Below are 144,179 nucleotides of genomic sequence, written 5' to 3' on the forward strand. Positions count from 1 at the left end.
AAACTGGGGATGACCATCTCTAAGGTTGATCTGAATGTTGAGATTTGGGCGTCCCCAACCGTATTATTGAAACGAAAGATGGACGCCCATCTTGTTTTGATAATACGGGTTTCCCTTTCCCTTCATGGCGCCGTCCTGCAAGGACACCCTCATGAAAACTTGGGCGCCCCATTCGATTATGCCCCTCCACGTCACTCAACAAGATAAATAAAAGTCTTAACACAAAACGGTGTGCTTATCTCTTACTATCTTTTTGTGCTATATGTTCAATGCCAATATTTGTTCAGGAGATGTGGGTAACAGCACTATATACATGTTGATTTTGTATTTTTATAGGTATTTAACATACATTTTGCAGTATGAAATAAAGATTTTCCAACAAGTTACAGTTGTGCTAATAGACTTGTGCAATGCATGAGATCTATTTGCATACAATAGAGACAGTGAATGTAAATAGATCTCATGCATATTCATTAGGGAAATCCTGAAAACCTGAGTGGGTTGTGACCCTTGATCACCTAGGATGCCCACCCCTGAACTAGTGCAACGTGTTGTCTGTAGTTTTGCTTCTTCCATTTGAAATTAGCGACAGGGGTGCCAGAATGCATCTAGTATCTAAAAGTCAGTTCCAGACAGTCACTTTCAGCTCTGCTTTTAATTTGTATTAGATGAAATCTGATTCACATTTCTTGTGACTGATTATCATTATAACTTAAAAGCTCTTTGTGAGATAAGCCAATTTTTCCATTACTGTTAATGGATAACTAAATCATTACCATAGTGCAAAACCTATATTAACTGTTGGGAGCAAAAGGAAGAAAACATGGGAAATGACGTCAGAAGAAGGCAGGACATTGAGCGAAGGGAAGACTAGTAGAGACGTCGGGAGCACCGCCTCCTTCACTGATGCTGCGCCTTCGCTGCCCTGCCAGCCGGACGGAGGTAAATTTAAAAGAGATTTTGTTGGGGGGAGAAGAGGGCGGGCAGTTGGGACATGCGGGAGGGCAGGGGAGAGAGGACAGCGATCATCTTCACGGGGGGGGGGGCGTGCGCTCCAACCGCTTGTCTGCGGGGGGGGGGGGAGCGGCACCCAATCCCCTGCGGGGGGGGGGGGGCGCCACCCGATCCCTTGCAGGGGGGCGCCACAGACCCTTGGCACGGCCCGGCACCCTATCTGTGAAAAGGCAACACTACAAATATTGCACCAGGCGTTAGAAAAATCAACACACCTCCTACTGGGGAAATTCAACTACTAGAGATCCCTACATAGGGAACTACACATGAGCTGAATCCTTCATCTCAGGCACACATGTAGAATACGGTTATACCCTCTTCTAATACAGAATAAGAGCTCACAAATTAGAAACAGAAAATGCAGACAAAAACTGAAATAGAAATGCACCAAAAAGCTAGAATGAGAAGCACAGTACTTCAAAAAGAACTGAAATGCATTTCATCTTGTATTTTGCAGACACATAAAAGAAAACAGATGTGCACAAATCCCATGCTGACAGTCCCTAAAAATGATTTTCTTTTCTACCTTTGTTGTCTCGTCATCTTACTTCTCTGTTCCTCCATTTTTCTTGTCAGCCTACTAGGTTCTATTTTCAGGGTCTCCTTTTCATTTTTTCTCTCCTACTGTTGTCTTCATTCCTCTTCTACATGTCTCTAAAACTGTTTCTTTTTTTTTTCTCTCTGTTTTTTTTAATCTCCCTCCCTACCAGGGGCATAGCCAGACAGCGAATTTTGGGCAGGCCTAGACAAGAAGTAGGTGGGCACCTAGTGTCCTCCTCCACCCCCCACCCCCATCATCTTAAAAAAAATATCTCAGCTGACAGGAAAATGCTGCTCTCTACTTCAGTGGTCTGTAGCAGGCATACACTGAATACTGAGCATGCACAGGTGCTGGTATCCACAGTTTATGAAGCTCAGACTGCTGAAGTGTAGAGCAGCGTTTTCAGCTCCAACAAGGGGAGGTTTTAAGCTGGTAGAGCTTGGGATCCCCATCAGCTACCGCTAAGGGTGTGCCACTGTTGGGTGGGCTTGAGCCCTAAGTGGGTAGGACCTGGCCTACTCAGGCCCACCTGTGGCTATGCCACTGCTCTCTACTCACTCATATCTATTTTACCCCTCATTTTCTTGTTTTTCACCCTGATCGCCAGCTTTTCAGTTTTCACTCACCTTCTAGCTTTCTCTCACCCCTTCTAAAGAGTTCCCATTGTCCTCTGTTTCTCTCTGTCCTATAGTCCTTTTTATTTAACATACTCCCTATTCTAGTCCTTCATTTCCATTCTCTGTACTTACACCCTTCCCTTTCATCTTTTTCCTGCCATTTCTCTTAACTGGCCTTTTATCTTCTTTTAGACTTTATTTCCCTTTTTCCCTCCATATACTTACTTCTCTAGTCCTTCCATTTCCACTTGTCTCTGATTCCTGTCTTTCAACCACTTTCTAGTTCCTTATTTCTGTAACCAGTTGAATGAATTTTTTTTATTTGAAATTTTACCTGGCCCCTGAGGCTAGGAAAGACCTGGGGAGACTCAGGAGGCTGGGGGTGATGGTCCCTTGTTGGGGGCAGACCCGACGTGGGAGTCATGCTTTCGTGGCCCGCGGGATTATAGGCCACCAGGAAGATGATGGAAGCCAGTTGGGGCAAGCAGGAAAACCTCTGGTGATGTTGGGCCTGGTTTTGGCCCGAGAATCGCTGTACAGATATGCATGGCGCTGTGGATGCACAGTGACATTAGTAAAAGGACCCGTTAGCTCCAGAGGTGTCAAGGATCTTGGAAAAGACTGTGCCACCAATTATTTTTATAGGATAAAGTTGGGAGCCACTAATTCAGATCCTAAAATTTCAGAGTGTGAAAGCTGGAGTATGCTGCCAGATAATAAATATAAGAGGGTCCTGAATTGGATATGAATGAAAATATCCCAGTTTGAAAATATTTTAAAGAGAAATTTTGAATGAAGGGAGAAAATTAGTCCTATCAGACAGATTTAATAATTTATTGATAAGTAAGATATATATATAGTGTGACAAAAGGCATTGTTAGAGAAATTATTTATTTAATATTGTCTCATTTAAAGATAGAAATTTTGTCAGAGAGGTTTTAAAAATCAACTCTGCTGAACAGCCGTTTGGTATTCACTTCTGAAATACATATTAAAGTGAAAGCCAATAAAGGGAAGAAAAATATTACTTCTGACTCAGAATTAGTTCAATTTAAAACAATTCTGAGAAAATAGAGAAATCCTAAGGTTTCTTAAGTAAGAGGAATTTTCATTACTGAAGAGAGTATTTGTTCTCCTAAAGAGAATTTTATTCCATATTTACCCTATAAAAAGTGAGAATGTGTTGTGAGTTTGTGAGTAACTTCACTGAAAAAGTTCCATGAGCTTGAATCCAGAAGAAGCTGAAGCACTCTCTTTGTAGTTATGGACAGTGAATTGATTAGCATAATGGCATTCAGACAGAATTGTTTTCCTAAAGAAAGGAATTTTATTTTATCACAAGTCTTGTTCAGTAAAGGTATCCTGTTTCAGGTAGGCACACATTAGAAACCACAGATATAGGGAGAGAGAATTTCTTCCTTTGTCAGAATACAAGACAAAGACAACCAAGTCAGATGAAGCACTGAATTATTCAAGAAAGCTTGAAAAGATAAGTAAAGAAGACACAGACATTAATGACACCAGGACTTTGAAAAAGAGAGGAACGCAGTTACAAAACCACAATTTACCTATATTAGACTTATACCCAGGTAAATTGGGACTACTGTCAAAGAAAGGAATAGTTTTTAAGGAACTGAATTCTTGCTTAATATATTTTGAAAGAATTAAAAGTTACATTTACCTTATACAACACACTGTAAGAGAAAGGGGAAGAGTTATTTCAGTAGTAAAATAATTTTGGGCCCTGTTTACAAAGGCACAGTGCACGTTAAGGGCCAGATGCACTAAACTTAATGAGCCAGCAACGTGGTTTTCAAACTAGTTCTAGCCGGTTTAGTGTGCAAGTAGTAAACCAGGACATGCACAAAAGGGTTCTCAGAGCCACTTTCCAGTCATGGTAGCAGCTAACAAAAACGGAATTCAAAGCTATTATAATGAGCTAATTACTATTATAATATGCATGCAATGCAATGCACTACTGTTTCGACCCCACGCACAAAAGTAGTCCGTACCTTTACCGTGGAAATTTTAACAGGAGGTCTGGACCTGACGGTTCTTCATTATCGCAAGTAGGAGAAGGGGATTAACACGGCAGGAAAGATGGAGCACAAAAATAAAAAGTACACACCGGCTTACACGCACCTTCTTTGCGTGTATGAAAGTCGTTTATGAAAGCTGTGCCATGATTCTTTTCTCAAATGACATTTTACTGGCAAGAAATGGGGGGGGGGGGGAGCAGCATAAAAGTAATGGATTTATCAAAAATGCAAGAAAGACAAGGGTCAAACAATCTCTGCTGGGAAACAGCATCCTCAGTGCTAGAAGCACAACAGAGAGGGGCTAAACCAATTGGATGTGTCAGCCTGGGACGTCTCGCCCACTCACTACTGGAGGGGGACACCAGGAAGTTAGGATCCAATCAGCTCATAGCTCTAGAGTGATGTCATCAGGGAAGCCCTGCAAGGAGGAGGAGTTGGGACAGCAGCCAGCCAATGAGAGTCCATCTTCAGGGAGATGGGCGTTCCAGGATGTCAGCCGACCAATAGAAGGAAGCAGCAGGAACAGCTGGGGGTGGAACCAAGCCCTGATGCTGATTCCTAGAGAGCCCAGAGCAGCAGCGAGCATAATATTCCAAGCAGCAGGGAGGCAGGGAGCCCCAACACAAGTCTGTCCACCCCCCAAAAAAACACGCTTTTGTGCTTGCGAAAAAAAAGGGGGGGCTACATCTACTGCTATCATATTCACAGTTGGGTCGCAAAAGCAACGAGCAGCTCATTTGCATGCGATTCTCTTTGTGAATCCCTCTGTGTTTCTATATCGGTAAAGTTTTACCAATTTGGAAACGCAGATGCATTCTTAACGGGACCTTTGTGCACCTGACTCTCAGTGTGTAGACACCCACAGGAATATTATGGGCATCTACACAGTTAGTGCGTGCTTATTTTTAGTGTGTGCTATAAACGCTACCATGCCTTTGTAAGCAGGGCCCTTTACTTGTTAACAAATTTAAAATACTTTTACATTATATTCGCCTGAATGTTGGTTGTGAATATTCAGCTTTAAGAAAAAAGTTAGAATTGTATTATCTGGATCCAGTTGGCAGGTTTTAAGAAACATTTAAATTATTTATTGTGCACTTTTAATACCTTAATAGTTTTTAATGATTTTAACTAGTTAAAAAAATAGTAAGTGCAATAAAATTTACTGTTTGCACTTTGAATATTTGCTTATTCTTACCTGAGTGGGGTAATTAGAAACCTGTAACATCAATTGATTCTCTTAACATCATGCTATAAATAAATAAATAAATAAATAAATTACAATCACTCAATCATAACTCATTTATACTAGCTTTCATCCGTTGTCATCTTCATGTATGGAGTAATTTCTTTTCTAGTTCCTCCCTCCTGAGATTTGGGCTCAGTCTGAGCTAACGCAGCTACCACGACAACATAACAGGTAAAAGAGTATGACTGGGTTCATCTCTCGGCTGAGGGCAGCTACATTACCATTCTCTATACTCATGCTCAACCTCCCACAATAAAGAAGCTAAAGAGGAGGAGTCCGCATTCACATTTAAAGTAATGGGTGTCCCATCTGTACATTGTAGATGTAAATCCATGGGACCAACCACCATTCCAACGGCTCCGCCCAATGTTCCAGCCCAGTCTCCTTTACATTTCCCCATGATAGATGGACAGAGGCTCCTGCTCCCTGCTTCTCAGATGGCTTTGAAGGGGCTCCTAAGGGGGTACTTCCTGCCCCTTTTGTCATGACCCTTCAGGCACATGCCCACAGCCCCAGCCATGTCCCACAAAGGGGTGCAGAGTTTTAAAACACACAAGGGCCCCAGTGATGTCAGGAATCTCTGCCTCCAGTCAGGTCAGTGCCTGTTTGCCTTCACAGCACACTCCTCCTTTCTGCAACTTGTCTCCTTGATCAATATTTTTAAAAAGTTAAATTGTTGTCTTCATATTAGAAAGAGCTCTGAGACCATACTGCAGAGCTCAGTTTTGTTGCTTAGCTCATGCCATAGCTGTCCTGGATCATCAAAACAGGCTTGAGCATGACCTGCAATAACCTCACGTGCCATGTTAAAGTAAAAGACTTATGCCCACAGTTTTGTTGCGGTTTTTAATCACTACTATAATATATTTGCCTTATCTTTTTCTTATCTAGCTAACCTGCATGGGTTTCACTGGATATTTGCAGGAGGTTATTATAGGTCAGTGATATAATAATGGTAGAAACTATTACCTTGTCAGTGGAGGAGTAGCCTAGTGGTTAGTGCAGTGGACTTTGATCCTGGGGAACTGAGTTCAATTCCCACTGCAGCTCCAGCTCCTTGTGACTCTGGCCAAGTCACTTAACCCTCCATTGCCCCTGGCACAAATAAGTACCTGAATATACTATGTAAACTGCTTTGAATGTAGTTGCACAAACCTCAGACAGGTGGTATATCAAGTCCCCCATTTCCCTTTAAGTAGGGCTTAATTTGTAAAGAAAGTAGAGCAGTAGAGCCTGGGAAGAAGAGGGACAGAACAGGGTGAAGATCAACAGGAGAAGGCTTCCTACATAAGAACATAATAATACTTGGTTAGAGCAATGGTCCATTGCTTCCAGCAGTGGCCAATCCAGGTCACAAGTACCTGGCAAAAACCCAGATAGTAACACCATTCCATCCTGGAAGGAGAGGGCTGAAACAGAACACGTCTGATGCTCTGGAGTCTGGTTCCAGGTCACATCCCAGAAATTAAGTCCTGTGCAAAGAAATAGCCCTTGTTTTATAAATACCATAAAGCACAGGGCTTTTCAGCACATTGTTCATGACTTGGTATTTGTATACAAGGTTTGTATTGATAGTTGTGGCCATAGATGCTGCCAAAAAATGGCCCACTTCTTATACATATTTTTTTTTTTTTGGTCACAGAACAGAAGAGAGATCTAAACATATTCAAACTAGTCCTCTATCAAATACAGGATGAAAAGCTTTATTACAATACTACAAAACCTTTTTAAACACTAATATAAATGCACACAACTTAAGAAGCAACCTGAGATATTTCAGCAAATGTCAAAAATAGGAAAAATAGGTTGCATAAACTTGAAAATGCAATTTATGTGCACTATTTTCCAATCTAGCTCAAAATACACCCCAGGGAACACATACTTTAGATGTGGATAAATGTATGTGAGTTGTGGAACAGTGTGCATACTGTATTTTTCCTTGTATGGAGGGAGGGCAATGCTTAGCCAACTGATTTATGCAGTGTAGACATGGCTTTGAAAATTGTCCTGCGTATGCAATTTCACAAAAAGAAGAGAAAAGAAATGCTGATTTATGATTATGCCAAATATGGGACTTTGGACCTTCAATTTGCTTTTTCATTTGCACGAGTACCAGTGCCTTCTATTTAGGACAAGGTTTTCCATCCTAAATAACAGAGCGGCAACAACTGTACTGCATCACACAGACCTGTCATCACTGAAACGTACAGTAGAGCTGTTTTCCTTAGATCTTCACAGGAAAGGATTAACAGCACAAGTTCTTGAGTGGTGCAGAAATGACATCATGGTATTCTGATCTGCCTTATAACATTTAAGTAATATGTACAGCACCATTGTTTTTGATATTCTGCTGATGTTTTGATTTATATTGTTTTCTTAACAAGATATTTTGTACCTTTACAGATTATGTTTCCCTGACGTAGCTAAGCGAAACATGGCGCTATGTCAGAGGTTTTTCTGTGTTCGAATGGTTCCGCTTTTCATTCAGATAAGTTCCCCTTTTCTATTTTTTGTCGTTGTTGGCTTTTGATATTGAAGAACATTATTTATCAAGAGGATGTTTTGATAAAGCTTTTAATACTATTTGTAAATGACATGAAGCTCTACAGTTCAGTGACTAACAATTGCTGGAACAACTTTGTAGTGAAAAGCTGACTTTTGTCTTTGATAAATATGAACCTCTGGATCATTAACATCTATAGGATTAAGACTAAATCCATAACCCAAGGATTTAATAAGAGTACTCAGTGGATTGATTAATTAATTGCCATAAAAAGCAAACGTGGCAAAAGTGAAATATTTCTTGCAGATCCTAATGTTAGGAATGACAAACCGTCCTTCTTCATACTTCAGATGGAATGTAGTCTGCCACATTTTCATGCTGAACTTGAAGTACTTGATCAGTCTATAATTCATGTTATATATGTAACCCTATGGGTTAAATTTGAAAAGATTACCTGGCTCCTTCTAGATCTGGTGTAGAGACAGTGAGCAGTGCAGTGAAACTGAGTAGTCTGTGTGCATGCGCTGAGTGTTCCGCATGCTGATGGAACTCTCTGGAGAGTGACAAACAGCTCAGGCTGGCAGTTGGGAGGGAGCTCTATTGGTGAGAACATGTTACTAGGGAAAGACTGGAAGAAAGTTGATGCTGGAGATCATCACCTGAAAGAAAAGGCTCCCTCCGTTCAAGAGAGCCAGAGAGAGAAAACAAAGAGAGTAGCTAAGTGACTGAAACTATTTTAAAAAGTGCTCATAAGAGAAAATAGTAAAGGAAACCTGAACAATAAGTGAGAGATAACTAAAAGAGGGAAAAAAGAGTAGAGGAAAACTTACATGTTGGGATCCTTGGGGGTCTCCGGGGGTCTGAGGAACAGGAGAGGGGAGACTTTGAAGGGTCTGGTGTTTTGTGAAATTGAATGTACCTAAATGATTTATGTAACTAATATTTATACTTATCTGAGGATGCTCTCAATGTTTCTAGAGACTAAACTGATTTGTGTTGCAAACCTGTAATTGAAATACATATGTTAAATTTACAAGTTGGTAAAATTTCATTAGCATTTAAATATAATTCAACTAATAAAAAAATATTTTCTTTTTATTGTTAAACTCCCTGGTTGGTGTTGAGTTATTTTGGGGAAACACTGTGACATATTTGGTATCATCATTGTAATACCTTACTCTGCCACCAGGGGGTTTACATATATTTCAGGAACGTGGGATGCTATAAAAGGATTTTTTTTATTATTAATCCATACTATACTGAGATTTCTTAGCACTGGCCATGATGGCTTTATTCAGCCTTAACTGTCTTTGATTCCATATGTTCCCCTCTTATTGCCCTTGCTCTGTTACTATGATATTATTGGAATTTATATGATGCTACATTCGACTGACATCTATTGAGGTGAACAGTTTATAGATTGCAGGTAAACAAGTTATAGGTCTGTAACTTTTGAGAATATTGCTTGGATCCCTCTTGGGAAGAAGTAGTATTCTTCCTATTATTAGCCATTGGGGTGTTGAGTATGGTTCTCTGACCAATTTATTTTTGCAGTCTGCTGGGTCTTGGAGAAGTGATAACTGTTTGAGGCAAAAATTGGTCACTATCTTCCAGTTTGGGGAAATTAGTATGTGGCCATTAATTGAGAAAATTTTAAAAATCAGCCATTTTACAGCTGCGTTAAAAGTGGACTCAGCATGTGAGGAAACCCACACACTACTTATAGTGCAGGCCACCTTTTAGTGCAGTTTAGTAAAAGGGCTCCTGTTCAGATGAGGTATTACCTCAAGGAGTCATGTGGAAAAAGTAGGAAAGCAGTGGATAACACTGAAAGCAGCTACTGTAAGGGCAACAAACTTTTTGTAAGGAAAAATTTAAAAAGTAAGAGGAAAAGAAGGGTGCTTTGGTCATCAAAAGTAGTACTGAACATGTAAGGAAAAAGAGGTTAGCCTTTATAAACTACAAGAGATTGCAGAAAGAGGAAGACGGGTGATAATATCTGGAAAAGAGAAGAAAAGCTGGCAGAGTAGTCATAAAAGCAAAGTTGCAAATGGAAGAAAAAATAGTAAATGTGGTAATGTAGAGAGACAAGACATTTTTATATATGTTAGAAACAGGAGGAAGTGCAAAAGTGGTATTGTAAGACTCAAAGGTAAAGAGGAGGAATATGTAGAAGCTGATAAATAAAAGGCAAAATTGTTTAACAAATATTTCTGTTCTATGTTCACAGCTGAATGGCCAGGAGCAGGGTCACAGAAGATAAACACAAATAGGAATGGAGGCGTGGTAGTCCCTGAACAATTTTCAGAGGACTGTGTTTGTGAGGAGTTAGCTAAACTGAAGATGGACAAAGCGATGGGGCCGGATGGGCATACATCTAAGCCTACTGAAGGAACTTAGGAAATTCTGGTGGCTCCTCTGACTGACCTTTTCAATACTTCTCTAGAGTCAGGAGTGGAGAAGGGCAGATGTGGACCCTCTCCACAATAACAGAAGTAAGGAAGAGGTTGGGAACTGTAGATCAGCAAGTCTGACTTCTATAGTAAGTAAATTAATGGAAACACTTTTAAAATAGAGAATAATAAAGTTTTATGAATCCAATGGATTACAGGACCCAAGGCAACGTGGAGGGGCATAATCGAACGTCACCGGCGAAATAGATCGCCGGCGATCTATTTTGGCAGCAGCGCAACAGCTGGCCGGCCATCTTTTTTTTCGATAATACAGTTTAGCCCGGCCAAATGCCAGAGTTCGCCGGGTTTGAGATCGCCGGTTTTGTTTTTCAGCGATAATGGAAAAAAATGCCAGCCATCTCAAACCCAGCGAAATCCAAGGCATTTGGTCATGGGAGGAGCCAGCATTTGTAGTGCACTGGTCCCCCTGACATGCCAGGACACCAACTGGGCACCCTAGGGGGCACTTCTAAAAATGTTTAAAAAATACACAAATAGCTCACAGGTGCATAGCTCCCTTCGCTTGGGTGCTGAGCCCCCCAAATCCCCCCCAAACCCACTCCCCACAACTCTACACCATTACCATAGGCCTTATGGGTGAAGGGGGGCACCTACATGTGGGTACAGTGGGTTTTGGGGGGGTTTGGAGGGCTCAATACTTAGCACCACAAGTGTAACGGGTAGGGGGGATGGACCTGGGTCTGCCTGCCTGAAGTGCACTGCACCCATTAAAAACTGCTCCAGGGACTTGCATACTGCTATCAGGGAGCTGGGTATGACATTTGAGGCTGGCATACAGGCTGGTAAAAAATGTTTTTATTTTTATTTTTTTAGTGTAGGAGGGGGTTGGTGACCACTAAGGAAGTATGGGGAGGTCATTCCCCATTTCCTCTGGTGGTCATCTGGCGAGTTGGGGCACCTTTTTGAGGCTTGGTCGTGAAAATAAAAGGACCAAGTAAGCCCGGCGAAATACTGATTAACGCCACTTTTTTTTCCATTATCCGTGAAAGCCGGCCATCTGGTAGCCATGCCCATGCCCGCCCATGTCCCGCCTTCGCTACACCACCGACATGCCCCCTTGAACTTTCGCCAGCGCGGCGATGGTGTCAAAAAAGCCACTTTCGATTATACCAATTTCGCCGCTTTTGAGAGATCACCGGCCATCTCCCGATTTATGTCGGAAGATCGCCGGCGATCACTTTCGAAAATAAGCCTGATAGTTTCACTAGAGGCAGTTCTTGTCGGACAAATCTGATTAATTTCTTTGACTGGGTGACCAGAGAGTTTGATCAAGAGAGTGCTACATGTGGTGTATTTAGATTTTAGCAAAGCCTTTGACACCATTCTGCATAGATGACTAATAAATAAACTGAGTGCCCTCAGTATGAGCCCTAAAGTGACTGACTGGGTTAGAAACTGCCTGAGTGGAAGGTGACAAGAGGGTAGTAGTAAATGGAGCTTACTCTGAAGAAAAGATGTTACCAGTGGTGTGCCGCAAGGTTTGGTTCTTGGGCTTTTAACATTTTTTTAAGCGATATTGCTGAAGTGCTATCTGGTTAGGTTTGCCTCTTTGTACATGATACCAAAATCTGCAATAGGATAGACACCCCTGATATGTGGATAACATGAAGGAAGGACTTAGAGAAGGTAGAGGAATGGTCTGGAATTTGTCAACTTAGATTTAATGCTAAAAAATGCAGGGTCATGAATTTGGGCTGCAATCACCCAAGAGAACAGTACAATTTAGGGGCGGAAGAACGTTTGTGTACGAAAGAGGAGTGATACTTGGCTGTGATCATATGTGATGATCTTAAGGTGTCCAAACAGGTAGAAAAAACAATGGCAAAAGCTAGAAGGATGCTTGGGTGCATAGGGAAAGGAATGGCCAATAGGAGAAAGGAGGTGTTGATATTCCTGTGTAAGACTCTGGTGAGACCTCATTTAGAATATTGTGTACAATTCTGGAGACCACAACTTCAAAAAGATATAAACAGGATGGAGACAGTCTAGAAAGCAACTATTAAAATGGTCTGTGGTCTTCATCATAAAGTGTATGGGGACAGACTTAAAGATCTCAATATATATATTTTGGAAGAAAGGCAGCAGAAGAGTGCAAAAACAGTGGTTTGGTTTGGAAACCACAGCAATTTCAGATATGGTCTGATTTGCGACTGCTGGCGCTCCTAGGTGTTTTCTTTACATTTGTGTTTGTTGGATGATTTGAGAAACACTATTTTATATTTATGTGTTTTTCAAGAGTGCCTTCTCAGATTGACTCCTGATACAGGTGTATCCACACTGAAACGTGGCCCGTGTTGAGTCCATTCATTAAAAGGACTCTTGATTGTTTTACTCTTGAAGGCCCTTTTGTGCTTTTCTTTTGCTACTTTGGAAAAAAGGCAGGAGAGAGGAGATATGATAGAGATGTTTAAATACCTAAGTAACATACATTCACAGGAGGTGAGTCTCTGGAGGAAGCTATGAAGCGAGGGGGCATAGGATGAAGGTGAAAGGGGATAGACTCAGAAATACTTCTTCACAGAAAGGGTGGTGAATTTGTGGAATGGCCTTCTGGTTGAGATGAAAACTGTATCTGAATTCAAGAAAGCTTAGACAAGTACATAGGATCTCTAGGGGAGTGATAAAGAGAGTAGATGGCATGGATGAGCAGACTGGATAAACCATATGGTCTTTGTCTTCATTTTTCTCTGTTTAGATGGACCCTTTATACAGGTTGCGGCCTTATTCATCTTACAAATCATACTGTTTACTCTAGCTGTTAAATTCAACTTGGATAATCTTGACTCTCCTGGAACCCAAATAGGCTAGGCGCTCAACCATTAATTCCTATACATCTGGGTCCTTCTCCTGCCTTTCTTCTTCCTCTTCAGTTGCCTTCTTAGTTTGTCCTTCATTTTTCTCACTCTTTTGTATTTCTGGATCTCCTCCCCAGCTCTACCTCAGCCTTCCTTCTAGAACTCTCTTCCAAACCTCCTCTTTCTCTCTTATCATTAACCTTTGTTCTGATGGGGGGGGGGGGGGGGGGGGGGGGGGGTTGGATTGCTTCTTTCTCTCTCTACGTTATTCCTTTTTTTTGCTCCTTTCTAGATCACTTCCCTTTCCCTGTGTACCAGCCTTTCTTCTGGCGCTTCTTTTCAGACCCTATCTTCCTCTCACTGCACCAGCTTTTCTTTTATTGTTCTTTATTGAGGATTTTTTTTTTTCCTTTTTCATACACCTTTCTTCTGGTGCTCCTGCTCAGGTCTTCTCTTTCTCAATTTATTTTTCTACAGAAGTTCTCAGTTGTTTTTTAAGATGTTATCACTCACATACTTCTTTACTTTGGTCTTTAAAATTAGGGATCTTAAATTTGCATCACTTACTTTTTCCAACTTTTCCAGTGGCAGGATGCTTCTTTTTTCCCGTTTTTGGCACTCACTCTTCTTGGTATACCCTTTTGACAAATATAGGGTTTATAGCATAAAGGTAGTATAAAAGTAGAAGTATATATTTTCACCTTTTTATCTAGAGAAGCCATTCCAAACACAGTCCTTGGGGCACACCTAGACCCATTGGGTTTTCAGGATATCCACAATAAATATGCATGAGATAGATTTGCATGCACTTCCTCAATTGCATGCAAATCTAACTCATGAATATTTATTGAGTGGAGTGGAGTGATCTAATAGTTAGTGCAGCAGGTTATGGACCTGGGATACCAGGTTCAATTCCCTCTACAGCTCTGTGTGACATTGGGCTAGTCACTTAGGGAAAGGGAAAGGAAATGGGACTTAATATACTGCCTTTCTGTGGTTTTTGCAACTACATTCAAAGCGGTTTACATATATTCAGGTACTTATTTTTGTACCAGGAGCAATGGAGGGTTAAGTGACTTGCTCAGAGTCACAAAGCTGCAGTGGGAATTGAACTCAGTTCCCCAGGATCAAAGTCCACTGCACTAACCACTAGGCTACTCCTCCCTCCATTACCCCAGGTACAATATGAGGGGCATAATTGAATGCGAACACCCATCTCCATGGGCGTTTATCTCCGAGGACGGGTCCGCGAAGGGGTGGGCCAGACCGTATTTTCGAAAAAGATGGGCGTCCATCTTTTGTTTCAATAATACGGTTTGTGCCGGGCAAATGCATCGCATTTGGGCAGATTTGAGCTGGACGGTATTGGTTTTCAGCGATAATGGAAACCGAAAGTGCCCAGCTCAAAACTGAACAAATTCAAGGCAGGGCAGGCAATGCGTAGGGGCCGGAGACCAGTGTTGGACAATGCTTCAGCTGGCAGGGGTTGGCGACTCCCCATCAGCAAAACCAGGGGCCCAGAGGAAATTTGGGGGACCCAGGCCCCCATGGCCCCACGTAGCTACGCCACTACCTCAGCCAGGTCATATTAGCTAGACATGCATAGTGAAGGCATATGCTTAGAGATCACTTCTTACATCCCTGGCCTCCTCAACCCCATTCTGGTCCTGGCTTTTTATAGATACTGGATCCTGTCCTCTTGGCTCCACCCCTCCCATCTCACTTTTTCTCTGGGCGGGACTAGGAATTTTAAGGTGGTTTGAACCACCTGAGGGACTATTCTTAAGGGTGAGAGGAAGTGTTCTATATACCTCCTCACAATGCACTATTACTACCACCATCTCTAGCCCTAGTGTGTAAACTATAGATAGGCATCTTTTATCCTGGGCGACATATTTGAATTGTAGTATCATCTTGCTGAGATTTGATATAGATTTCATGCAATATGATCACCACATAAAAGAACTCAGCAAGTCTTGATGATAAAAATTTATTCTCTCACTCATCACCAAGAGAAAAATAAGCATATAAAAAAAAACCCTCTAGGTGGTAATGCTGCTATTTTCCCAATCCACAGATTACTGGATCATCTGAAAACAAGAGAGCAACATGATTTTTAACCTGGCCAAGATCCAGGGGGCTGAGCACACTACCATTAAGTGCAGCTTTATTTTCACACTCTGATTACAGTAGACAGCTGCAGAGAAGTGGCTTAAGTCAACTCAGATCTTACTGTTATTTTATATTAAAGAGGGTGGGAGAGTTAGACAACCTAGATCATAGAACATTAACTTCACAGGCCCAGCACTGCTTGCAAGAGAATGTTTTTGCACTTTTCAAAGAAAATTAATCTGCTTTAAAGAGTCATGCTGTGTTTGCAGCTGACTTCATATTTGTTTGAGCTTTTACCTATTTAATAGCTAGCATGACTAACACAACTAACACCCCTGTGTCTGTTTTGGAAGGGGAGAAGAGTGAAAGCACACGCGGGGGTCAATGTTACAGTAGAAGCAAAATGTGAGCTTTAATAACAAGGCCAATTATGTATGTATTTATATACATTTATATACCCTCTTCCTGGACTAAAAAAAGGTCCCCTCAAGATGGTGTACCTATACAAAAGGAAGCAAAAAAGAAATTTTAAATAATGGGGCCGATATTCAGCCCGCGGGAGGCAGCCCGCATAAGTGGCCCAGTCGACACTGACCCTGATATTCAATACTGTGCATGTGTGGGCGTTTTTCAGGGCCATGCCTAGGGTCTCCGGTGCCCCCCTGCAGTTGGCGCCTCCGGCGCCCCCCCGTTGGCACCGCGCCACCGCCGCTGCCCCCCCGTTGGCACCGCGCCACCGCCGCTGCCCCCCCCGTTGGCACCGCGCCACCGCCGCTGCCCCCCCGTTGGCACCGCGCCACCGCCGCTGCCGCCCCCCATTGGCACCGCGCCACTCCCCCCGAAAATGATCGCTACACTGCCCGCCCTCTTCTCCCCAGATCCTTTTCCTTTTTTTTTTTGTTTAAATTTACCTCTGTCCGGCGGCGTAGCGTCAGTGAGAAGGAGGCGGCGCTCCCCCGCCCCGACGTGTCTACTAGTCTTCTTCCCTTCACTAAGTGTCCCGCCTTCTTCTGACGTCATTTCTGACGTCAGAAGAAGGCGGAACACAGCAAAGGGAAGACTAGTAGACACGTCGGGGCGGGGGAGCGCCGCCTCCTTCTCACTGATGCTAAGCCGCTGGACAGAGGTAAATTTAAACAAAAAAAAAGGAAAAGGAAAAGGATCTGGGGAGAAGAGGGCGAGGTAAGCATGGTGCGGCGGAGCGCCCCCCAGAGGATGGCGCCCTCCTGCCATGCTTACCTCGCTTACCGTGTTGGCACGGCCCTGGCGTTTTTTCACAGGACCTAGACTGATTTGGAGAGGGTTCCTCCCAAAGCTGCTGTACCTTTTGTTCCCTTGAAGATGCCGCTTTGCTGGCGAAACATGGCCCATGTAGGGAACTTGAGAGACTTTTGTTGATTTTTTTGTTTACTGTTTTAATTTTGTTAAACAAGCTACACTAGAAAAGTATTGCACTGACCAGGAAGCAAGATTGGATATTGCATGCACGTCAAACAATTGGAATGAAATCTACTGCCTAAGCTAAGTAATAGTATAATATATGCATATAACTGCTGTACTTAAGAGCAAGACCTTACTTAGTTTGTTTAGGAGGAGGCAGGGCATGCAATGATGTATATAAGGTGTTTTTACATCTCAATTCCTGAGGCTCTGTATATACACCAAAAAAAAACTGAGCACACAATAATTATTTAATTTATTTATATTTTTGTACATGATTTTTGATTGTACTGGATTTAATATGGTTTCTGGTTTTTCACATACTCCCTGGTTAATGCCAGAAAGATCCAAGGCCAGAGTCTGGGTGGAGCCAGAAGTTATGCGTGCACCCACGATATTCAGTGTGAATGCCTACATAGCTAACATATAAGCATAAGAAAACAAGAGTTACATTTACTTGGTCAGACCAAAGGTTCATATAGTCCAATATCCTGCTATAAACAGTGGCCAATCCAGGTCACAAATTCCTGGCAGAATTCCAAGAATTATAAATTTCCATGTTACCAGCCTCCCACTACCCACTGCCCTTCCAACATCCAACAGAGAGTGGGCCCTTCCCACCCCCCCTTGACAGAAAGCCACCCGATGCCCTGTCACCACCCATAGGCCCTCCCTGAGCATACCTTAGAAGCCCTAGTGGTTTAGTGGCCTAGTTGAGGTAAGAGTGATCCCCAGTCAATCTTGTCATACATGCTTTGTATTCAAAATGGGTTGTTGTTTTACCACCTAGGAGCACTGGACTGCAAAGCCATGGCCCAATGTTCTCAGATGCCATGTGAAAAGGGCCACAGGGCTCCTTCAAACACCCTTGTTTCAAGCCCCCCAAAATATCCCTGATCGACCCCCCCCCCCCCCATTAAATGAAGCCCTTGAGGCTCCCCTATATCCCCATGGCTCCTTCCCTTACCGAGTGCCTCAGGGTATTTATCTGGTGGCCCAGTGGTTTCCGGGCAGGAGCAATCCCACTTTGCTCCTGCCCAGTTGAAACTGCATCCAAAATGGTGCCCCTAGTTATTGTAACCTGGCATTAATGAGCCTTTATGTACATTCCTGCAGTTACTCCAGCCATGGACTTAGCATGACTGAATTCATGTAAATGCGGCAGAAGCTCATGTAACTGACAGAATTCTGTAAGTTACATGGGTAAGTAGCAGCCTCACCCATGCCCCTCCCATGCTTCACTTATGAGAACACCCCTTTGCATTTAAATGCTGTACCATTTACGAGCTCCATTACAGAAAAGCGTTTAGACACTTTGCTGCCTTATAATGCACCTAAGTGTACAATTAGTTGTGAAAGTGTTAGTACTCTATACATGTATGTGATCAAGTGGTGCATAAATACAGGGTTTCTAGTTACAGAATTGGCCTTCTACTGCTCTTACTGGCAACAATAACCTCTTCCTTCCCATTCTTCTTTATCTCAGCTCTCGACTTTGTATGTACATTCTCAGTATTCGCAGTCCTAGCATTCATGTCTCTTCACACACCTGTCTCTTATCTCCTTCCATGTTCCATGCTCTCCATGATTCCTCTCTTATACACCCACACAAAACTACCTCCATACATTTTGATGTATTTCCAACTATAGTCCATGCACAAGAAAAGTCATCTTGAGCAGGTAAACATAGCCACCTAGTGAAATTTGACAGCTATACTTAGCCACTTTCAACCCTAGTTGAGCAGTTTGTAAGTTACTTGGCAAAATACTTTTGAAAACTGACCTTCCCATGTTAAAATATAGATGTTTGATTTACTCACTTTGGGCTAGATTCTACATATAGCACCTGAAAAAGCCACGCCAAAAAAAAAAAAAACATCTAGGCATATTTTAAAAAGTATGCCTAGTGTACCTGAATGTAACTTTCCTTGAGCTACTACCGAAAAAGGTGTGAGCACAATCCAAATAAATAAATAACTACATAAATAAATAATAAATTTAGTCACAGGCAGTAAAACCTGGTGTAAATCCCAATTGCCTAAATTAGGTGCGGACCGGGTGTATTTTATTTATAACAATGCTCATAGATCTTAGAAATGTCCATGATCCACCCATTCCATACCCATGGCCATGCCCCCTTTTCAATCATGCGACTTAGAATTTACACGCAACGTATTGCAGAATACGCTTAGACAGTTGTGTGCGTAAATTCCAATTAATGTCAATTAGTGCCATGGTTGGAGGGAGGGAGGGCAAAGGTGCCGGATTCTCAGGAGGTCTGGATTTCTGGCATCCAGACTTTTGTATGTCTACTGTATTCTAGAAAAATTGGGGTGGGGGGAGTTTCCCCTCTCTCCACCCTTTTAGATGCATTATGATGTTGTTGTCATGAGTGTGGAAATCTGTCCTGTCAACAATTGGGGTTCCTTTCTTCCTTTAATACCTAATTTTGGAATTGCAAAACACTTTGGTCTATATATCAATTTAAGCAATATATCAAAAATGAATAAACATAAACATTTGATGTTACACATAAATGTGCATCCCACCTACACTCCACCTGGACTCCACCCATATGAACATTCTCCAGCAACCTATGCACTATCGATTAACAAACCCTTAATTAGTGTCTTGTCTATAGTATGTGTATTATTGAAATCTGCTGAGAACATTGTATTAACAGACTACAAAATGTAAACATGAACTGAGAATACACGGGAGTGCCAGCATCAGCGGCTGAAGCATACCGACGACTTCCTCGCTGCTCAGGTAGCATGGAGCGTGGGCCTCAGAAAACAGACCTCCTCAGTTGGCGGGGCTTGGGTATCTCTGCCAGCCAGCTACAATTTTGGAGGTGATTTTCTTTTTTTTAAATAGTTTATTTTTGATATTAACATTCCACATCATCTTAGTAACGGGTGATACTAAACAAATGACATACTGTAGTTCTTCAATACATTACTAAGACTCCACTACCCATCTCCTCCAAGTGTTTCTATGGAACCCCTACTTGGAGGGGATCTTAAAATATGCCATTGCTCCCTGGTGAGATCATTGTGGCTCACAGTTTAGGAATCACCACTGTACAGGTTTTCATGTGCACCTCCTTGGTACTGTAAGCACTCTGCATGTGACGTTATGCGCCACACTCCTTAACAAGAGTCCTTCACCACAGGTTTTTCTTAAGGAAGGGAGAATTTTCAAAACAGTGTATGCTGTAAAAATCATTTTACTTACCTTAGTGACTGTGTCAAAGTTGCCCTCCCTCAGTGTGACTAAAAGTCCATGCAAGCTGTAGCTGTAATTATAGGATGTGTTTCCAGGGGTGCATTACAGTTGATGAGAGAAAAAACATGGTAGATTGGATTTTCAAATCTTTGCATGTACTTTTACAGCAAAAAATATATATGTTACTAAGTTAAACAATGAATATAGAGGAGGAAAGAGAAACAATATACAATTCTTCATAAAAACTCTTTCCAGAAAAATAGCAGGCAGTATTTAAGTTCCCCACATTGTTTGATGGAGTGCAAAAATCCTCAGGGGGTAAAAGCCCCAGAACCCTAACCTCCACTTCCATATGACGAAAGAAAGTGATGGTAGGATTACTTAGGGTGCTCTTACGTCACTGGGAAAAAAAAACATTGGAAAAAAATTTGTTAAAGCTCTAAACAAACTAGTTATTGAGGATCTATCCACACATATAGTGACAAAAATAAAAAAAGACATTCAAACTTGACTTAAGCTGATACAACACCCACTGTGGCCTGAGTTTCACCCATAAATTGCCATGTCAAGGTGCTAGTAATATCTCAGCTTATTGCAGCGTCTTCAGATTGGAAGCGTGCCAGATGCATGTTGCAAAGAGAAAATAAGCGCATACTTTCATTCCGAAAATTGGTGCACACAGTCATGGTCCTAATGTAGACACATTGAAAATTGCTCCCTACAGATTTGGCACCATGCTTCATTTGGAATCCTCTCGAATGAACACATATTTCTCTTTCAAGTAATCTACTGCAGTCCAAAGTTCTGTTCGCTTCCAGAGATAGGCCCTTATTAAAAAAAAAAAAAAAATCCTCCTTTTCTCCATTCTGTTGTGCCTACAGAAAATAATCCTTATTGAAGGAGGCATAGAGGGGCATAATTGAACAAAAACGTCTATCTCCATGGGTGTTTATCTCCGAGAACGGGTCCGTGAAGGGGCGGACCGAACCGTATTTTCGAAAAAAATAGACGTCCATGTTTTATTCAACAATTTGTGAGCTGGGCATTTTTGTTTTTCAGCGATAATGGAAAATGAAAGCGCCCAGCTCAAAAACGAATAAATCCAAGGCATTTGTTCGTGGGAGGGGCCAGGATTCGTAGTGCACTGTCCCCCCTCACATGCCAGGACATCAACCGGGCACCCTAGGGGGCACTTTTACAAAAACAAAAAAAAAGGTAAAAGAGCTCCCAGGTGCATAGCACCCTTCCCTTGTGTGTTGAGCCCCCCCAAATCCCCCTCAAAACCCACTGCCCACAAGTCTACACCATTACTATAGCCCTAAGGGGTGAAGGGGGGCACCTACATGTGGGTACAGTGGGTTTGGGGGGTTGGACAACTAATAAGCGTTAAGCAGCACAATTGTAACAGGTAGGGGAGGGATGGGCCTGGGTCCACCTGCCTGAAGTCCACTGCACCCCCTAATAACTGCTCCAGTGACCTGCATACTTCTGCCAGGGAGGTGGGTATGACATTTGAGGGTGAAAATAAACAGTTGTGAAACGGCATATTTTGTGGTGGGAGGGGGATTGTGACCACTGGGGGAGTCAGGGGAGGTCATCCCCGATTCCCTCCAGTGGTTATCTGGTAATTTGGGCACTTTTTGGGGAAAAACAGGGTCCAGGAAAAGTGCCCTAAATTCTCGCTAAAAACGCATATTTTTTTCCCATTATCGGCGAAAGGCGCCCATCTCTGATCGGCCGATAACCAAGCCCCAGTTCCGCCTTCACCACGCCTTCGACATGCCCCCGTCAACTTTGTACGCTTCCGCGATGGAGTGCAGTTGAAAACGTCCAAGTTCAGCTTTCGATTATACCGCGTTATTCGTTTTTGGGAGATAAATGCCTATCTCCCGATTTAGGTCGCAATATAGGCGTTTTTGTCTTTCGATTATAAGCTGGATAGTGTGTATGACTACATTTTTCAGGGTTTTGATATAGCAGTGGAAATCCATATTGTATACATGAAAATTTTGCACATCTGACACAAATATTGCATTGTCTACCATCTCAAAACAAAAAAAAGCATAAAAAGACAAGTACAGCAAAGTTTCACACATATTTCGTTGGTGACTTAAAAGTGAGATGTAGACCACTAACCACTTAATTAAACAAAGATGTTTGATTTATTCTTATTGTACACCGCCTTAAGTGAATTCCTTCAAAAAGGCGGTAAATAAATCCTAATTAATAAATAAATAAAAGAAACTTTTCACTATGTTCACACAGTGCAGTACAGTACAACTTCAGACTGACTAACCCTGAGACGATCATTTTCACACAGTGTTGTTTCCTATGTCAGCAGTAAAACAAACTTGATGACAGATTCTGATTTATTTTTCCCTGCAACTGCTGAGTTTATGAAATAAAAACCAAGGTTCACACATTTTCTTGTATAATAGACAATTCTTAGATGCAGAAATATAAGCACAGAAAGCACTATTTTTAATCAGCTTTGTAATATAACTAATAAAATGTTGAAACCGACATTCATGTGATCATGAGACTTCATTTTCTCTGTGCATTCTGTCTGTGCTTGCTTTAAGAAGTATTCTTTTCATTGCCTTCTGAGCCATAAGTTCTGTAAGAGAGCTGCTCCCGAGTTTGATTCATCAGCTGAATTTCTGAGAGTGAAATCTCGGACTATTTGGATTTCACCAAATAACAATTTTTGTAAAAGGGAATGTACATAACATACTGTAGTAGATGATGGCAAATAAGGATCAATTGGCTGTCATTGTGGCTTTCTATCCAATTTATATAAAACTTGTAGGCAAGCAACAGTGCCCCAAAGCAGAGAGAGAGGGCAGGCAGCAGCACAGGGGCATCAAAAACCTAAGACAGTGAGAGAGAGGAGCAGGGCAGCAGCCAGGGCTGGTGGTAGACATTCAGGGGCCCAGGGCAGAAACTGGGAAGGGGGCCCAAAAGCTGGTCATCAGAATATGCCTCCTTTAGCTTGAGGCAGGTCTGGGGCCCCCTATAGTATGGGCCCAGGGCAATGACCCTGGCAGCATTAGCAGCAGCTGCCACTGTGGCATTAACAACACAAGGCACTGAGAGAGAGAGAGACATTGAAGCAGCAGATGCAACAGCGCCCCCGTTGCACACAGAGAGGGACTGCATATTTTGGTATTTATTATGGAACAGTTTGGTAAAGTCCACTGAGCATTTTTCTTCCCAGCTGAGTATCTGGCTAAATCTGGCCTATTTACTAATCAGATACAAATAGAAAGGCATCCCACTGCAGAAATCACATCCACTGCTATTTTCAAATCAGAAAATATATGCAATGAAGGCAGCTCTTAATGTTAAAAATGCTTGGAAAGTTACTGTAACTACAACTGAAGAGGTGTAGTTAACTTTTCCAAGAGCACTGGCAGGCTAAGTTGGCTGCTGATGCTCTCTCCCCCTCCCCATCCACCACCACGGCCATCTTAATGCAACTCTCATCCCCCTCACAGACTGAAAAGCTATCTTCATTCTTCCTCTCAAGCATAACCCTCCACACCCTCCCCAGTACCACCTGCTCTGTCTCAAAACCCAGACATCAAAAAAAGCTTTCCTATATATACACCAATATAAAGTACACCCTTGCCCCACCCTTTCTCCAGTACACTAAAGAATCAGGCAGAAAATTATTCCCTGCTGCTGATGCAGTAACTCAAAATGGCATTGGCTGACCCAGGACTTTCCTTTGTCTGTTCTGTCACAGCAAAGCTTGGAGGCTAAGGAGACAGGAGGAGAAATCAGTCTCTCTGCTCACTGTCCTGAGCTGACTTTGGAATCAGGTTCCTAGAGGGTGGGAGTCAGGAAGTGGGGGAGAGGGTTAGGGAGGCAAGAGGGTCTGTCACTGAGGCAAAGGACAAAGAAGAACAGCACTCTCAAGGAGGGAGGGTAAAGGATGCCAAATTATGAAACCTGCCCCTGCACAAATCTGACCCAGCATTCTTTTTGTCTGGCTGACATTTTCCACACAGCAATTCTGTGTGCACAAATTTAGCCAGTCAGAGGAGACCATTTTAAAGCAATTAGCTTTAACCAGCTACATTGCCTTGTCTTTACACCCTTGTATGTTTTTCACATTCTGCTGTCTAAATAATACAGCAGCAGTGGGATTTGAACCCTGCTTCTCTGCTTGTCAGCCTGATGCGCTACACAGCACACTCGGTGCTTTCCACATGAGAAAAACAATTATAGAAATATTTAAAAAGTAATTAACAAATTAAGCAACAGAACCCAAAAAGTCTTGATGAACGTCTTCACACCCTTTCTCTTAGCAAACCCAAATTGCCTCATTTCCAATAATTGCCTTATCAAGGTCCATAAATGGCCCTTTTAATAAGCCGCGTAGGCAACTACATGTCCCCAACGCGAGTTACCACCTGGCTACTGCATGGCCCATGGTGGTAATTTCATTTTTTGATGCACATCTGCTATGTGCACCGGAAAATAATTTTTATTTTCTAGCGTGCGGCAGAAACCGGAAGGTAATCATCATTCTATGCGTGTAGACGATTACCGCATGGTTACCACTTGAGACCTTCCCACTTATTCAATGGCTTATTCAGACCCCACTTATTCAGACCCCAAATGGACGCCTGCCAATTTTCATTTTACCGCATGTCCATTTTCGGCAAAAATTTTAAAAAGGCCTTTTTAAGAGGCGCGTTGAAAAATGGATCTGCGTGCATCCAAAACACGTGCCTACACTAGCGCAGCCTGTTTTTTGGCGCACCTTAGTAAAAGGGCCCCTAAATGTCCAGGCACAGTAGCTGGGCTGATTTTAATACTCCTGGATGAAGAATCAAGCAGTTTCTCTTGTATGAAGTGAATTTGAAGCAGTAGTCACGCATGCTGAACACAGAGCTACTGAAAGACCTCCAGGATAAAATTATAAAGTTGGGTTTATAAAATGTTTGGTGACCTGTGTCTGGATTACCTGATAAAATTGAGGGGTTATATGGGCATGATTACTTTGGTAAGGGCCGGATTATGTTCAATATTATTTTAAGAGATTTTTTTTTGTTTAGAAGAAACATATATTTGTATTCACTCATGTAATGTCATTCTTTCAAATAATCAAAGACATGCATGCAGATCACTGGTGAAGGGCTCCCTCTTCTGGATTTAGAGGATGTAGCAACTAGGATAAAAAGTACAGTGACAACCAAGATAGCACTAACTTGGGTCCTGAACCTTTCCCTCTGAAAAGATTGTGGCTGTCAACTGGATGCAGGTTCACCTGACAGGGCTGATCCAGTGCTGGGTTTATCCCATTGCATACAGGGCTTGCATTTCTCATTTCTCCATTGCATTCCCTAAGAAAAGCAAGAGTATTGTTTTAATTTAAGTGCTAAAAAAGCGATCCATCAAATATTAATAAACATAAACTACAAGTCCCTGCCTGCAGTGGGGTAAACCCAAGACTGGATCAGCCCTGCCAGGTGACTCTAGATCAAGTTGGAAACCTTAGAAATGGTGGAAAATAAGGTTGCATTTTTGCAGACGTCTGCATTGACTTTTTACCCTACTGTACCTGAATGTAATTCACTTTAAGCTACTACAAAGGATGTGACCTAAAAATTTAAAAATAACCCACATTCTTCACAGGGCTGATACAAGAAATTATTTTTTAACCTGTGTATTTTGGACAGAGTTTCAATGAGAAAGTAGAGAGGTGTGGTAGCCATGTTAGTCCACTCTTAAAGGTTATCAATAGAAATCAAACAAAATAAAACATGGAAAAGAAAATAAGATGATACCTTTTTTATTGGACATAACTTAATACATTTCTTGATTAGCTTTCGAAGGTTGCCCTTCTTCGTCAGATCAAGAAATGTATTAAGTTATGTCCAATGAAAAGGTATCATCTTATTTTCTTTTCCATGTTTTATTTTGTTTGATTTCTAATGAGAAAGTATATATGTACACATAGGAGATGATTTTATAACTCTTTTTTGTGTGTAAAATACTGATTTACATATGTAAAAGCCTATTTTAAATGCAGCACAAATAGGCACATATTCAGAAGGCATGTTCTGAGAGGGGTTTGGGGGGAGCATGGGCAGAGACTCAGTTTATGTGCATATTTTATAAAATACACACATATGCACAAACTTTAGATGCTAGCAATTACCCTGCACCTGAGCATGCATCAATAAGTACATAAGCATTGCCATGCTAGGACAGACCAAGGGTCCATCGAGCCCAGCACCCTGCCACCGACAGTGGCCAAAAGAACAAGCAATTTGTCCCACCTATCCTAGAAATACTGTATTATTCCCTCGTCCATTCAATAACATTCTATGGCTTTTTCCTCCAGGAAGCCGTCCAACCCTTTTTTGAAGTCTGCTAAGTTAACTGCCTTAACCACCTTTTCCGGCAGCGAATTCCAGAGTCTAACTACTCTGATTCGTTTTAAATTTACCTCACTGCAGCTTCATCGCATGCCCCTTTGTCCTAGTATTTTTGGAAAGCGTAAACAGACACTCCACATCGACCCGTTCCATTCCACTCATTATCTTATAGACCTCTATCATATCTTACCTTACCTTCAACGTAGGTACAATTTCTGCAGGATTTCTACTACTGTTTTATAAAACCACATAGGGGGTCTTTTACAAAGTCATGGTAGCATTTCTAGCTCGTGGTAAAAATCAGCTGGCAGTAAATGCTGAGATTCCTATTGGAATATAATGGATGTCTCAGCATTTACCACCAGCTGATCTTTACCACAAGCTAAAACCACTAGCATTGAAAGACCCCCATAGACCCTTATATATCTTAATAAAATAGGCAAAACATAGGTGAAAAATTGACTCCTATTAACCTAGCTAACCTGTTATAAAATTACCCTCACAATGTACTTGTAGACATATGAATTTGCTTTTCTATGCAGGTAGATTTTGCAGGACAAATAATTTTCAAAAACTGAAAACACAATCTACATGTGCTATCTATTGATCCTTCTATATGTGGCTAAAAGTGTCCAAAGAGCTCTAAAACTCATGTATTTTACCTGTATTGAAGGAGGGCAATTTCCAGATAACCAGTTTATGCATGTACATTTTTAATATTTAGCCATATAAATTGCTTTTAAAATTCTCCTTTTCATGGCAATTAAGGACAGGAATGATTGGGAGGGGAAGGAAGCTTAGTTGTAGACAGGGGATTCACAGGGGATGCAAGGATCTAGGAGGATACTTTTGGCGGTAAGTGGAAGATTAGAAAACTGTTGGCTATTGGAGGAGGTGACATTTTGGAACATGGTAATCAGGGATAAACTGGAGGGATAATTCATCATGGGGAAATACAAAGCAAAAGAGGGATAGAGCATTCACAGGGGTCCCTTCCCAACTGGATTCCTCAATTAGTAGTGGAGTATTTTAGCCTCAGGCTATTATCTCTGTGTGCTAGTGTGTATGTGGATTTGGGAGCAAGCCAAACATTTTTAGAATATGCCCATCTGTCTATAAACATAGCCCTTTGAACACAGTATTGATTCATAGGAGTGGCATTTCAGAAAGGACATCCAGCAACCAAAATGGACTTCCAAAGTGCCGGTAGGCAGGAGTTTTATAGAAACAGGAGTGCTAATGTTTTGAAGCACTGCAAAAGATGACTATCTAGCCAACCCAAAAGAAACACCCAAATACATGCAAAAAGGTTAGTGTCAGCTACTGTACTGAGAATTATTGACTGTAAAATGTCATATGGAGCTGCATGTGGCGAGCAAAGGTGTATATAGCAGGATGCACCTGAGAACACGTGTAAACAACGTCTGCAATATATCACCCATGGGGTTAGCATGTAATGAGATGGATGGTCATCGATCTCCAGACATAGGGAATGTACAAGCTGTCCATTACTGTATGTCCACTGGAAGAAGGGGACAGCCACGTGGCGGCTCAATGTACAGCTTCCAGAACTAACAGCATAGCGCTTCCTATAACATGTAACTATTTCATGTGCATGATGGCCATCAGAAGAGAGGTGAATTTCTCCCCAGAAGAGTGGTCTTCTCACAGTGCAATGTGTCCCACACTGCAGGACATTGTTCCACAGGCACAGAAGACTTTGCATGTAGAGGTCAGAAAGATGTGAAGGAAGATAAGGAGGACCCTAGCAAGGTATGATGGCATCGGGTGTCCTGCACTTGTATAAAGCTGTCAGCACCAACAAAATGGTTTGCACTTAAGACCTCTGTAATGCATGACATTACCAGCCCTGCTCACATTCTCACAGACAAAGGCCATGACATTCCCCACAACCCACCCGCAACCAAATCCCACCTCAGGGGAATAAATATTAATGTAGGCTGCAAGGTAAAGGTGCAATACTGTCACGGTTGTGACTGTATCCCATGCCTACACTCACCTTGCCTCCTGGTGGCCAGCCCCTATGGCTGCTGTGGACTGTCTTCTTCTGTTTCCCAAACATGTTCCAGAATCCAGTTCCAGTCAAGCCCGTTCCAGCATCCGGTTCCAGCCAAGCCCATTCCAGTCCTATTCTGATGTTCCAGCATTTCAGACTTACTTGTGACCTCATCTGTAATTGCCTTTATTAAGCACCTGGAAACTTTCAGGCTTGATGAGTTTTTGTCTGTGTGTGTTTGTTGCAGTTCCAGCCCTGCTAGTTCTTGTCTTGCCAGTCTTCAACTTCTACTCCAACCCTGCTTGTTCCAGCCCTGCAAGCCTTTAGCTTCAGTTCTAATCCTGCTTGTGTCTGCCCTGTTTGTCTTCAGCTTCAGTTCCTCCACTGTTTGTTCCAACCCTATCTGCTTTCAGCTTCCATTCCAGCCAAGCCTGTTTGAGAATCCAGAATCCAGTTCCAGCCAAGCCCATTCCAGAATCTGGTTCCAGCCAAGCCAAGTCCATTCCAGCATCCAGTTCCAGCCAAGCCAAGTCCGTTCCAGAATCCAGTTCCAGCCAAGCCAAGCCCATTCCAGAATCCAGTTGTTCCAGTCCTGCTTATTCCAGTCCTGTTCATCTACCGCTTCAGTTCCTATCCTGCTAGTTCTGGTCCTGCTTGTACCAGCCTGTCTGTGTTCAGCCTTGCTTCCTGTTTGGGTGGTTCACCTCCTGCTGCCGGTCACTGGCAGTGGCCCAAGGGCTCACTACTCCGGACTCCGTGAAAGTCTGTGACACATGTCCACTGTCACATATGTCTTCCAGACAATTCCACATATAGTGGTGTGGGGAGGGGGTTTGAGGCTTTTCAGGTAAGATTCAGACAAATATGGCAGAAGCAACCATGGATCATCTGCTGCATTAAACAGCAGCTGAGAGAAAGAGGAGTGCCCACAAAAACAATATCTCACTATATCCCTCATGGTACCACATCCACATCCTCCCCACACACTGCTGTGTATCTCATGCACAACACACAGAGACCCTATCAGGCTCATTTTCGAAAGAGAAGGACGCTCATCTTTCGACACAAATCGGAAGATGGGTGTCCTCACAGGGTCGCCTAAATCGGTATAATCGAAAGCCAATTTTGGGTGTCCCCAACTGCTTTTCGTTGCAGGGACGACCACAGTTCACGGGGGCATGTCGGCGGCGTAGTGAAGGCGGGACTTGGGCGTGCCTAACACATGGGCATCCTCGACCCATAATGGAAAAAAAAGGGTGTCCCTGACAAGCACTTGGATGACTTTACCTGGTCCTGTTTTTTTTACGTCCAAGGCACAAAAAGGTGCCTGAACTGACCAGATGACCACCGGAGAGAATCGGGGATGACCTCCCCTTACTCCCCCAGTGATCACTAACCCCCTCCCACCCTAAAAAAAATCTTTAAAAATATTTTTTGTCAGCCTCAAATGTCATACTCAGGTCCATCGCAGCAGTATGCAGGTCTCTGGAAGAGTTTTAGTGGGTGCAGTGCACTTTAGGCAGGTGGACCCAGGCCCATCCCCCCCTACCTGTTACACTTGTGGTGGTAAATGTGAGCCCTCCAAAACCCACCACAAACCCACTGTATCCACATGTAGGTGCCCCCCTTCACCCGTAAGGGCTATGGTAGTGGTGTACAGTTGTGGGTAGTGGGATTTAAGGGGGAGTTGGGGGGCTCAGCACACAAGGTAAGGGAGCTATGCACCTGGGAGCGATTTATGTAGTCCACTGCAGTGCCCCCTAGGGTGCCCAGTTGGTGTCCTGGCATGCCAGGGGGACCAATGCACTACGAATTCTGGCTCCTCCCACGACCAAAGGGCTTGCATTTGGTCATTTCTGAGATGGGCGTCCTTGGTTTCCATTATCGCCGAAAATCAGAAACGACCAAGTCTTGGGATGACCATCTCTAAGGATCACCTAAATTTCAGGATTTGGGCATCCCTGACCATATTATCGAAACGAGAGATGGACATCCATCTTGTTTCGATAATACGGGTTTCCCCACCCCTACATCAGAATGTTTTGCGAGGACGTCCTCAGGAAAACTTGGGCGTCCCTTTCGATTATGCCCCTCCACATCATCAAAAACACAATGGGTTGTCAAGTCTCACCTGACCAGGTCAATATGAAGCATCTCTTCCCTTATTTGTCACATCCGATCCTGGGCCACAATATGCATCTGCTATGCAACACCACACTGTCCCTGTACTCATACATCTATTGACACCTGTAGGAAGAGGGGGTGGTGCGGCAAACGCATACAATGTAACGTAGACCAGAGTAAACCAGCCTATCACTTCACACATTCCCTGCTCTCTAGTCCTAGAGTTACATACTTGGGCTTTGACCATATACTACAGGCCAACACATTTCCACATCTGGGATTTCCTAATTCACAGCAGTGCACGTTCACAGGGGTATCTTGGATGATATCTCTCATGTGGCCATATGCACTGAGAAACACAAACACTTTGTAACATGCACACATTAACACTATGCTGGAGATACACAACTAAGGCAGCATTACAATATAGGTAAATGGAAGGCACATGTCCACCACCATATGGACCACTTGCATGACCTTCAGGTTTGCAGCTTGAGGCATGACCTTTATCATATCATAAAGCAATGTACACGAGGCCTGATCATGACTGACATCAATTTTCTCATACTCACAGGTTTTCTGATTGCCACGGAAATCAGTACTGAGAAGGAGGAGGCGGCAGAAGAGGATGAAGGTCCTGAAGAAGAGGGTAAGGGAGAGGAAGATAAGGGGGTGGAGAAAGAGAAAAACTACAGGGAACAAGAGGAGGAGGTTAAAGATGGGGAGAGGGATGAGGAAGAGGTGGCGGATGGAACAATCTCACTGCCTATAGGCTCCAGCTCTGGGGAGTGGACACCTGAGGGCCTCCCAGACCCCCCCCCCCCCAATCAATACCCCACAATTAAATTAAATGGGGTTGAGGAGGGCCCCACAGAGGATATTCTGCCTGCTGTACAGCAACAGCATGCACACATTATGTTACCACCTACAGAGGACATTTACGCAGACATGCCTTTACTGGAGGGGGTAGGAGTTTGAGGAAGATGCTGGAGGTATGCCACCAACCCCTGTAGCCCAGCAGGTGGCCCAGCATTAAGCCCCAGGTACAAGACACACCTCAGCAGCATATACCAGAGACACTTGTAGTGGGTGCTGCAGGAAATCATCTGGCTCTGCTGAGGCCCAACAGCCTTTCAGTCATACCAAAGGCCTGCTGCATTATCATATGTTGCACATAGGGATACAGCAGGGCTTCAGCATGATCCTAGATGCATTGGGCCTCCTGCAAACCCAGATAAATGAGGTAAGGGCAGAGCCACATGCCATCAGAGTGGCTGTTACCACATAAATGCCATGTACCATAATAACAGGGACACAATATGAAACAAGGAGCCAATGTAGCGGAGAAACATGGTCAAATCATCGCACACTACAGATGAAGGAGGCAGCTGTATTCTGCAAGGTTTTGGAGTCTTTTCAGTTTGGATTTTGCCAACTCGGCATAAACACTGTTACAATAATCTATCTGTGAAATTAAGAATGCATGAATAAGGGTATGGAGGGTAAATAAAGTGAAAAATCCCAACAATAGCCTCAGTTTATACAGGGCCAAAAAGCCAAATTGTAAAGCCTTGGAAAGTTGCTATTGGAAAGAAAGCCCAGCATTAACTATGACTCCCAAATAGCTAAAAGAATCAACATGTGGCACTGGGGAGTTGAAGAGAATAAGAACTAAAGAAGGCCAAGGAAAAACTACTGGTAATCCAACAGGTGACTGTTTTGTCCTGATTAAGAACTCACTTATTGTCACTGAGCCAAGCTGCCATCAAATCGAGGCAAACTTGAAGGGACTGAAGATCAGGGTTAGATTGTTAACTAGATATACTAGAAGTATATCATCTACATAAAAAGTGGAGATTCCAAAACTCTCCAGCAGGGCAGCCAGGGGGCTGAGACAAATGTTATAAAGGAGTGGGGAAAGAATGGAGCCCTGTGGGATGCCACACTTAAGTTTGTGGGACAAACGCAGATACTGAAGTAGGGGTGATGACTGTAGGAACGTCGCAAGTCTGCTGTGTGACATGCCCCCAAACGCTGCTGACATGCTCCCACCCTGCCCAAATTGCAAGGGAAGTCAATGGAAGGAGCGTGATTTTTGTGCCACAGCTTCCCTTGTGCCCTGTGCAGCTGCACTGCCCGCACATAGCTTGCTACAGCCCTGGATGACAGTGTAAGAACAGTTAGCCAAAAATGATGAAAAACAAGAAAAAACATGCCCCTGATTCCTACAGCAAAAAGGTGACAAAGAAGAAGCTGATGGTCCACTAACTCAAAGGTGGCCAAGAGATCCAAGGCCACCAACAAAGCTATTCACCTACCATCCCAGTAAGAATGAAGCTCACTAAGCAGAGTAGCCACAATGGTTTCAGTACTGTGATCCTACCTAAAGCCACATTGACGTGGGTGCAGAACACAAGCAGAAAGAACATAGTAATGGTAACATAGTAGATGACAGCTGAGAAAGACCTGTACGGTCCATCCAGTCTGCCCAACAAGATAAACTCATATGTGCTACTTTATGTGTATACCTGACCTTGATTTGTATCTGCCATTTTCAGGGCACAGACCGTAGAAGTCTCCTCAGCACTAGCCCCGCCTCTCAACCACTAGCCCCGCCTCCCACCACCAGCTCTGCCACCCAATCTCCACTAAGCTTCTGAGGATCCGTTCCTTCTGAATAGGATTCCTTTATGTTTATCCCACGTATTTTTGAATTCTGTTACCGTTTTCATCTCCACCGCCTCCCGAGGGAGGGCACTCCAAGTATCCACTGCTCTCTTCGTGAAAAAATACGTCCTGACATTTTTCTTGAGTCTGCCCCCCTTCAATCTCATTTCATGTCCTCTAGTTCTACCGCCTTCCCATCTACGAAAAAGGTTCGTTTGCGGATTAATACCTTTCAAATATTTGAACGTCTATCATATCACTCCTGTTTCTCCTTTCCTCCAGAGTATACATGTTCAGGTCAGCAAGTCTCTCCTCATACATCTTGTAACGCAAATCCCATACCATTTTTGTAGCTTTTCTTTGCACCGCTTCAATTCTTTTTACATCCTTAGCAAGATACGGCCTCCAAAACTGAACACAATACTCCAGGTGGGGCCTCACCAATGACTTACACAGGGGCATCAACACCTCCTTTCTTCTGCTGGTCACACCTCTCTCTATACAGCCTAGCAACCTTCTAGCTACGGCCACCGCCTTGTCACACTGTTTCGTCGCCTTCAGATCTGTTACAAATCTTAGTATCATCCGCAAAAAGGCAAACTTTACCTTCTAATCCTTTGGCAATGTCACTCACAAATATATTGAACAGAATCAGCCCCAGCACCGATCCCTGAGGCACTCCACTACTCACCCTTCCCTCATCCGAGCGAATTCCATTAACCACCACCCTCTGGCGTCTATCCGTCAACCAGTTCCTAATCCAGTTCACCATGTCGGGTCCTATCTTCAGCCTGTCAAGTTTATTCAAAAGCCTCTTGTGGGGAACCATGTCAAAAGCTTTGCTGAAATCTAAGTAGATTACGTCTATAGCACATCCATGATTCAGTTCTCCAGTCACCCAGTCAAAGAATTCAATGAGATTCGTTTGGCAAGATTTACCTTTGGTACAACCATCTTGTCTCGGATCTTGCTTCCATTACTTTTCCAATAACCGAAGTGAGGCTTACCAGCCTATAGTTTCCAGCTTCTTCCCTATCACCACTTTTGTGAAGAGGGACCACATCCGTTGTTCTCCAATCCCACAGAATCCCTCCCGTCTCCAAGGATTTATTAAACAAATCTTTAAGAGGACCAGCTCTCTTAAATATCCTGGGGTGGTTCCCGTCCGGTCCCATGGCTTTGTCCACCTTTAGATTTTCAAGTTGTTCATACACACTCTCTTCCATGAATGGTGCTATATCCACTCCATTCTCATATGTACTTTTACCAGTCAATCGCTGTCCTTCTCCAGGATTTTCTTCTGTGAAAACAGAACAAAAGTATCTATTTAGCAAATTTGCTTTTTCTTCATCATTATCTACATAGCGGTTCGCAGCATCTTTCAGTCTCACAATTCCCTTTTTAGTCTTCCTCCTTTCACTAATATAGCTGAAAAAAAAATTTTGTGACCCCTTCTTACATTTCTAGCCATTTGTTCTTCCACTTGCGCTTTCGCCAGATGTATCTCTCTCTTGGATTCTTTCAGTTTCATCCGGTATTCCTCTCCGTGTTCCTCTTCCTGAGTTTTTCTGTATTTCAGGAATGCCAACTCTTTAGCCTTTATTTTCTCAGCCACTTGCTTGTAGAACCATATCGGTTTCCTTTTTCTCTTACTTTTATGTACTCTCCTTACATAAAGGTTTGTAGCCCTATTTATAGCTTCTTTCAGCCTAGACCACTGTCCTTCCACTTCTCGTATGTCCTCCCAGTCCATCAGCTCCTTCCTCAGGTATTCCCCCATTTTACTAAAGTCAGCATGCTTGAAATTCAGGAATTGAGTTTTGAGTGGTCGCCCTCCACTTCAGCTGTCATATCAAACCAAACTGTTTGATGGTCACTGCTGCCCAGGTGGGCACCCACTTGGACATTTGACACACTATCCCCATTTGTGAGCACCAGATCCAGCGTCACTCCCTCCCTCGTGGGTTCCGTCATCATTTGTCTGAGCAGAGCACTTTGAAAAGCATCCACGATCTCTCTACTTCTTTCCGATTCCGCAGATGGAACCTTCCAATCTACATCCGGCAGATTGACATCTGCCAGCAACAGCAACTCTCTCTTCTTTCCCAACTTTTGAATATCTGCGATCAGATCTTTATGTAGTTCCTCCAATTGTGTCGGAGGTCTGTAGGCAACACCCACATGGACAGAGATTCTATCATCTCTTTTTAAGGTGATCCATACTGCTTCTTCCTTTCCCCAAGCCCCTGTCATTTCAGTCACTGCGATATAATTTTTCACATACAGAGCTACTCCTCCACCTTTATGACCATCTCTATCCTTCCTAAATAGATTATAGCCTGGTATGTTTGCATCCCATTCATGGGAACCATTGAGCCATGTCTCCGTGATTGCAACAACGTCTAAGTCTGCCTCCAACATCAGGGCTTGAAGGTCATGAACTTTATAGCTTAGACTGCGAGCATTTCTGGTCATCACTTTCCATCTACATTTCAGGGGAATTTTTATCTTCTGTTTAGTTTGTTGTTTAGTCTCACTTCCTGCTTTGTTGGTAAGAAGTGATTTGCTAAGATTGCTGTTTTCATTGCTTTCTTTTTTACTGACGCATCTTGTCTTTAGCTTTAGCTGGGGGTGACCACTTGAAGTGAACTGTCTCCATATGCCACTCCCGCCTTCTAGTTTATATGCCTAGAAATATATTGTCTGAATTTCTCCCCAAGAAGTTTTTTCCTGTCACAGTGAGATGCAGCCCATCGTTACAGTATAGTTTTTGTTTTTCCATGTATTGCCCCATCCTCCTATGTACCTAAATCCTTCTTGGTGACACCAGGCTTTGAGAACATGTTCAGATAGTTGCTGAAACAGTATCTTTTCTGTCAATTTAGAAAAGAAACATAAATTGGATATTGGACGATAATTAGCGGGCAGCAGAGAATCAAATGAAGGCTTCTTCAGAACATGAAAAACCACCACCTTCTTCCAAGGAGAAGGGACATACTCTTGTGACAGACTATTGAATATCATAGTTAAACCCACCAGATGGACTTTGAAAAAAAGACTGTGATGGAGGCAAAACACATAGTAACATTTTTTTTAGGTATAATAAAAGCAGGAATCCAGCAAAAGAATCGGTTGGACCGCTAGATGACCGAAGGGTAAAAGGGGCGATCACAGAAGACAAAGCCATAGTGGAGTGATTAAATTGATTCTTTGCTTTGGTCTTCACCAAGGAAGATTTGGGAGAAATACCGGTGCCAGAAATGGTATTCAAAGCTGGCAAGTTGGAGAAACTGAATGAAATCTCTATAAACCTGGAGGATGTAATGGGGCAATTTGACAAAATGAAGAGTAGCAAACCTCCTGGACCAGATGGTATCCATCTCAGAGTACTGATAGAATTGAAAAATGAACTTACGGAACTAATGATAGTAACATGTAAATTATCTTTAAAATCAAGCGTGGTACCAGAAGATTGGAGGGTGGCTAATGTAACATCGATTTTTAAAAAAGGTTCCAGAGGATATCCAGGAAATTATAGGGCGGTGAGCCTGATGTTGGTGCTGGGCAAAATGGTAGAGACTATTATAAAGAACAAAATTACAGAGCATATTCAAAAGCATGGATTAATGAGACAAAGTCAATATGGATTTAGTGAAGGGAAATTGTGCCTCACCAATCTATTACATTTCTTTGAAGGGTTGAACAAACATGTGGATAAAGATGAGCTGGTTGATATCGTGTATCTGGATTTTCAAAAGGTGTTTGACAAAGTACCTCATGAAAGACTCCAGAGGAAATTGGAGAGTCATGGGATAGGAGGTACTGTCCTATTGTGGATTAAAAACTGGTTAAAAGAGAAAACAGAGAGTAGGGTTAAATGGTCTGTATTCTCAATGGAGAAGGATAGATAGTGGGGTTCCCCAGGGGCCTGTGCTGGGACCACTGCTTTTTAACATGTTTATAAATGACCTAGAGATGGGAGTATCTAGTGAGGTAATTAAGTTTTCTGATGACACAAAGTTATTCAAAGTTGTTAAATCGTAAGAGGATTGCGAAAAATTACAAGAGGACCTTACGAGACTGGGAAACTGGGCGTCTAAATGGCAGATGATGTTTAATGTGAGCAAGTGCAAAGTGATGCATGTGGGAAAGAGGAACCCAAATTATAGCTATGTAATGCAAGGTTCCATGTTAGGAGTCAGCGACCAAGAAAGGGATCTAGGTGTCGTCGTTGATGTTACTTTGAAACCTCTTGCCCAGTTTGCTGCAGCAGCTAAGAAAGCAAATAGAATGTTAGGTATTATTAGGAAAGCAAATGGAAAGCAAAAATGAGGACATTAGAATGCCGGCTAGCTGAAACCGCTGGCTGGTATTTGTGTTCTATCCTCTCAGCTTTTTTGTTATCAATAGGATATATTTCCTTAAAACTATTTCCTTATATCTTGAATACTATGTGTGGACAAATTTAAAAGTTATTTTTTCCTGTTATCTACTAGAAGATGTTATTTTTTTTCTCTATTCCCATGACATTTATTTTATGTAAATGTATGATTGCAAATTAATAAAGATTAAAAAAAAAAGAATGCCTTTGTATCGTTCCATGGTGCAACCACACTTCGAATATTGTGTTCAATTCTGGTCACCACATCTCAAAAAAGATATAGTGGAATTAGAAAAGGTGCAGAGAAGGGCGACAAAAATGATAAAGGGGATATGATAGAGGTCTATAAAATAATGAGTGGAGTGGAAAAGGTAAACGTGAAGCGTCTTATTTATTCTTTCCAAAAATATTAGGACTAGGGGGCATTCAATGAAGCTACAAAGTAGTAAATTTAAAACAAATCGGAGAAACTTTTTCTTCCCTCAACGTGTAATTAAACTCTGGAATTCGTTGCCAGAGAATGTGGTAAAGGTGGTTAGCTTAGTGGGGTTTAAAAAAGAGTTGGATGGCTTCCCAAAGGAAAAGTCTGTAGGCCATTATTAAAATGGACTTGGGGAAAATCCACTGCTTACTTCTGGGATAAGCAGCATAAAATGTTTTGTACTTTTTTTGGGATCTTGCCAGGTATTTGTGACCTGGATTGGCCACTGTTGGAAACAGGATGCTGGGTCTGATGGACCTTTGGTCTGTCCCAGTATGACAATACTTATTTACTTATGAGTGCTGGGGCAGAGGGAATGAGCAGGAAATGGATGGGACTGGGAGGGGTGGTAAGCAGAGGGAAGGAGCAGGAGATGGATGGAACTAGGGGGTGGGAGAGGGGAAGAAGCAGGATGTGAAATGAGGGATATGAGAAGAAGGGCAAGAAAAGGGGATGATGTGGGGAGAGGTTGAGACATAATGTGAATGACATGGAAGACTGGAGAGAGGATGAGGCATTGAAAATGGATTGGGGTACTGGTGAGGGGTATAGGAGAAGGGGATGAATCTCTGAAGGGGGTTGTTAGGGTAGAAAGGGTAAAAAGATGGTGAAAGAGAAGCTATTGAGCATGGGGTATAGGGTAACAGACAAAAGAGTGGTCTTGGAGGCAAAGGAAGGAAGAAGAAACATGAATGGAGCTGGGACCAATAGGGTGATGAGATGCAGTGGAGGGTAGATGAGGAAAAAGAGGGTGAGTACAGAGGATGGGAATGGGGACTAATGAAGTGGGTGAAAGATGGGGGAAGAATTTAGGAGACTGGGTAAGGGAGAGACGAAGGGAGGAACGGGTGTGCTGGAGAGGGAATGAGAGGGAGATGGTCAAAGCCAGTAGGTAGGTGGATACTAAGAACTATAAGTGAGAGAAAAGTGGGGAAAAAATGTAAAATGAAAGATCAGTGCCAGATGCAGAGAAGGACAGGAAGAAGACAAGAGAAGAGCGAAGAAATGGAAAAGCCAACCTGACAAAAGAAGATTGACACATGGAAAGTGGAAAAGAGACTGGGACCAGCCCAACTAGAAAAATAGAATGCTCAGACAACAAAGATAGAAAAAAAAACATTCTTTTTATTTAACGCCTTTTAAGGACTAAGATGCGCCTGCTTTGTGAAATGTACATTTTTTTCTGTTGTTGTATTTTGCAGAGTACAAGAGAAAATACATTTCTTTTTCTCTTTTACCGGTATTTGCACTGCTTACAGAGTCTGGCTTTCTTGAAGAGATCTATATTTCAGTTTTTGTAGGCATGTTTTTTGTGGTTCCTATTTTGTATCACATGAGGGTCTGTCCGTGTTCTGCATATGTGACTGAGGTGACAAATTCTGCTAGCATGTAGTGCTGTAGTGTTTGCATAGGAATGTGTGACAGTCTAGCTTGTTCCATTTTCCAGTAGCAGGTATATTGGTGATCTAGGGCCAAGTGTAATATTTATAACACTGTCTTTTCATGGGTCGGTTAGAGTTGTTGTGTGTTAAGTTTTTTGTATAGGTTTTGAGTGTCTTTTTGTAGGATTTTGTGTTATTTTATAAAGTGTCTGGCCCTATTTTTTTTGACATGCTGGCTTCATATTCAGCATTTTAGTCTGGTGCGTGTGTGTTCGTTGTTTTTTTTTTTTTTTTTTTTTTTAAATAGCCATAATGAATATGTATGAGATGTATTTATACAAATGTGCCAAGCCATATCCTTTGCCCCCCCCCAAATGAAACAGTCAAACTATTCTTACTGTACACTGCCTTCAGTGAATTCCTTCAAAAAGGCAGTAAATAAATCCTAATAATAAAAATTTTAAAAAAAACTGCCTAACTGCTGATCCTGTTTGTCTGTCCTAATTAGATTGTAAGCTCTGTCGAGCAGGGACTGTCTCTTCATGTTCAAGTGTACAGCGCTGCGTACGTCTAGTAGCGCTTTAGAAATGATAAGCAGTAGTAGTAGTAGTGATCCAAGATAAATTATTGGGGGGGGGGGGGGGGCACCCAGGTTTATGCACCTGTGGGACAAAATGTAACTGCTGAACCCAGATAAATTATCATTGGATAGGGGAAGTTGGATTAGTTTAGGTGTAGCTAGATTCTTTGAAAATTGTCCTCCCTGGTTTCTTGACTCAATAAACCCCAAAACATCCCCTTGCTCCCTTAGGAGCCTATTTACTCCAGTTTTTCTTCCATTCCCTACTGTGGAGAGAAAGCTGCTCAGTCAGTAAACAAGACCGTTAAACACAAGGGTAGAAAAACTGAAGTGACATTTGCCAGGCCCTGCCTCTCTCTCCCTCTCCTTCCAAGGAGCTTCTCCTCTCAGTCTCCCTCCCTCCCTCCCTCCGGCCGCTGTTGTCAGCAGTCTCCTCCTCCTCCTCCTCGGCTGATGTGATGATGCTGTAGTCGCCACCGAGGAGAAGGATGACGATGGCGGGAGGCGGCCGGTCGTTGCCCCGCTGGCCCCAGGAGGCGGCCAGCGGGAGGCATTAGGCGACTTCGGTGGCCCCCGTGTCGGGAGGAGAGGGGCCCGTGCCGCCGGCTCCAAGCCGTCCTCCCTCCATGTCTTCCCCGCGGGCAGGCTGCAGCCGCTCCCCAGCCCCGAGGAGGAAGAGGAGAAGGAGGAGGAGAAGCGGGACGGAGCAGCAGGGCCCGGGAGCCACCATGAAGGCGGAGGCGGGGGCGGACAGCTCCATGATCAACCTGTCCGTGCAGCAAGTGCTGAGCCTGTGGGCCCACGGCACCGTGCTCAGGAACCTGACGGGTAACCGGCCACCGCCCCGGGGGAACGGGGGTGGGGAGAGCCAGGACCCTTGCAGAGGATGGGCAAGAGGGGCAACTGCGCCCAGGCCCCAAGCTAGGGGACTGGCCACTACCCATTTGAGTCAGCAGCATGGCAGCCTTAAGTGGGGGGTGGGGATGCTGAATGAATCTTTGCCCAAGATGCTGTCAGTTGCCCCATAAAGAAAGGGGGTAGGGGGGTTATCATCTCCTTGGAGGCTCAGCTGGTTCATCCAGGGGTGAGGCTGAATGAACCTTTGCCCAAGATGCTGTTTTAAGGGTGAATGTGTCAATTGCCCCATGAAGAAAGGGGGTAGGGGGGGTTATCATCTCCTGGGAGGCTCAGCTGGTTCATCCAGGGGTGAGGCAGAATGAACCTTTGCCCAAGATGCTGTTTTAAGGGTGGACCATATGTCAATTGCCCCATAAAGAAAGGGGGTAGGGTTGTCATCTCCTGGGAGGCTCAGCTGGTTCATCCAGGGGTGAGGCTGAATGAACCTTTGCCCAAGATGTTGTTTTAAGGGTGGATGTGTCAGTTGCCCCATAAAGAATGGGGGTAGGGTTGTCATCTCCTTGGAGGCTCAGCTGGTTCATCCAGGGGTGAGGCTGAATGAACCTTTGCCCAAGATGCTGTTTTAAGGGTGAATGTGTCAATTGCCCCATGAAGAAAGGGGGTAGGGGGGTTATCATCTCCTGGGAGGCTCAGCTGGTTCATCCAGGGGCGAGGGAGAAGGTGGCTACCGGGCAGAGATCAGGGAAGGACAGTCCCACGGGGGATGTAGTTGGGGGAGAGGGTCTCACTCCATGGGTAGCCAGATGATTAGCCCCCAGGGCTGGGGCCAGGAGATGATTGACATTTGGGCATAGGGCTGGAAGATTGTACACCTGTCTTTTAGATTGTAAGCTCCTTGAGCAGGGACTGTCCTTCCATGTTAAATTGTACAGCGCTGCGTAACCCTAGTAGCGCTTTAGAAATGTTAAGTAGTAGTAGTAGTAAGATCTGCAGCTATTGCATGCTGGACTGGTGATAACTAAAACTGAATGGTGGTGTAAGAGAGGCAGGAGGGATGCTCAGGCTGCTCACTGTGAGCTTAGAGTTGGGCTGGGGGAGGAGATGATGGGATGCTGCAGGAACTTTTGCCATGGTACAGAGAACTGATACACTTCTTTCTGCTTGGCACCAGCTGGTAACCAGTTTGTTATGTTGGAACATTTTTGCTAGTGTTTTGGTATTTAGCACTGGGTAGGTGCTGCTATTCTGCAGAATCGTTGTTGGTGAGGGAATATTTGCTTATGTTTTGAGCTTGGATTTAAAGGTGGAGTGAGACAAAAGCTATGTTTTTAAAGCAGATGTTACCTTTTTTATTGGACATAACTTAATACATTTCTTGATTAGCTTTCGAAGGTTGCCCTTCTCCTTCGAAAGCTAATCAAGAAATGTATTAAGTTATGTCCAATAAAAAAGGTATCATCTTATTTTCTTTTCCATGTTTTATTTTGTTTGATTTCTATTGATAACCTTAAGAGTGGACTAACACGGCTACTACACTCCTCTACTTTAGTAGTAGTACTTAAAGCAGATGTGAAACTACTGGGACTGCTTTTCTATTTATCTCTTTTGGTCTTATTGGTGGGGGAGGGTACCTGGCCTTCTATTTGAGTAGTGTAGTTGTAAAGAAATAGAAGGTGTGCATTTATTTATTTATTTGCCACATTTGTATCCCACATTTTCCCACCTTTTTGCAGGCTCAGTGTGGCTTACATAGTACCGTACAGTTGATCGGTATGAACAAATACAGAGTGATGCTGTAGTAGAGTACGGTTCATGTGTTGCAGATACGTTAGGGAATCGTATGGGGGAAGATTTAAATTATGTCCAGTATGAGCTTTGGTTTCGTTGTGTTGCAAGGTTAAGGCATTTAAGTTGGATCGTTAAGGTATGTCTTTTTGAACAGGTAAGTTTTTAGTAATTTCCGGAAATGTAGGTGGTTGTTTGTTGTTTTCACAGTGCTTGGTAATGCATTCCATAGTTGTGTGCTTATATAGGAAAAGCTGGATGAATAGGTTGATTTGTATTTGAGTCCTTTGCAGCTTGGGTGGTGGAGATTTAGGTATGTTCGTGTAGATCTTGATGCGTTTCTGGTTGGTAGATCTATGAGGTCTGTCATGTCCCGGGGCATCTCCGTAGATGATTTTATGAACCATGGTGCAGATTTGAATGCAATGCGTTCTTTGATTGGCAGCCAGTGTAGTTTTTCTCGTAGAGGTTTGGCGCTTTCGAATCTCGTTTTTCCAAATATAAGCCTGTCTGCTGTGTTTTGAGCAGTTTGAAGTTTCTTTGGGATTTGTTCTTTGCGTCCCGCGTAGATTCCATTGCAGTAGTCTAGCTGACTTAGTACCATGGTTTGTACCAAGTTACAAAATATTTCCCTCGGGAAAAACGGTTTTACTCGTTTGAGCTTCCACATTGAGTGGAACATTTTCTTTGTTGTGACTTTCACTTGGCTCTCCAGTGTGAGATTACGGTCAATTGTAACTCCGAGAATTTTTAGGCTGTCTGAGATAGGGAGGTTGTGATCTGGGGTGATTATATTGGTGGGTTCATTTGTGTTGTATTGGGATGAGAGGATGAGACAGTGTGTTTTTTCTGTGATAAGTTTTAGTTGAAATGCATTCGCCCCTGAGTTCATGATGTTTAGGCTGAGTTTATTTATTTTATTTATTTGTTGCATTTGTATCCCACATTTCCCCACCTCTTTGCAGGCTCAATGTGGTTTACAATACATCATGAATAGTGAAAATACATGAGAAAGTATAAATTTAGTTTAACAGAGGATTCTTTAGTATAACAGAGGATTCTGGGTAACATGATAATGATAAAACATGATAGTATTTTAACAAGCAACATAGTAAGAAACGTTTAAGAAATATATAAGAATTATATAGAAAATATACATTTAGTAGAGGAGCTTGGGTGCCATGATGATGAAAAAAACATGATAGTAGTTTGGTAAGCAAATATTGTAGAGGTAGTTCTGGATATGTGTACAGGGGTTCATATTTGTTAATCATTTTTTATGCCTTGTTGAAGAGATGGGTCTTCAGTAGAATTCGGAAGTTAGCTTGTTCATAGATCGTTTTTAGGTTGCGCAGAAGCGTTTTTAGGTTCCAGAATTGTGTGCTCAGGTAGGAAAAGGTTGACGCATGTGTTAGTTTGTATTTAAGACCTTTACAGTTTGGGAAGTGAAGATTAAGGAATGTGCGGGATGATTTCTTCGCATTCCTGGGTGGTAAGTCTATCAGGTCTGACATGTAGGCTGGTGCGTCTCCGTGAATGGTTTTATGAACTAGGGTGCATATTTTGAACGTGATGCGTTCTTTGAGTGGGAGCCAGTGCAGCTTTTGTCGTAGGGGTTTAGCGCTTTCGTATTTTGTTTTACTGAATATGAGTCTAGCTGCAGTGTTCTGAGCTGTCTGAAGTTTCTTGATTATATGCTCTTTGCAGCCAGCGTAGAGTGCATTGCAGTAATCTAGATGACTGAGTACCATTGATTGTACCAGGTTGCAGAAGACATTTCTTGGGAAGAAAGGTCTTACTCTTTTTAATTTCCACATTGAGTGGAACATCTTCTTGGTTGTGTTTTTCGCATGACACTCAAGTGTTAGGTGTCGATCAATGGTAACTCCGAGAATCTTTAGGGTGTCCGAAATTGGAAGATTCAGTTTTGGTGTGTCAATGGTGGTAAATTTGTTCGTGTTGTGTTGTGAGGTGAGTACTAGGCATTGGGTTTTTTCTGCATTGAGTTTCAACTTGAATGCGTCCACCCATGTGTGCATGATGTGTAGGCTGTTGTTGATGTCTTTGGAAATTTCCTTTAGATCTTGTTTAAATGGAATGTAGATTGTTACGTCGTCTGCATATATGTATGGGTTAAGGTTATGGCTTGATAGTAGTTTCGCCAAGGGTATCATCATTAAGTTGAATAGTGTCGGTGAGAGGGGGGATCCCTGTGGAACTCCACATTCAGGTATCCATGTAGCTGACGTAGTCGAATTAGATGTCACTTGGTATGATCGTGTGGTTAGGAACCTCTTGAACCAATTGAGGACATTACCTCCAATTCCGAAATACTCGAGGATATCTAATGGTATTCCATGATCAACCATATCGAAGGCGCTAGACATGTCGAATTGTAGCAGTAGTATGTTCTTGCCAGTTGCAATCATTTGTTTAAATTTATTCTTGAGAGTAACTAATACTGTTTCCATGCTGTGGTTAGACCGAAATCCTGACGGGGAGTCGTGTAGTATTGAGAATTTGTTTGATTTCATTGAATTTGTTTGATTTCATTGGTGATTTCTGCTAGATTATGTTTGTAAGGGATGTATATTGTGACATAGTCTGCGTAAATGAAGGGGTTAAGGCCTTGATTGGATAAGGACTTGGCTAGTGGGGTCATCATTAGGTTGAAAAGGAGAGGTGATAGTGGTGATCCTTGGGGTACTCCACAGTCTGCTTTCCATGGTGATGATATGTTTGAATTTGATTTCACTTGATATGTTCTAGTGGTTAGGAAACCCTTGACACAGCTAAGTACACTTCTGCTAATCCCGAAGTATTCTAGGATGCTTAGTAGTATATTGTGGTTTACCATGTCGAACGCACTAGACATATTGAATTGTAGGAGAAGTACGTTTTTGCCTAATGCAATTTCTTGTTTGAATTTGGCTAAGAGAGTAATTAGTACTGTTTCGGTGCTTTGGTTGGCGCGAAATCCTGATTGTGATTCGTTTAGTATTGAGAATTTATTTATGTAATCAGTAAGTTGTTTGGTTACCATGCTTTCCATCAGTTTGACTACCAGTGGGATAGATGCAATTGGTCGGTAGTTAGTGATATCGCTTGTTTTTTTCTTGGTATCTTTTGGTATCAGGGTAAGGAGGATGTTGCCGTTGTTCTTAGGGAAGAGACCATGTTGAAACATGTAGTTTATGTGGGATGTGAGGTCTGCTATGAAGCAGTGGGGGGCGGATTTTATTAGGTAACTGGGACAGATATCCAGTTTACAGTGAGTCTTGGAGAACCTGTTAGTCGCTTGATTGACTGTTTCAGTGGTGAGGAGAGCGAATCTTGTCCAGAATCTGTCCGCTGGGGATTCATCGGAGTTTGGGTCCATGCATTCGATGAAGTTTTCAATGTCGGTGATGTTCTGAGGTAGTATGTTGTGTAGATTTGCAATTTTTTCCTTGAAGTATTTGGCACATTTGTCTGCCATTGGGGTATCTGTATTGGTTGTGGTGACTGCAGTGGTGTCTAGTAGTTTGTTCACAAGTTGGTATAATTTTTTTGTGTCTTTGTATTCAGGCCCTATTTTGGTTTTGTAATAAAAGTCTTTTGGCTTGTCTTATAGCGTATTTGTATTTTCTTTGAGTTTGTTTCCATGCATTGAGTGTTTGTGCATCTTTTATTTTTTTCCATGCTCTTTCGAGTTTCCTGGATTGTGTGTTTAATTTTTTCAGTTCTTTGTTGAACCATTGTATTGAGTTATGCCTACGTGAGGTTCTTGTTTGTAAGGGTGCTATTTCGTCTAATATGCTTTTGCATCTTTTATCCCAATCTGAAAGATAGTATGTAGTGTCCGTTTGTGCTGACCATTCATTATTATACATCTGTTGCCAGAATGTTTCCGAGTCTATTTGGCCTCGTATGCTGTAGGTTGTGTGTTCTTGTATACGGTGTGAACCCATTTTTTGCCAGAGTAGGGCTAAGTTTAGTTTGTAGTGGTCTGACCATGGTGTGTTTGTCCATTTAACAATAGTGGTCAACATTGAATATAAGATAAATTGCATAAGGGTTCCATTTACAAAGCCGCGCTAGCAACTCCGGTGTGGCAAATGCGATGAAGCCCACAGGAATTGAATGGGCTTCATCGTATTTGCCACCCTGGAAGCGCTAGCATGCCTTTGTGAAAGGAGCCCTAAGTTAAATAAGGAGTAACTCCATAACTGGGTGCCACCTTTTAGATGCCCCAATGTTGGTAAGAGCATATTCAGTCACGACATGTGGGCACCCAGATTCCATTACAGAACACTAGTGCAACTAGGTATCAGGCTGCCTATATACAATCTAGGTGCTCTTAGTTACCCTGGCCATAGACCTGATGTAACTGCAGGCACCGAATGTGACAAGGGCTTGTGTAATTTATAATATGCATTAAATGGTGTGTGGAACTGGCAGCACTGCTCATCCCCTTCCCCCCCCATGTGAATGCCCCCTTGTGTTTAGGTACTGTGAGACTCTTTTACTAACCGCAATAAGTAATTTGCATGTTAGTGCATGCTAATCTCCACATTATTTTTTTTAAAGCATATTTTCAGGAAGAGGCAGGGAATGGGTGTGGAAGCATTTCCTAGCTTGTACATTCACATTAGCATGCGCTAACTGGGTAACATGGACTTAATGTGGGAGCACTTAGCACCCCTTAAATAAAAGGCAGTAAGTGAAGTCTCGCATACTAATGGAAAAATTATTGTGGGACCTGCAAAAAACAAATTAAAATCCTTATTCCATATCATCATGCTGATCAATCCATAGACTGGTGGGTTGTGTCCATCTACCAGCAGGTGGAGATAGAGAGCAATCCTTTTGCCTCCCTATATGTGGTCATGTGCTGCCGGAAACTCCTCAGTATGTTCTCTATCTCAGCAGGTGGTGGTCACACACAGCAGCAGCTCTGGCTAGGTCTCCAAGCCTAATTTTTAGGTTTTGTTGAGTACCTGGGGTTGAGGGCTCTTCTTGAGCAAGTGCAAACCTGGTGGCGCCAGGTCCCTCCTTTTCTCCCCCCTCCCGCTGGCTCCGTTAAAAAAAAAAAAAAAATTTGGGACATCCTTAAGGGCGTTTATTTCGACTTATATTTAAACGTTTATTGCAGCTACTCACTGGGACACCAGGTCGTTACAGCTCGGAGCGAGAAGCAGGTAATTTTAACCTTTTTATAACGGGCAGGGGGTTCCCCGATCGATCTCCACGTGGCCTACGGCATCAGAGGGCGAGGGCGCGAAGAATCGCTCCCCGGACCGCGTGTGCGCTTCTAGCGGGGATGCGGGGGTCATAAAGTCTGATTCGCCCTTGTTGGGTGTCAGTTCGGAGGCCGGTCAGTGTCCCGGGTCTTCCTCCGGTGCGGCGGTTTTTCCCGCCATAAACGCCCATCCCCCGCTGCTCGCCTCCGCCATCTTGGCCGGCCACTCTGCTCGGACGGCTTCTTCTTGGGCCGCCCTTGAGCTGGGAGACGTTAATGCCATGGCTGCCCTTGATTTGGGCGACGGCAAAAAAGCGGCTAAAGTTAAGCGCCGTTCTTCCCGCGCGGCTCCTTCGCGGAGTGTCGCGCCGGACGCCATCTTGGATGCGCAGCATGTTTCTCCCCCGCTCTTGTGAGCGCCGGTTGAGGGTGCGTCTAGGGCTATGGCCCAGGCTGCTGAAGTGCACAGTCTGGGGGGTTTCTCCCCCGAGTTTATTTTGCTGCTGCATCAGGCCTTCCTTATGCAAAACGCTGCCCCTTCTCCCTTGTCCGATAAAGGGGTTGAGGCCCCCGGAAGTAAACGCTCTCGGGTGGATTCCCAGGCCTTAGAGGACTCTGTTTCCTCTGATGTAGATGAGGGCTACGTATCTGAGTTCTCCCAACGGTCCTTTGGGGATTCCTTGGAGGAGACGGATTCCCGCTCGGATGGAGCGGATGACCCCTCTGCAGCTCGGATCTTTCGCTCAGAGGATTTGCCCAACCTGTTAGTGCAGGCCATGAGCATTTTGAAGATTTCCTTTCCAGAGGACGTCTCTCCCTCAGCCCCTGTTGGCTCTGCCATTATGCTGGGGACGAAGCGCCCGCCTAGAACCTTCCAAGTGCATGATGCCATGCACAACTTAATTTCGGCTCAATGGGATGTCCCGGAAGCGAGCCTCAAAGTGGCTAGGGCTATGTCCCGCCTCTATCCTTTGCCTGAAAGTGAACGGGAGGCCTTTCTTTGGCCTACCGTTGATTCTTTAATCACTGCGGTGACTAAGAAAACGGCGTTGCCGGTGGAAGGTGGCACGGCCCTAAAGGACGCCCAAGACAGAAGATTGGAGGCGGCCTTAAGGTCGTCCTTCGAGGCGGCTGCCTTAAGTTTGCAGGCCTCAGTTTGCAGCTCCTACGTGGCTAGGGCGTGCCTGACGATTGTGCAGCGGGCTTCCCCCTCGGATCCTTCCTTGAGGGCTGATTGGCCGGCCCTGGAATCGGGCTTGGCTTATTTGGCAGACTTACTGTATGATGTCTTGAGAGCCTCGGCTAAAGGTATGGCTCAGACAGTCTCTGCGCGGCGGTGGCTTTGGCTGAAACATTGGTCTGCGGACCACGCCTCTAAGTCCCGCCTGGCTAAGTTGCCTTTTAAAGGCAAGCTGCTCTTTGGGGTCGAGCTGGACAAAATTGTGACCGATCTCGGCACGTCTAAGGGCAAGAGGTTACCAGAGGTCAGGGCTCGGGCCAGTGCTCGCCCCGGTATCTCCAGAGGACGTTTCAGGAAGCCCGTCGGTACCGCCTGGGCAAGTCGGGCTCCTCTGCCCCCTCTTCTTTCAAGAGGAACTTCTCCCCCAAGCAGCATTCCTTTCGCAGAGACCACCGTCCCGGAGGTGCGCCCTCCGGTCCTCCCCCAGGGTCTCGTACCCAATGACGGGGTCCTTGTCCATGGCCCAGTGCAGATTGGAGGACGCCTGTCCTCGTTTCTGGGCGAGTGGACCAGGGTAACTTCAGACACTTGGGTGCTGGAAGTCATCAGAGACGGCTACAAGCTAGAGTTCTGCCGACCCTTAAGAGACGGGTTTGTACTCTCTCCCTGCAAGTCTCCGGTCAAAGCTGTGGCAGTGCAGCAGACCTTGGACAATCTTATCCGCCTGGGTGCGGTCGTTCCGGTGCCAGAAAATCAGCTTGGCAAGGGACGTTACTCCATTTACTTTGTGGTACCAAAGAAAGGAGGTTCTGTACGGCCTATCCTCGACCTCAAAGGGGTCAATCGGGCCTTGAAAGTTCGGCACTTTCGCATGGAGACTCTCCGCTCTGTTATAGCGGCAGTGAAGGCAGGGGAGTTCCTGGCATCCTTGGACATCAAGGAAGCGTACTTGCATATTCCCATCTGGCCTCCTCATCAACGCTTTCTGCGTTTTGCAGTCCTGGGCCGACACTTCCAGTTCAGAGCCCTCCCGTTCGGGTTGGCTACTGCTCCGCAGACCTTCTCCAAAGTAATGGTGGTCATCGCGGCCTTCCTGCGAAAGGAAGGAGTACAAGTCCATCCTTATCTGGACGACTGGTTGATCCGAGCCCCCTCTTATGCAGAGTGCGGCAAAGCTGTGGACCGGGTGATTGCTCTTTTGAGCTCCCTGGGGTGGATCATCAACTGGGAGAAAAGCCAGCTGCACCCGACTCAGTCCCTGGAGTATCTGGGAGTTCGATTCGACACCCAAGTGGGCAGAGTGTTCCTGCCGGACACTCGGATTGTCAAACTTCAGGCTCAGGTGGACCAGTTCCTAGTAGCCTCTCCGCTTCGGGCTTGGGACTATGTGCAGCTGTTGGGCTCTATGACGGCCACGATGGAAGTAGTGCCCTGGGCCAGGGCTCATATGAGACCACTACAACACTCTCTGCTGCAGCGCTGGACTCCGGTGTTGGAGGATTATGCTGTGCGCCTTCCCTTGGACCCAGCAGTGCGCAAGGCGCTGAGCTGGTGGCTGAAGACAGACAAGTTGTCTGCAGGGATGCTTCTTGTGACCCCGGAGTGGATTGTCGTCACGACGGACGCCTCTTTGACGGGCTGGGGAGCCCACTGTTTGGGAAGGACAGCGCAGGGGCTCTGGTCTCCTGCAGAGGCAAAGTGGTCTATCAACCTCCTGGAACTCAGAGCCATTCGGTTGGCGCTTTTGGAGTTCCTCCCGGTACTGGCATTGAAGCCAGTACGGGTCCTGTCGGACAATGCCACGGCTGTGGCCTATGTCAACCGCCAGGGAGGTACCAAGAGCGCCCCTCTAGCCAAGGAAGCCATGAATCTATGCCAGTGGGCGGAAGCGAACCTGGAACAGCTGTCAGCGGCCCACATTGCCGGAGTCATGAATGTCAAGGTGGACTTTCTCAGTCGCCATACCTTGGATCCCGGAGAGTGGCAGTTATTGGCTCAGGCGTTCTTGGACATCACGAAGCGCTGGGGCCAGCCGAGCCTAGATCTGATGGCGTCATCAGCCAATTGCCAAGTGCCGCGCTTTTTCAGCAGAGGACGGGACCCTCGATCTCTGGGAGTAGATGCTCTTCTCCAACAGTGGCCGACACAGGAGCTTCTCTATGTGTTCCCGCCCTGGCCCATGTTGGGCAGGGTACTAGATCGGGTGGCAAAGCATCCGGGCCGAATAATCCTGGTGGGTCCGGACTGGCCCAGACGTCCCTGGTATGCGGACTTGATCAGGCTCTCGGTGGACGACCCTCTGCGGCTGCCAGTGGAGCAGGGCCTGTTGCATCAGGGTCCCGTGGTGATGGAGGATCCCTCCCCCTTTGGTCTTACGGCCTGGCTATTGAGCGGCAGCGTCTGAGGAAGAAGGGCTTCTCGGACAAGGTCATCGCCACTATGCTGAGAGCGAGGAAGCGCTCTACTTCTACTGCTTACGCCAGGGTTTGGCGTACCTTTGCAGCGTGGTGTGAAGCAGGCTCACTTTCTCCCTTCACTACTCCAGTTTCTTCAGTGCTGGCGTTACTGCAAGAAGGTCTGGAGAAAGGCCTGTCACTCAGTTCCCTTAAAGTCCAGGTAGCGGCTCTGGCTTGCTTCAGGGGCCGCCTGAAGGGTGCTTCCCTGGCTTCGCAGCCAGATGTGGTATGTTTTCTCAAGGGAGTTAATCACCTGCGCCCTCCTCTGCACTCAGTGGTGCCTGCGTGGAATCTCAACCTGGTGCTAAGAGCCTTGCAGAAGCCGCCTTTTGAACCCTTGTCGAGGGCATCTCTGAAAGACCTGACGTTGAAAGCAGTCTTTTTGGTGGCTATCACTTCAGCCAGAAGAGTTTCCGAGCTCCAGGCGCTCTCATGTCGAGAGCCTTTTCTGCGGTTCACTGAGGCAGGAGTGACTATTCGCACAGTGCCTTCCTTCCTGCCCAAGATTGTTTCTCGCTTCCATGTGAATCAGCAGCTCTGTCTCCCTTCCTTTCGTAGGGAGGACTACCCAGAGGAATACTCTGCTCTCAAATTTCTGGATGTGAGACGAGTCATCATCAGATACTTGGAAGTGACCAATGATTTCCGGAAATCGGATCATCTGTTTGTGTCAGGCCTATACCACGATCTGTGAGCCCCTGTGCCAAACTACGTCTGGCAGCCAGACAGTTCTGATCTTACCTGGAGAATCAGGACTGGAACTTCCTAAGGAGGGCAGGACTGTACACAGGATGGACAGCAGACAGATGGCAAAAGGCAAGGTCCAGGTCCAAACAGAGGTTCAAGGCAGGCGGCAGGCGAAAGCAAAGTCCAGGTCCAAACAGAGGTTCAAGGCAGGCGGCAGGCAAAAGCAAAGTCCAGGTCCAAACAGAGGTTCAAGGCAGGCGGCAGGCAAAAGCAAAGTCCAGGTCCAAACAGAGGTTCAAGGCAGGCGGCAGGCAAAAGCAAAGTCCAGGTCCAAACAGAGGTTCAAGGCAGGCGGCAGGTTCAAAGCAGAAAAACAATCCAAACACACAGAACTCAGGAATCCACACAAGCAGAAGCCGAAGCAAAGTGTTCTGCCAGCGTCTGTACTTAAATAGCCCCCTCCATCAGGAAGACAACCATCAGCTGTCCGGGGGGTGGAGCCTACAACCAGCCCCCGGGCTCTGGATAGGCTGGTCACAGAGAGAGGGCGGAGTCCAGCCGCGACCAGCCAATCCGGACCCAGAAGGGGCGTTCTCCATGCTCCCGGGTCCAGCGCCCGGAAGAGACTCTCCAGCTTGTGAGCGCCGGCGCTGCCAAAATGGCCGGCGCTCTCCAGCCGCCACAGCACTATAGCGGCGAACCGGCACCGTCCAGGAGGCAGGCAAGATTCCCTGAACACGCCGCCCGTAGCCAGCGATACCCCGCTCTCTCCTGCTCGCGGAGTGAGGCATCACTGCGGACAGGGCGGCACAGGTAAGGGACGTGACAGTTTGTCCTGTTTGCAGGTCTTCGTAAGGGTCTGCAGGCTGCTAAGCCTACAGTGGCAAGATGGGTCAAGGAGGCCATTGCAGCGGCTTATGTGGCCGCGGGGAAGGTGCCGCCTATTCAGCTGAAGGCTCACTCCACTAGAGCTCAGGCGGCCTCGATGGCAGAGGCCGGGTCCGTCTCCTTGGAAGAGATATGCAAGATGGCAACTTGGGCATCGGCCCATACCTTCTCCAGGCAATACCGCTTGACTGTGGCTGCTCGGGCGGAGGCCCGGTTTGGAGCTTCAGTGTTGCGGTCAGGGATTTCAATGTCCCGCCCTGGGTGAGTACTGCTTCGGTACATCCCACCAGTCTATGGATTGATCAGCATGATGATATGGAAGGTAAAATTATGTATCATACCTGATAATTTTCTTTCCATTAATCATAGCTGATCAATCCATAGCCCCTCCCAGATATTTGTACTGTTTATATTCTGGTTGCATTTCAGGTTCAAGTTTAGTCTGCAGTTCCTGTTCAGGAGGACTTCGTGTTTAAGTTTTTTCAATTGGATTCTTCAAGAGTTGAGACGATTTTGTGTTACAGTGAGCTGCTGCATTCCTCTCCCCTCCGTTTTCGGGGCTGGATTGAGACATAAATTCTGCCGGCGCTCCCTCCCGCTTCGTGCGGCTGTAGGGCAGCTTTGTACCCCTCCCGCTTCGGCGGTGTTAGGGTCAGTCAGCTCCTCCCGCGGTTGCGGTTGCAGGATAAGCCAGATCCCCCCGCATCGGCGGGGTGGTGTCCCTCCCCCGCTCCGCGGGGATGAGCTGGACGGATTCCCCTCCCCCACTTGTGTGGGGATAAGCTGGGTTAATTCCCCTCCCCCGTTTCGGCGGTGGTGAGCTGGGCAGAGGGTCCCTTTGTGGGTGTAATTCTCTAAGTGCTGAGTCCTGCGGATGGAGCTTGGATATCGACATACTGAGGAGTTTCCGGCAGCACATGACCACATATAGGGAGGCAAAAGGATTGCTCTCTATCTCCACCTGTTGGTAGATGGACACAACCCACCAGTCTATGGATTGATCAGCTATGATTAATGGAAAGAAAATTATCAGGTATGATACATAATTTTACCATATACTGCTGTGGTAAATCTGGGCTTAGTGTGTGGGAAAGTCCTGCATTAGCATGTGCGAAGTCTAGATTTTACAGAATAGGGTTTAGCTGCTTTGCTGCCACTTTTGTTTATAAAGTTACACTTACCCACAAAAGTGCTGGTATTCCATACATTCACATGCACTACTGATGCTTAAATGAGTTGAAGCTATTTTATTAAATATGTGAAACAAACCTAAAAAAATGTTTGAAGATGGGGAAAAAAGGCCAAACGAACCACAAACAGGTTTTCCCCCTGTGCATTCCTGTCAGCTAGTAGTAGCAATGCTGTATCGTAATATATTTGTATTCTGCCTTTCTTAGACATAGTCCAACTTAAGCGTAACATAAAGCGTAGTACAATAAACCCATTATAAGAATACACTGAAGCATATGTATTTACAAATCTGGATAGGATAGTTACATTACATTGCAAACAATACTTCTATACCCCACGACCAAAAAATTGGATCTGCGCGATTCACAATCGTAAAGAGTAGGGCATTATCTTTGATATACAATAAATTAAAACAAAGAGTTAAATATCAAATACACAATGTAGATAAAAGCTAAATTGACACCCTTTATGATAGATTAAACTTCTGAAATAACCAAATTTTAAAGTAATCTTCAAAACAACAAGTAATTAGTTTGATGACATATGTGCTTCGGTAACTTATTCTGCACACATGTTAAATTTCTAACACAAACCAGCAATTCAGTTAGGTATCAAGAAAGGGATGGGATTTTTGTGGGAAAATGTTTTGTTCTTGCTTTTCAGAACTGCTTCATGGTATTTTGCTACCTAGTGTTGTGGCGTAAGGTTTTGCAAAATGCAGGTGTGTGTGGAGAGTAAAGGCATGTGGAGATTAATGTTAAACAAAGGCATTTCAAAAAGTACCTCCTCTTAAGACCTAATGCTCAAATTTGTCCTTCATTTCTTTATCTGCAGAGCACTAGTTGGTTTTACCACAGTAGCAAAGGTGTAAACACCAAGATGGGAAGCAGATACAATGGAAGTGTGTGGTAACAAAATAATGTCACTAAAAAATTACAAATCTTACGGAGAGTGACATCATAAATATGAATGGGCCAACCTTCATTATGACTTGAAGCCATAATGAAGAAGCTTGATGGGTATTTCCCGAGTTAATGGAAGCTGCCGGTGAATGCCTCTACTTGTTGTCAATCCCAGAAGCAGGCTTGATGCCGAAACACTTTGCTTGATTTTCTGTGAGCGTTGGGTGTTTCCACATTCCTCAACACTGATTTTCTACATAAGATAAATGTAATTATTTTTGTTTTGAATTGAGGATTTGCTGGTTCCAGTGCAATTTTGGAAAAAGATTTTTTGAAATATAATTAAAAGTTACTTTTTATTAGGGTAGTGGAGGTCTGACAAATGGTTATAACCTTGTCTTAAAACCTCGGACTTGGAGCAGCTGTGTGTTGTAAGAGGTCCCAAGGCTGGAACATTCATATTTATGATGTTGCCCTCCATAGTTTTGTAATTTGTAGTGAGATTATTTTGTTACCACGCACTTCCATTGCATCTGCTTCCCTTCTTGGTGTTTCTGGTTTTGTACTTGAAAGGAAGTTGTATTATCCTCTTTCTGTTAGTTTGAGTAGCAGAGGTAGCATAACAGTGCAAGATTGTGTGAAGTTAGATTTTTAAAGAAATTGGTTGTTGCTTTGTTTAATTTTGCTTGATGAAAGTCATAATACCAAAGCTGAACACATCTTGTTCAAAAGAAAGGGAATATAAATCAGTTCTTATTGCTTCTTAAAATAGATAATGGAGTAGGAAAGAGCTGTATCATATTTTGTAATAATAGAATACTTCACAATATAGTCAGTGGAACAAATATTTGACCATTTACACAACCAAAGAATTTTGCAAACTTGATGGTTAATTCCTTTGATGATAAAGGTGATGGAAGGAATAGTAGCAGCACAAACTATGGACTACCTTTCACATTTCTCCCTACTACACAAATCACAATCAGATTTTCAGACCATGCTAAAGCACCGAGATTGTCCTTACTACCCTAGTATCAAATCTCAGAAAAGAAATTAGCATAGGGTCTAAGATCTTAATAATGCAGTTCGATATGTCTAGCAGATTTGATGTAGTAGATCATAATATCCTACTAAACATACTAGACAACTTTGGTATATGTGGCACAGTCCACAAATGGTTTCAAGGATTCCTGAAATCAAGATCTTACAAAGTGAAAATGAAAGGAACCTTATCCTCCCTCTCCTTGGTCACCGGACTGTGGCGCCCCTTAGGGTTCTGTTATCGCTCATTCTTTTTAATGTAATGATGTCACCGCTAGGCAACATACTAGAAACAGCAGGATTCAAAACATTCATATATGCTGATGATGTTACCATAAACATAACCTTTAAAAAGAACATTAAAGGCATCTTACAAAAGGCAAAACTTGGCTTAAATTTGATGGAAACCTGGGCCTCAGAATCCAAACTAAAGCTAAATAAAGAAAAAAACTAAATTCGTGGTCATTACCAACCTATTTGACCAAAACAAGTACAATAGTTTCACAATTGACAACACTTCATTCCCCATTGACAATAATCTGAAAATTTTAGATATAATTATAGACAAACTTTTAACATTTGATTCTCAAGTGTCCTCAGTAATCACAAAATCTTTCAGGTCTCTTTGGAAACTAAAAAGGATCAGACCCTATTTCTCATCAGAAACATTCAGACTATTGGTACAATCATTAACATTATCCCAATTCGATTATTGTAATGCCATATATGCTGTCTGTAAGGAGTACCTGTTGAAAAAACTCCAAACAGCTCAAAACACTACAGCCAGGTTCATACATAAAATCTCTTGTTTTGAAAGTGCCTCCCCTTTATTAATCAAATTACACTGGCTTCCCTTCAATACGAGAATCACCTTCAAATTATGTACCTTTATCTTTCAAATACTAAATGGTACAGCTCCAGACTATGTGGTACCATTAATAAACTTACCTCAAAGAAGCACTAAATATGAGGCAAGAAACTATCTCAGACTACACCTCCCAAATTGCAAAAAAATGATGTACAAAACTGTCCATCCACTCTGCAGATTTCACTTACCTAGAACTCAAATGGTGGAACTGCTTACCACCCAAAATAAGAAATATACTAGATTCCACAAAATCCTCAAATCGTTCCTATTCAAACAAACCCTCACAAAGAACGACCATATCTCAAACAATTAATTATTACGTGAATTGCTTAGTACTCTATTTACCAGTAACTTTCTCTTTGCTTCATGTACAATTTCTCATTCATAATAGATTTGCCACTTTTTGAGTTTTATTTTTTTATTTTGTGCTCTGTAAGGCCCTCTTACGCCTGAGCTCCAGTCAGGACTTCTCTCCATTTTTTTCTGGTGCTTTGCCTCTTTTCCTGGCATCATCGAGTCATTTGATCTAGCCATGGCTGTTTTTCCTTCGTGTCATCAAAGGTTCCCAGAGGCTTCAAGCACTGTACTTGGTACAATAGTACCATCTCTGGCAAAGCCACTCATTCTTGGTGTATTCAGTGCTTGGGGCCAGAACATGCTCGTTCAAGATGTGTTCTTTGCCTTTGTATGAAGAAAATGACCCAGCTGGCCAGAGAGGCTCAGCGGGAGAAACGTTTTTGAGCCTGGTCCAAATCCACAACATTGGTATCGACATTGATGTTGAGAGTTGCATCAGTCCATATGGCTGCTAGGCCTGCCTCAAGACATTGGGAGTGGGCGTGAATCGAGTAGGCCTCCACCAGCCTTGATGCTGGCTGTTGTGCAGGGCCTCGGGGGCTTGTCAGCATCAGACCCAACCGCAAGGTGATGTGAGAATTTGATGTCTTACTTGTCAGCACCGAGGAAGTGTCAATGACCGCTATTGGGCAAAGCCCAAGAAACATCAGCATCCATCGCCCTTCACACATGGTACCGGGAATACCGGGTTACTGAGGGCTCACCCAATCCCTGAGAAGAGTTGGTGCCAGGAGGACTGTGCCCCCTCCATACAGGAGGTGCCGATGTGCAGGTCTCTATGCAGTCAGGACCAGGTGCCCGTCTTGACCCCAGCACTTCAGCAGCCTTTCTCTGATCCAGTGCCCCAGCCTTTCCCAATTGCCTCTCTTGATAAGCGCATCCTGGCCATGCTCTATGAGCATTTGGCAGGGATTTTACAACAGAGTGCATTGGCATCTGGGGTGATTGTGCCTTCCATGCTTCTTGCTGCAGCCCAACCTCAGCCTACAATGAGGCCTCCGACACCGGTGACACCTGCGGTACAGGTGTTGACAGCCACCAGTTCTGGCACTCCCTCGACATCAGTGGAGGAAGCTTCGCTGGAGGTGAGGATGGAGCCGATACCCCGACACTCGTCGAGGGGACATGGTTCTTTTCTGTCGAGGCAGGCTTGATCTTTGCCCTCCCATGAGGAGTTTTTTTGCCAACACTGATAAGGAGTGCCCATGGGAGTCTGATGAGGGTCTATGGTACTGCTTGGAGGAGGAATCCTATGGCATCCCATCTGACCCCTCCCCTCCTGAGGAAAGATGAAAATCTCCACCAGAGTGTCTTTCTTTTCCATCTTTTGTACGAGAAATGGCAGTTACCATTCCAATTAATTTAGAGACAGAGGACAAGTCTAGGGCTAAGATGTTTGAGGTCTTTAATGGACATGCACTAATTTCACAATTAGCGTGCGGCCATTACTTCCTGAGCCCTTACTGCCACCTATTTACTTGGTGGTAAGAGTACACGCTGTATAAAAGGATGCCGCCACTTTTGTAGAGAAGGCCAGACGAATTTCATATTTAATATAAACAGTTTACTCATTTGTTTAGTGTACAAGCTGATTACCATCAATAGGGGTAGTCAGGAAGCATTTCTATACTCAAAGCATATCTACACACACAAGCAATTTACAGCAAGCTTAAGGCAAATCAAAATGCTATAGACAGACAAAGAAAAATTCAAAATGCTTGCTACCTCTTTGTTCCAATCTGATTTTATATCGTTCTTCTTTGGCATCTGACCAATTCTCTCATACAACATTCCTGTGCAAGTCTCTGAATACCACAAACTGTTAATCATGTGCAGAACATCTGCTTTCTATTACCCCCCTACCTTTTAGCCCACAGACTTTCTGGAGCCTGCCTTTGGCTAATGTGTTGCCACATTCTTTTCATGCCTCAGGAGGGTTAGTGTTAAAACAGCTTGTTGTAATCATGGAGCCTTCCACTCCGCATTTTTCATACTTTTATTCAACAAATCTTTCATACTTTTGTTCAACAAATCCTCCCTTTTGAGGCCTGGTATTCCAGGACTCAAACATCTGTTTTAGCTCCAGTCTGTATCCTTACCTCCCTTCTAAATTTCCTCCCCCCTTGTTTGTGGCATTCAGTTTCTGCACGCTTTTTCAATATTTTTGGCTGACATATTAAAGTTCTATTTATTCTTGATTTCAGTTATCATTGTTATTTTAAAAGCATCCTGGCACATCTTTGCAAACATGCTAATACATGTTGCATTAAACAGATTCAATTGTACTAGGGTACAAAATTTATATTTCTTTTGAATACAGACAGTGAGTTTCATCAAAGGGAAGTACACTGTCATTCTTATGTTTCATATAAGAACAATTATAAGGATAATGCCCAATTGCATTAGTTAATGTGGCATTAAAAATTACACAAATTAAAAGCATAACATTCATTAAATCAGTTGTTACAACATTCTGCGTGTAAGTGCACTTTATCAGGGGAATGTGTTCAGTTGTCATACTATTAATCAGACACCAAAATGATGTCCGTGGGTACTTGTCCATAAGCAAGGCTTGCTTATAAATAGTCTCATTTGTCCAATGAAGGTTTTCATCATCCCTTACACAGGTATTATTGGGATCACAGTCATGGTGCCCACTCAATTTTATCATTGTAGTCCCATTCATCATAGCTGGCAAGGACAAGGATGATGTCAATCAGTGGGCACATATGATACAATCAGTCAAATTCAACATTTTGGCCACTGTAACAAGTCTATTCTCATATGTGTTCATTGTCCATTAACAAACACCAACAGTCCAATACCATCATGTTTAGGGACATGATGTTTGTTTATTCTTTGTCCATTTCAATGTTATTAATTCGTCGAATATCTGCTAAATGTATCCAAGAAGTATGACCTTCCAGACGGGCAGCGGTCTGAGTAAGGGCCGTGATAGCAAAAGGCCCTACATACACAGGATCTTTCCATGTTTTATGTGTAAAGTTCTTTCGTAGTACTAGATCACCTACTTTAAAAGCACAAACATCATTAGTAGTCCCTGCCTGTGATGCTACATTTGTTCGGATCATATCACTTGTCAGGTTCAACATAGGTTGTAGCTTTTGCCAGTACTGAGCTGTGCTATCAGTACTTGCTGTCTGCATCGGGAAGAAATGACGTCCTGTCTGAATTTGGAATGGGGTCAATTTAGTACGCCCATTAGGTTGGGCCCTTATAACCATCAAAGCTAATGGTAACAAATCAAGCCAGGTATATGGTTTACCTGCTGTTTCCTTGTTTAAAGCCTTCAGTAATACTCTCAATTTAGTTTTTAAAATACCATTGTAGCGCTCCACCAAACCATTGGAGGTGGGGCGATACACTGATACTTTTCTGTGTGTTAAACCCATAATCGTTTCCATTTCTTTCAAAACACTGTTATTAAAATGTGTCCCGTTATCAGAAATTATTCTAGACGGACACCCATGTCTTGGCATAATATGAGTTACCAGGCATTGTACCACTTCATGTGCTGTCTCCCTTTTACATGGAAATGCTTCTATCCACCTTGAAAAAGCATCCACCCAAACTAACAAATATCTTTTTCCCTGCACTGGAACAATCATATCGGTGAAATCGATATACCATTCTTTTGCTGGGCCTTCTGGTATTGGAAGTGTCCCAGGTGATATTTTAGGACCTCGTTTAGGTATGTTAATATTGCATACCATGCAATTTTGCACAACCTGTTGAATCAGGTTATCAATTTTTAAAGTCCAAAATCTTTGCTCAAATTGTTGCCTCATTGTTTCCTTATTCCAATGCATGGTTGCATGCCACTCAGCCAATACCTTAATCGCCTGGCTCATTGGCATACAAGGTAATCCTTCTTCTGCATTAAACCATTCACTTCCCAATTTCATACATCCTCTCTTCAACCATTTTTCACTTTCCTGTCCCTCTGGCTGCCACATTTCAATCTTATCTACATTCGTAAGTGGCCCTTCCTGTGTCTGTCTAGTATTATACAAAATCTTTTCACTTTGCTTAACCACCTCCGTTGCTGCTGCATCAGCCATTGCATTACCTAGTGCTTCAAAGGTTGGCTTTTCAGTGTGGGCCGGGGTCCACACAACTGCAGTTTTTCTACCTTCACGTTCCCTTCTTGCCAAAATTTCAAACAGCAATTTCCAATATGTGTAATGTTGTAGATTTTTACCTGCACTGGTTATCATCCCCCTACGCTGCCATTTTAATATATGATACTGTAGTGAACTTGCAACGTAACCACTATCAGTATATATAGTGACATTTTGAGTCATATCAGTGTGTTGTAAGGCCGTAATAACGGCTAAAAGTTCAGCATGCTGTGCAGTCTGATCAGGAGGGGTTTTATATTGTACTTGCATTATCTTTCTTAGATTCTCATCTACCTGCACGCAGGCAAAGCCTGCAACAGTCCTTTCACAAGCTCCATCTGTAAACCATATTAACCCATCAGATAAAGGTTCAAAAGTAAGACAGTGAAATGTAGGGATTTCTATAGTATCGATCTCACCCTCTTGATCGACAGGAAAAAGCAGATCTATCTTATTTCTCTGTTCTTTAGTTAATGGTATTATTCTTATATCTTGTCCTAAAAGTACTGCTTGATATTTTCCAAATCTAGTGGCTGTCAATGCTGTTTGGCTAGGGCTCAACAGCGTTTTAATCGTGTGGTTGGTATGTATTACAATAGGAACAAAAGGCATTTGTGCTCTCCACTTGCCTACTGCAGCCACTATAGCTGTCAGTAACTTTGGTATTTCTTTCATTCCTTTTTCCACATGATTAAAAGAGCCTGACAAAAAAGCTACTGGTGTATTTACTTCATTATTTTGATTAATCATAGCTGCCCAACTATTTCCCATGTCTTTTACCCACAAATGCACAGGTGATTGGATATCTATTACTGCTAACGGTCCTGGAGATAATAAATCCCTCACAATCTTAGCCAATATTATCTTATCCTGCTCTTCCAATACAATTAGTGTATTCTTTGGTGTGGCTGCGGGCAGTTTCAAATGTTTATAAAGTCTCATTACTTTTTGTGTATAATTTGGTATCCATTGTCTGCAGTAATTTAACATTCCCAAAACAGCACGTAACTGGGTAACTGTTTGCGGTACCGGAGTCTCATTTAAAATAGATATAACTTCAGGTATAATGACCTTATGTTCTGCTGAAACATTTTGTCCTAAAAAGGTGACAGTAGACTGAGCTATAACACATTTTTCCCTGTTACATTTATATCCTAACTCTCCTAATAATAAAAATAATTTTCTAGTCCAATCTAGGCATTCTGCTTCAGTCTCAGCCGACAGTAGAATATCATCTACATAGACAAACAATGACACCGTGTCAGGCAATTGACTCCTGAAATCCTTTAAATCCATCATTAGTTGTTTTGAGAATACCGATGGACTATCAGTAAAGCCTTGAGGCATCCTAGTCCACCTGTATGCCTCACTCTGTACTATAAATGACGTCAAATCCCTAGACTCTGGATGAAGAGGTATTGAAAAGAATGCATTAGACAAGTCAATAACAGTGTTATATGCATATATATTCTGGGTATGCAAAAGAGTAGCAGGATTTGCACAAATCGGAAATTGATTTTTTGTAACCTCATTTAGCTCTCTTAAATCATGTACTATCCTTACATTGTTTTCCCCTTTCGGGACCGGAAACACTGGGGTATTGTACGGGGATACTGAAGGTTCAATAATACCATATTTCAATAATTTACCAATGTGTTCCAAGGTTTTGGATACTAATTTAGGTCGTATGGGGTAAGGGTCTTGCTTCGGCCCCTTTGCCCCTTCTATTAATTCTATCTTATGGGGTTTTGCATTTACGGCTAGTCCATATGGTGACTCACTTGTACTCCAAATATGTTGTGGTAATTCTTCCATAACCCTTACTTTATTTTCATTATTCAACTGTTGAACCATGGTGAGCAAACTTGGTATTTCTTTATTTCCAAAATCTAAACACAATCCTAATTGAGACAATAAGTCTCTACCACACAAATTTACTGGGCAATCAGGTGCCACTAAAAAGGGTACCACAGCCTCCCTTGAACCGTGCGGTTGGCATTCCAAGCGCACCAGAGTCGGTTCCGTTAGCCTTTTTCTTTGTTCTATCCCCGTAAATCCCACTGTTGTTCTATACTGATTTGAAAGCTTAACTCCCTGTGGTTTTGCACACAATACAGAGGTACTCGCCCCTGTATCTATCAAAAATCTCACAGGAGTTCCATATTTTCCAATTGCCAATGTAATAAAGGGCTCCCTTGTGTCTAATCTGAAAATCATTCCCTCTTCCTGACACGGGTTTGCTTCCAGTCAATAGCATTGGTCTGGAATATTCTGCCAAGTTGGAAAAGCATTTACAGTACCCTGTCTCTGTACTGCCGCTCCTGGTCCCTGTGATTGCATCGCCGGCTGCTGTAAGGCAGTCTGCGGGGCACTCGCAGGTATCCCTACTACTTGTGGCATTAATCCTTGCTGCGTCTGCATTTGTACTTGGGGCATTCCTGCATTCTGATAACATTCTGAAGCATAGTGACCAAATTGCTGACATCCCCAACATTGTACATGTGCCCTTCTATTATTAGGTGATAGTCCTGATCCTTGCATCCCTCGACCCCTACCCCTGCCTCTAACCATGCCTCGTCCCCTTGGTTGGTACGGCCGGCTATATCCCGGTTGTACATAGTAAATGACCTGTGGAGGTGAGGCAGAGGGCATTACCATTGTTTCCTGTTTTTTATTTCTATCCTGTTCCTTGCTTTCCAAATCCTTTAACTGCATAGTCATTAACTTAGAAGTTAATTTAGCCTGTTCTTTCTGTGGGGTCTCTATCAGTTTACGATGCACATTACTAAAATGCATCAATGTCTCTCTTATTTCTGGCCACGGCTTTGAGGACAGGGCAATGACAGCATCTAAATTTTTACGCATATTATCAGGCAGTGTGGACATAAATAGGTGTAAAAATACTGCTACATTATGATCCACATCTGCATCTTGCCCTGTTTGAGCCTTATACAAATTTATACATTTTGTCAAATGTGCCGAAAAATCAGTTTTAGGGTCCCATTTATTTGCTGTTATGGCTGAAAAATCAATCGGGGTTGGATACATCACATGCAGAGCTGCAGAAAGAGCAGCCTTACTATTCCCTGCGTATACATCCCCATCCACAGTATGTGATGGCAGGCGCTGATATCCACACTGCACTGCCAGTTGAGATATACTAATACCTGACGCTGCACACAGGGCTTTAAAATCTCCAATAGTCAATTGAGTCCCTGCAGTTGCCTGTTCTATCCCATCTAACCACATACGAGCTCCTTTCACTATACTGGGAATTTTTGCAACTAAAGTTGTAACATCTACGGGGGTGTATGGTTTGTACTGTTGTATTCGATTGCCAGCTGCGTCTAAGCGCGTCATAACTGGCATGTGTAAAGCACTACTATCTAAAGCGCTGCAAATCTCCTGTTTACCTTCCTCTTCCACCTCTTCTTCCAAATCACGTTTTATTTTGTGGAACCAATTATCCCAGAATTCCAATCCCTCTTTTACAAATGTTCCAGTCCCTATACCCGGGCAATTTTTGTTGACAACCTCTAATAATTCCTGAATGTCCTCATGTGTACTAGGACCATTTTCATCGCACGGCAAAGGGAGCCGTTTTACATCTAACAAGTGTCTAGTAGCCCCCCACCATTCCTCACCATATCTAGTATTATTCAGTCTCATAAGCTCTGCAGCCACATGCGTGCCTCGAAAAATTGGCCTGGGGGGCCCTGGGGTTAAAGATGTTGGCATAGTTTTTGTTCGCTTATGAGTTGGGGTTGACATGGTCATGGGAGGCTCGGAGTACATCCGCAGTCGTCCCTCAATTTCAAATTGAGTTGCCAGGTCATATTGTTCTGATGTAATTAGGGTTTTCAAATCAGGGTAAGTGCCTGATTCTGCACTAGATTTTCCTTTTTCTTTCTGTCTCACCCGTTTTTTCTCCTTTTTCTGTTCCCTAGTCCCCACATCACTGTCCTCATTATCCCCTCCCTTTTCACTTTCTGACTCACTGGGGGGGTCATCAAGAGCCGAATACCCAGCACATGGCACAGGGCGCTTTGCCTTGGATTCCTTCATTTTATCAGTCGCCCTTAGGGGGCACAACGTGTCCCTGCTAGATTCATATGACGGGGGATTATTTCTTTCTGCCTCTTTTTGTATCCTATCTACATCAGCATGAAACAGATCTGCTGCTAAAGAAAATAAATTCCAAATTGTAAGATGCTTTTCTAAGCTGTTCTTCTTTTTCTTATTTTCTTGTATATATGTCAGGAGAGATAATAATTTTGGACGATCAAACGATCCATCCTGAGACCAGCTCAAAACAGAATCTTTTGCATCATATTTGATCCATTTCTCATGTATTTTTTCAATCTGTTTTTTTTCTAATGGGAATAATTCTATGACATGCTGCAAAGGGGAGCATTTTTTTGAACTATCTAAATCTAAATACATAGCATACACAGGAGGCTTTTCTTTCTTATCTGCCCCTTTCCCTTTCATTGTATTCTGACTATTACAATTTCTCCTATAAAGCCACAATCTACAAAAATATACTAATGCACTTAAACAAAGAAAATATACAAAAAAGAAAACTACAAAGCTAAACAAATATATCGGTAATAAGGCCACAGTGTAAGCTTACTCACGCGTCTTCTTATTTCTCTTTTTAGCAAGCCCAGGAGTTATCACCTGTATGTCCACGTCAGTAGTTTGATCAATCCCACATCAGTGGAGCACAGAAATCATCAGGTTTAAACAACGCTTGCTTTACTTTCAATCCTGTAAAAAACTTCATTAACAACAACTTAATTTGTCCTTCGTCTCTCCTTCTCTTTTCCGTATGCGGCCTACTCCTGGCTGGCTCGCCACTTTTGTATAAAAGGATGCCGCCACTTTTGTAGAGAAGGCCAGACGAATTTCATATTTAATATAAACAGTTTACTCATTTGTTTAGTGTACAAGCTGATTACCATCAATAGGGGTAGTCAGGAAGCATTTCTATACTCAAAGCATATCTACACACACAAGCAATTTACAGCAAGCTTAAGGCAAATCAAAATGCTATAGACAGACAAAGAAAAATTCAAAATGCTTGCTACCTCTTTGTTCCAATCTGATTTTATATCGTTCTTCTTTGGCATCTGACCAATTCTCTCATACAACATTCCTGTGCAAGTCTCTGAATACCACAAACTGTTAATCATGTGCAGAACATCTGCTTTCTATTACCCCCCTACCTTTTAGCCCACAGACTTTCTGGAGCCTGCCTTTGGCTAATGTGTTGCCACATTCTTTTCATGCCTCAGGAGGGTTAGTGTTAAAACAGCTTGTTGTAATCATGGAGCCTTCCACTCCGCATTTTTCATACTTTTATTCAACAAATCTTTCATACTTTTGTTCAACAACGCATTAATCTGGCAGTAATTGGATAGCGCGTGGCTATGGACCTGTGCTGCTCAATTATCTCTGGTCACACCTATTTCCTGCCTCCCGCACTAGAAAATAATTTTGGTTTTGTAGCTGAGGAAATAGCATGCAACAAGTGCAGAACTACCGCAGCTGTTATGTGATAAATGCCAAATGTGTGCATACTAATCGCATGTTAAAAAACTTTAAAGGGGATGGGACGACTTCCCTATGAAGAAAGGCTAAAGCGGCTAGGGCTCTTCAGCTTGGAGAAAAGGTGGCTGAGGGGGAGATATGATAGAGGTCGATAAAATAATGAGTGGAGTTGAACGGGTATGAAGCGTCTGTTTACGCTTTCCAAAAATACTAGGACTAGGGGGCATGCGATGAAGCTACAATGTAGTAAATTTAAAACGAATCAGAGAAACGTTTTCTTCACTCAGTGTAATTCAACTCTGGAATTCGTTGTCAGAGAATGTGTTAAAGGCGGTTAGCTTAGCGGAGTTTAAAAAAGGTTTGGACGGCTTCCTAAAGGAAAAGTCCATAGACCATTATTAAATGGACTTGGGGAAAATCCACTATTTCTGGGATAAGCAGTATAAAATGTTTTGTTCTTTTTGGGGATCTTGCCAGGTATTTGTGATCTGGATTGGCCACAGTTGGAAACAGGATGCTGGGCTTGATGGACCTTTGGTCTGTCCCAGTATGGCAATACTTATGTACTTATGTACAAAATGGATGGTGGTAAGTGCACATGAGCTAATTCTGTTTTAAACAGCCTCGCGCTAATGGCAACATTAGTGCATGACCATTAATACAAAAATTGTCAGTAACACTGTAAATTTGAATACACTGTAATATCTGCTTGTTAAAATAGTTTTAACAAGATATTTGTTCAGTGATGACCTGCACAGAGAAATCTGAGGTGAGAATTGGACTGTATATCGAAGGAATTTGATTTTGCTTTGAGAACTGTTCCTTATTTCTTTCTTTTAAATTGGTTCACATATGCTTGTCGAGTAGTGATTCCCAAACTTGTCCTGAAGGGCTCTCAACCAGTTGGGTTTTCAGGATATCCACACTGAATATTCATGAAATAGATTTGTATACTCCAGCTCCTTTCCATGCAAATGTATCTCATGCATGTACAATACTACCTCAGTGAGCAAATGAGATGATAGCTCCTGAGAAGCAGCATGAAGTTGAAGGAAAGAATTACTGATTTAAGATTCAACAGTAGTTCTGTGAAGATTGGAGTCACGCTGAGAGAGAATCTGTGTGTAAGCTTGTCACAATAGAAAACAGTGAATTAGCAGTGGTTTACATAGTAACATAGTAGATGACGGCAGAAAAAGACCTGCACGGTCCATCCAGTCTGCCCAACAAGATAACTCATATTTGCTGCTTTTTGTGTATACCCTACTTTGATTTGTACCTATGCTCTTCAGGGCACAGACCGTATAAGTCTGCCCCGCACTATCCCCGCCTCCCAACCACCAGCCCCACCTCCCAACCACCGGCTCTGGCACAGGCACAGACCGTATAAGTCTGCCCAGCACTAACCTCACCTCCCCAGCCTTGCCTCCCAACCCCGGCTCTGGCACAGACCGTACAAGTCTGTCCAGCACTATCCCCGCCTCCCAACCACCAGTCCCGCTTCCCACCACCGGCTCTGGCACAGACCGTATAAGTCTGCCCAGCCCTATCCCCGCCTCCCAACCACCAGCCCCGCCTCCCGATCTTGACTAAGCTCCTGAGGATCCATTCCTTTGGCACAGGATTCCTTTATGCTTATCTCACGCATGTTTGAATTCCGTTACCGTTTTCATTTCCACCACCTCCCGTGGGAGGACATTCCAAGCATCCACTACTCTCTCCGTGAAAAAATACTTCCTGACATTTTTCTTGAGTCTGCCCCCCTTCAATCTCATTTCATGTCCTCTCGTTCTACCACCTTCCCATCTCCGGAAAAGATTCGTTTGCGGATTAATACCTTTCAAATATTTGAACATCTGTATCATATCACCCCTGTTTCTCCTTTCCTCCAGAGTATACATGTTTAGTTCAGCAAGTCTCTCCTCATACGTCTTGTAACGCAAATCCCATACCATTCTCGTAGCTTTTCTTTGCACCGCTTCAATTCTTTTTACATCCTTAACAAGATACGGCCTCCAAAACTGAACACAATACTCCAGGCGGGGAGAGTCTGATAGGTATGGGCGGAGAGAGGGATCTTGGGGTGATAGTATCTGAGGATTTGAAGGCGACGAAACAGTGTGACAAGGCGGTGGCAGTAGCTAGAAGGTTGTTAGGCTGTATAAAGAGAGGTGTGACCAGCAGAAGAAAGGGGGTGTTGATGCCCCTGTATAACGACTTATACAGGGGCATCAACACCCCCTTTCTTCTGCTGGTCACACCTCTCTTTATACAGCCTAACAACCTTCTAGCTACTGCCACCGCCTTGTCACACTGTTTCGTCGCCTTCAAATCCTCAGATACTATCACCCCAAGATCCCTCTCTCCGCCCGTACCTATCAGACTCTCCCCGCCTAACACATACGTCTCCCGTGGATTTCTACTTCCTAAGTGCATCACTTTGCATTTCTTCGCATTGAATTTTAATTGCCAAACCTTAGACCATTCTTCTAGCTTCCGTATGTCCTTTTTCATGTTTTCCACTCCCTCCGGGGTGTCCACTCTGTTACAGATCTTAGCATCATCCGCAAATAGGCAAACTTTACCTTCTAACCCTTCGGCAATGTCACTCATAAATATATTGAACAGAATCGGCCCCAGCACCGATCCTTGAGGCACTCCACTACTTACCTTTCGCTCCTCCGAGCGAATTCCATTCACCACCACCCTCTGGCGTCTGTCCGTCAACCAGTTCCTAATCCAGTTCACCACTTCGGGTCCTATCTTCAGCCCCTTCAGTTTATTTAAGAGCCTCCTGAGGGGAACTGTGTCAAAAGCTTTGCTGAAATCTAAGTAGATTACGTCCATAGCTCGTCCCTGATTCAATTCTCCTGTCACCCAATCAAAGAACTCAATGAGGTTCATTTGGCACGATTTCCCTTTGGTAAATCCATGCTGTCTCGGATCTTGCAACTTATTAGCTTCCAGGAAATTCACTATCCTTTCCTTCAGCATCGCTTCCATTACTTTTCCAATAACCGAAGTGAGGCTTACCGGCCTGTAGTTTCCAGCTTCTTCCCTATCACCACTTTTGTGAAGTGGGACCACATCCGCCGATCTCCAATCCCTCGGAACCTCTCCCGTCTCCAAGGATTTATTAAACAAATCTTTAAGAGGACCCGCCAGAACCTCTCTGAGCTCCCTCAATATCCTAGGGTGGATCCCATCCGGCCCCATGGCTTTGTCCACCGTTAGCTTTTCAAGTTGTTCATATACACTCTCTTCCGTGAACGGTGCTCTATCCACTTCAATCTCATTTGTACTTTTTGCAGTCCATCGCGGTCCTTCTCCAGGATTTTCTTCTGTGAAAACAGAACAGAAGTATCTATTTAGCAAATTTGCTTTTTCTTCATCATTATCCACATAGCGGTTCGCAGTATCTTTTAGTCTCACAATTCCCTTTTTAGTCATTTTCCTTTCACTAATATACCTGAAGAAAATTTTGCCACCCCTCCTTACATTTCTAGCCATTTGTTCTTCCGTTTGCGCTTTCGCCAGTCGTATCTCTCTCTTGGCTTCTTTCAGTTTCATCCGGTATTCCTCCTCGTGTCCCTTTTCATGAGTTTTTTTGTATTTCTGGAACGCCAACTCTTTAGCCTTTATTTTCTCAGCCACTTGCTTGGAGAACCATATCGGTTTCCTTTTTCTCTTGCTTTTATTTACTTTCCTTACATAAAGGTTTGTGGCCCTATTTATAGCTTCTTTCAGTCTGGACCACTGTCCTTCCACTTCTTGTATTTCCTCCCATCCCATCAGCTCCTTCCTCAGGTATTCCCCCATTTTACTAAAGTCAGCATGTTTGAAATCCAGGACTTTGAGTGGCCACCTTCCTCTTCAGCCGTCATATCAAACCAAACCGTTTCATGGTCACTGCTGCCCAGGTGGACACCCACTCAGACATTTGACACATTATCCCCATTTGTGAGTACCAGATCCAGCGTCGCTCCCTCCCTCGTGGGTTCTGACACCATTTGTCTGAGCAAAGCACTTTGAAAAGCATCCACGATCTCTCTGCTTCTTTCCGATTTCGCAGACGGAACCGTCCAATCTACATCCAGCAGATTGAAATCTCCCAACAACAGCACCTCTCTTTTCTTCCCCAACTTTTGAATATCAGCGATCAGATCTTTATCTAGGTCCTCCAAATGTGTCGGAGGTCTGTAGACAACACCCACATGGACAGAGGTTTTATCCTTTCTTTTTAAGGTGATCCATATCGCTTCTTCCTTTCCCCAGTTCCCTGTCATTTCAGTCGCTGTGATATCATTTCTCACATACAGAGCTACTCCTCCACCTTTACGCCCCTCTCTATCCTTCCTAAAAAGATTATAGCCTGGTATGTTTACATCCCATTCATGGGAACCATTGAGCCATGTCTCTGTGATTGCAACTATGTCCAAGTCTGCCTCCAAGGTTAGGGCATGAAGGTCATGAACTTTATTGCTTAGACTGTGAGCATTTGTGGTCATCACTTTCCATCTACATTTCCAAGTATGTGTTTTGGTTTTAGTGATTTGGGGGTGTCTTTTCTCTTTGGGTACCTTCATATCTTTTTGTTCCACCTTCTTTGCTTTTTCTCTCTCTTTCGCCTCATTTTTATTTTCAGGAGCATCACAGTGCTGTAGTGGAGCAAAGGAATTCTGTAGGGGCAAAACTTGTGAGGGCGGATGCTTCTGTGTCACATAACGAAGCCTGCCTGAGCCTACTGTGAACCATCTATTCTTAGGTGGTATTATCCTTTGAGGCAGTGGTGAGAATTTGGTATGATTCTGTGCAGTATGTTTACGCTGAAAAACAAGACTCTGGTTTGAGCCTGGTGTGGTGGAGAATTGTTATACGAGTAATGGACTGATCTTTAAAAGGCACAATAACATCTGATATACAGAGTAACTTAAAGACTGGTTATGAGTGGATTAAGTGAAGATCGTAATGAAGAATAGTTGCCTTTGATTGACTGTGCAATTGACAGGCTCCACAATAATGTTGTTATTGAAAAAATATATTTTGTGATGAAATTATGAGTGACACAATCATTCTGGGTACTGTAATGATATAGTTTTGGTACTGGTTTTAGAGATTTAAGATTGTGTGAGTGGATGAATGAATGATAGGTTTATTGATTTTAGACAATAATTGTTAGATTTATGAGATTTAAAGATGTAATAAAAATGAATATAATTGCAACAGTTGTTAAGCATATTATATGCATATTCATTGGAGTTATTCTAAAATCCCAACAGGCTGGTGGTCCCCAAGAAAGATTTTCCAGCCATTGCTGTAGAGCATTTAAGAGACAGGAGCATCTGTATTGCTTTTTGATAGATAAGCCTGTTTGGAGTGCCTTTTATTATTTTTAGGTAGAATTTGCTAAGCTGTATGTTCTGGATTCCAGTCAGGTAAAGACTGAGGTCCCAGTACAGATCTACAATTGTAGCTTGTTTCTCCAGCCTTGAAGGGTAACTTATGTACTGGAAATAGCTTTATTATTGTTTGAATTGTACCCACTTAGAAATGGGTGGAAGGAAAGAAGTATTGTGTGCTCAGCATCAGTATTCTTGCTACAATATGCTACTCTTTGTGGTTCGAAAATTGGCTTTTTCCTAGACGTTTTGTGCTCAGTTCATTTTTTGGGGGGACCATTTTGGAAAATAAAATGTCCAAGAGAAAAACGTCCAAAAACCAGTCATTGGGATTTCTGGGGGCCATCATTCTTAGTAGACTGGCCACACAGACATCCCAGCAGAGTAGTTGGGCAGCCTAGGGCACACTGCAGTGGACTTCATATAAAAGGTCCCAGGTACGCATCTCAACATAACCCTCTTATATTATATGGTGAACCCTCCAAGAGCAATAAAATACCAACTGTACCTCAATGTACACCATTACAATAGCTCTGAAGCTTCCAGATGTCACTTATATGTAGGTACAATAGGTATTTAGTGTATTTTGTATGGCTTATGTGTTCCACCACAAGTGTACCAGTTAAAGTGGGATATGGATATGGATCTGGGTTCCCTTGTTTACTGTCCACTGCACTGACTACTAGGCTACTCCTGGGATCTGCTGGCTGCTCTAATAGGAATGACAGTCATATGAGAAGCTGTCATAGAGCCTGGTATATACTGTCACTGTCACATCTTAGGGGGCCTGGAGGGGGGTCAGTGACCACTGGGGGAGCAAGGGGGGGTTATGCCTTAATCCATTCAGTGGTCATTTGGTCATTTAGGGCTCCTTTTTGCCACTTAGTCATGATTGAAACAGGTCTAGCCAAAAACATCTTAATTTTGGCCCTATGCGCTTTCATTTTGTTCCATTAATGAAGAAAACCATCTGTCTTTTGGGGCTAGCCATGTCTCTCCCAGGTCCCGCCCAAAACACGCCCTATCACACCCCTTGAAATTTGGACAAACTGTGGAACAAAATGTCTAAAATAGGAGTGTCAAAAATTGCAAATTGGATGTTTTTGAGAGAAAACCTCCCTTCTGCCACCTTATGAGGTTTTTTTGGACCTTTTTTTGCTTTGAATGTGAGCTCTTAAATCTCTTGCTGGGAGGGTCTCATCTAGAATCAAGCATAATTAGTAATTTCTTATTCATTCTTTAGTATGATTATCTTTTTACCTTCTTGTTTTGTAATAAACCTCTTATCAGTTGCTTAATTTATGCCATATCTGTTTTATTTTCAGAGATGTGGTACTGGGTTTTCTTGTGGGCACTCTTCTCCTCTCTCTTTATCCATGGTGCTGTGGGAATAATGATGTTTGTGATGCTGCAAAGGCACAAGCAAGGCAGAATAATGTCCCTCATCTTGGTTAGTGTGGGGTTCCTATCTTCTGTTTCTGGAGCAATGATAACTAGTAAGTTTTTTGTTTATTTAAGTAATTTTTATATAATTTGATGTTAGTAGATACGATTTCTTTTGGCATCATTTGATCAATAACAGTATATGCTAAAAGTTAAAAATCTGCAATGTGTAACTAGCATTCTCCAAGGACAAGCAGGCCTGTTTATTCTCACAAGTAAGTGACGCTGACTGCTTACCCAGTCCAAGACTTATGACTAGCGTAAGCACAGCTTTGTGGAGTATGAGTCCCTTCCCACCCGCCGCGAGAACGCAGTGCTTCAGTTCTTTTTCTACCGCAGTTAGGAGAGGGTGTGTTTTTCTACTGTCACCACACCTCGCTTGGTCTAAAGAGCTTCTTTTTGTGCCTTCTGGCAGTTTTTTTGGCTCCTTTATTGTGTTCCCGTTTGTGGAACCCCCTTTGTTCTTTATTTTCTTAGTTTTCTTTTTTCCCCAGTTTTAAGTTTCCTTATTTTTTTATATTGTCACACGTCTGGTTTTAGGCCTTGACTTCAGCCAGGTCTTCCCCTTTCTTCCTCCTGAGTGGAGGAGTGGCCTAGTGGTGAGGGTGGTGGACTTTGGTCCTGAGGAACTGAGTTCGATTCCCACTCCAGGCACAGGCAGCTCCTTGTGACTCTGGGCAAGTCACTTAACCCTCCATTGCCCCTTGTAAGCCACATTGAGCCTGCCATGAGTGGGAAAGCGTGGGGTACAAATATAACAACAATTTTTCCGGTACCTTATCCCTTTTTTAGGCTCCATCTCTTCGTTTGATTTAGCCGTGGAAGTTTTTCCATCCATGTCCACAAAAGTTCTGAAGCGCTGTACCTGGTGCAGATGGACAGTCTCTGGAAAAGATACTCTTCAGTGTCTTGGGCCCAACCATAGCCTGGTTAACTGTGTACTTTGTCTTTGTATGAAGAAGAGGACCCAGGTTTTCAGAGAAGCTCAACGTATGAGGATTTTTGGAGCCAAGTCCGGTTCCTCGACGTCAGCATCAGCATCGACATTGAGCATCACACCGGCATCGTGAGCATCGATAAGCATGGCTGCTGCTAGACCCATAGACACTAGGAGCAGTGATGCATCGAGTGGGTCTCCACCTGCCTCAAGGCCTCCCACTCTGCAGAGCCCCTGGGACCATCCACTGTTAGATCCAACCCTGAGGCGAAGTGGATTCGACGTCATCCTCATCGGCACCAAGGAGCCTTGATGACAAACTTCGACCTAAGGCCAAGAAGCACTGTCATTGATCTCCCTCGATGCATGGTGCTGGGAGCTCCAGGGCATCAAGGGATTCGGCACCCAAGAAGCGTTGGTGCAAGGAGGAGCGCTCCCCCTCCGTACAGGATGTGCTGATGCATCAGTCTCCCAGCAGCCATGACCCAGCTCCCGTATCAGCCCCGATAGTTCTGCAACTTGCTCCAGAACCAACACCCCAGCCTTTCCCAATGTCGGCCCTCAATGAGCGCATCCGGACCTTGCTCCCTGAACTGCTGGATGGCCTTTTGCAATGGTGTGCATCGGCATTGGGGGTGCTTGCGCCTACCCTACCTCCTGTAGTGGCCCCACTTGGCCCTCAGCCTGAAGTGCGGCCTCCAGCGCCGCATGTGGCCCCAGTGTCAACTGCCACCCAAGCCGGCACTACCTCAACATCAGTGGAAGAAGCTTCACCGGAGACAAGGTGGGGCTAGCTTCTCGATGCCCTTCTAGAGGACATGGCTCCTCCACATCAAGACAGGTTTGGTCTTGGCACTCCCACCTGGAGATATTGTCTGACACCGAGGAGGAGCACTCATGATATTCAGAAGAGGATCCAAGGTACTTCTCCTCAAATGAGTCCTGTGGAATTCCTTCTGAACCCTCCTCACCATTTGAACTGAGAAAGTCTCCTCTGGAGAGCTTTTCATTTTCTTCTTTTGTTATGGAAATGGCTGTGGCCATTCCATTTTCTTTGGAAGTGGAAGACAAGCCCAGGGCCAAGATGCTTGAGGTCCTCCACCTAGGGAGGCTATGACTGTCCCTTTTGAGGAGTTACTCCATGAAGTCCTTGTTAGGAATTGGGAGTCCCCTTTGTCGGTCCTGGTACTGCCCAAGAAGATTGATACCATGTATCAGATCCACTGCACACCTGGATTTGATAAGCCCCAGTTTCCTCACAATTCCATTGTGGTGGAATCCGCCCTCAAAAAGGCCAGGTGTTCTAGAGACTATGCCTCGGTGCCCCCAGGCATAGAAGCTAGAACCTTGGACTCTTTTGGGAGGAAGATGTTCCAGGCCTCTATGCACTTATGCTCTTCACGAGTGTTTACTTGCGAGACTTAGTGCACAAGATGTTAGACATAGCTGACACGGTCCCACCGGAGCAAGCTGAAATCATTTTGTCAGTTGGCCAAGCAGCAGAAGATGTGTCGAAAGTTCTTGGCCAGGGGAGCTTACAATACTTTTGATGTGGCATCCAGGATCTCTGCCCAAAGTATAACAATGCACAGGCTCTCATTGCAGCGTGTTTCTGACTCGGAACCTGCGGATGCCCCATGCCAGGAGGATAACTTTTTAGGAGAGATGGTTGAGGAGGTCGCTGACCAGATCAAGAAACATGCTGATACCATCTCTTCTGTCCCCTGCTGGACGCCTTCTGCATCTGCCTCCTCATCTAGGAGGTCTTTTGGCAAGTCGAGGATGGGGTCTCTATTACTCTCAGAGGCATAGGTACGTTACCTCTTCTCACCAATCTGTTTAGGCTCAGCACCAGCACGCTCGTTCTCGTCAATAGCATGCGCCGAAGGCCCTTACTGCTCCCCAGACAAAACAGGGGATGGGTTTTTCACTGGCTCCAACAGAGCATAGTCACAGTACCAGTGTTCATCCCGGCTGACTAACTGATCGGGGGAGGCTGAAGTTTTTTTTATGAAAGGTGGCCCGATATAACCTCCAGCTGGTGGGTTCTTCAAAGAGTCTGTCTCAGATACGCCCTCAGTTTGTTTCAGAAACCTCCAAATTGCCCCACCGAGGGCTCATTCCTTCAGAACTCAGCCCAAGCAAGTATTTGCAGAGGAACTGTCAGCCCTTCTGAAGGCCCATGCAGTCAAGCCCGTTCCACCAGGGGAAGAAGGGCAGGGACTCTATTCCAGGTACTTCCTTGGGCAGACGAAAACAGGGGGGGATGCGTCCCATCCTAGATTTAAGGACACTGAACAAATTCCTAGTCAAAAAAAAGTTCAGGATGGTTTTCCTAGGCACCCTTCTTCCCATGATTCAGGAAAACGATTGGCTGTGCTCTGTGGATGAAGGATGCATATATCCACGTCGTAATACTTCCAGCCCGCCGGAAGTATCTTTAGTTTCACCTGGGAACACACTACTTCCAGTACTTCTTGTTACCCTTTGGCCTTGCATCAGCTCCCAGGGTCTTTACAAAATGTCTAGCAGTAGTTGCAGCTTGACTATGCAGACTGGGAGTTCATGTGTTCCCTTATCTTGATGATTGGCTGGTGAAGAGCACCTTGGTGCTCAGGAGTCCATGCGGAGGACTATTCGGGTGCTTGAGCTCCTAGGGTTCATTTTAAACTACCCCAAATCCCACCTTCACCCTATTCAACAATTGGAATTCATAGGAGCCCTGCTTGACACACAGAGGGTTCGAGCTTACCTTCTGGGACTGAGAGCGGACACTTCAGTAGCTATGGCTTCCCAGGTTCGAGCCTCTCAGCAGGTCACGGCTCGGCAGATACTGAGGTTGCTGGGGCACGTCATCCATAGTGTACATAGCACCCATGACACGTCTTCACATGAGGTCAGCCCAATGGAACCTTGCTTCTCAGTGGTAACAAATCACGGGAAATCTGAAAGATATCATCCGAATGTCCCCAGAGCTTTCCACTCACTTCACTGGTGGACCATTCGATCCAACTTGACTCTGGGACTTCCATTCCAAATTCCTCTGCCCCCAAAGGTACTGATGATGGATGCATCTCTCCTGGGTTGGGGAGTTCATGTAGATGGGCTCCACACTCAAGGTGTTTGGTCCGCCCTGCAAATGAATCTTCAGATCAATCTCCTGGAGCTCCGGGCAATCTGGAACACTCTAAAGGCTTTCAGAGATCATCTGTCTCACCAAATTGTGCTCATTCAAACAGACAGTCAGGTTGCCATGTATTACACCAACAAGCAGGGGGGCACCAGATCTCGCTGTCTGTGTGAGGAGGTTATCTAGATGTGGCATTGGACGCGCCATCATGGCATGTACCTTAAAGCCACTTATCTGGCAGGCAAAAACAACAGCCTGGCCTACAGACTGAGCAGATTTATGCAACCGCACAAGTGGTCTCTCAACATGGGAGTTGCCTGAGAGATCTTCCAAGCATGAGACACCCTCTTGGTGGACCTCTTTGCTACTCACATGAATCACAAAATTCCTCAGTTCTGTTCCAGGCTTCAGGCTCACAACAGACCATTGTTGGATGCCTTTCTCCTTCATTGAGGGACAGGCCTTTTTTATGCGTATCCTCTTGTGGGGAAGACTTTGCTGAAGAGCATGGAACCGTGATTCTGATCACGCCTTACTGGCTGCAGAAGATATGGTTCCCTCTTGTTCTGGAGTTGTCCTCCAAAGAACCATGGAGATTGGAGTGTTTTCCAGCACTCATCATGCAGAACGAGGGATCTCTTGTGCATCCCAGCCTTCAGTTTCTGGCCCTCACAGTCTGGATGTTGAGAGCCTAGAATTTGTTTCCTTGGCTCTATCAGAGGGTGTCTCCCGGGTCTTGCTGGCTTGCAGGAAAGATTCCACTAGGTGGTGTTAATCTTTTAAGTGGAGGAGGTTTGCTGTCTGGTGTGAGGCAGGGCCCTAGATCCCCTTTCTTGCCCTAAACAGACCTTGCTTGAATACTTTCTACACTTATTCAAGTCTGGTCTCAAGTTCAAGTCCATAAGGGTTCACCTCAGTACAATTAGTGCTTATCATCAACATGTAGACTGTAAACCCATCTGTGGACATCCTCTAGTTATTCACTTCATGAAAGGTTTGCTTTTGTCAAAGCCCCCTGTCAAACCTCCACCTGTGTTATGGGACCTCAATGTCATTCTCACCCAGCTGATGAAAGCTCCTTTTGAGCCGTTGAGTTCCTGCCATCTGAAGTATTTGACCTGGAAGGTCATATTCTTTGTGGCTGTTACTTCAGCTCGTAGGGTCAGTGAGCTTCAGGCCCTAGTAGTGGATGCACCTTATACTAAGTTTCATCACAACAGAGTAGTCCTCCATATGCACCCTAAGTTCCTGCCAAAGGTGATGTCAGAATTCCATCTAAACCAGTTGATTCTTCCAACATTCTTTCCCCAACCTCATGCCCATCCTAGTGAAAGCAGCTTGCACACCTTGGATTGCAAGAGAGCATTGGCCTATTACATGGAGTGGACCAGGCCCCACAGACAGTCTGCCCAACTTTTTATCTTTTTTGATCCCAAGAGGATGGGGGTCGCCATCGGGAAATGCACCATCTCTAATTTGCTGGCAGATTGCATTTCCTTAACTTATGCCCAGGCTAGGCTGACGCTAGAGGATCATGTCATGGCTCATAGTGTAAGAGCCATGGCCGCGCTGGTAGATCACTTGAGGTCAGTGTCCATTAAAGAAATTTGCAAGGCTGCAACATGGTCTTAAGTCCACACATTCACATCTCATTACTACCTGGAGCAGGATACCCGACGTGACAGTCGGTTTAGGCAGACAGTGTTGCAGAATCTTTTTGGGGTCTAGAATCCAACTCCACCTCTCTAGGCCCGTTTTATTCTGTTCCAAGCTGCACTCTCACTCAGGGCCCTGTTTACTAAGCTGCGCTGTAGGTGTGCAAACTTTTTAGCGCGCGCTAAAAATTAGCACTGCTAATGATAGAGACACACATAGAAATATAATGTGTGTCTCTATCATTAGCACACGCTAAAAAGTTTGTGCACCTACAGCACAGCTTAGTAAACATGGCCCTCAGTTTGTATATAGCTTTAGGTTAATCTAAGTTATGTCCTCGCTGTTGCGAGGCCCAGTTGACCAATATTTGTTGTTTTCGGTGAGCCTGGATGCTAGGGATTCCCCACTTGTGAGAATAAATAGGCCTGCTTGTTCTCAGAGAAAGCGAAGATACTTACCTGTAGCAGGTGTTCTCCAAGGACAGCAGGCCTTATATTTTCACAGTCACTCCCAGCTCCCATTGGACTAGTCTCCTTTTTTTATTTTTTATCTTTTTTGTTGTAGTATATAACTGAAGCACTTGTGCGTGTGCGGTGGAGCGTGTCTCGCACTCCACAAAGCTCTACTTATGTTTGTCATAAGTCCCGGACTGGGTGATGCAGTGAGAATATAAGGTCTGCTGTCCTCGAAGAATGCCTTTGTAAATCAGCATCTACAGTGAGTATGGAGTAAATGTACAGGACAGACATTGAAAACAAATACTTAGAAACTAAGAAAAAATGTTCAGTTCATTTTCAGGTTATTTTTGGATGTTTTCCCAATTTCCAGACTTTTCTTTTTTGGTTTGTTTCACACATTCTTTTCAATAAAAATGTTTTAGCATGTGTTAGAACTTTTTAATATGCAATAAATAATCTAATGCATTAATTTTATTTGTCATTTACTTTCAGACACACTAACAAAACTAAATACATGGTAAGAAATGCACATCTGTACTGAGAAAGCCATAGTAGGCAGGATCTTGTGCCAAAAGCCTTAAAAATATGGTTATAGCACAAACATCAAATAACCCTCACGTACTGCATATAAAACAGTGTCGGATGCAAATAGCTTTTGATGAACTCAGCGGGAAGAAACTAAATTAAGGATGGCACTGTCTGTTGTTTCTCAGTGGTTGTAGTATTTCTTGGCTTTTTCCATACGAGACCTCCCATTCATCACATTTTTATGAATTTTTCAAGGTCTTTATAGAGAACTTGCAAAGTGATACGATATCAGAAATCAAGTCGATATGAAGCAAGTATAAAACTCAATAACTTGTGGTAATTTTAAACAACTTAAAGAAAGGTATCATAAAAACCAAACCTCTCTCTTGCATTTGAAAGGTTGATGGATCCTCAGAGGGTGGGCTACTATAACATTTTCATTAGCCAAACGCCAAATTCTTCATCAGTTCAATAACTTTTTATATTCACATTTCTCAATAATAATTTGCAACAGTTTTCAAAAAATCTCAAATACCTAACTTTCAAACACTTGATCTCTTGATTGAAGTAATCCGTCCCAACATGATACCATGTTTCGACCAACTGTATTAGGGTCAGAACACTCTTGAAAACATCCATATTAAGAATCCATCTCTTCAAAATCTTCACAAAAACTTAGCAGCGCTACCACTTGAAAACAAAACAAACTTTCATATCAGCAAGCAATCCATCTGTATCATCTAGAAAATGGCGATGGCATCTCCTTCCATATTTAATGTCAAAACAGCTGATTTCTCAGTCACTCCCTCTAGATGCCAATGACGCTCATACTAGCATCATTCACTCCAGTTCTTCATTGAGGTCCTGTGGAACAACTGAGTTTTATTGGAAAATCCATTTCTACTCTTTATTATTTAAAAGTCATTCAAAATTCCTATGGCCTAGAGATGTATAAAGAACCTAAACTTTTCCAAATAAATTCCCAGTTTATGAAGAAATGTAATGCTATTCTGAATAAGTGTGCATGGTATAGCTATGGGTTCTTCTTTAGTGGATTTGGAAGAAACAAAGAAATTATCCATCCTCTGGATTTGCATGAGTGAAGATGTGGAGATTTTTGGATGATTTTTTCTATTTGGACAGGTTCGTTGGGTTCATTAAAATCATTTGGTCTGTGGTTGAACACTTTGGACCCCAGTCTTCAATTTACTATGACGTTCTACCAACATCATATTGATTTTTTAGATTTTCATATTTCTAAGTTGGATGGGAAGTTTAGTACAACATTATATAAGAAGCATACTGATCAAAATTGCTATTTGAGATTTCATAGTTTTCATCCACATTGACAGCTTTCAGATTTGCTTGCTAGCCAATTTTTGCGCTTGCACAGAATCTGTTCTTCTTTGGTTGAGTTTTGTGTTCAAGCTACTTTCTTAAAGAGCGTTTTTTACAACAAGATTACCCTTTTGGGGTAATTAAAAAGGCATATTTGTTTTTACAGTATTTTTAAAGTGGATTTGACAGAATTGATACTTGTGTCAAAATACTCTCCTATCTCTACCAAAATCAATCACATCATTTCAAGCCATTGGCATGTGTTGGAGCTGTTCAAGATTTTTCCTGATAGACCATTTTTTTCTTTTTATGCCATGCTAACATTGGGGAACTTGTTAGTTCAAAGTTTGGTCCTTTGGAGGAACAAAGGGGAGTTGGTAATCATGACTCTTGTGGTCATTGTCAATGGTGTGAAAGGACAATGTCTAGACATATATGGAAGAATCCTACAACTGGTTGCTGTTACGGCTCTAAACATGTGATTAATTGTGATAGAGCTAATGTGATTTATCTGATTCAGTGTCCCTGTGATTTGATTTATGTTGGCCGGACATCCTGACCAGTCAAATTGAGACTGACTGAGCATAATTTTAAAATTAATACTGGCACTGAATCAGTTCCTCTGATTACCTATTGGAAGACTAAGCAACATTCTGTAACATTCTGTAGAGTGGAGGAGTGACCTAGTGGTTAGAGTGTTGGCCTTTGGTCCTGGGGAATTGGGTTCGATTCCCACTGCAGGCACAGGCAGCTCCTTGTGACTCTGGGCAAGTCACTTAACCCTCCATTGCCCCAGGTATAAATAAATACCTAAGCCGCATTGAGCCTGCCATGAGTGGGAAAGCGCAGGGTACAAATTAAAAAAAAAAAACAACATTAGTGAATTTTAGATATGGTTTTAATTAGGTGGGAGGGTGGGAATTTTGAACGATTTTTAAATTATAAAGAGCAGAGATGGATTTTTCAATTAAACTCAGTTGTTCCGCAGGGTCTTAATGAAGGACTGGAGTGGATGACACTAGTATGAGTGTGATTGACATCTGGGGGCTATGACTGAAAAATCAGCTGTTTTGACATTAAATACGGAAGGAGATGCTGTCTCCATTTTCTAGATGATACAGATGGATTGCTTGCTCATATGAAAGTTTGTTTTGTTTTCAAGTAAGTGGTGGTGCCGCTAAAATTTTGTGAAGATTTTGAAAAGATTCTTAATATGAATGTTTTCGCAGGTGCCCTGATGCAGTTGGTCGAAACATGATATCATGTCAGGAGGAGTTACTTCAATCAAGAAATCAAGTAAAAGTTAAGTGCTCGTTTGAGATGTTTTGAAAAATGCTGCAAATTATCATTGAGAAATGTGCTGAATATAAAGATTTATTGGACCAATGACAATTTTGGTGTTTGTCTAATTAAAATGTTATATTAGTCCACCATCTAAGGATCCATCAACCTTTCAAATGAAATTGAGGGGTTTGTTGAGAATGTTCGGCAGTATAAAATTTCTTTTGCTTTCTAACTAATCAGTATGTAACATTGAGAAAAATAAAATAATAAGAACAAGTAAAACCAGCTATGATGACTTTCTAGAGTTACATATATCTGTTTTTTATCGTTTATATTTTATATATCCTGTTTATTTTAAATTGTCCTCATGTGCTGGCTTTCTTTTTTATGTTTAACCCTTCAGGGCTTGAATGTCCTAGGCACTGTTAACTTTGATTCCATTGATAACACTATACCTTTGTTGTATTCAACAAGTCACAAATCTATGTTTTGGAAAGATTTGTTAATCAAAAGAAATTGGTTGTTAGACTGCTCAAGTATTTCTGAAAACTATATTGTGCTGATCACTGTTAATAAGTCTCATGGCCGTGAAAAAAAACGGACCAGGTAAAGTCGACCAAATGCTCGTCAGGGACACCCTTCTTTTTTCCATTATCGGCAGAGGACACCCATCTCTTAAGCACGCCTCAGTCCCGCCTTTGCTACGCCTCTGACACGACCCTGTGAACTTTGGTCATCCCCGCAACGGACTGCAGTTGAGGACGTCCAAAATCGAGTTTTGATTATGACGACTTGGATGACCCTGAGAGAAGGACACCCGTCTCCTGATTTGTTTTGGAAGATGGGCACCCTTCTCTTTCGAAAATGCCCCTGCAAGCCTCAAAAAGGTGCCCAAACTGACCAGATGACCACCGGAGGGAATTGGGGATGACCTCTTCTTATTCCCCCAGTGGTCACGAACCCCCTCCCACCCTAAAAAAAATTTTTTGCCAGCCTCTATGCCAGCTTCAAATGTCATACCCAGCTCCCTGACAGCAGTATGCAGGTCCGTGGAGCAGTTTTAGTGGGTGCAGTGCACTTCAGCCAGGCGGACCCAGGCCCACCCCCCTCCCCCTACCTGTTACACTTGTGGTGGTAAATGGGAGCCCTTCAAAACCCACCTGAAACCCACTGTACCCACATGTAGGTGTCCCCCTTCACCCCTTAGGGCTATGGTATTATTATTATTATTAGCATTTGTATAGCGCTACCAGACGCACACAGCGCTGAACACCTGACACAGAGAGACAGTCTCTGCTCAATAGAGCTTACAATCTAAAATAACACAGACAGACAAGACAATTAAGGGCGAGGGAAGTACTGAGTGAGAAGGAACAAGGGGGGGAGGCAAATGAGTAGTGGCTAGGAGCCAAAAGCAGTAGTGAAAAGGTGGGTTTTCAGCATAGATTTGAAAACAGGTAGAGATGGAGCTAGACGTAAAGGCTCAGGAAGTTTATTCCAGGCATAAGGTGCCGCGAGAGAGAAGGAACGAAGCCTGGAGTTAGCAGTGGAGGAGAAGGGGGACGACAAGAGAGATTTGTCCAGTGAGCGGAGGTCACGGGGAGGAATGTAGGGAGAGATGAGAGTGGAGAGGTAATGGGGGGCTGCAGAATGGATGCATTTAAAGGTCAGTAAGAGAAGCTTGAACTGTATACGGAAGCGGACAGGGAGCCAGTGAAGTGACTTGAGGAGTGGGCTAGTGTGGGTATAACGATTTTGGCAGAAATAAGCCGTGCTGCAGAATTTTGGACAGACTGGAGAGGAGAGAGATGACTGAGCTGAAGACCAGTGAGAAGTAAATTGCAATAATCCAAGCGAGAGGTGACAAGGGTGTGGATAAGGGTTTTAGCAGCGTATTCAGAAAGGAAGGGACGAATTTGGTAGTGTTGTACAGTTGTGGGGAGTGGGTTTTGGGGGGGGGGGGGTTGGGGGGGCTATGCACCTGGGAGCAATTTGTGAAATCCACTGCAGTGCCCCCTAGGGTGTCCGGTTGGTGTCCTGGCATGTGAGGGGGACCAATGCACTACGAATGCTGGCTCCTCCCATGACCAAATGGCTTGGATTTGGTCGTTTCTGAAATGGGCGTCCTGGGTTTCCATTATCGCCGAAAACCGGGGACGACCATCTCTAAGGTCGACCTAATTGTTGGGATTTGGGCGTCCCCGGCTGTATTATCGAAACAAAAGATGGATACCCATCTTGTTTCAATAATACGGGTTTCCCTGCCCCTTCGCCGGGACGTCCCTAGAGATGGTCGCCCTAAGAGATGGTCGTCTCCGTTTGATTATGCCCCTCCACATTGAGTACTGTGCTAATGAAAAAACACTCTTCAAATATATGCTGAAGATTTATGTAATATTTTAAAAATATTTTTGCTTTTTTATATTTTTGAGGTAACTTCCTGAAGCAGGAATTTTAGCCAAAACATTGACAAATTGGGTTGATTCTTTTTAACTTTATTAATCAAACCAGATATACTCATATTACAACCACAGGACATCTCCATACATTTTCACAAAAATTCAAGGATACGTTTAAACTGTGCCAAATATTATACTGTAGTTTAGCTCAGGCTGCCTGATTATAATAGTTCCAGAATGGATTCCACATTTTCACATATCCATTTAAGTAATTTCTTGGGAATATGGTCACCTCCACATCTCAGGTCTGGGTCTTTGTTTGAACTGAAATCCAACTACAGATATAGCTGGATGGAAGTTAACTTTTGCATAGACCCTATTATGGCGCAATTGTCCTAAACATTCAAAAGGCCCAGTTTGACAGAGAGGGATAACCTGACCCCAGTTACTCCACCTCATGCCAGAATTCATGCACAAAATAACGAACAAGTATTCTGCATGTGACAAAGCAGAGCCGAGTGGGAATCACTCCTGCTCTCATCGACCCATGGATTCCTAAGGTTGAGGCAGGATCCTAGGGAGTGTAGGGCAAACTCTACTATGTAAGGGACGGGGCTTTAAATGGAGGTATTTTATGCATTCGTGCCCTTTAGGGTTGGGAGGGAGGGAGAGGACAGAAATGCATTAGATCACTAGAGATTGGAACACCTTCCCCCTCCCAAGTGAGGATATCCAAGGGACCTTCAAATCAGGCTAGTGGGCTTTTTAATTTTCTCATGCTGCTCAGAGGAGCTAATTTTTTTTTTTCTTTTCTGCCAGTACAATACAGAGCTAAATTTAAAACTCGATGTCTGATCTTCAAGGCCTTTAAAGGAAATGGCCCTCAGTACCTGAAGAATAGGATGATCCTCTACACACCTCCAAGGACACTAAGGTCCTCTCAAGGACTATTACTAACCACACCCTCTCCAAAAGACATTACACAATGTGAACCTGCAAGTGAGCCTTCTCCAGAGTAGCCCCAACACTCTGGAATGCACTTCCTGAAAGGCTTCGCTTAACATAAGACTATCTCTACTTCAGGAGGCAGGTGAAAGCTTGAATCTTCAACCAGGCCTTTATTGGAAGAAGTAAATAACTTGTTAGTCTCACTCACATACACACACACACACACAAGGAATGACACAGGCTGCACATATGCAGCAGTACATGTTTATCCATTCCTACCCTAGCTGAGATAATATTTGACCATTTTTCTGACCTCATGTGCAACTTTCTTTAAATTAGTCACCTTTATTTTCTATCTACTCTTACTCTCTTACCTATATATATGTTCCATCTTTGCTTATACCCTAGACTGTTAAAATGTTCTATTGCATATTGTGTTGACATTGTAAGTAGTATACTCTCCGCCCTATTTTCGAAAGTGATGGGCCCCCAGATTTCGACCCAAATCGGGAGATGGGCGCCTTTCTCCCGTGGGCGCCCAAATTGGTATAATCGAAAATCGATTTTGGGTGTCTTCAACTGCAATCTGTCGCGGAAATGGGCAAAGTTGACGGGGGCGTGTCGGAGGCGTGGTGAAGGCGGGACTGGGGCGTGGTTATCGGCCGAGGAGAGATGGGCGCCCTCGGCCGATAATCGAAAAAAAGGCGTTTTTACCGCGAATTTGGGTCATTTTTTGGACCCTTTTTTTTCACGAACAAGTACCCTAAATGACCACATGACCACCGGAGGGAATCGGGGATGATCACCCCTGACTCCCCCAGTGGTCACTAACCCCCTCCCACCATAAAATAACAAACTTTAAGAACTTTTTTTCCAGCCTGTATGCCACCCTCAAATGCCATACCCAGCTCCATCACAGCACTATGCAGGTCCCTGGAGCAGTTGTTAGTGGGTGCAGTGCACTTCAGGCAGGTGGACCCAGGCCCATCCCCCTGTTACACTTGTGCTGGTAAATGGGAGCCCTCCAAACCGCCCCCAAAACCCACTGTACCCACATGTAGGTGCCCCCCTTCAGCCATAAGGGCTATGGTAATGGTGTAGAGTTGTGGGCAGTGGGTTTTGGGGGGGATTTGAATGGTGTAGAGTTGTGGGCAGTGGGTTTTGGGGGGGATTTGAGGGGCTCAGCATCCAAGGGGTGGGAGCTATGGACTTGGGAGGTATTTAATTTTTAATTTTACTTTTTACAAGTGCCCCCTAGGGTGCCCAGTTGGTGTCCTGGCATGTGAGGGGTACCAGTGCAATACGAATCCTGGCCCCTCCCACGACCCAATGCCTTGGATTTGTTCGTTTTTGAGCTGGGCGCCTTTGGTTTCCATTATCGCTGGAAAACGAAACCACCCAGCTGAAATCCGCACAAATCCGATGCATTTGCCCAGCACAGACCATGTTAACGAAAAAAAAGATGGATGCCCATTTTTTTTTGAAAATACGGTCTGTCCCGCCCCTTCACGTACCCGTTCTCGGACATAGACACCCATGGAGATGGGCGTTCACATTCGATTATGCCCCTCCACGCCATACTTTGTATGTAATTTGACTATTTTTACTACTGTAATTTTCTTTTGCTCATGCCTTGAGTGGTAAATAAATCATAATTAATAAATAAATGTACAACATTTGAGCTGTAGTTATTTTTCTTTGAAATCAAGCACATACATCCTTTCTCACATACTCATTTTCTCATTTGTGCATTAATGAGTTGTTTCCCGTGATTTCATATCACATTAGCTCAGTAATGCTAAATTTATATTAAGTTTAGAAAATAACTTCACAAAGTGCAATTCATTTGAAAAATACCTCAAAATGCTTGAACTTTGACATTTTTGTGCATTTCTAGGTGTTTTGCGTTACTCACATTACGTGCTCTTTTGCAAAGTCACTTTTCACTTTAGTGATTAGATAAGACTTTCAGGGCACCTTTTACAAAGCAGCACTACCGATTAGCATGAATTCAATGTGAAGAAGCCAATGGGAATTGTAATCCAATAGAGTTAATGTGAGGAAATAATTGTTCTAGTATAACGTGCGAGTCTCAAGCATGGTTTACAAATTGTATGCTATGTTCTGTTGCCTTCTCTTTGAAAATTGTTGGCGATCAATGATTATGCTTTTGTTATGAATTACCGTATTTTTCGGACTATAAGACGCACTGGACCATAAGACGCACCTAGGTTTTCCTCCCAAATTTGGAGGAAAAAAAAGTGCATCTTATAGTCCGAAAAATAGTTACAGGCCCCCCTCCCTGTTCCAGGCACCCTCCCTCCGTTACAGGCACGCACTCCCTCCGTTACAGGCACGCACGCACTCCTCCCTCCGTTACAGGCATCTCCCTCCGTTACAGGCTCCCTCCCTCCCTCCGTTGGAATTTTAAAACTCCTCACCTCGTCGGTGTGACTCGTGGTAGCAGCAGCGCTTCAGCGTGCATGTCGCTCTTCACTCAGCCTTCTCTCTCTCAGCTCTCTGGTCCCGCCCACCGAGGTGAGGAGTTTTAAAATTCCAACGGAGGGAGAGAGGGGTGCCTGTAACGGAGGGAGGGAGGTGCCTGTAACGGGGAGGGAGGCTACATTCGGACTATAAGACGCACCCCCCATTTTCCTCCCAAATTTGGGAGGAAAAAAGTGCGTCTTATAGTCCGAAACATACGGTACATAAACCAGTAAAAAAAACATTTAATTATAAAACATTGTCAAAGACTAATAAACCATTATCTAATATGCAGAGATCTGCAAAATCTCGTTACCAGCCCTATAATAATGGTAGTCATCTCAGTAATTAAAGTTCTTTTCTCTTTCTTTTCTTTGTTAAATTGTTGTGCCTACAGGTGCAGCAGTCGCAGGTATTTACAGAGTAGCAGGAAAGAACATGGCCCCATTGGAAGCACTCGTGTTTGGGGTTGGACAGACAGTGCTCACAATTATTATCTCGTTTTCAAGAATCCTGGCCACACTGTGACACTCTGGAAATACTACAGTTTGCATCTGAAAGCTCCTGGAAAGTGAAGAGCTTCCCTGAGTGGTGTTTCAGTGGTCAGTGGGTTACAGTTAACTTGGAAGAATCAGAAGATGCACTTCAGGATTACAGGCCCTGGCCTGTAAAGCAAGGACAGTTTCTGCTGCTGGAGTTATTGCAGTGCTGTGTTGCACTGTACCCTATATGCCTCAGCTGCAAGCAGGGGGCTAATACGTGGGGCATGGGTTCTTTGTGAGATTGCAAATACTTTGCAAGTCTGCCAGTCAGGTTCATCTTTGGCGACGTCACAATTCTCAGAGACGCACAAAGAATTACAGGGACATTTCTTAAACAGTGTTATATGTGCCAAAATTGAGTTTTTTTGTTTGTGTTTTGTTTTTTCACATATGGATAGTGTGATGGTTTAAAAATGTTGTAGTAAAATGCGAGTGTTGTGAACATGTTTTTGAGGAACTCAAGTAAACCAGCGAGATTGTTGACTTCTTGGTTATATTACTATGTTGTGGCTGGATTATACTTCTGGGAATGCTGAATATAATCTCAGTCAGCACATAACTATGTGGGCTTGGTGGGAATGTAGGGCAGCAGCTTAACTATGTATTCAGCCCATGAATACCCTTTCCCTGTGCTCAGTACTAATTTATTTAGAAAATATATATTGGGAAACCCATTTTTAAAACACTTTGTTGTGAAGCCAAATTATGTCTTCTGCAGTCATAGCTCAATGGTTCTCTTAACATATCTTGTTTCAGTATTTGGAAGTCAGTACAAATTGTAAAGGATCAAGACTTAGGTGGTGTTTTACTAAAGGGCGCTAGTGTTTTTAGCACGTGCTAAAAATCAGCTGACACTCATAGGAATATAATGGGTGTCTCATCATTTAGCTCCAGCTGAATTTTAGCGTGAGCTAACAACGCTAACGCACCTTAGTAAAACACCCCCTTAGTGTAGCTGACAGTGATCCAGTAGGATATTTGTGTAAGGTGTATATATACAAAAAGAGAACATTCATAATACAAAATTACTCATCAATTCTTTTGTACGATACTGATCCCTCAGGCCCCCATTAGCAGCTCGCCTTCTTATATTTCATGCTTGGAATGAAATATCTCTTCATGTGTTTTGGTTGGGGGAGGGAAGTGTATTCTATTGAAAATCCATGTCATCTCAGAACATTCTAGAAAAGAAGCTTCCTTTTCACTAGGAAGAGGTGTGTTTTGCTTTCACTATGGTCTTGCAAAATTCATTGTTGAAGCAAAATATCTCAATTTTATATGTATAAATTAAAACAAAGCCAAAAATTCACCTTTCATCCTCTTCAAGATTAATTCATTGAAGTAAGATTATGAATGAAGTTAATGCATTCATGCCAAAGAGAAACCTGAACAATATATTTAGAAGTAAGAAAAGGGTTTTTTTCTTTTTTTTACATTTTCTCTTTATAAAAAGTATATATAAACTGATCCATATGTAGATATATAGTAAATTTATGTTTTAAGTTTGCAGATTTTGTAGGTGGATATCCTGAGGTTGTTGATGTTGCAGCAAACTATGAACTTCACCATTGACATCAATAGTAAAATCTAAAGTTTCGAGCATATCTTGAGTATGGCCGCAAATCACTATTAGATCTAGAATATTGCTACTGCATATCTCTTTATATAAATATTGTACATACACAGTTTAATTTTAGATTGTCATCATTAATGTAAATCACACTGTTGTCCAAGCCAAGAATAATTGTGATTTCTAGCCATTTTGGATTTTTGACAGTCCTTTTGCTTGGATGAGATCTCTTTCTCTGGTTGAGTTCCTGGAAGGAACTTAAAATATTAGCACACATGCAAAAAGCAGCATTAGCTGCCAAGTCACTGTGTGACCCATTTACTAAGCTTGTTAAGCTCTAATGTATTATTAACACAGGAAAAATAGCCTAACACAGGACGTACTAGAACATTCTATGTTAGTTTTGCCATTTGCGCACACTGAGTACATGGGGGATGATACTCAATGCGACTTAAGGGGGCGGGATCCTCTCCTGCCCATGTAAGTCACTTCCCACCATCTAAATGGGGATATTCAGCAACACTTAACCGAAGAGGGCTGCTAAATATCTCCACAGACCACCCTACTAAAAAGTGAGCAGGTCAGGAGTGGCACTGGGAAGGAGCCCGGGAGTATGCAGGTGCCGGAGGTATTCTTTGCCGGCAATCACATAGCTAAGCAGCCTAATTTAGGGCAGTTCAAAAGCTGCCCCAAATTAAGCTTCTTCATTATGTTGGGCCTGGCTGAATATTTTAATCTTTATTGCAAAAGTTCAGATAAGCCTGTCAGTACCATTTACATAGTAGTAGACTTGTTATATTATCTGTCTAGTATTCTATTTATTTAGTTGGATTTAGCTCACATCTTTTTAAGTAATAGCTCAAGGTAAGTTATATTCAGGTACACTAACCTGCTTATAATCGAACGAGAAAAACGCCTAAGTTCCGACCTAAATCGGGAGATGGACGTTTATCTCACAAAAACGAATAACGCGGTATAATCGAAAGCCGAACTTGGACGTTTTCAACTGCACTCCATCGCGGAAGCGTACAAAGTTGACGGGGGCGTGTTGGAGGCGTGGTGAAGGCGGGCCTGGGACATGGTTATCACCCGAACAGAGATGGGCGCCTTTCGCCGATAATGGAAAAAAAGTATGCGTTTGTAGCTAGAATTTAGGGCACTTTTCCTGGACCCTGTTTTTTCACGAATAAGGCCCCCAAAAGTGCCCTAAATGACCAGATTACCCCCAGAGGGAATCGGGGATGACCTCCCCTGACTCCCCTAGTGGTCACTATCCCCCTCCCACCACAAAAAAATGATGTTTCACAACTTTTTATTTTCACCCTCAAATATCATACCCACCTCCCTGGCAGCAGTATGCAGGTCCCTGGAGCAGTTGTTAGGGGGTGCAGTGGACTTCAGGCAGGTGGACCCAGGCCCACCCCCCCCCCCCCCTACCTGTTACAATTGTGCTGCTTAATGCTTATTAGTCGTCCAACCCCCCCCCCCCCAAACCCACTGTACCCACATGTAGGTGCCCCCTTCACCCCTTAGGGCTATAGTAATGGTGTAGACTTGTGAGCAGTGGGATTTGGGGGGCTCAACACACAAGGGAAGGGTGCTATGCACCTGGGAGCTCTTTTACCTTTTTTTTTGTTTTTGTAAAAGTGCACCCTAGGGTGCCCGGTTGGTGTCCTGGCATGTGAGGGGGACCAGTGCACTACGAATCCTGGCCCCTCCCATGAACAAATGCCTTGGATTTATTCGTTTTTGAGCTGGGCGCTTTCATTTTCCAAATCCCTTATGAGATAGCAATCATATATCCTTCTTCTGTATATGAGTTTCCTGACGCATTACAACATCCCATTTCAATCGACGCAACTCTCTAAAAATAATGCTTCTCTTCCCAGGATTATTTAGACCATTCACATTCCAGGACCCCACAACCCCCCGCCCCCTCCTTCCCCCTTCCCTGCCCCCACCAACAACCAACCATCACCTCCTCCAGCCAGTTAACACCCTGAGGAAGTATGTATTCGCTGGAGAACCGCATACATTCTTCATACCCTGGTTTGCCCCAGCACTCCGTTTATCCTTTACTCATTCACTCTCCAAGTCAATCACTTTACTTCACATCAGTTAACAGTGTTCCCCTTAAGTACTGTCCACCAATTCTCGTCAAGCACATCTTATCCCTGCATGCTTCATGTAGTTTCATCCATCTTAGGACTGGGTTCAGACGCAGGGGGAGAGGAGCATCCCTTCTCCCCCCCCCCCCCCCCACACCCTCTCCCATCCATTGTGCTTTTTAGATGAAGAGCCCAGGTTCTGATTCTGGGAATCTCCTCTGTCTCTGGGCAAGTCTGTGCATCCCATGTCTGCTAGAACTTTCCAGGCTCCTGTAGTAGTTTGGATCTTCCGGGCCTTGTCGCCCACTGTCATAGGCGCCCGGTATAAGAGGCTTGGAGAGGCTAAGCCTCCCCTGCTGTGCTCTGAGGGGTTTAAATTGTTGATTTACCTCCATCCTCACAGCAGGAGCTGCAGTGAAAGCCCTCTAGCCTTGTGTAACCAGTTGTAGAAATTGGTTTATGGTTTGTTTACCTTACTGCTCAGAGAGCAGGGGGGGGGGGGGGTTGGCTGGAGGTGTCCTGGGTTGCCAGGGAGATATTTAACAAGGATGAGTTCCTGACCTGCACTGTGGACAGATAGCAGCAGAATCGGATACTGGGCAGCATGATCAGAAAAAGTCACCAGACAACAAAGGTAGAAAAGATCATTTTATTTTCATTATAGTGTTTGGAATATGTCCACTTTGAGAATCAGGTGCTCAACATTAAAAATTTATATTTATTTACTTATTTATGGCATTTTATCCCACATTAAACATGAATTAGGGTGTTTTGTGGCTCTACATGAGAATTGTGATGATATGATCCCTTGTTTCATATTGTTGACGGTCTGCATTTTCCGTATGGGTGGTATATTGGTGTATTATGTTCTGCCCAGTGTAATATTTATGGTACAGTAAGGTTCTGAGCGTGTTTTTGCACAAAGTTGTGCATAGTGTTTTGCAGTTGAGCGATTGTGCTTAGAATTTGCTTTGAGCAACCACTTTATTCTTTAACATATGATACATATCTAATATCTAAATTTAATAAAAGGTATTAATTGTGACTTTATTTATTTTTTCTGTGTGTTATCTTATAATTATGGTTTAAGCTCCACCCCTGGCCCCACCCCTAACCCCGCCCCCTTTAGCCTCCCTAAACAGTTGGGCCACCGACCGCCTATGCCCACTGTCAATTGTAATCCAAATGGATAAAGCCAATGGTATCTCAGGCCAGCCTTTTGCAGGTACGTCATTATCTCCATGAAGTCCCTCCGCCTTTGGAGAGTGGTCCTGGCTAGATCCTGGAACACTTTCAGCCTACAATTCTTCCATGCGATATCGCCCATGACCCGAGCTTTTTTCCAGACTGACTCTTTTACTGGGAACTCATGGAAGCATGCTACGATATCCCTGGGCATTCCCCCCCCCCCCCCCCCCCCCCCTCTGATGGCCCAACCTGCGATGAGCTCTGTCTATTGCAATATGTTCAGGAACCCTGTACACCAGATGAGCTTTCTCCTTGCTTAAGGATAAATTCACATACTTCCTGCACCACTTTAACAGCATCTTTGAATTGGTCTTCTTCTGGAACTCCTTTAAAGCACAGGTTGCAGCACCTTGATCTATTTTCCAGACCCTCTACCATTAGTTCCAAATCAGCCCGTAGCTGTTTTTCTTTTTTAAGAGCTGCTTGGAGGCCCTGCACATCCTCCGCTATGGTCTCCACCCTCTCCTCTGTCTCAGCAACCTGATTTCCAATTTCTTTCACTTCCTCGTGCAGCTCTGCTATTGCTGATTGAATGCTCCTACTGGTCGCTATCAGCTCCAATTTCAGCTCCCTAAACCAGCAGGCAATGTCTTTCTTGGTAAGCTTTGCATCACTAACCAGTTCTTCCTCGGGGTCTGGATCAGAGTCTGAGTTGTCAGCCGTTGTTTTGGCGCCTTGCATCACCATTCTCTGAACTGCGCTTTTTCCCGTCCCCAGCTTCTCTGCAGTGAAAGCACCCAGGTTTTTCAGCAGAAGATGCACCGGGTCAGAGGGCAGTGATGCCCTCCTTCAGCCTTGGCTGGAATGCAGCCTTCTCTACGTGTTTCCCCTATGACCACTCATCGGGTGAGTGCTTCACCATATTCAGCATCATTGAGGTCGAGTGTTGTTGATTGCTCCTGACTAGCCTCAAAGTCCATGGTACATGGACCTAGTGATACTATTGTTGATTGGCCGTTCTGTCTGCCAATGACCAGGGGGCTGCTGTGCCAGGATCCACTAGTTTTGGATGATCCCAAAAAACTAAGTGGAAGCTGGTTATTTTCAATTACATAAATTGGTTTTTTGCACATAAAGGGTGGCACTTGGAGGCATTATTTCATAATAATGGAGATGTGCTGTAATTAAAGCCTGGACAATTTTTGAAGATCTTGGAATCAGTGATTGTACTAAGGAAAAATATGAGCATGTCCTTATACACTTTATGGGTATAAGGGAAAAGTAGATTCTCAAAGAGTTTATACGTGATATTATGTATGTTTTTCAGATGAGAAGTCAACATGATGTAGTTGTTCTGCTCTTTTTTCATCTATAGTTTCTAAAACGTTTTTCCTTCCCGTTTGTTTGACCAATAGTGAACAGCCAAGTGTTGGAGTAGACTAGTGGTTAGTGCAGCAGGCTGCAGTCCAGGGAAGCCATGTTTAAATGCCACTGATGCTTGTTGTGACCCTGGACAAGTCATTCACTCTCCATTGCTTCATGCATAAAGCTAGAGTACAAGCCCTCAGGGCAGGGAAATACCTATTATAAGTAAATGTAACTCATCTTGAACTGCTACTGGAAAGGCACAAGCTAAAACCAAATCCCTTTCCCATGACTTCCAAAGGAAGTCATCAGATATTGTCTTAGCTACCATTTAGCTCATACCTTTTCAGCAGTATCTCAAGGTGAGTTATATTCAGGAGTTTATTTATTTATTTATTATTTACTTATAGCATTTATACCCCGCTCTTTCCCACTCGATAGCAGGCTCAGTGCGGCTTACAAGGTATGGTACAAAGTATCACAGAGATAATACAAAGTATGGTACAAAGTGTCACAGAGATAACACAGTTATAGAGAGTAGGACAATAGGAAGAGACGTGGGGGAGAGGATTAGAGTATGGGTAGTGCTAGTGGTGTGGATTTGGTTCGAGAATTAAGTTGGGTTGTTTGGGTAGGCTTGCTTGAAGAGGTAGGTTTTCAGCAGCATTCGGAAGGGTAGATGTTCATTGGTTGTTCGGATGTGTCGAGGTATTGCGTTCCAGAGTTGGCTGCCTATATCGGAGAAGTTGGATGCATAGTAGGTTTTGTATTTGAGGCCTTTCCAATTGGGAAGATGAAGATTGAGATATGTTTGTGAAGATTTGGACCCATTCCTGGCTGGGAGATCGATCCAAGTCGGTCATGTAGCTTGGAGATTCACCATGGAGGATCTTGTGGATCATTGTGTGGGCTTTGAAGTTTATGTGTTCCTTGATAGGGAGCCAGTGAAGTTTTTCACGTAGTGGTGTTGCACTTTCAAATCATGATTTGCCAAAAATGAGTCTGGCTGCTGTGTTTTGGGCGGTTTGGAGTTTTTTCATGATTTGGACTTTGCAACCGATGAAGATGCTGTTGCAGTAGTCGGCATGGGTGAGTACCGTGGATTGTACTAGATTGCGGAAGGTTTTCTGTGGGAGGAATGGTTTTACTCTTTTCAATACCCACATCACTTAATATTCAGCTGGCAGCAGTCAGCACTATTTTAATAGTACCATCTGAATGTAACTCACCTTGAACTTCCACTGAAAAGGTGTGAGCTAACTGGTAACTTAAGATGATCTGCTGCATGAAAGCTTGTATTCCACTGTAGAATTTCCTTAATGTATCTTGGGAAACATAGTTTTCTGTGTTCTAAAGTCATGAATATATCAGCCAGGTGAACACTGATGCAACCTCCTTCCTACACTGAGGCTCTAACATTTGTATTTCAGACTTATTTTATATCTATTTTCTTTTAACATTTCTTTAGTTTTCCATTTCAGGTAACAATGGCATTAAATTCAGTATCACAGCTCCATGTTCTCTTCCATATTTTTTGGGACTTAATGATTCTGTGGAAGAGATCTTCACTCACTTCCAGAGCCTGGCTTCTCTTCCTTGGATTGACTGGCATATTACATGAGGAGGAAGCTTCAATGTTTCAGAGTGTACACAGGAAGGAAAAAACTGTGGTCTGTTCCCCTGGCCAAAGACCGCCACTGTCATGTGCCTTATTTGTGCTAGAGAGGAAAAAGAGTGGGGGAAACACTGAGTGGGTGCAACTAAACACATAGCCCTATAAAAGGCTGTTTCAAATTGAGCAGGGGGCCCAAAGGAGCAGGAGGAAACAGGCCCAAAGAATGCCATCTGTTCTCGAATATAGCATGCATTCATATGTTACTCTCTAGATAATCAATTAATATGGGCTCTATGAATAAGTGTTGAGAGCAGAGAAAAGGGTGTGATGCGCAGTAGTGAATTTGAAAACTGACATCAAAATATTGGGGGAGAAAGTGCTAATGCAGTAGGATTCAGAAAAGAGAAGAAGGCATTTTCAATGATTTCTCCATCATGTTTAGCAAAACTATGGAGCAGGCGAGGATGGAGAGGCAGAGGACCCCTGGTAGTATGCAACAGCTCCTTTCTGCAAGGCAGAGAGAAACCAAGAAGACCATTGTTTCCCATCTCACCCCCATATTTAATTTATCTGATACACCTCTTTCAAATACAAAAGAGAAGGTTTTCCAGAACGGTCTTTCTTTTATGCCTACCATCAAATAAAATGCCCTACATGCCAGAATTGACCTTTCAAAATTAACCAGAAAATTGCAAGTTGAATTGGTTGTTGGTCCCAATATCTCAGTGGTAAGATATGACCACAGGCGGATGCCTTCCAATCCTTCTGATCCACTGACCAGGCTTTTCATCAAATGGTTACTGAAGATATTGCTTAGTTGGAGAATAGAAAACAGAGGATATATTACAAATTAACCAAGACTGAAAAAGAGGCAATCATGAATTTGAGAAAGCAGGATGACATTATTAAATCTTCTAACAAAGGCAGAGCAATTGTGATTCTTAATAAATATGATTATATTGCTGAGATCCATTATCGACTAAGTGTTGGGGCGTTTTATACACCTATGTACCATGTCTCTACCCTCAGCTTCAAGAAGAATATTGATCGACTTTGGGATATTGGAGGAGAAGCTGGTTTTCTTACAATTAAAGAGTATGAATTTTTGCAAACCAAGTGTCCTGTTATTTATAACAGGGCACCCACATTTATGTGCCACTTGAGCACATAAATACAGGATACTGTCACTTTTGCGAGTAAGTGTACATTTAGGCACATTAGTGACAGCAAAACACCAGAGTGACATTCTATAAGGACGCATGTAAATGGCATGGAGGGCGTTTTAGAAAGGACGTCCAAGCCCATGTTAATGTCCCAGTCAGTGTGTCACAAATGGACATCCATCTCACGTGGATTTTAGAACAGGATACAGACTGTTCTAAAATACATGTGAGATGGATGTCCATGTGCTGGAAACGTCCAGCATAAACATCCATTTATCCATTTTACAAACTGAGATGTCCAAATTATGATCGGGACAAAAAGAAGGCCATGGAGGACTTCGTGACAGCAGAAGATCATCCATGTTATAAAATGGCCATTCGCCTAATGGTTAGAACAGCTAGCTGAGAAATAGAGCAGAGATCCTGAGATTGCTGGTTTAAGACCCACTGTCATTTTTGTAAAAAACAAAACAAAACCTCTGAGCATTCTAGGGACAAAAATACTTCCTGTGACTTCCTTTATCTCCATTCACTGGAGAACTGCTCAGTTACAGTTGTAACTTGGACATGCCAAGTACAAGGTCTAAATATGGACATCCATCTTTTTGAACTTGTACATCCCTTCCCTGTCTGCAATCGAAGTTGGACATCCATCTTTTGGCCCCTCCTTAGTCTCACCCAAAACACGCCCATACCATTCTTCCTTGCCATATGAACATACTGCATTGGTAGACGTCCATTTTCTAGCTTTGAAAAATCTGAATTTAGACGTCCATGCAATATGGATTTCTAAATGCCAATGTAAGATGTCCAAAACACAAGTAACACTTCTAAAATGAGCACCATCATGTGTAAATTCAAGGGGGGCATTCACATGGATGCAGCAAAAGAGGGGTATGGGTGGAATACTGTAGTTATTTGCATCCTCGTTGCATATAGGTGCCTGCAGTTATACCATGTCTATAGCTGGTGGAACTGTGGCTACCTAAATGTAAGGTGCATTGATACTAGGTTATGCTAGTATCTTATAACGAAATCTGAGCATCAAGATGCCATTATAGCATAGGCTTTCACCCATGGCATCAAAGCACCTAATAGGAGGTGCCCACTTATAGACTAGGTCTATAATTGACTCTTCATTAGAACCTATATCAGTTTTCATTGATGTCTTTCTATGTTTCCCATAGTCCTTCATATTGTAAAGGGGTCTGCTTCCTCCGCTCTGGGTTGGGGCTGGCAGCCCGTTTAGGCTTACAGGTTTCCAGCAAAGAACCAGACTGCCATACGGACTTAGGACTAAAGTGCTTTATTCTCAATTCAGTTCCACTCTCAAAATTGAAATGCAGTTCACAAACAGGGTTCAGGCCGGGTTCACAATTCCAGCCAACATTCAGTTCCTTAACAGTTCAGGCCCATTTCCTTTGCACTACCTCCCCTCTCCCTCAGAAGGGCTCAGTCAAAGTTCAGCCTCCTGTTCTATGCATCCCAATAATTCAACCTTTTCACAAACAGTCTCTTCAAAGGAAACCACTACTTAATGCCCCTGTCCTCTTCACAGCACCCAGGAGGACCCTGTACCAAACAGGGCTGGCAGCTTTCCTCCTACCTCACAGCACCACACCCCTGTGGCCTCTCACACTGCCTTTGTGCTGGACAGGGCTACATTTACATTCTCACACTCCATGGCCGCTTACTCTCCCCCACCCAGGGAAGCTCCAGTGGCAGGCCCTTTCCGTCCTCCACCTACTCTCTTAATCAGTTTCCTCTCCCTCCTGGTGGCTGGGAGCCACCCAGAAATCTCTCCCTCCTCTCACAGCTGGAGGGAATTATATACTGGCGATGCAGCTAAGGGACTGAGCTTCACCTCCCCTTCTTCCTGTAGTGGGGAAGGGAGTAACTGGCTCCCATAGCACTGAGTCTCTGCTGGGGTTGGAAATCCGTTCCACCTTTTTGGGGCTACCCTCCTTTCTCCTGCTTGCAAGGGCTTCTGGGAACCATAGTTTAGGGATTAGCTGCTTCTCTGTGGGTCCCCGAGTGCTAGCTTTGTCACAATACATATATATGCAACGCTTGACATAGGATAAAGATTTTGAATCAAATTTAGTTAAATAATGATGATGATTTCTTGCTGGGTTTAGATATAGGGAATCTTTACTAAAGTGCACTATCTGTGTTTTTGTACTTAGAGCACCTTAATAGCAAGGTTGTGTGGTAACTGTTATGAGTGTGCATAACTTAGCAATTATTGCACTGAAAACTGCACTAGTGCACATAAAATGTTCTGACCCAACATGTATCCTTCAGAACTCACTATGCTGGTAACACACTTGACCTTTCCATAGCATCCTACAGATCAATCCAGATACTTGTGGGTTATGTCCTTCTGCCAGCAGGTGAAGATAGGGAAGTAAACTTCTGAATTTCTATGTGGTCTTGTGCAGCCACCTTAACCTCAGTATTCGCTCTATCTAGCAGGTGGATGGTCTTAACCTTGCATCTCTGGATTGCTTGACTCCTAGCCTGGTCTCCCAGGTCTGGTAGAGTTTTGGGGGTTGAGGCGGCCCAGGCTTAGGGTCTTAGGTGTAAGCCTTGTGGTGCCAGGTCCCTCCCTTCCTCCCCCCATTGGTCCCCTCCTAGTGTGCCTTCAGGTAACTTGACTGAGATTTGCTCTGGCTCCCTCTCCTGCCTCACAGCCTGCTCACATTAGTGCAGTGGGTTCGTGCCAGTTTATAATCCTGGCTGTGGTGTGAGGGAATCAAACTTGTCTCCGGTGGAAAGAAAATTATCAGTTAAGGACTAATTTTACCTATGTTTACCTACTCCACAGCTTAGTATTTTAGCTAACGCTCTCATCTCTCTCACTGTTTCCTGGACTAGCCATCGCTTGATTTCCTTTTCTCTTGATCTTCCCCATTCTCGTCTTCTTCCCCTCCCCCCTCAGTCACGTTCCTTTACTCGCAGGCACTGACGATGCCCTTACCCAGTTGTCAGAACTCGTCCTTTCCATTGCCCCTTACTCTCCTTCCATGCCCCTTACTGATCAGATGTCTGCCCTGGACTCCTCTCTTTGCATTCTTCTAGATGATTGAATACCCCCTTCCCCCTTCCTCTTCATGCCTCGGCTTCCTGGTTCTGTGCCGGGCTCCGCCTCCGGCGTTATCTGCATTGTGCTGAGAAACTCTGGCGTAAACACCAGACTGTCGCTGCACTCCAGCTTTTTCGTTCAGCTCTTAAGAAATTTCGTATTTCCACTGTGTTTTCTCCCATCTCCTAGCCCTGATAGGGAGGGGGGAAGCATTACAGCCTCATAGGCTGTAAAAAAATAAGAGAGAAAACTTAGACTCAGTTAGGTGCGATCAGCCATATCTTTATTTGTATCTCACAGAGCCAATATACAAAATAATTGTTTTCTCTCTGGAGCAGGTTGTCAGTCAGGTGCGCACCCTGAAAGACAAGGACTGCTCAGCTAACATCTCCCGGACATCACATAAATACTGTTACAAGTTCTGCCTTCCCAGAAATCATGTGACTTCTCCCAAACTAACTTATGATCATATATGGATATTCCTGTAATGTTCTGTTATTCTTTATATGTATACATATATGGACATTTCCTACATTATATCATCCTCTCCTCTTATATGCACATGTGACCACTAACTTAGTTCTTATCAGGATGGCTGTGCTCATAGCAAAAGACCAGGAAACCAGCTAGTACATATCATAAAGCTGGTTGCAATAGCACCTCCTATTGAGGAGGAGCTAAATGAACCTGTGCTAACTGCAAAAATGATAGTTAGTGTGCAGCTCACAAATTGTATTCAGTCCATACTCATAACCCACCTAGTTGCTGCCCTCTAACCTGACATAATATGTAAAATAGCATAAGCAAACATTCTATGCCACCACAGTAACAGTTGGCACACTTGTGCAGAAGTTCTTAACATGCTAATTCACGTGCTAACCTCTTAGTATACTTCAGTGAAGGGCCCCATAGACTCTTTGTACATCAACATCTCCAAAAGAGAAGCCATCGATTTAGTGCATGAAGTTCTCAGTCGTAGACCTATATCAGTCTGAATACCTACAAACATCATTGTAGAGCTAACAGAGATTGCCTTGATGAACAATTATGTAAAATTTCTGGAAATCTTTTATAAAGAAATAAAAGGCACCGCTATGAGTACTGGAATGGCACCAGATTTGACAAATTATAGGTAGCTAACTTCGAACAGTAGCACCTGAGTGCTCATCCTTTTACAAATACAATAGAGATAGCAATCTCAGGTTTAAAATAATCTACAATTCTGTAGAGATCCCCCCTTTTTTAGATATTTTGATTAGACGTTCAAGTATGGGTTTTGCCACTAGTATACACAGGAAACCCTTAGATAGGAATCAGTATCTACATTTTGAGTGCTGTCACAAGATCACTTAAAGAAAATATCCCAGTAAGTACATTTTCAAGACTGGAGATTATGTTCCAATGATATTGATTTTGATGCACAGTCAATAGAGATGAAGAAGAGGTCTTTTAGATACACAGTATCCATATAGATGCATAAAACAGGCCTATTTGCGAGCAAAATATAGTGACAGAGAATCACTTCTTGCCAATTCTTTTCAAAGGTGATCAGGATGCTATCATGTACACTTTATGATTTCTCCCATTTGCTTGGAAAAGAGACGGATGAGGGGAGATTCAGCTTGGAAAAGAGATGACTGAGGGGAGACATGATTGAGGTCTACAAAATCCTCAGTGGTGAAGAATGAGTAAAAGTAAATCGATTTTTTACTTGTTCCAAAAGTACAAAGACTAGGGGACACTCGAGGAAGTTACATGGAAATACTTTTAAAACAAATATGAGGAAATATTTTTTCACTCAATGCTTTGCCGGAGGAGGTGGTAACAGCGGTTAGCGTATCTGGGTTTTAAAAGTTTGGACAAATTTCTGGAAGAAAAGTCCATAGTCTGCTATTGAGACAGACATGGGAAGCAACTGCTTGCCCTGGGATTTGTAGTATGGAGTATTGCCACGATTTGAGTTTCTGCCAGGTACTTATGACCTGGCTTGGCCACTGTTTGCAAAACAGGATACTGGGCTAGAAGGACCATTGGTCTGACCCAGTATGGCTACTCTTATAGAGATTAGCATTTGATAACATAAGAATAGCCATACTGGGTCAGACCAATGCTCCATTCAGACTGCTGCGGTATTATTCTTGAGTTTTTGGATTGCGACTTTTGCTTTGAGTTCTGTTCTTTAAACAACAGCTCTTACTTTGTATTATACCTTGGAAACATCACAAGACTCCTGAGGCAGGTGCATAAGCGCCAAAACACAGCAGCTGTGTCGAGTCACTTGATGTTCCTTAAATAAAGACTTATAATTGTATATATGTCTCCCTTGGGTTTTTTTAAAAAGCCAGCCCTCCCTACTCCTTCCTTCACTGGACCCCATCTAGACTGATATCATGCTTCCAGCAGTGGCCAATACAGGTCACAAGTACCTGGCAGAAACCCAATTAGTAGCATCATTCCATACTACCAATCCCAGGGCAAGCAGTGGCTTCCACCATGTTCAACAATAACAGACTATGGACTTTTCCTTCAGGAACTTGTCCAAAACATTTTAAAACTTAGATATGCTAACCACTGTTACCACATCCTCCAGCAATGTGTTCCGGAGCTTAACTTTTCGTTTGAGTGAAAAAATATTTCCTCCTATTTCTTTTTAAAGTACTTCCATGTAATTTCATTGAGTGTCCCTTGGTCTTTCTACTTTTTGAATGAGTGAAAAATTGATTGACTTCAACCTGTTCTACACCACTCAGAATTTTGTAGACCTCAATCATATCCCCCCTCAGTCATCTCTTTTCCAAGCTAAAGAGCCCTAACCTCTTTAGTCTTTCCTCATATGTGAGCAGTTCCACCCCCTCTATCATTTTGGTTGCTCTTCTTTGAACCTTTTCTAATTCTGCTCTATCTTTTTTGAGATATGGCTACCAGAATTGAACACAATACTCAAGTTGAGGTCACACCATGGAGCGATACAGAGCCATTATAATATTTTTGGTCTTATTTTGCATCCGTCTCCTAATAATTCAAAGCATCCTGTTTGCTTTTTTTGGCCACCACCGCACTCTGGGCAGAAGATTCCAGAGTATTGTCTACAATGACTCCTAGGTATTGTTCTTGAGTGCTGATTCCTAAAGTGAACCCTAACTATGATTCGGATTATTCTTCTCAATGTGCATCACTTTGCATTTGTCTGCATTAAATTTCATCTGCCATTTGGATGCCCAGTCTTCCAGTTTCCTAAGGTCTTCCTACAATATTTCACAATCCGCAGGAATTTTGACAGCTTTGAATATTTTTGTGTCTTCTGCAAATGTAATCACCTCACTCGTTGTTCTGATTTCCAGATCATTTATAAATATGTTAAATAGCACCGGTCCCAGTACACATCCCTGTGGCACTCCACTATTCACCCTCCTCTATTGAGAAAATGGCCATTTAACCCTACTACTACTACTACTTATCATTTCTATAGCATGTTTTCTATCCAATAACCAATTCTTAATCCACAGAAGGATATTGCCTTCTATCCCATGACTCCTTAATTTTCTCAGGAGTCTCTCATGAGGTACTTTGTCAAAAGCTTTCATCAACTGGCTCACATCTATCGACATGTTTATTCACACCTTCAAAGAAATGAAGCAAATTGGTGAGACAAGACCTCCCTTGGCTGAGTCCATGCTGACTCTGTCCCATTAAGCCATGTTTGTCTACGTGTTCTGTAATTTTATTCTTTATAATAGTTTCCACTATTTTGCCCAGCACTGAAGTCAGGCTTACCAGTCTGTAATTTCCCAGGTCACCCCTGTAACCCTTTTAAAAAATTGACATCACATTAGCCACCCTCCAGTCTTCAGGTACTATAAACAATTTTAACAACAGATTACAAATCATTAGCAGCAGATCTGCAATTTAATGTTTGAGGTCTTTCAATACCCTGGGGTGTATACCATCTGCACCAGGTGATTTATCATTCTTTAACTTGTCAATTTGGCTCAGTACATCTTCCAAGTTCACGAAGATTTCTTTCAGTTCCTTTGCATCGTCACCCCTGAAAACCATTTCCGGTACATAGACATAGATATTCCCTCTCTTTCTCTATCCAAATATGTCAGAGATCTTGCTGTAATCAAAGAGAGCAGAGGGTCTAGAAGTCCTTACCAATCTGCGGCTAAACCAGGGATGGGTTTTGACTGTCACCAAGAGAACATAGCTAGTGTTCCAGTATCCATGACAGACAACCTTTCAGTAGAAGTGCGGCTCAGGTTTTTTAGAAACCTCTGGCCCCTCGTAACCTCAGACAGTTGGGTGCTAACATTTGGCTAGGATACCATTTTCATCTATTTGATGTTCTACCAAATTTCCCACTGAGAGCAATATTTACCATGGAGCTCTCTTCCCTCTTGGCAGTTAATGTAGATGAACCCATTCCATCAGGTTAAAGTTCTTGATCACAAAGAAATGGGGGTATACTGTACTGTCCTAGCTCCAAAAAGAAGGCTGAGTATGTTCCCTGAACTTAACAAATGCTTATTAGGGAGGGGCAGCCAAAACCTTTTAATTTATCTTTTTGTTTCAAAGTGAATGTCGTTAATAGTGCACACACCCACAAATTCTATAAAATGGCACCCAAAGTTAGGCGTGCAATTAGGAACATAGTTATAGAATAGGGCCAGTTATGTGCATACCATAGGCCCCCTTTTACCAAGCTGTGGCAAAAGGGGCCTGTGCCGAGGCCCCCTTTTACTGCAGCGGGTAAAAAGGAAGTTTCTTTCCTACAGGAAATGGCCGTGCGGCAAGTAAAGCACTTGCCGCGCAACCATTTCAGGGGGACCCCTTACCGCCACCCATTGAGGTGGCAGTACTGGTTCCTGCGCTAATCTGGCGGTAACCAGGCAGCACGCAGCACTGCCCAATTACCTCCAGATACACTCCGGTGCTACAAAAATAAATATATTTTTATAGTGCGGGATATGATGGTGCACTAAGGGTGGGAAGTACCACTGGGCTGCTGCGGTAGCCCAGTGGTACTTCCTATTTAGCGAGCAGCCCACGTTGGGTTTACCGCTGCTTAATAAAAGGGGCCTATAATTAACTAAATTGGTGAAAAATACCAATCATTGACATTAACAAGTCCTAATCGGCAGTAATTTACCATTGTGTGAGTAAGACTTACACCTCTATTCTATAAACAGTGCCTCACTTCTCTCATACACAAATGCAAAGGGGCATTGGCATGGGAGGAGCATGAGTGTGTGAGGGGCGTTCCAACTATTGTTGAGTGCACTTTATAGAATAGTTGCATTTACGAGCTCAAATGTCACATGTAGGTGCCACCATTTACGCCAGCTATAGACATGCCATAAGTGGTCATGTCTAAAGTTTGGCGCCTAACTGCGGACATACGCTAGTATTCTGTAACAGATTTGGCGCGCAACTCTGCCATTAGAACATACTAGCTTAGCACCCAGCTTTTGGGCACCTAAATTTTAGTGACCTATATAGAATTTATCCCACAATGCGTACATAGTGCACACTTTTCTTAAAGAGTGTGCACTATTTGCACATAGTACATAGCAGCCAATATTCAGACCGCAGGAATTTCCTGCGGACAGTGCTAAACCCAAACATTCAATGCTGGGCCGATTCCAGTGACCGGCATTGAATATCAGTGGCGTACCAAGGGGGGGGGCGGTGGGGGCGGTCCACCCCGGGTGCCCGCCGCTGGGGGGGTTCCATGCACCTGTCAGCTCCACTCGTTCCGTGCTCCCTCTGCCCCACAGCAAGTAAAAATACACCCGGGGGGGGGGCGCATCGGCGATCCGCCCCGGGTGTCAGCCACCCTAGGAACGCCACTGTTGAATATCCGGTTTATTTTTAGCCAGTTTGAACATAACCGGCTAAGTCAGACTTAGCCGGTTATGTTCAAACCGGCCAAAGAGATCCCATGTATTCACACGGCCAAATATAGCTACTAAAGTGGGGATGAAAATCAGCAGATAGTCAGTTATATCACCTGATACAACCATCCATCCACTAACTGTTAACCAGTGATAGTCAGTGGGAGATAGCTGGCTATCCACCCTGAATATTGCGGGTTATGAGGCATTTAACCAGCCAGGTGCCGATCCTGGCCGGTTAAATACTTTTGAATATCAGGGGGGGGGGATACTCTTTTCTGATAGTATATGCATGTACAAATCATCATGCATGGATGAAACATCACACATGTACAAATAGTATACAGTCTTTAATAAAGGACTGAATTCTATAAACAGCACTGAAAAATGAGTACCGACTACAAAACACACTAAGCCAGCGTTTCCCATACTGTGCGCCACGGTGAATTCACAGGGGTGCCGTGGGACATTTGTGAGTTCACACGTCGAATGTCTCTCTCCATCACCCACCTGCTCGCTGCAGGCTTCCGGCAGCGATGTAAGAACTGCCTTTGACCTGCCCCTAAAGCATTCTTAGTACAGCATCCCGCCTACACGGGAACAGGAAATGGCTGTACAAAGATGGCTTTTGGGGCAGGCTGAAGGCAGCGCTTACACATTGCTGCCGATGCCGGCAACCCGGAAGTTTGGAGGCCCGCTCCCGCCCCGGGACCCTGGCTGCTCAGTACTCAGCTGTCAGGGAGGGAGGACGGGGCTGCAGGACATTACGTTGCCTCCCTCCTGTGCTCAGGTCCAGGCTCTTCTTCATCCTCCTATCCCCAGGAACAAGGTAAAAAATGGATTATAATGGATTACAAGGGGAATGGGTTGGGTGGGGGGAAGGTACATGGGGGAGAGAGGAAGAAATATTGGACATGATGTGGGGTGGGGGTTAGAGACCTGTGTGGCCGGGGGGTGCCATGAAAAATTGCTCAGACATTAAGGGTGCTGTGAGCCGAAAAGTTTTGGGAACCACTGCGCTAAGTGTGATTCTATAAACGGTGCTTAAATTTAGGTGCCATTTATAGAATAGTGTTTACGCCAGGAACTACGCTTAACTTTAGACATGATGATTTACACCAACTAAATCCTAGTGTAAATCCTTCCACCTAAATTAGGTGCAGATCTTCCTTATTCTATAACAACATGCATAAATTAAAGGAACACTCCCATAAGAACATAAGAGTAGCCAAACTAGGTCAGACCAGTGGTCCATCTAGCCCAGTATCCTATTTCCAACAGTGGCCAAACCAGGTCACAAGTACCTGGCAGAAACCCAATTAGTAGTCCGCCCATGACCCTCCCATAGCCAGGCCCCCTTTTTGGAGTAACATATAACATTTACACCCAGATTTGGATCTGTAAATATGCATGCATAAATTATAATTGATGCCAATTAGCACTGATAATTGATTTTTAGAGCCCAATTATCAGTGCTAATTGACTTGTTATACAATTAAATTGCGCACACAAATTTGGCACATGCCCAAATTTACATGTGCAATTTTTAGTGCCATTTATAGAAGTTTGAGGAAAGTGTATATACTATGTGCACATAGGGGGTAATTCTATAAAGTCAGCATAATTTAGGTGAGCAATATATGCGGGCTGTGAGGCATATTTTATAATGGAAATTACATTGGTGTTATAGAATACTAGCACAAGCTGGAGTTAACACGCCTACGTTTAGGCACACTTTCTTAATGCCAGTTCTACAGCAGGCCTAAATGTGGCACTTATAGTACCCTCATCATACCTTTCTCTGCCGTCATCTACTATATTGCTATGTTATGCACGTAACTTACAGTATTCTGTACATTACTTGTGTTAGTGGGAGTCACGCCCATGCTCCTCTTGCTGTGAACGCCCCAATGCATTTACATGCTACGACAGTTATGCACTAAAGTTACATAATACCGCTCAGTGTGCGTAAGGAACTTACCTGTGTAACTATAACAGTTATGTGAGTAAGTGCTACTGTTCTATAACTAAAGTATGCTGTTAGCACCTAACTTTAGGAGACCTGTTAGAGAAATAGAGGAATAGGAGGGAGGACTCCTGAATGTGGGGACTTGCTATTCTGTTTGTCTGCAATGAAAATCAAGTTATTTACCAGTTGTAGGTGTTTGCTGTGGATTGTAAAATCTAAGTCCTCACATACTCATCTTCCTCCCCAAGGATTGTATTCTACTCTGAGCTTAAAAAATGATTGAGGAGATCTTGCGTGGGAAGTGACACACAGGCGTGGGTGGCTTCTCAAAAGTTTCTCAGTATATCTAAGATGGAGAAGTTTTCATGCTTCAGGCTCCATCACTGATGTTGCCTATATTGTATCCTGCTGTCCACAGAGAATACCTGCCAGTATCTTGATCGTATAATCACAGGTATTCTCTGTGGATGCACTCCAATATGGCTGTTAAATTTTAGCAATCCCATCAGCTGCGGAGGAGGTGGAGGACGAAAAAAGCATCGAAGGGGACACATCAAAGGACATTCTCCATCAGCCAGAGTTGGTCGCAGCAGAGGACACAGATGTTCATGACATCAGCGGTCCTGGGCAGGAGGATAATATTATATCAGAACTATCTAGCTGCATTTGTTAGAATGATACCCTGCTCAGGGCACAGATAAGTAGCCTCTGCAAGGACTTTTAGGATATGTGAGCCACTGTGGTGAAGGAGACGGCCAGACTATGCCAAGAACTGCCGGTCATCAATGATGAGATCCAGTCCCTGAATCATACCCTGGTCTCCCTGCTCCCCTATATACTTCTATACCATACAACACTAGGTACATCTTGTATGACCCCTCTACCTCTGTGCACTTTCCAACCATCTTTATTCCCCACCCCTGAGTCTGCCCCAAGTGGAGTGAATCATCAATGCCTGGTTTTCTCCAACTTCCATGTGGAGGCCAGGCAGGACTCAGGGGTAAGGCAAGGTTAATTAGGGTCTTCTAGAATGCCCTCTGACCCACAACAGCCTTTACACTGCAGCACTCAGCTGCAACCAGATTCCTCAAAGTGTGGCTATGACAGGGGAAAGAGCTGAGAATTAGGAGGGGGTTGAAAGAAATTTGCATGGATCACAGGGAGAGGCTAGGGATTTGGGGAACAACATACACATTAACTGTGACATAGGAGCCAACTTTTCAAAATTATTGGGGGTGCTAAGCCCACTGGAAATAACCCTTTCTTGGACACATGGAGAGGGTTATACGGGGACTATGCTGAATCTGTTAAACACTCTATTTAGTTTGTTTATGTTCACAGGGACACATTTAATAAATATGTTCACTTATACATAAGAAATGTGTCTGGATGAGTTTATTCCTCACTGCCGCTGCATATTGGTGAGTTTATGGGGTTGTCAGGTCTCTGAGCTGCATAGCCTCCCTATCCTCATTGCTGTCTTGGCTTACCTGGCATCCATTGGTTGATGGTGAGGTTGTGGAGCAAGCAGCAGGCCAGGAAGAATGTTACATGCTGTGCCAGGGGTGTAAAGTAGTTCTCTCCCCACCGTGTTCAGGCACCTGATGTAGGATTTTAACATGCCAAATGTCCACTCAATGACAGCCCTGGTCTTTCTATATGCCTCATTATATATCTTTTCTTCTGGTACCTCAGGGTGGACAATGGGGATCATCAGTCATGTCCCGAGAGACTAGCCTGTATCTCTTGCAAGGGAAAGAGAAAAAGCTACATGAGTGTCAGTGTATTAGTGTAATGGGGATTGGTAAATCACAGGCTTGATCATCTCAGAGGCTTGCAGGGCTGATTGTTGCATGTGGAAAGAGTCATCTGTGGGGAGAGAAAGAGCAGGTTAGTGATTGTAAGGTTGTGAATGGGTATAGTGAGCTCAACTAGCAGTGAACCCCTGCTTGCCACTCTCAAATTTTATTATTTATTTCATTTGTATCCCGCACTTTCCCACTCATCGCAGGCTCAATGCGGCTTACATAGTAACAAGAGAATACAATTTGTAGTATCAGAATCAACAAAGGAGATATGTGGTAGGATAAATGGGATAAAAGAGGTATGAGAGAAAGGATAGGGATAGGTACATAGAGCGTCAAAGAAGTCACAAATGCCATAACATGATAGAATGTAGGCACTGAGACAGCCTATGAGCTGCTGATGCTGGTACCCACACTTGGCACAGTTTGTTTTATTCCACCCCCCTAAAAGATTAAAAAATAGGTCAATATGACAAAACATATCTCTCTATATAATAATTGGACAATCTGCGTCCCTGGATGGCTGGCTGGATGGGTTCGTAATGCAAATGAGCTATACGTAATTGGCTCGCCTCCAGTTTTCTCTTCCCTCTCAGTGTCCCACCCTCGCAGAAAGAGGAAATTACATCATAGGAGGGCGGGACACTGAGAGGGAAGGAAAGGGAAGGCTGGAGGCGAGCCAAACCTGCCACTTTCACTGACGCCGCTGTGACTTGAGGTAAAATAAAAGTTTTAAAGGAAGGGCGGCAGGAAGGAAAGAAGGGCTGTTGTAGGAGAAGAGAGTGGGTGGGTGAGGGCTGGGGTTGAACTGGAACTTGGGTGCTTAAAAGGGGGGCAGGTGGGGACTGGGGCAAGTCACTGGACATGGATGGGATGGAATGGGATGGGAGGGCAGAGGAGAATCACTGGACATGGATGGGACGGGATGGGGTGGGAGGGCAGAGGAGAATCGCTGGACATAGATGGGATGGGATGAGGTGGGATAGGAGGGCAGGGGAGAATCACTGGACATGGAAGGGAGGGCAGGGGAGAGAGGAGAAATTGCTTAGACAATAGCCATCCTAGGGCCTGTTTCATTTTTGGAGAAACAGGCTTTTTTGCTTGTGTGGCTAATAAAAAGCACTCCATTCTATCACAACATTTAAACTACCAGGTTCAATGGTATTTAATTTAAAAATCTATTTTTATTCATGTTGTCACAAGAGCTGCCCCAGATTACCATGTCAAGCAGATGGTTGCAATTGATCCAAAGTGATGTAGCAACAAGAGTTAAAGTTATAACCATACAACATTTTTTCCTAGATAATCTAGACACTATCACCACTCCCTCATGAACCAGTGGGCTGCAATATGAGTCTCCAGTGTAGAGAGTTGCACAGGGACAGAAATCCAACTCGTCCCCACCCGTCCCCACTGGAATCCAACCCATCCCCACCCGTCCCCGTAGGAAATCTAACCCATCCCTGCCCATCTCCACGGGGAATCTTACCCATCCCCGCCCGTCCCCCGCAAGAATTTAACCTGTCCTCACCCACAAGAATTTAATGGTACATTAAAAAAAAAATTCCTGTCAGCTCTCTCAGTCTCAGCACTGCAGGCAAGGAAGGAACGGAAGCTGGAACACTCCGGTGCGCACATATAAGACTTCTCTGATTCACTGGCACTGTGTGCTTAGAGATCACCACATGCACACGCCAGTAGGTCAGGTGACATCTGATGCTCATGCTTATGTCAGAGCTGAGGTCTGCACATCAGCCTGGAAGCAGAGAGGATTAATAGTAATAGTAAATGACAGCAGATAAAAACCGGATCGGTCCATCCAGTCTGCCCAATAGTCACAATCATTATTAATTCATGATTAAATCAACAATGAATGTGATATTATATACTTGATTATAGTCTTTCTGTGGTGTTTCTGGGACATAGACCATAGAAGTCCGCCTGGCACTATCCTTATGTTCCAACTGCTGGAGTTGCCCTCAAAGCCCACTCCAACTTATTCATCTTCTCATTTGCGGGACACAGACCGTAAAAGTCTGTCCAGAACTGTCCTCATGTTCCAGCCACTAAAGTTGCTGTCGAAACCCTTTCTAGCCCATCCAAAACCAGAATGCCATTTATGAGACACAGACCGTACAGGTCTCCTGGTATCGGCCCTAGTTCATCACAGCCAGAGTCACCATGTAAGTGTTATGCGACACATCCACACACATTAAGCCATTTAAGTTTAGGTTTTTTATTACTTCCATTTTCTAAATAGAGATTCTCTGTGTTCATCCCATGCCTTTTTGAATTTCACCACCATTTGTATCTCTACCACCTCCTTAATGGAGGCTTTCCACATCTGTGCTGTTAAAGCAAGGAGGAGGAGGAGGAGACAGCACTCAAAGAACTTGGTTCTCAGTAGGTGAGAGGCTGGCACAAGTGCAGCATACACTTCCACGGGAACCCCACAGGAACTGCTTCCATCCACACGGGAACCCCACAGGAACTGCTTCCGTCCACGTGGGAATCCCGCGGGTTCTGCGGGATTCCCGCAAACCCCATTCCCGTGCAACTCTCTACTCCAGTAGTAACCTGTACACCATCATTTAATAAATGATTTGAAACAATAGGGTGAGACAATATAAACAAACCTTAGCTAAAAAAGCTGGGTATGGGGAGGGAAATAAGGAACCTCTCCATGGAGCTTGCGGTGCTGTACAGTTTCCCTTTGAAAACATGTCTGGCATGCACAATGCAAGAGCAAACATACCCACATACTTTAAGCCTACATAAGAACATAAGCATTGCCATACTGGGACAGACCAAAGGTTCTTCAACCCCAGGGGCCATTTTACTAAGCTGTGTAGACACCTATGAGTGCCCAACGTGCGTCAATTTTGAGTTACCGCCCGTCTACCGCGTGGCCCTTGTGGTAATTTTATTTTTTACGCGCATCCACTATGTGCGCCAGAAAATATTTTTATTTTCTGGCACGCAGGCAGTAATTGGCATTTTACCCACGTAGACCATTACCGCCTGGTTACCTCATGAGACCTTACCACTAGGTCAAAGGCTTGCAGTAAGGTTTCAGACCCAAAATGGAAGCACGACAATTTTCATTTTGCCACACGTCCATTTCCGGCAAAAATTTAAAAATGGCATTTTTTACAGGTGCGCTGAAAAATGATTCTGTGCATGCCCAAAACACATGTCTACACTACTGCAGGCCATTTTTCAGCGCGCCTTTGTAAAAGCCCCCCCCCCCCCCCCCCCCCCAGTATCCTGTTTCCAACATTGGCCAATCCAGGTCACAAGTACCTGGCAAGATCCCCAAACTGTATAATATATTTTATGCTGCTTATTCTAGAAATAAGCAGTGCATTTTCCCAAGTCCATCTTAATAATGGCGTATGGACTTTAATTTTAGGAAAGCACCCAAACCTTTTTTTTAAATCCTGCCAAGCTAACTGCGTTTATCACATTCTATGGCAATGAATTCTAGAGTTTAATTAAACACTGAGTGACGAAATATTTTCTCCAGTTTGTTTTAAGTTTACTACTTAGTAGCTTCATTGCATGCCCCCTAGTGCTAGTATTTTTGAAAAGAGTACAAGAGATTTATGTCTACCCGTTCCACTCCACTCCTGTAAGCTGGTCAAAGTTACAGGCTAGGAAGTATACACATAGATTTAGAAATGGAATCTCCACATATATTTTTTCTCCCCTGCCCAAATCATGTTTCCTTACCAGGAAAAATAATGTGCACTGTTACAGCACACATATTTTTACCTGCACTGAAAGGGCAAGCAAATATCAGCCCATGTTTACTCATGTAAAAAAAACCTCTGATTATTGCCCCACAGTGCTTAGCTTAAGGGAACAGGCAAGAGACAGGATGGCACCAGACTACAAAAAATTCAACAAGAACTGAATAGGAATCATATATTACTTTTACAAGCACAATCATTGTTCACCAAAGGTGATTGTTAACCCGATAGTGCTAAACCATATACATTAAGTCAGAAATATTTGTTGGTGTTGTTTTCTAGTTTTAGATGTTTGACTTTGGTGCCGTTCTTTGAGTGCTTACTGAAGATGCCTCTCATGGTGATTTCGGGCAGTATTGTACTGTTGAAGAGTTGATGTTTAGCCACTAGATGGCAGAGGAGACCTTTATAGCACTCATTTGAATCAGAAAATTATTTTACTAACAAGTTCCTGGTTTTACTTTAATCTTCATTTGCGTTATTACAGCAGAAATACTTGAGGGGTTATTTTTTCAATATAAAGAGAATCTCGATTCATTAAAAATAGCTTCTTTCTGCAGTTTCTCTTGAATAGATAAAAGGGACGTCAAGTTGTCACACTTTACAAAAAAATCAGGAAAAAACCCCCACCAATCTACTTTTATATAAACTTTATATGCTAGGGATGATGCTCAATTTCTACAATTTCTATCAGTGCAATGGGAAAAAAGGCATTTAAAACATTTAAAATGGTGGGAGAGGGGAGAAATGTAATTAATGAAAACAATGCTATATACCTGGGCAGAGACATTTTAGATAGGTGGTAAACGTAAGAAACACATACTTGGGCAGGTACATTTTAGATAATTGATACATGTCAGAAACACTTGGGCAGATCCAATTTAAATAGGTGGTTTAGGTGAGAAACACACACTTGGATTTTTGGTAGTTTGTATATGTCAGAAACACATACCTGGGCAGGTCCATTTTACATAGGATTGTTTGAACTCCATTTCTGATTGGCTGATCAGTCACAAAATAGTACTAAATAAGGTCAATACTGTCAGCTGCTGATTTACAGGATGCCTCTCAGTTCCTTCTGTATCACTTCAATTATTCGGATCAACCCTGCAATGATTTGAATTGTTTAGATATCTAGGAGGGGCATAATCGAACGGCGCCGGCCAAATAGATGGCCGGCCATCTATTTGGCTGGCACCGGAAAGAGCAGTCCCGAACCGTATTATCAAAAAAGATGGCCGGCCTTCTATCATTTGGATAATACGGTTCAGGTCGGCCAAATGTCAGAGATGACCGGGTTTGAGATGGCCGGCCTCGGTTTTCGCCGATAATGGAAACCGATGTCGGCCATCTCAAACCCGGCCAAATCCAAGGCTTTGGTCATGGGAGGGGCAAGCATTTGTAGTGCACTGGTCCCCCTAACATGCCAGGACACCAACTGGGCACCCTAGGGGGCACTGCAGTGGACTTCACAAAATGATCCCAGGTACATAGCTCCCTTACCTTGTGTGCTGAGCCCCCCCCCCAAACCACCCCAAAACCCACTACCCACAACTCTACACCACTACCATAGCCCTTATGGGTGAAGGGGGGCACCTACTTGTGGGTGCAGTGGGTTTTGGGGGGGATGGGCCTGGGTCCACCACAAGTGTAACAGGTAAGGGGGGATGGGCCTGGGTCCACCTGTCTGAAGTGCACTGCACCCACTAAATACTGCTCCGGGGACCTGCATACTGCTGTCAGGGAGCTGGGTGTGACATTTCATGCTGGCATAGAGGCTGACAAAAAATATTTTTCTTTTTTATTTTTTTGGGTGGGAGGGGGTTGGTGACCACTGGGGGAGTAAGGAGAGGTCATCCCAGATTCCCTCCGGTGGTCATTTTGTCAGTTGGGGCACCTTTTTGAAGCTTGGTCCTGAAAAAAAAAAAGGGACCAAGTGAAGCCGGCAAAATGCTCGTCAAGGCCGGCTTTCTTTTTTTCATTATTGGGAGAAGCCAGTCATCTCGTACCACACCCCCGTCCTGCCCCGTCCCACCTTCGCTACCCTATCGACACGCCCGCTTGAAGTTTGGCCGGCTCCGTGACGGAAAGCATTTGGCCCCGGCCAAAATCGGCTTTTGATTATACCGATTTGGCCGGGTTCAGGAGATCACCAGCCATCTCCCGATTTGTGTCGGAAGATGGCCGGCAATCCCTTTCGAAAATAAGCTGGTTGGGGTAATACTTGATTCCCAATTATTATTCACTCCTCAAGTCTCTAATGTATGTAAATACAGGTTTTTCCATACTTCGTCAACCAAGTGCAATTCATCGTTACTTCAGGTCCGAAATTTTTCATTCCTTACTTCACGCTTTACTCGTCACTGGGCTGGACTGTCGCAATATAATTTACTTAGGTTGTACTCAAACTTCAATTAAAAGATTACAGTCTGTACAAAACACATCCGTTCATCTATTATGTCATGTGTGCTGTTTTGATCATGTCTTACCACTACTACAAAAATATCATTGGCTTCCGATTTCTCAGCACATTCTGTTCAAACTATTGGTCCTTACTTTGAAATCTCATCAAATCAATTTACCTCACTATCTTTTTCTTTTACTATTCCATACTCAGTAGTCTGCCTGCTTTGTTCACTAATGACCACCGTTTAGTGTTACCAGGTCCCAATCTTGTATGTTTAGACTCCACCTGTCGTGCTACCTTTTGGGTTTTTTTGCTGCCCCATTTCAGTGGAATTCTCTCCCACTCGACATCCATGCTGAATCCTCAATTTTAAATCAAAATTGAAGACTTGGTTGTTCACAAATGCTTTCTTCCTACACTGAATTCTTAGCCATCTTCAGCTACTTCCTTCCACTAGTTTATCCTGCCCCTCCTGTTTTGTTTTGGGGGTTTTTTGCATTCCTTCCCCCCATTTTCTCCTCTTGTTCTTTCCTTCTTTTGCATGTTTTGAGCCCTTACTGTTCTGTCAATTTTGTAGTTCTTTTCCTTTTCTAATTTATTTTATTGTATTATAGACCACAATATACTGCTAGTCAGTCCTGGCAGTAAAGCAAATTCTAATAAACTATACACTATATAGGTGGTATATGTGAGAATCACATACCTGTACAGGTTCATTTTAGATAGATAGTGTGAAGAAACAGTGCATTTTAAGCCTGTAAAATGTATTGGCTATTTTCCTGCATTGATTATGTTCTGAAGTGTATTTCTCCTATTTTGGCCAGCAGCTGGTGTTTCTTTGCAGTAAAGCTGTTACAGACACCAGAATGTTTTTTTCTTTTGACACAAACAGGAAGCAAGAAGCAGTATATATTTGAAATCTTGTTGACCATCTCATTTGGACTTTACTGGTTTTTAGTTCAGTCTTAGCCCGGGAAGAAAGAGAGACAGATCTCTTTGTTGAGGCTCAGTGAATTATATGTCCTGACCTTCCCAGGTATGGTTTAGGCAGTATATAGATGTTTAGTTAGTGTTATAATTGATACATTTTTTAGTTACTTGTTACTGTTTGCTATTTGCACATTTTTTGGTCCACTGTTCCAAGTTCTGAGAATAAACACATTTGTTTGTTCTTTCAGCCTGTCTGGACTGATAAAGAATCCTGGTGGTTTGTTTGTTGGGTCTGTGAGTGCTTTCTAGGAACTGTGGGACCACTGAGAATGTGGCTTTAGTAACCTAGAAATCATGGGGGATAATTTGAGAGTGAGAGACTCACCCAGAGGCGGTTGTGACCCAGTCAGTGGGAGAAGGGTGCTAGTGTAGAGCACAAGTAGCAGGTGCAGGCTAACCTGAGATGTGCTGGGGATAAACCCTCTAAGTGGCCATGGGGTAACTCCAGGCAGGTGGCTAGGCATTGGCTGACAGTCATTAAGCAACTTAAAGCTAACAAAGTGCCTGGTCCAGATGGCTTGCCTGAGGAATTCTATAAAATATTCAAAAAAGAGCTGTCTACTAAACTACTTTGTTTACATGGTTCACTTGAAAACATGGCAACCCCCCCCCCCCCAATAGATTTTCTGAAGCAATTATCACAATTCTTCCAAAACAAAATGAAGATCCTACTTTAGTGCCCAACTACAGACCAATATCCTTATTAAATGTTGATTATAAAATATATGCAAAAATTCTTTCCAATTGTCTTAAGAAAATCACTGGTTCAGTTATTCATCCAAATCAGGTTGACTTTATGCCAGGACAGTTAATAACAGACAATGCCTGTCTGTTTCACCAGACCTCCATATTAGCTAAATCTGTACCTCACCCTATCATTGTTATGGCCATAGATGCAGAAAAAGCTTTTGACAGAGTGGAATGGAACTTTTTATTTACTATTCTGAAAACGTTTGGTGCTCCAGATTCCTATATAGACAAGATTAAAGTATTATATATAAACCCCACTACACGAATCCTTGCCAACAACACTCTTTCAAATATTATTTCCCTTCAAAGGGACCCGAGGCACACATGGCCATGCAGTAATAGAACTCTTTCTGCATGGCCATGTGTGCCTGGGGTCTTTTTACCCACAGCGGTAAAAAGGGCCATGATGCACGGGAATAATGGCCCTCACCACCAGCACAAAGTCTTTTTACCTGCAGCTTGATAAAAGGGCCCCTTAGTTCTTTTGCAATATGAATGAGTTTTTTGGAATTAGCTTCTAGCGTTGATTCAATGTCAGGTAATGATTTTTCAGTGACTATTTCGATCATTGGTCAAAAACCTCCTCCTCTTCCTTAATTTTCAATTAAAAAAGGTCACTTACAGGTGAATTGTCGAAAGAGAGGGGCGCCCATCTTCAAACACAAATCGGGAGATGGGCATTCTTCTCGCAAGGTCACCCAAATTGGCATAATCGAAAGCTGATTTTGGGCACCCTCACCTGCTTTCCATCGCGGGGACGACCAAAGTTCACGGAGGCATGTCGGCAGTGTAGCGAATGCGGGACTGGGGCGTGCTTAGGAGGTGGGCCTCCTCAGCCGATAATAGAAAAAAGAAGGGCGTCCTTGATGAACACTTGGGCGACTTTACTTGGTCCATTTTTTTTCATTACCAAGCATCAAGAAGGTGCCCGAACTGACCAGATGACCACCGGAGGGAATTGGGGATCACCTCCTCTTACTCCCCCAGTGGTCACTAACCCCCTCCCACCATAAAAAAGTTTTAAAATACTTTTTTGCCAACCTTTATGCCAGCTTCAAATGCCATTCTCAGGTCCGTCGCAGCAGTATGTAGGTACCTGGAGCAGTTGTAGTGGGTGCAGTGTACTTCAGGCAGGCGGACCCAGGCCCATCCTCCCCACCTGTTACAGTTGTGGTGGTAAATGTGAGCCCTCCAAAACCCACCACAAACCCACTGTACCCACTTGTAGGTGCCCCCCTTCATCCCTAAGGACTATGTTAGTGGTGTACAGTTGTGGGGTTTGGGGGGCTCAGCACCCAAGGTAAGGGATCTATGCACCTGGGACCTTTTTCTGAAGTCCACTGCAGTGCCCCCTAGGGTGCCCAGTTGGTGTCCTGGCATGTGAGGGGGACCAGTGCACTACGAATGCTGGCTCTGCCCATGACCAGATGGCCTGGATTTGGTTGCTTTTGAGATGGGCGTCCTCGGTTTCCATTATCGCCGAAAACCGGGGGCGACCATCTCAAAAATGACCTAAGGATGACCATCTCTAAGGTCGACCTAACTTTCATGATTTGGGTGTCCCCGACCGTATTATCGAAAAGAAAGATGGACACCCATCTTGTTTCAATAATACGGGTTGCCCCGCCCCTTTACGGGGCTGTCCTATGAGGACGCCCTCATGAAAACTTGGGCGACCCGTTCAATTATGCCCCTCTTAGTTTCTTTTCAATCGTATCATATCTGGGTTTAAAAAAGGTTTGGACAAGTTTCTGGAGGAAAAATCCATAGCGTACTATTGAAACAGACATGATGAAGCCACTGCTTGCCCCGGGATCAGTAGCATGGAATATTGCTACTATTTGCTACTTGTGATCTGGATTGGCCACTGTTCAAAGCAGGATACTGGGTTAAAGGACCATTGATCTGATCCAGTATGGCTATTCTTTTGTTCTTGAACTACTGGTGCTCCATAAAGACACGTTTGCTTATTTTCTGGCTGGAATGGTCTTCCTGGTTCACTCCTACTTTTTGACTGTTGTTTGCTGTTCCTTTTGTTTGTTTGTTTGTTTGTTTGTTTGGTTTGATCTTATTCTCACCCACACAGTTCATTCAGAAGGCTTAAATCACAAGGGACTTATTCCAAACAACTGGCTCTTTTAGTCAACACTCAATAATAAAATGTCAACCACAAGCGGACAAAGTAGATTCACACAACCTAGTGTTAGGAGGAAAAGACTTCAGACATCACAAAGTATTTTTACCTGCCCAATTGATAATGTGTGGCATGGTAATGATCATTCAGTGATAATTTCGATTGTTGGTCAAAAACCTCTTCCTTCTCTTCCTTTATTTTCAAAATGTCATTTTTTAAAACAATTTTAAAGCAATTTTTAAGTGATTTGTTGAATAAATTTCTTGGCAATAAAGTGCAGGCCTACTATGTTCCTTGATGCTATCGCATTTAACCATCAAATCATCATCATCAGAACAGCAGCAGCTGGCACTTAATACTGCAGTGACACTTAACTAAAATGGCTGGATCCCGACAGGTACCCGTTTCACAATTATTTCATCAAGGGATCAAGCCCATCAGTCACCTAAGAAAAAAGACAGGTAAACACCCTGCACAAAGAATGGTGAACCCAAAAAACCAAAACACGCTATTTTACTGCTGTGAGATAAAGCTAATATGGCAGCAGCAATTTTAAACCTTACTGAGGGCACTGTCAAAACATACCCAGAAGTGACATAAGCATGGTTCAAGCAAAGCAAAAGTCTAATTGAAAACAGATTTTCACATAAAACAATTTCAGTTGATGTTGGTATTCATTCCATCTAGTTCTAAAGATTTAAGATGGAAAATCCATTGCTGTTCTCTTTGATGTAAAGTTCTGTCTGTGTTACCCCTACACTTCGAGGGGAACACTTGATCTATAACAAAACACACAAAGTCATCAAAACTATGGGACAAAGCTAAGCAATGCAGTACTGGGGAGCACCAGACTTTCTCCTGGTTATATATGAACAATGTTCATTAAAGTGCACATGAAAAGGTCTAGTGGGTTTCCCTACATAGATCTTATTGCAACTGCAGTGCAGGATGTATATAACATGATCTGATATTCATGTGGTGCCTGAGGGTAGCTTTTTGTGAGCTAAAAATCTCAAACAAATTTTAAGTCCTATTCAGTTACCCTCTGTTAACTCACAAGTACAAGCAATGGGGGAGCCGAGTGTGACAACCGTGGCCATAAAACATGCAATATAACTGTAGAGACACCCAGTTTTGTTAAACCAGTGGATAATAAAATATTTCAGTTGAAAATGTTCCACCACTTGCACATCAGATCATTCTATAAGTGGTGCCTAAAAATCAGCGCTGAAAAGTTATATGCTGAACGCTGCTCTATAAAAGGTACATGTCCTTTATCGAATAGCGCTTAGAGCATAAACCATGCCTAACTTTAGGCACTGGCAATTATGCCTGAAAAATGTTAGTGTAAATGCTGAAACCTAAGGGGTCCTTTTACTAAGATGAGCTGAAAAATGGCCTGCGGTAGTATAGACGCGTGTTTTGGGCGCATGCAGAATTATTTTTTAGCGCACCTACAAAAAAATTGCCTTTTTAAATTTGTGCGAAAATGGACGAGTGGCAAAATGAAAATTGCTGCACGTCCATTTTGGGTCTGACACCTTACCGCAAGCCATTGACCTAGTGGTAAGGTCTCACGCAGTAGCCGGGTGGTTATGGTTTACACGCGTCAAATTCCACTTGATGTGCGTAGCTGCCATGCATCAGAAAATTAAAAAATAGTTTTCACACGCGTGCCAAAATTGAAATTACCGCAAGGGTCATGCGGTAACCGGACGGTAACTCCAGTTTGGCGTGCTTAGGCTCCTACACGGCATAGTAAAAGGGCCCCTAAATTAGGAGCGGTTTGGTCAAATTCTGTATTTACGCATGTAAAATTTTGAAACACCCCCAAAATGCCCCCCAAAACTTACACGTGTCAGGATCTACATGTGAATCATTGTAGAATATGATTTGTGTGCAAATCCTAATTAAGGCCAATTAGCACCAATAAGTGGTTGCTAGCAGCCAATTATTGGCACTGATTGGCTTGTTAAACAATTACGTTGAGCATGCAAATCAGCTATGCACACTGATTTGCACATGTGACTTTAGTCGCCTTTTATAGAATCCAGGGGTTCATGTGTGAATTAGCACACACTGTCATGTCAGTGTAGTAACGATTACCACAGCTGTGCATTTACATTTACTGTGTGTTAATTGCTTAGTGAAAATGAGTAAAAGGGGCTTTTAGTCTTGCAGGAGACTGGACAGATAAGAGTAGTCAAGTGACAACTCTTATTTATTTATTAAATACAGCACATATTTCAAGACCATTCACAGGAGGCATTTTGAGAGAAAGAGTATGAAGAAGATAAAAGGCACCATGCACACTCAACCGGTGCCTAGGACTTTAAGATGGATTGATTTTGGAGGGGTTTACCCATTTCTGGCCAGAAATAATACACTCTTCCAGGAATTAAACACTTTAGAAAGAAAAAATATGTTACAATTTTATAGTAAAATAATATATTTATCTGGGAACGAAGGCCTATCACTTGATCAAGAGAAATTTACAGAAAGATACAAAATCATATTGGTAATATCCAGTTTTTAAAATGCGGTTAAATTTTAAAAACAGCTGATGGTCAAGTGTTGCAAAGGCTGAAATGAAACTTTCTGTGTTGTACTTCTAGAAGAAGATTGGAAGACACGTGGAGGGGCATTTTCGAAAGGGACGTTCATGTTTTGATATGGACGTCCTCGCAATACGTCCCGATCTAGGGGTGGGGAAACTCGTATTTTCGAAACAAGATGGACGTCCATCTTTCATTTTGAAAATACCGTCAGGAACGTCCAAATCCTTAAATTTGGTCGTCCCTAGATTCGGTCATCCCTAGACTTGGTTGTTTTTGATTTTCGGTGATAATCGAAACCAAGGACGTCCATCTCAGAAACGACCCAATGCAAGCCACTTGGTCATGGGAGGAGCCAGCATTTGTAGTGCACTGGTCCCCCTAACATGCCAGAACACCAACCGGGCACCCTAGGGGGCACTGCAGTGGACTTCATAAATTGCTCCCAGGAGCATAGCTCCCTTACCTTGTGTGCGGAGCCCCCCAAACCCCACTACCCACAACTGTACACCACTACCATAGCCCTTAAGGGTGAAGGGGGCACCTATATGTGGGTACAGTGGGTTTCTGGTGGGTTTTGGAGGGCTCGCTGTTTCCTCCACAAATGTAACAGGTAGGGGGGTTGGGCCTGGGTCTGCCTGCCTGAAGTGCACTGCACCCACTAAAACAGCTTCGGGGATCTGCCTACTGCTGTCATGGACATGAGTATGACATCTGAGGCACAAAATATTTTGAAAGATATTTTTTTAGGGTGGAAGGGGGTTAGTGACCACTGGGGGAGTAAGGGGAGGTCATCCCCAATTCTCTCCGGTGGTCATCTGGTCATTTCGGGCACCTTTTTGTGCCTTGGCTGTAAGAAAAAAACAAACAAGTAAAGTTATCCAAGTGTTCGTCAGGGACATCCTTGTTTATTTCGATTATGGGTCGAGGACATCCAAGTGTTAGGCACGCCCAAGTCCCGCCTTCACTACGCCTCCGATACGCCCCCTTGAACTTTGGTCATCCCTGCGACGAAAAGCAGTTGGGGACATCCAAAATTGGCTTTCGATTATACCGATTTGGACGACCCTGTGAGAAGAAGGCCCATCTTCCAATTTATGTCGAAAGATGGGCGTCCTTCTCTTTCGAAAATGAGCCCGATAGTTGGTATTGTTCAAAACAAAGTCAGCAAAGATAGCAAGAGAGTGAAAGAAAAGGGAATACCGGCATGCCCTTGTGTATAGATTTTGCAATTATGCTTCACTGAGCGTCTCAGTTCTGATCTCTGTGCTCTATCAAAAATGGAGCTCCACATGTCTCAGGTGGTTAAAACTTTGTTTGACCAATTAACTGTGCGGCATGGGTTAATGGCCTTGGAAGGGCTCTCTGTAGAGGTAATGTAAGCTGAACCACATTTCTAGGGACTTCATATTACCTTTTTATTTGTAGTAGTATTACAGCCCAGTGTTTGGTGTTAGCTAAGTGCAATATGACCTCGACATCTTTTGCCCCAGAAACAAATTCCAAATTTGTAATTAGTCATTGCTCCAAGATAAATAAAATGGTCTAAAGCCTGTGTAAGTGCTGTTTGTTATAACTGAAGCAAACTTGTTTCACTGAAGATCTATTTCCTGATGAAAGAAAACAGCTGTCTTCATAAGATCAAGCAATTGTAACCCCTCTGATCTCTCACCTATCATTCCAGGTCCTTGTTTGGCACTAATTAGCCAAACAGACAGCAGCAATCACCTCCAAGTGTTTTCAAACAGTAAACACCAATATGTTTTCCCTGGAAAGTTTCTGAATGTGAATGGATGCAGATTTCCTGTAATAATCTTCCCACATCTCAAAAATTAATAGGTACCGATATTCAAAGGGTTTATGTTCCTAACCTTGAGAGTTTATACTAAACTCCTAAATTTAGGAGCACATTTAGAGTGGGAAAAATGTTAGAAGCTTGGCACTAATTTTCAGTACTGCTCTTAAATTAGGCTCATAAATCTAGACAGTGGCGGGCTACAGCCCAGCATACACAGAGACAAGCACCATGCTTTTTATTCGTTTTTCATTTTTAAAAAATTTTTTAGTCTTCAAGAAATGCAGCAACAACTCATTTCATATGAACATGTAAGCCCATAGCTCGCCCGAATCCTTATCTGTCTATCTCTTTTAATCTTATAATATTTATTTATTTATTATTTATTTATTGCATTTGTATCCCACATTTTCCCACCTTTTTGCAGGCTCAATGTGGCTTACAATACATCATAAATGGTGAAGATATAATAGAAAGATAGACATTTAGTTTACAGAAGAATAATGGTAACATAATAATGGTATAACAGGATAGTAGTATAACAAGCAGATGTTATAAGGCAGTTCTGAATATCTGTGGAGGAGTAGTGTATGTTTACATTTGTTGATCTTTGTGGTATGCTTTTTTAAAGAGATGGGTCTTCAGTAGTTTTAAATCTTTAATTATAAAACTCTTTTTCATAGGACTTAAATCTCCACACTTATCTTTGAAATATGCAGGTCATGGATGCCTACATGTAAAGGGATTGTAGTCCACAATACAGGGGGACAAAATTGCCATAATCATGAGAGGCTGGCAATAAGCAATCATAAACAGAAGAAAAGGGGCAAGCAAATCGAACACCTTTAAGCTACCACTACCCTACTACACTGGACCTATGACCTAGGAGTTTTTCCATCCAAAAAGTGACGCAACTGAACAGGATCAAAACAATGATAGGTAACATTGTTCACAATTATAACACATTTACAAGGAAAATGCACTTGATATTTGGCACCCGATGCCAACACTTTCTGCCTCGTTACAAGAAAATTTTCCATCTCTCCTGTGTCCATCTAGACTAGTTGGGAAATATCCTAACTTTCTCCGAAGAAACCTGCAGAGGATACTTGTCTTAAAGCCTAAGGGATCCTTTTACGAAGCTGCAGCAAAAGGGGGCCTGCACTGGCATTGCCTCGTGTTTTTGATGCATTCCGAGGCCTCCTTTTACCGCAGCGGGTAAAAGGGAGGTCCTTTTTTTTTTTTTTTTTTTTAAGGGCCACGTGGTGAGGTGGTGGTAAGGACTCCTGCGCTAACCTGGAAGTAACCGGGCAGCGCGCAGCACAGTCCACTTACTAGCCCGTACACACTGGCACTACAAAAATTAAAATAGTTTTGTAGTGCCGGAAATGGAGCATGCTGGGAGTGGAAACCTACCGCTGCTTTGTAAATGGACCCCTAAGAAAAGCGTCCATATCCTATAAAAAAGACAAGGATACTAACAAAGTAGCCCTAAAATCAACCTCATCCTGAGATCTTTCCAATACAGCAGAGATATTTAAACTGTGAGACGGCAATTCCTCGGCCAAAGGGGCCTCTAAATTGACCTTCTGAGTTGATGATCCTGGTAAGAAATATATTTTTTGCCAAGGGGACAGTCCATTTTCAGGATACTTGAGAATTTCTTTCAAAAATCTGTAGAAAGTATCACAAATTGGAGATAGTTTTACAGATGGAAAATGCAATAGTCTTACATGTCGAGCCAGATTCTATATATGGCACCTAAAAACTCCATGTGGAATAAATTTCCGCCTAAGCATATTCTGTAAGTGGTGCCTATATTTAGGCACATTATATAGAATACACTTAGGGGTCCTTTTACTAAGATGCGCCGAAAAGTGGCCTGCATTGGTGTAGATGCATGTATTGGAGGCACGCAGGTCCATTTTTCAGCGCACCTGCAAAAAAGGCCTTTTTTTGGCCAAAAATGGACAAGCGGCAAAATGAAAATTGGCATGCATCCATTTGGGCCTGAGACCTTACCGCCACCCATTCACTTAGTGGTAAGGTCTCACGCGTTAACCAGGCGGTAATCATCAACGTGTGTACAATGCATAGTGGGCATGCATAAAAATTGAAATTACTGCCCAGGCCATGCAGTAGCTGGGCAGGACCACAATATATCGAGTCATGTGGGGGGTCAAGAGGCTTGTTTCTTGGATATAAATATCAAGTATTAAGAAGGCAGATTTAGGACCAATGCCTATAGGAAGCCTACGGATCGGAATACGTTGCTCCATTATGAGAGCTATCATCCACGCACATTGAAAAACAGCATACCGGTAGGACAATTCCTCAGAATTCGTAGATTATGTTCAGACAAACAAGACTTCTTGACACAAGCAGAAGAAATGACAGGTTGATTCCTGCAAAGGGGGTATCCCAGAAAGGTGGTTCACAAGGCATATAAGAGGGCTTACAATGCACAGCGCACTTGGTTGCTGGCCCCTGGTAACCATAAAAGAGAGGAAGAAAATTGACTCACCTGTGTCCTTTCAAATGGACCAGGCACATTTGGGATAAGGGATATTATCAATAAACATAGGTTGATGCTGGGTATCTTGGAGGGGTTTGAGATGAAACGTAGGTATGCATACACTAGGGGACAAAACATAGGAGAACAATTGGTGAGTAGAGATGGCAGTCAAAATCAGGAAGGAGGGCATACCAAATGTAGGGGTTGCGTTCATTGCCAGTATATATGGGAGACAAACTGGGTATATATTCCGAATCAGACTAATACATTTTTTTTCTGAAACATAAAACGGATTGCAACTCCATTATGGTAATATATACCATCATATGCCCATGTGGCCTCTGGTACATAGGGCAAACGGTCAAAAAAGTGAAACTCCATCTTGCTCAACACCTCAGCAACATCCTTTTATCTAAGATTGACATGCCACTAGTGGAACATTGGGTGGCTCAGAATCATGCAATAACTGATCTCCGTTATGTGGTCTTAGTGCAGTTTGAGGTCACCGGGGGGAGGGGGGCAATATATTACAAAGAATGATGCTTAAGGAACAACGTTTGATATATGAGTGGCGCACGGTAATCCCCACTGGTCTCAACAAAGAAGTGGATCAGATGGGGATATGAGTTCAGGATTTCGCTCAGGTGAGTTAATCAAACCACCCAATTTAAGGAGTGAACATGCGCTGGCGTTCTCCAGAAGGGGCGCCATAGTCCCAGGGCTACTGTAGGAGGTCGATCCTGTGGAAGCAGCCCGACCAGTTAAAAAAAAGGTACATTCGTAACAGTTATCTTTAATAGACAGAAGTAAGTAAGAATTGACAGGAATAGGGAATATCTATAGTTCTTGTGTGTTCAGTTGCAGTTGAACTCCTGAAGACGCAACAGTGTGAATGTGTAGGGTTTAACATTGGGTGGTGCTGTTGATTTGTTCACATCAAGTGAAAACCAAGTTGATGATTGGAATTGGAGTATGTAAGAATTATACTGAAATCCACTGAGAACACCAAGGGAGAAGTATGATACAGTGACTGGAGGACCTTATCCGGCAATACGTATGATCTGCAGGAACATTATGCTCAGAGAATTCGTGTAACAAGTCTGACGTTTGAGGGTATTGTAGCACCTCAATCTGCAGATTTCTGTTATAGAACACTGATTTTGAAGGATAGTACAAGAAACTCTGTGCAATTGAGAAGAAAATTTGAAGTTTGTATCGGTCTATCCCCTAGGGTAAAGTGGATGTTATAGGAAAAAAGAGAGCCTGGATGTAATAAGAGTGAGGATCAGGTTTGAGAGTAATGAATGAATGAAGTGCATGAGAACCATAAAGAATTTAGGTAAAAGTGGATTTTCTTATGTAATATGATATCATAAAGATATTGAAAGCATAAACAAATAGTTACTTAATAGTCACCATTATTCAAGTTGTGTAACAAGAAAAAAGAGAGGGATCTCATTTAAGGCATTAATAAATATTCGTTGTGGATATCCTGAAATCCTGACTGGATGGGGAGCCTTTAGGATCAGGTTTGGGAATCAGTGGACTAGATCATAGCAAGATGCGCATGGAAATCCAAATTGTTGCGAATTAACGCCAATAATTGTGAGCATACAATTATTGGCCAATTTAGTTGCATGCTCATCTCAGGAAAGCGAGCAATTTCACATACGGAAATTTGTTTGTCATTTATAGAATCCTGACACCCTACCTCCTGGCTGTATCCCGCTCACTGAACTCTTCTACACTACAACTGAAAGTGCTGATAGAGCTGACTGCAAGGACAGGGTTTATTCCGAGACCCCAAATGGATGAGCATTGAGCAACCTGTTTATTCCCTCCCATTAGAAGCATAGCTTTTTTTTTCTTGTTTAAAATGTTGTATGGTGTCATACTTTCAAAATACAACTATGAACTCCTATACATATATCCAGAAATGCCTAACAAGATCTGCTTGGTAAACTACTATCACGTTTTATCATTATCACGCTCTAACATGAATTATCATGCTTTATCATTATCTGCCTTACAATATTTGCTTGTTAAACTACTATCATGTTTTATCATTACTATGATACCCAAGATCCTTCTGTTATACTAAATATATATTGTCTTATAAACTTCCACTATTCATGATGTATTGTAAGCCACATTGAGCCTGCAAAAAGGTGGGAAAATGTGGGATACAAATGCAACAAATAAATAAACTGACATTAATGACCCCCCCCCCCCCCCACTAAAAAAATTTATGTTGCTAACTCTGAGGCTAATTTGAAATCCTCCCCATATCTGATTTTGTTCTTTCCAGTGATATATATAGATGTATGCTCTAGCCTTCTTTTTATTGCTGCTTGTGAACTTGGTTTGTTCCTACAATCTGACCTACTTTTTAAAAAGCTTAGCTCGAAACTCTAAAAGAACTAATTTTCAGAGCTATAGGAATGTATTCAAATAGTTTCCAAGAGGCTCTAAATCACTTCTGTCTATGGTATTCTTTATTAGCATCTTTAAAAAAAACAGTAGCTTAAATGAATAGTTCTCCAATGTATCTTTAAATAAAAACTTCTGTTTGTCTTGTTTAGATATGAAGGAATCCATCGATTTTGAGAGTTGGAATGTAAATTTCAGTTTACATTAACTGAAGTCCAAAGGATGCTCATCGGAACTTAGCTACTGTGGCTGAATCTCTTTATTATTAAGCATTTCTTTTCTGCAATGAAACCTAGATTTGGATAACTTAACAGCATGAAACATGACCTGGTTTACAGAGGGAGGATGCATGAAGAGAGAAAAAAGACAGGAAGAGCACCTGTGTGTCAGTAACATGATCTGGCCAATTACTTCCTGTAACTAGCAGACAGGTCATGACCAGGCTAAATCACTTGACCTTATTTTGGCAATTCTAGAAGCTGAAAACTAGAATTGCCATTCCATCCTAATTCTTTCAAAAATGTAATTTAAAGGAGTAACATAACAGGAGTGGGGGATATCCTATCCTCTTGCAGAGCCATACGAAGACAACTCCAGTCACAAGTAAGAAAAATTCAGTCTCTCATAACTCTAGGATGGTAGTGCCAAATAATGGAAAAAAATGAGGCTGAGGACACAAAGGGGCTAGATTCTATATATTGCACCCAAAAAATCAGTGCTGAAACAGTGCTATTCTATAAATCATGCTTAAAGTAAGGTGCAGTTAACAGAATAGAGCTTACACCCAGGAATTGAGCCTAACTTTAGGCGTGGCCATTTGCAGCAACTAGAATGTGGTGCAAATGTATCTATCCCTGTTATTCTATTACCATGCACGTTAATTTTAGGAATGTCACTGTTCCACCCATGACCCTCCCATTTCTGTGCTCCCATGTTCAAATCATATGTAAAATCCCGCACCTAGATTGACTCAAGTATAATTAAATTTAATTAGTGCTGATTAGCTCGTTATTTAAATTACATATGCAAATTGCGTACACACCCAAATTTGGGCACACAATTTTTTATGACTTTTACAGAATTAGGGGAAAATGACACTGGTTCTGTGAACCTTTCTCCCTTACTTTGGACCAGCTTGGAAAATAAAGTTATCCTGTTACTGTTAGACTTTGTTGGAGTTGGGATCTGGTTTCCTTCCCTGTTGACAGGAAAATTAATTCAGCACCAATTATTTCTGAAAGGTTTTCAAATGTAGTGAAAATAACTGTGGACATAAACTATGGTTTCATATTTGAAACCTGACTTTATTTGCCTTAGCTCTGGCCATCTAAGGGGTCCTTTTACTAAGCCGTGGTAAAAAGTGGGCTGCAGTAGTGTAGGTGCGTGTATGGGGCTCACGCTGGGCCAGTTTTTACCGCATCTACAAAAAATGGCATTTTTGTAATGGGACGGGAAAAGGGCTTTGGTAAAAATGAAACCAGTGTCCGCCCAAAACCGGCCAGAGCCCTTAACGTCATCATTGATCTAGCGGTAAAGGCTCATGTGCTACATGTGCAGTGACCGGTCAGCGTACACCAAGTGCCGATTACCGCGCGTAGAAGGAAATAAATAAAATAATTCATCCATGCGTTATGGGCACATGCCAAATCTGAAATTACTGCCAGGAGGGTGCGCTGGCCTAGCGGTAGTGTCATTTGGGCGTGTGCTGCATGCACATAGAGCCTACCACGGCTTAGTAAAAGGGCCCCTAAATGATTTAAATTGAAACCTGTTGGACTTACATACATGAGAGAAGAAAACATACTTTTACTCGTTCTTAAACTTTGAAACAACAAAATATTGATTAAATTGTTGTGCTTGAAGAAGTTGGCATTAGTGGTTTGCCAGCATTGAGTTTCTCTAATGTATCGCTTATCAAGGATGTTTATCCATTTCGTGTCTGCAGGAAAAAAAAACTTTTCCAACTAAGCTTTCTACCTCCAATTTATTTGTTGACCATTATTTCTAATTTAATTCTTAAATTTCATTATTTACAGACTTGCTATTCTGAGTTAATCTACCCCCTCCGAATCAATGAACCACAGCTCAACACCATCATACATAAAAACTACAATTAAGCAACTGCTCATAAAACATCTTATATTGGCAACTGAATCCCAATATCTACACATCATATTAAAATATAATCCCATCCCAAAAGATAAAAATCAATCTCAAACCTGATTCTCAGAATTACAAATTAACCAGCAGGATTTGTAATATTGGGTCTATTCAAGAAAAATCTTGTAATGAGCTGACCATCTATTTCTTATTCATATTAATGGAACTCTAATGAAGTCCAGAAGGAAGCTCTTTTTGGTACCATGCAAATATTAGCAGTAAATTAAATATATAAGAACATAAGTATTGCCATACTGGGACCGAAGGTCCATCAAGCCCAGCATCCTGTTTCCAACAGTGGCCAATCCAGGTCACAAGTACCTGGCAAGATCCCAAACAGTACAATACATTTTATGCTACTTAATCTAGAAATAAGCAGTGGGTTTTCCCCAAGTCCATTTTAATAATGGCCTATGGACTTTTCCTTTAGGAAGCCGTCCAAACCTTTTTAAAACCCCGCTAAGCTAACCGCCTTTACCACATTCTCTGGCAACGAATTCCAGAGTTTATTTACATGTTGAGTGAAGAAATATTTTCTCCAATTTGTTTTAAATTTACTACTTTGTAGCTTCATTGCGTGCCCCCTAGTCCTAGTATTTTTGGAAAGAGTACACAATCAATTCACACCTACCCATTCCACTCCACTCATTATTTTATAGACCTCTATCATATCTCCTCTCATCCTTCTTTTCTCCAAACTGAAGAGCCCTAGCTACTTTAGCCTTTCGTCATAGGAAAGTTGCTCCATCCCCTCTATCATTTTCGTTGCTGTTCTCTGTACATTTTCTAATTCCTCTATATCTTTTTTGAGATGCTGTGACCAGAATTGAACACAATATTTGAGGTGTGGTCGCACCATGGAGTGAAACAAAGGCATTATAACGTCCTCATTTTTGTTTATCATTCCTTTCTTAATAATACCTAACATTCTATTTGCTTTCTTAGCCACCGCAGCACACTGAGCAGAGGGTTTCAACGTATCATCAACAATGATGCCTAGATCCTGTTATGATTCTGCTGAGACAGGCAGGGGAATGACTGGGACTCGCTTCTGATTGGCCTGTCAGGGATTGAGCTGACGTCTGAAGCAACAGACGTCAGATCTATTTAAACTTACCTCTCCCTACAGCCTAAGCTCTAGCGTTGATTCCTGTCAGCTGAGCCTGATTCCCTCACTCAGTCTGTGCTTGTGGCACAGTGTGTATTCTTTGGAGTTTGCTTGCTCCTCTCGTTGCTTGTGGTTTCTGTGTGTGCTGGTTGTTACCAGCGTGTGCTTGATTGCTTCAATGCACTGCAACTGGGTCTGTCCTCTGCCTGGCTCTGGTGTTGTTCTGTCCGTGGTAAGCTCGTCCCTGCTTTGTTTGTTTACTTCCCCTTTCCTCAGTATTAACCCTTTATGTGTCACTAGCTAGCGCTGTCTGCGTTGCATGAGCTCCAGTCCCTTCGGGGACCCCTCGTTCTTTTCCATTCCCTGGTATATGACTCGGTTCCAGTTTGGTCGTGAGGCCCGTACGCTTGGACTCTGTATGAGTGGGTTCCAGATCAGCCTTGCGGTCTGCCTGAGTGGTCTATCTCCCTTTTCTGGTGGTGCTTGCTGATTGTCCTAAGTGTGCGGGGCTTTGTGGCCGTGGTATTGCTTAGTGCCTGTTTGGTCTACCCTAGGCCTTGGCCAAGGTATTTCTTAAGCCTTGGCCTAGGCACAAGGGCTCACGAGCAGATTAACAGATTCCTTTCCTGGTCGGTGACTCCTAATGTGGAACTTTGAATTATGTACCTGTAATTCGGGTTCCTCTTTCCCACATGCATCACTTTGCACTTGCTCACATTAAAAGTCATCTGCCATTTAGATGCCAGTTTCCCAGTCTTGTAAGGTCCTCTTGTAATTTTTCACAATCTTCTCACAATTTAACAACTTTGAATAATTTTGTGTCATCAGCAAATTTAATTAACTCACTAGTTACTCCATTGCTATATCATTTATTTTAAAAAGCAGCGGTCCCAGCACAGACCCCTGGGGAACTCCACTATCTACCCTTCTCCATTGAGAATACTGGCCATTTAACCCTACTCTCTGTTTTCTATCTTTTAACCAGTTTTCAGTTCACAATAGAACACTACCTCCTATCCCATGACTTTCCAATTTTCTCTGGAGTCTTTCATGAGGTACCTTCTCAAACACCTTTTGAAAATCCAGATATGCAATATCGACCGGCTCACCTTTATCCATATGTTCGTTCACCCCTTCAAAGAAATGTAATAGGTTGGTGAGGCAAGATTTCCCTTCACTAAATCCATGTTGGCTTTCTCGTTAATCCATGCTTTTGAAAATGCTCTGTAATTTTGTTCTTTATAATAGTCTCTACCATTTTGCCCAGCCCCGATGTCAGGCTCACCTATCATACTCACATACCTTGGCTTAGGAATGAGGTTTATTACTGTCATGGTGTGCATAAAACTAAGATGAAAAAAAAAAAGAAGAAGAAATACCTTTGCAAAGCACAAACAGAAAAAACACAAAAGCAAAGGTGACAAAGATGAGTTCCAAAAGTAGAATCTTGGTGATGTAAAATGCTTTATTATGTTAAATAAAAAGACTCGACTCTACATGAATTTGTGTTCCAGCCAGAGACCCTCTTCAGGAGTCTGATCTCAAGACTCTAACTCAAATAAAGCGATTCTAATCATGCTTAAACATCTTTAGGATGCAATTGAAATGAAGGGAAAATTCTTATGGCGCAGGTTTCAGGGCTTCTGAGATCAACTCGATTCTGTATTCTTGTTAATACTAGCTCATACTAAAAATCGGCTGGCGCTAAATGCTGAGATGCCCATTATATTCCTATGGGTATCTCAACATTTAGAGGGAGATTCTATATTTGGTGCCTAAAAAATCAGCGCTGACTAAGCGTATTCTATACTCGGTACCTAAATTTAGGCACCGATTATAGAATATGCTTAGTTAATATTTCAGTGTATATGAGGCTCATTTTTGAAAGAGAAGGATGTCTAAAAAGCGACATAATCGAAACAGGGATGAAAAGACGTCCTGGCCATCTCCACAGGGGGCGGGTTAAAGGTTTGTTTTGGGTGGTGTTACGAAATGGACATCTCCAGACTATAATGGATAGCATAATGCTTTCACCTTGGACGTCCATAGTTAGACCTGATATAAAAGCGTCTAGGGTAAGAGGTAAGTTGCCTTTAGACCCATTAGCGATTTTGTGGTGTTGGAGAGTGGAGGAATAGTTGTTTGGAGAGAAAGTTGAGAGTTGTTCAGTGCCCTGTTACCTTTGTCTGTGTGCCTGGTCTCCTGTGCAGGCACACCTCCAGGCGCACTGCTATGCTGCTCTATCTGCCCTTCAGTGTGCTGGGGCTGGTGGCCACTGGGACCAGCTTCTCCGTCTGACTGGCTTGTCATCACCTGCATAGCAAAAGGGGATGAAGTGTGTTGGTCAAAATAACCCACTTTTGTTTTGCAGCATTCATATACATAGACCCACATGTGAAGACCCAACAAACAGATGGTGAGGAATGGCATTGGCAGGCAACCCACAGATGTCATTGTACATAGTACAGAGCTGGAGACGAGGAGTGCAGTATACTTCAGAGACTGATGTGCAAGAGAGTCACACAGGCAGGTGGGTAGACATAGAACTGTGGAAGGAGTGCTGAGGATACAGTAAAATTACCCTTGTGGGTGGGTGCCTGTTTTGGTGCCATTCTAACAATGGTATCCAAAAATTCAAAAATACTGAGAAGGACGTTTAAATACTGCCCCAAGGACGTCCAAGTAAGAGTGGGATGGACGTCCCCAAGATGGACGTCCTAATTTTGATTATGGGCAAAAATCCATAAACGTCCCCAGCTGCTCTGCCGATTTGGACGTCCTAATTTTGATTATGGGTGGAAATTATAAAAGTCCACAGCTGCTCTGCCGATTTGGAAGTTTGCAGTCCCATTATTGGCGCCTCTTTAAAATGTCTTTCTCTGTGCTTGCACTTTAGATGTTTTTCTTTAGATTATGGGGTGGTATTTCTAAGTGTTTTAGGTTCAGTTATAGTAAACCTTCTTTTTGCCACTGTATGCTTTTGTACACCTCTTTTATTTTGGACACCGTTTGGCCAATTCTTGAAAGATAACTGGTGTGTGGGCTATTTACCTTTCCTTTCAAAAAGTTTCAGACTGGGTGTTAGCTGGCAGCTTAGCATATATTCTGCATTTACATCTGACCAACTCGCCATTCTCTACCCTCCAGGAGCAGCTTGCTGTGTCTGATGCGGTCCCTCACTGACCCCCATTCTCTTTCCCTAGTTGAAGCAGCCAGCCTCTAGCCCCTTGGAGCAAATAGATTGGTGTTCCTTTTGGTAATTTCTTGCACCAGAAGTTCAAGGTAAGGTCATACCTCTCAAGCCACCTCTTCCCCTTCTGCTGTGTAGGTGCTAAACAAACACTTCTTGCATCTTGCAGGACAGGTTACAGCACTGCACCTGGTCAGCAGGATTGCAAGGGACAGTAGTGGACTCTAATACACTGGACTCTGATAGTGATGATTGTTTCTACCCAATTCATTGTACAGATGTCTTGTTCTCTATTGGACACACTCAGTTGTGGCTGCCTGTGGGGCTGGGGTGGGGGAAGAGGCCCTGAGAATGGATGTGTGCATCCCTCATGGTCAAGGGCTCCCAATTCTGCGCATGTTCTCTGGATTCAAATGTTACGCCTATTTTCACCAGGTTCACGGGTATCCACATTTGGTAGCTTTTCTCCTGCTTTGCACCTCATGAGGGGCATAATTAAATGGGGCGCCCAAGTTTTCATGAGGGTGTCCTCACAGGATAGCCCCGCGAAGGGGCGGGGAAACCCATATTATCAAAACAAGATGGGGGTCCATCTTTTGTTTCAATAATACGGTCGGGGACACCCAAATCTCAACATTTAGGTCGACCTTAGAGATGGTCGTCCACGGTTTTCGGCCATAATGGAAACCGAGGACGCCCATCTTAAAAACGACCAAATCCAAGCCCTTTGGTCATGGGAGGAGCCAGAATTCGTAGTGCACTGGTCCCCCTGACATGCCAGGACACCAACCGGGCACACTAGGGGGCACTGCAGTGGACTTCACAAATTGCTCCCAGGTGCATAGCTCCCTTACCTTGGGTGCTGAGCCCCCCAAAACCCACTACCCACAACTGTACACCACTACAATAGCCCTAACTGGTGAAGAGGGCACCTGCATGTGGGTACAGTGGGTTTCGGGTGGGTTTTGGAGGGCTCACATTTACCACCACAAGTGTAACAGGTAGGGGGGATGGGCCTGGGTCCACCTGGCTGAAGTGCACTGCACCCACTAAAACTGCTCTAGGGACCTGCATACTGCTGTGATGTAGCTGGGTATGACATTTGAGGCTGGCATAGAGGCTGGCAAAAAATTTGTTTTTACTTTTTTTTAGGGTGGGAGGGGGTTGGTGACCACTGGGGGAGTAATGGGAGGTCATCCCCAATTCCTTTCGGTGATCATCTGGTCAGTTCGAGCACCTTTTTGAGGCTTGGTCGCAAGAAAAAATGGACCAAGTAAAGTCAGCCAAGTGCTCGTCAGGGACGCCCTTCTTTTTTCCATTATCGGCCGAGGACGCCCATCATAAGTACATAAGTATATGAGCACTGCCATACTGAGAAAGACCAAGGGTCCATGAAGCCCAGCATCCTGTCTCCGACAGCGGCCAATCCAGGCTTCAAAAACCTGGCACCCCCCCCCCCCCCCCAAAAAAAAAAAAAAATTAATAATAATGTTCAATGAACTTTTCCTCAGGAATCTGTCCAAACCCCCTTTAAATTCCGTAAGGCCAGCTGCTGTCACTACATTCTCCGGCAACGAGTTCCAGAGTCTAACTACATGCTGAGTAAAGAAAAACTTTCTCCTGTTTGTTTTAAATCTACCATATTCTAGCTTCATCTTGTGTCCCCTGGTTTTGTTGTTGTTTGAAAGTGTAAACAATCGCTTCACATCTGTCCGCTCTACTCCGCTCATTATCTTGTAGACTTCTATCATATCATCCCTCAGCCGCCTTTTCTCCAAGCTGAAGAGCCCTAACCTTCTTAGCCTTTCCTCATAGGGAAGTCGTTCCATTCCCTTTATCATTTTTGTCGCCCTTCTCTGCACCTTTTCTAATTCCTTTATATCTTTTTTGAGATGCGGCGACCAGAATTGGACACAATACTCGAGGTGTGGTCACACCATGGAGCGATACAACGGCATTATAACAGCTCTTAATCACACCCCAGTCCCGCCTTCGCTACGGTGCTGGCACGCCCCCGTGAACTTTGGTCATCCCCGCAACGGGAAGCAGTTGAGGACGCCCAAAATCAGCTTTCGATTATGCTGATATGGGTGACCCTGAAGGAAGGACGCCCATCTCCCGATTTGTGTCGGAAGATGTGCGCCCTTCTTTTTCGAAAATAAGCCTGCATGTGTATCCCCAGTAGGTTCCATCTTTCTTTATGTGGTGAACCCCAGTCCCCTTTTATGAAGTGCCCACCCATTCTCAAGGTTGGTGGGGGTGGGGAGGGGGGGAAGCATATATGCACTCAATGTCATAAGTGCATAAGTACATAAGTAATGCCACACTGGGAAAGACCAAGGGTCCATCGAGCCCAGCATCCTGTCCACGACAGCGGCCAATCCAGGTCAAGGGCACCTGGCAAGCTTCCCAAACATACAAACATTCTATATATGTTATTCCTGGAATTGTGGATTTTTCCCAAGTCCATTTAGTAGTGGTTTATGGACTTGTCCTTTAGGAAACCATCTAACCCCTTTTTAAAATGTCTTTTCCACATTATTGAGCACAGTCCTTCAATCCTCCCTATTCTAAATTCTGTCCTGTAAACCATTTTCAAGGTGGCCATAGGTGCGTGCCTACCACGGCCTTGAGCCCTTAAGTCATGGTGAGGGAGAGGGTTTCTGGTTACAGTTCCTATTCTAAATTACCTGCAGGTGGCTACAGCCTGGTGCCTATATAATTCCCCTAGCCTGTGCCCTTCTGTACCTGATGAATTATATTGCAATTGTGATGAAGTAAACATCCATCTAATGCTTTTACTATTGTTTTGCCTTTTCTTCTCAGCACTATATACCATTGCTGATACATTCAATGTGAAAAGATGACCCTGCTGTTTGTAGCTCCTTCCTGGCCTTCACCAATGTTGTTTATGGACATGTTATGACAGCTCTGGAGTTACCGGCAGCCCCTGAGCACACGTTCAATATATCATATTAAAGAGGTGCAAACCTCTATGTGCATTGCCTGTAAATGACTGTGCATTATTCGTTTCTAGCATTTAAATGAGATTCACATAATTACAATACATTTGCATAGTGTTTTTGTTCCGCGTTTGCGAATGAGGTAAACAGGTCACTGTGGCCTTTGGTGTATTTGTTGCTAGATACCGCGATCGCTAAGCCGGTTCAAACTGGTTCTAAACCATCGCTCCTGACAGAGTAAGTTTGATGCATCTGGTTATTTGATCCTGGCAAGCTGAGTTCAAGTCCCATTGCAGCTCCTTGCGACTCTGGGTGAGTCACTTAACCCTCCATTGCCCCAGGTATATAATATGTAAACTGCTTTGAATGTAGTTACAAAAAACACAGAAAGATGGTATATCAAGTTCCAGTCCCTTTCCCTTCCTCTCTGTTTGGTCATCTGTATAGCTCCAAAGCAGGTTATAGCCCAATATTTGAGAAGGATTTGGATATTGTCACTGTTACAGTGACATGGTTCCACATGTCCCGTGAATGTGACACCACATCTCTATAACTGTGACAATATCTAAGTCCGTCTTCAATATTAGGACGTGCAGATCTAGAATTTTGTTTCATGGGAGGCATTCTAATTATAAGATAGTAAAGAACTGAGAAAGAAAAGAATGTACACTTCTACCCTGAGTTATTGTTTTCATTATACTAATACTTCAGTGGAGTTGCTGCTTTCATTTTTCTTTTTGCTGCCAAAAAATGTGTGCATCCATTGAAGAGCCCTGGTGTAAATGCCCATGCCTAGATGTTAGTGTGTAAATCATAGAATTTATAATCTATGCATATACCTGTGCTCTCCACCCACACGCCACCTAAAAGTCTACCCATGTAACATTGCACCCTGCCGGTGCTCTGTCCAGACTCTGTTGGGTTGGGTGCTGTTTATAGAATAACTCATAGCACTGGGATCCATGCCCAACTTTTAGGTGTGAGGGTTTAAATTAGGCATGGTTCCCTCAAATTCTGTAAGAGTGCACACACCTTTAGTGAACACCCCTGACCTGCTCATGCCCCTCCCATGGCCACACCCCCTTTTCAGGTGCACACATATCAGCAAGATTCGTGCATAAATCCAAATTGTTGCCAATTAAGGGAAAGGGAATGGGACTTGATATACTGCCTTTCTGTGGTTTTTGCAACTACAATCAAAGGTGTTTACATAGTATATGCAGGCACTTATTTGTACCTGGGGCAATGGAGGGTTAAGTGACTTGCTCAGAGTCACAAAGAGCTGCAGTGGAAATCAAATCCTCAAAGTCCGCTGCATTAACCACTAGGCTGCTTCTCCACACAATTTGTTAGCTCCCAATTATTGGTGCTAATAAATTAAATTGTGTGTGCAAATTGGGTGCATACCCAAATTTGTGCGTGCAATTTTAAGTTCCAATGACAGAATTCCCTTGCACCTGAAACATGCCACTGAAAATCTGGACATGGACCCCCTGCGCAGGACTTATCCAGGTAGGAGCCATTCCTACTCAGATCAGTGCCGCAAAATATCGACCTTGTTATTTTTATATAAGTTTTGTTACTATAGATAGGTGCTTTGCTGCTGGTGTTTTCTGTTTGTATTATTTTGCTATTTAAAGAACCTAACCTTTGTAACTAAACAGAAATAAAACACAAGCGCAGCAGCATTTTTGCAATAAACATTGTATAGGAGGATGAAGTCTGTGGTGAAAGGGTCACTTGGAACAAGAATGAGATCTGAGAGGCTATGGGGAAAAGACATCACATCTGTGATAGCAGGGAGGGACGGGATGATGAGGAAACATGTTTAAATTTGATAGTATCTATAGCCATCCTATGCACTGGCTAACACACATTACAACCCCTTAAAGCATGGGGGTTTTTTTCAGTGTTCAGACAAAATCTACTTCTAAACGCAGTGTTGTAATTTATAATGGTCATTATGGCTGTTAAAAATGTAAGTTTAACATTTCTCTTTGAACTCTCCATTAGATAAGCCAGTGAGGTGCGAGATATTACAGTAAGTGTTTGTGGAGTTGCTGGAATTTAGCACATTGTTCTTTCAATTGCTCTGGAAAAATAAAAACTTTGGTTGCAGGGTGATCATGAGGCCCAACCCTGTGAATAGCTTCCCTAGGGACTCAGCAGCATTCTTGAGTTGTATGGGCTCTCTGTGGCTGCCAGCTAGCAGTGATGGGTTGTTGTGTTCCAGGCATCCTGTCTTAGAGAATGACCTTCTGTTCTCTGTTCAGCCTCTGTTAGAAAAGACCCTTTTACACAGGAAGGTCGCTCTGTGGCGCCTGGCAAGAAAATACAGCGCTGGTTTCGAAGAAGATTTTGAGATACACACTCAAAAGGTCTCCTAAGGAAAAGCAAAGATGTTTATGTTCCTGTCTTTGAAATGATTAAAATATTTAAAAATCCCAAACACGCAGAACATGAAACAACAGGTGCAGCAATGCACAGCTGCATGCCGAGGCAATGTATAAATGGAGCTTCAGAAAAGCAGAAAACCTCTGGCAGCAAAGATGGAAAAGGAGAGGGCACCTCCAAGTGTATCTGCTCTAAGACCCGAATAATTGCAAAATTGTCAGTTTTATTGTGAACTTGTATTTGACTGTGATTTTCTCTGTTATATGTCATAACAATCTGACAGCTCAGACTTCAGTTCTTATAAATTATTCTTCCCTTCATTCCGTTCTGTTTGCAGGAAACCTTTTTCAGTATAATAAGTAATTCAGGCAGCCAATTCAATGGGGCAGTATATATTCGTTCATTCACTTCTGTATTTATATACCACTTAGACCTAAGCGGTTTACAGTTTCAATTTACAGGTACTGGGTCTGTCCCTAGTGGGCTCACAATCTAAGCAGTACATTGTACTACTACTACTACTACTATTTAGCATTTCTATAGCGCTACAAGGCGTACGCAGCGCTGCACAAACATAGAAGAAAGACAGTCCCTGCTCAAAGAGCTTACAATCTAATAGACAAAAAATAAAGTAAGCAAATCAAATCAATTAATGTGTACAGGAAGGAGGAGAGGAGGGTAGGTGGAGGCGAGTGGTTACAAGTGGTTACGAGTCAAAAGCAATGTTAAAGAGGTGGGCTTTCAGTCTAGATTTAAAGGTGGCCAAGGATGGGGCAAGACGTAGGGGCTCAGGAAGTTTATTCCAGGCATAGGGCGCAGCGAGACAGAAGGCGCGAAGTCTGGAGTTGGCAGTAGTGGAGAAGGGAACAGAAAAGAAGGATTTATCCATGGAGCGGAGTGCACGGGAAGGGGTGTAGGGAAGGACGAGTGTGGAGAGATACTGGGGAGCAGCAGAGTGAGTACATTTATAGGTTAGTAGAAGAAGTTTGAACAGGATATGAAAATGGATAGGGTACTACTGTGGTACCTGGGGCAACAGAGGGTTAAGGGCTTCTTTTACAAAGCCACGCTAGCGATTCCCACGTGGCAAATGAGAGGAAGTCCATAAGAATTGAATGGGCTTCTTCTCATTTGCCACACCCTGAATCGGTAGTGCGGCTTTGTAAAAGAAGCCCTAAGTGACTTGCCCAGGGTCACACAGAGCTGCAGAGGGAATTGAACCTGATTCCCCAGGATCTCAACCCATTGCTGACCATCAGGCAGCAGTGGGAATCGAACCCAGGTCCGCAACCCACTATTTATTATTCAGAAAGCTAACCTATCGCTTCTAATATGACTCGTTACTAGGTACATTTTTCATTCTTGTTTCTACCAGGGAACTCTTCTTATAAGATCATTGCAATGAAATTTGCGCACTTTAAGAAGTGGATGAGAAGCAGCTTGGCCTGGGTTACATTGCTGCTTGAGGTAAGGTCATTTATAAGTGGGGGAGAGGAAGAAATAAATAGGTCAGGTGGGTATAAATTATAGGGAGTCAATATTCAGCCATCAGTAATGTTTTTT

At 43.3% G+C, this 144,179-nt stretch overlaps 1 protein-coding gene across 1 annotated transcript; it reads left to right on the top strand.

The window, feature by feature from the left end:
• Window positions 1-40,477: 40,477 nt before the first annotated feature.
• TMEM170B (transmembrane protein 170B) lies at window positions 40,478-90,194 on the top strand. The gene is made up of 3 exons (XM_030211046.1): window positions 40,478-40,864; window positions 73,890-74,060; window positions 89,567-90,194. Exons 1-3 carry the CDS (start codon window positions 40,663-40,665, stop codon window positions 89,695-89,697), a joined length of 504 nt encoding a protein of 167 aa, XP_030066906.1. The 5' UTR covers window positions 40,478-40,662; the 3' UTR covers window positions 89,698-90,194.
• The last annotated feature ends 53,985 nt before the right edge of the window (window positions 90,195-144,179 follow it).

The sequence above is a fragment of the Microcaecilia unicolor genome, chromosome 1, assembly GCF_901765095.1.
Source record: "Microcaecilia unicolor chromosome 1, aMicUni1.1, whole genome shotgun sequence".
Classification (NCBI taxonomy): domain Eukaryota; kingdom Metazoa; phylum Chordata; class Amphibia; order Gymnophiona; family Siphonopidae; genus Microcaecilia; species Microcaecilia unicolor.

Excerpts from the sequence above, each read along its gene's own strand:
- TMEM170B (XM_030211046.1), top strand. The coding sequence starts at position 40,663 with ATGTCTTCCCCGCGGGCAGGCTGCAGCCGCTCCCCAGCCCCGAGGAGG. Across the intron at positions 40,865-73,889 it reads CGTGCTCAGGAACCTGACGG|AGATGTGGTACTGGGTTTTC; the intron begins GTAACCGGCCAC and ends TTTTATTTTCAG. Across the intron at positions 74,061-89,566 it reads TTCTGGAGCAATGATAACTA|GTGCAGCAGTCGCAGGTATT; the intron begins GTAAGTTTTTTG and ends TTGTGCCTACAG.